At 36.0% G+C, this 106,173-nt stretch overlaps 5 protein-coding genes across 5 annotated transcripts in view; 2 read left to right on the top strand and 3 right to left on the bottom strand.

The window, feature by feature from the left end:
* Positions 1–1,409: 1,409 nt before the first annotated feature.
* On the bottom strand, positions 1,410–51,274 carry arhgef2a (Rho guanine nucleotide exchange factor (GEF) 2a). The gene is made up of 28 exons (XM_016563650.1): positions 51,013–51,274; positions 42,559–42,621; positions 42,262–42,449; positions 40,776–40,947; positions 39,580–39,685; positions 39,244–39,283; positions 39,012–39,156; positions 27,053–27,215; positions 19,979–20,046; positions 19,725–19,788; positions 19,412–19,541; positions 18,802–18,911; positions 14,591–14,734; positions 13,689–13,939; positions 13,125–13,250; positions 10,984–11,101; positions 9,934–10,182; positions 9,424–9,500; positions 9,097–9,272; positions 8,084–8,151; positions 7,515–7,703; positions 6,555–6,653; positions 6,395–6,444; positions 5,907–5,948; positions 4,923–4,973; positions 4,503–4,814; positions 4,153–4,330; positions 1,410–2,795 (listed from the first exon to the last, which is right to left on the bottom strand). The coding sequence occupies exons 2-28, from the start codon at positions 42,592–42,594 to the stop codon at positions 2,725–2,727; spliced, it is 3,423 nt and encodes a 1,140-aa protein (XP_016419136.1). The 5' UTR covers positions 42,595–42,621; positions 51,013–51,274; the 3' UTR covers positions 1,410–2,724.
* A 2,244-nt stretch (positions 51,275–53,518) lies between these two features.
* On the bottom strand, positions 53,519–68,905 carry LOC107748765 (death-associated protein kinase 2). Its single transcript, XM_016563705.1, has 12 exons — positions 68,776–68,905; positions 62,412–62,571; positions 61,143–61,364; positions 60,546–60,684; positions 59,770–59,899; positions 56,826–56,874; positions 56,111–56,137; positions 55,501–55,653; positions 55,127–55,172; positions 54,926–55,015; positions 54,153–54,239; positions 53,519–54,047 (listed from the first exon to the last, which is right to left on the bottom strand). The coding sequence occupies exons 2-12, from the start codon at positions 62,471–62,473 to the stop codon at positions 53,967–53,969; spliced, it is 1,086 nt and encodes a 361-aa protein (XP_016419191.1). The 5' UTR covers positions 62,474–62,571; positions 68,776–68,905; the 3' UTR covers positions 53,519–53,966.
* A 4,344-nt stretch (positions 68,906–73,249) lies between these two features.
* LOC107748764 (uncharacterized) lies at positions 73,250–79,107 on the top strand. Its single transcript, XM_016563704.1, has 9 exons — positions 73,250–73,325; positions 74,258–74,460; positions 75,210–75,385; positions 75,535–75,624; positions 76,242–76,419; positions 76,548–76,820; positions 78,025–78,358; positions 78,552–78,700; positions 78,800–79,107. Exons 1-9 carry the CDS (start codon positions 73,298–73,300, stop codon positions 78,959–78,961), a joined length of 1,593 nt encoding a protein of 530 aa, XP_016419190.1. The 5' UTR covers positions 73,250–73,297; the 3' UTR covers positions 78,962–79,107.
* Positions 79,108–79,508: 401 nt separating this feature from the next.
* Positions 79,509–82,259, bottom strand: LOC107748705 (translocon-associated protein subunit beta-like). The gene is made up of 6 exons (XM_016563648.1): positions 82,158–82,259; positions 81,312–81,469; positions 81,060–81,158; positions 80,372–80,480; positions 80,077–80,154; positions 79,509–79,981 (listed from the first exon to the last, which is right to left on the bottom strand). Exons 2-6 carry the CDS (start codon positions 81,467–81,469, stop codon positions 79,871–79,873), a joined length of 555 nt encoding a protein of 184 aa, XP_016419134.1. The 5' UTR covers positions 82,158–82,259; the 3' UTR covers positions 79,509–79,870.
* Positions 82,260–97,693: 15,434 nt separating this feature from the next.
* LOC107748738 (growth factor receptor-bound protein 10-like) overlaps positions 97,694–106,173 on the top strand; it is a 48,877-nt gene continuing 40,397 nt past the window's right edge. The window contains exon 1 of the mRNA XM_016563680.1: positions 97,694–97,903. The gene's annotated coding sequence lies outside the window, so the exon portion shown is untranslated. The remainder of the gene's footprint in view (positions 97,904–106,173) is intronic.

Here is a 106,173-nt window from a genome sequence, read left to right as displayed (position 1 = left end):
TGTGTGTGAAGGGTAAGGTTGCAACTCATTGTTTAAGAACAAATAAAACAGATTTAGTTTTGTTGTATTTAGATTTACTTAATGTATTCAGAAAGGAAGAAGCTATATTTTGTACTATGCACAAATAGAACGTTTACACAAGTCAATGCTTTATAAATCTATGATAAATAATGTACCACGCAATTCCTCCGGTAAAGGCATTTCACTGCAAGGTGAGGGAAGGCAATTGTTGCACTGTAATACACAGCTAGTCAGTGTATCACTCTTTTTTAAGTGCTCTGATTTGTTCGATAGATTTACTCATTCTTTCAACAGTTCTACAGTAATATCTTCTGATTTCTCTCAACATGGGGACAGGAGAGCTGTCAATCAATAAATTGGAAAAAAAAAGTATTTGAAAACTCCGATATTCTCTTGTAAATTAAAAAGTAATGCATTACTTTACTAGTTACTTGAAAAAAGTAATCTGATTACGTAACTCGCGTTACTTGTAATGCGTTACCCCCAACACTGTTTAGGACAGTGAAGTGATAGATGAGGTAGTACATGTGTGTGTGTGTGTGTGTGTGTCTGAATGCCAGCTATGCTGCCTGTGCCACCAAGCTAATAATACTCGTCCCTTGGCTGACATTGTTTTTAGCTGCTAGCCAGAGACAAAGATCTGGATTCAGATGGATATGTAAATGCACATATGAATTTAAATGTACACGTTTTATTATTAAAATAAGGATAGAAACATACAAAATCTGTTTGTGTGTAGCTGTGGAAATATCAGAGATCTCTGGAATACTCAATTCTGATTGGTCAATTGCAGCACAAACCCTGCCCCACAGCTTATCCCAAAGGTTTTATACAAACACACTCTCATGGCAAATCAGAATTTATGTTTTGGCATATTGGTGTCGAATTTAAATAAATTTGTTTCATCTCATTCATAATTTTTTATACAATTTGCTTATGCCTCACTGACGGTTAGTATTAGGGGTGGACCTTCAGGTCTAGTTTTTCTAAAAATCTTATGAATCAAATCGTACTGTACAAATTCGCCACCAATTATCACAACATAAAATAGTTTTCTCATGAGATCAGACTGTAGTGAGAATGACCATCGAGGACTTTGGTATTCAAGGGACAATTCACCCAAACCTGTATGAGTTTCTTCTGTTGAATGTAAAAAGACATTTATTAAAAAATACAATGGGAGTGAATGGCTACCAGCAACTATTTGGTTAAAGAAATCTTCATTTGTGTTCATACAGATTTGGAACAACTTAAGGTTGAGTAAATGATGACAATTTTCATTTTTGGGTGAACCGTTCCTTTAACATTAAAGTTGACTAATTTGATCACACTTTTCGCTTTGATTTACTCACACACAAATGAAAGAGAATAAACCAATCCCGATGATGTTGTATATCAACGCTTTTAATTCTTCAACAGTATTCTATATCCACTTCAGTATATCTGAAACACTGTATGAACACTTCAACAATGTTTCCGTCATTTATTTTCCATACAAACATTTTGATGTGTGACTTCGGTAAATCCTATGTTTCTTATAGTTACTTCAAACCATGAAGAACATCATCTTACAATAATTTCTAAGACATTGCTTCCTGAAATGTTGGACTAAAATAAAAGCATAATACATCTCAGCATTATTCAGCCAAGCGAATTTTGGCACACAGTCAAGTAATTGCAAAAAACATTCTTAAGCAAAATTTAAACATAAGCAGAACTGTAGTAAGACACATCAAATGTTGTCGGCGTTACTGGCAGATTTTGGTGATCTGATCTATTTTAGTCAATAAATCTTATATTTACAAAGTATTCCCCGTTAACACACACTGTGGGCTGAGGAACCATTTATAATATCATAATACTCAATCATAATAACCTTCCTGGGTTTATTAAGTTCTCTGCTATAGATGTAAATATATTTCTATATATTGCTTTAACTGCAATATAATTCCTTCATAAAAAATCCCTCAAGTCTCTGAAAATAGTTTTTTTTCTGTTCTATAGCCAGTAGTTTTGGTCGCAGTCTATTATGTTGGTATATTTCAAGTTATGGCTTCTTTCTAACTGCTTCGACATGCTCGAGAGACAATTTAACTTTTCATTTAAAATAAAGGAAAATAAATAAATTTAAAATAAAGCACAAGAAAGAGACATTTTTTTACAATGACCTCTCACAGACAAAAAAAAAAGAAACAGAAGCTCTATTCTGGTTTTGCGTGCTCCAGCATGTGTAGAATTGGTACAAAGCATTGTGATGAGTTTTCACATACAGTACATCAATTTGACTGCTTTCTGCCGGTACCCTTGAGCTGGATCAGTTATGTTTGGTTGATTTGGTTGATCTTAATATTCTTAAAGAATCCCAAGACTGTTTCATGCTGCTATCAAGTGCAAAGTCCCATTATCTGTCTGACTCCATCTCCATCACGATGCTTTGGCATTTCCTTATTGGTCCGTGGATGTCAAAAGCCATATGATTGGATCCCAAGGAGAAGACATGTTGAATATTAACATGTCATAAACGGCCACACAGAAGCTGTAAGCAAAATTACTGGATACAACTAAATACTGTATGTATATAATGAAATGAATATTCATAAACTACTCAAGACCCTTCCCTGTTCAGAGGAAGACCTGCTCATGGAGTCTATAGTCTGTTCCATCAGACAACAGGCCAGTCTTGGGTAGAGAATTGAAAAAACATTAGCAGTGTGAGGCCTCACGGTCCCGAGGGTCTGTAGCGGATTCACTCTCTTCAGGAATGTCCTGCAGATCTGTAGAAGATGAAGAGAAAAAACAATTAAGTAAAAGAATACTGAAAAATGAAACTGTATTTAGACATTACACACAGAAATGAGGCAGTTTTCAGTTCAGATGCTTTGGAATTTTACCAAATGATCTGGATGAAATAAATTGCTTCCTGACGATATAATTTATATCTAGAATGTGCACTGTAAATTTATTCAAGATTAACACTTGATAAGCCAAATGCGAGTTACAATTGCCTTTGGAAAGTAAATTATTTTAATGGACAGATGGCCTGTAACCTTTAGGAACTGCAATCATGTCAGATCCCCAAAATAAGCAATGGGTAAAAAAGCTATACATTTATATAATTTTTTAACCAATTTTTTTACCACACATGCCTACAAATAATAGACTAAATTGAAAAAAATCTACATTTATGCATAAGGAGGTTCTCCTGTCTGACAGAGTTTAGTGTGTGTTTGACAGTTTGTGTACCTTTGTGTATGTGTGGGTGAGTGTGGAAGGTTTAATATGATAATTCAATGTGTATGTGTGTTGTGCACATTGGTTGCATAATCGTGTGTAGGCTGCTGTTAGTGTTACAAAGGGCCAAAGTTTACAGCGTTCTAGGTGAAGCACATCTACGCAGACTGTCTGTTAAATATGTAATCGTTTCATATAAAAAAGGAACAAAATCAGAGCAACAAACTCCCTGGCAACCAGTTTCCTACATTGCGCTAATCTCTTGTATCTTTTCTTCCCCCTCATATAATAATTTCAATATTTAATGTATAATTATTTACTGTTAATGTAAATGTATTGTAAATTAATGTATTTATTTGATATGTAGCCATATAATAATATATATTATTATATTTACATTAATACATTATTATATTATTTTAAATACATATATACATACATATTATTTGAATTATATATATATATATATATATGTGTGTGTATAAAAATATATAAAATATGTATATTCATATAATTATATATACATATATTCATATTATTATATATTATTTACTTATGAATACATACATACATACATAATATTTATCTGTATATATGCATTTATATTTGTTATATATTATCATTTTATATTATATCAATTATAAATATGTGATACATTTTTATGTATGTACATATATTCATATTATTATATAATATTTTATATTATTTAATTATGAATACATACATACACACACAATATTTATATCTGTATATATGCATTTATTTTTGTTATAAATTATAATTTTATATTATATCTATTATAAATACATTATACATTTATTTATTTATATATTATATTTATATCTGTGTATATGTATTCATATCGGTTCTAATAATGTCCTTCTGTGTCATTCTACAGACCTCTGGGACTTTCTGAACGGGGAGACACCCTCGAATCCACCTCGTCGTCATCAGATATCACATCCACTTCCACATCACTGCATTCCTGCAGGCCATCTGATTGGTCCATTGATTCCTGGCTAGCCAATGGGGTGTCAGTATTAGGGTCGGCATCGCTCTCTCTGCGAGTTGATGGGGCCTTGAAAAGAGAAAATGAGAAGCGAATGAGATTTGGGAGCTACAACATTGTAGCTCTTGCATACTTTAGTATGTGTCATGTGGTGTTTGACAATCTTTGCTTCTGGGTGCAAAAATGAATTTAAATTCTGATTTAGACTAAAAGCTTACTAAATACTGTAAAATGAACTCACCTGTGAGCCTGCACTTCCAGCTCCATCCCCTAGAGCGGCGCTAGTGGTCTTAAGATCCCTGAGCTGTTTCTCCAGCTGGGCTCTGGCTCTCTCGCTGTCCCTGAGTTTGCCCTCGGCTCCTCTGAGGCGTCCCAGCTCCTCCTGCAGCAGACTGTGCTGCCGTTGAAGCAGGGCCAGCTCTCCCAGAGAGCCACCGTCACTCGCTCCATCCCGGGACAGGGAGCGCACCGTACGAACCCCTGCGGTGGCCGGGGAGACGGAGCTCTCTCGTCGGCAGAGCTCTAAGATGGAGTCCTGTCGTATCACCACACCCTAGGAGAGGATGAGTTTTTGGCCTCACTGACAATTCATTTTGGATCCCGTTTGGACGTCAGTGCTTAGAAGAATATCTGACAAATATATTTTGCAATGCACACATACCTGCAGAGCGTGTAACTGAGCACTGAGATTCACCAGCCTCTGTGACACCTCCTGAAACACAAAAGACATTATAGATATTAATAAAAATAATAATTTAAATATATAAATACACACACTAGTCCATATAAGCCTGGAAATTTGGGTGTCCTTGTAATATTTATAGGAGGCTAGTGATGCACAGTGTAGTGGAGGGCAATATTTTTTTGCATATAACTGGTAAAATTTAAAAACTAATTCATACCAATAATGGAATTACAGCTGATCATTTCACCTAATCTTGTTATGGACCATGCTTTGCATTGGTTTATAATTTAAAATAACTTTTCTATTTTAATGTATTTTAAAATATAATTTCTTTCTGTGAATGCAAAGCTGAATTTGTTAGCAGCCGTTACTCCAGTCTTCAGTGTCACATGATCCTTCAGAAATCATTCTAATATGCTGATTTGTTGCTCAAGAAACAGTTATTATTAATAATAACAATGTTGAAAATAGTTGTGCAGCGCTCTTTAATTAGTTTTTTGCAAAAAAGGATATTCATGAATAGATTCAGGATTCATTGATGAATAGAGTTAAAAAAAACAGCATTTATTTGAAATAAAAAGCTTTTGTAACGTTACAAACGTCTTTGATCAACTTAATGCATCCTCGCTGAATGAAAGTATTAATTTGATAATAATAATAAAGTTACTGATCCCAAACTTTCGAACTTCTAATTTGTCAGTAAATTAAAAGCAAAAGTTAACGAGTTTTTCACATTGTCTTTATGTATTGCAAAATCCATATTCTAAGCATTTAATCGCAAGCTATTGTGTGTGTAAGTGTGCTTTGTTTTTATTAATTTGCTAGTCACTCTAGTCAGTTTAAAGAATTCTAAAGCGAAATGTTAAATAATCAGTTATCATTAATATCAGCCCATATATATGCGCTGATATGCACTCGGCACATCCCTACATAGCACACAATAAGCCTAAATGTCGGTACCTCACTTGGTGTCTTGTCCTCCATTTGATTCCCATTACCATCCTGTAGAGAATAGGGTTTCTGCATTATTCACACAATCAAAATTCTGAATCAGCAAATTAATTCAAAAAGCTTTCATTTGTCAGCACACGTTGAAAAGCACTGTCTTGCTATGTGTCGATGAAAAGGGAGATGAAGCGCAGAATTCAAGCACCAGTGGCGAGTCGTGATGGAGAGTTTTTGGTAGATTCAGGTTGCTATGGAAACCTGCTAGTTTCAGATGGGCTTAAAATGACAAATTTTTTTTCAGCATTACATAAAAACTCAGCAATAGCATCAAACCATCTTACTATGTGCTATGTTATGTTGTCTGAAGTAACTATGTTACAATGTGAATTATTACATTTTATGAAGCAGGCAATGCTGGATGTCAGAGAAGTGTGATAAACAACTCACTAACATAGATATATAAGCATATTTTCTTACAAAACAACGTTAGTTTTGTGTACCTGAGCAGCTTGGTTCTCCTGAGAGCCATTGACTAATACCTCTTGTCCATCTAGAAGAATGGAGGAAGCACAATGGTTAGATAAAAAGGTATATTTGGCCAATCAGACACACAAAAAGCACATTCATTTACATACCGCGTGTTGTGTATTTGACACCTACTGATTACTAGCGCTCCAGTGTGGTTGTGATGGCCGTTGAAACTGCAGGGCAGAGGAACCTCAAAACTGGACCCTAATAACAGCTCTGTCAATCTGTCCACTGCAGAGAGTGAGAAAAAGTACATCATGACATTTTACAAGATATTATTGAAGATTTAGCTAAAATGGTCTGTGAACTTTCCAAAATAGGAAAAAAAAGAATATTAAACTTTTTTTGTTTAAATAAAAAGAGACAGAGATATACTGGCAGCAAGTATGAATTTTATTATATTAATATTTTTTGTTATTATTTTATTTATATATTTTCAATTAATTTTAAGATATTTAAAGATATTTAATCTACACAAACTAAAAACAAACATTAAAAAAAACCAACAAATTTATTTATTCAGAGCATGGGTCAATATTTTATATATTTAAAACATTTTTAATTGCTACAATGCCAAAACCTCAATGCTTTTATACAGATATCTGAACATTTTTCAGACAATAATTTAAAATGTTAGAAATATATATTTTAATATTTCCAAGATATTTCAGATTTTTAATCTCTGTGAACTAAACATATATAACTAAAAATACTGTCTGAAATATATTTGAAAATGCTTCTGTTTTCACTAATGAAATCTGTCATTTATTTATTCAGATGCTGTGCCGATTTATTAATTGCTAAGATGCTGAATCTTCAAAGCTTTTATTTGGATATTTGTACATTTTTATAGTTGTGCTTTTCGAAAAAAAAAAATAAATAAATAAATAAATTCCCTTATCGACTCGCATGGCAAAAGCAGTCTTGGACTCTAACCTTCTTTTCTGTGGTCATGCACTGCTTACTCATAGTGTGAATACTTTAACCTATTAACATGGGCGGTGAAATAAATACACACTAGAGGGTGAAACCAGCCTCATACAGGTGGAACGCCCTGCTTTAGCCCTGAATGTAACATCCTGTCTGTCTTACCCTCAGTTATGGCCTGTGTGAGCAGCTGTTCCCCGTGAGGCGCCTGAGGAGACTCGGCTCTGAACAGGTTTCTGGAACAGGACGGCAGCATGACCTCATAACCTCCCATGACCTCCGCCAAGTCAGAGAACAGGGTGACCCGCTCCTGAAGCAGCTCTAACACCTCCCTGTCCTTCTGCTGGATATCAGCTGAAACACAGAGAAGGAGGAACAAAGTGCTTGTTTGAATAAAACACCAACGTCAGCTTCTTTACACTCAAGATAGTGGCTTTGTTCCTCCTTCAAATTCTGTGTAAAGATGTCAAAACACATAAAAATCTGTATATGTCAAGACGACTTGTTTTTTTACTAGCTAGCTCGTTTGTTTTGAAAAAATGTCTTGTGATAGGTAACCGACTGATCTGACAGATGGGTGAAAGAGCTCTTTTGAGCTTTTTAAAATGCTTCTTTTAATCCTTCAATGCTTAACACACTGTAGTGATTCATCTTTTGAAAAACAATCTGAATGAAAACATGTTTGTCCCAGTGTTGGGAGTGTGAATGTGTATGCGTTAGTGTTTAAAGCAAACCTCTGAGTCTTCGCAGAAGGGCCTTGTCCTCTGTTTCTATCAGAGGGAATTCTTCTCTTGATGGACAGCTGTGTGACAAAACAATGACAGTAAATGAGAATGACCATTAGAAATGGTAGATTAGTGCATTTTAGTGGATGTCAGTTAACACTGCAGTCATCTATACACTCGTGTCCCTGCTTTTAACAAGTACAAATTTAAAATGTTTTCTGGGAAAATAGACCAAAAGTATAAGTCACTCTATACAGTTTTTGAATGAAACTGAAAATATTGCCAGTGCTTGTACTTTCTTTGCTAATAAATTTTTTTCTGAAGGAAGTTGTTAGAATGTATTCATTTTGAAAGTGTCACTGTATACCAGGGGGTTTTAAAGCTGCAGTCCGGGGACTCCCAGGGGGCAGCAAGGGGGTATTAGCAAAAAAAATGTTGAGTAAAAAAAAGGGGGGGAAAAATAACATAAATATACATATTTATTAATGATAATTATTAATAACTAATAATAATAATATTTAAAAAAAATAATTATATGAATAATATAATAGCACATTATTATTATTATTATTATTAATATGAATAATAAAATAACAATTACTACTATTAATAACTATTATTAAATTATTCAGTATAATTATAAATATAATAATAATAATAGTACTTACTAATAAATAAATAAATACTGAATTTGACATTATTGCCTCTGTAATATCACTCTTACAATTTTTTTCAACATAGTATAAATGGTATCTTTTCTATATTTTTGGGAAGGAGTCCCTTGCAAGCTGTCAAGTTTGTTTTTGCTGAGCTGTAATGTAAACAAAGGCTATTGGCAAGTCAAGCTTCCCACAGAACTGACATATCCCTTCAAAATGTCCTGATTCAAAAGAAAATACAAAGGAACAATACAGAAAAGAGCTTTCATGGGATTTTCCATTCAACTGCAAAAACAGAGATGCCTAAAAAGTCAAATGGCAGCTTCGAGTGCTGTGTGGACTGATGTATTTGCATGCATGTACCTGCTGATGGTTTGCTGTATGAGCCGTATCCAGGTGTTTCTGTCATCTTTAGATGCCGCATAGAGCTCGTACATTTCAGGTGGGCTAGACTCACTGCTGATCAGGAACAAGCCTCGCTCCTGATTGGCTATGTCTCGGACCAAGAGACTCTGCAGTGAGACCACAGCAGATTTATCCTACAGAGAGAATGAGAAGAAAAGAGATAGTGTTGTACACTATCTCTTTAGTGTACAACTAAAGAGATAGTTGTAGTGTTTCACAAACGAATCGCTTCACAGTATCACAGTTACATGGAAAAGTTAAATACTTAATTGCAAAGTAACTTACCAAACTGGCAAAGATGAACCGTTGATCTTTCTCTTGCAAGAATACTAGAATATCAGTCATCAGCATAACCTGAACATCTAGAACACAAAGAAAACTATTACTTATCCTATTACTTGTTTCGCTTCTGTTTCAGTTTTTATAACCATTTCTTACTAGTTGTAAGTAAGTTGTTGTTTTTTAGCATGTGTGTTTGGCAGTGTTATTTTTTAGGATTACTGATAAACTATTGTCATTTGATTTGTATTATTTGTATTTGTTATTTATTTTAATTTTAGTTACATTATGTCTGAGTTTATTATGTCTGTATAGGTCTTTATAGGTCTTAGTTATTTTAATACTTCAACAAACTAAATGGAAACTAAATAAATAAATAAAACGGGAAATTCTGTACATTCAAACACCCACAGCACATTACATGTCAGCTAATACAATAGCACGTGTGTCTCTCTCCCTCTCACACAGACATGTATCACATCACACTTCCTCATAAACAGCCTCAGTCTTCACTACCTTTGAGGCGAGAGCTGGGCGTTTTCCAGAGCAGCGTGCCTTCGTGTATCAGCTGCCTGCGGAGCAGTTCGGCCGGTCTGAACAGGGCTCCGGAGCGGAGTTTGGCCTCGGCCCGCGGGTCGACCCTGGATCGGATCTCTTGCAGCCGCTGTGTCCTTTCAAGCTCCAACACTTGCTGGTCCACCGAACAGAGCAGCTCCCGTATACAAGACAGCGCCTGAGACAGACCTGCAGCTTCCTCTGGATTGTCTGCATTGTTACATACAATAGTCAGTCTACAAAGTCCATAACCAGGGGCATTTTATGACACATGTGTATATAATACATATTTTTCATTTTTTTAAAAATTCATATATATATATATACATATATATTTTACATATATTTTATTTATATATATACACACATATATTTTATTTATATATATACACACATATATATATATATATATATATATACATACATACATACACACACACATATATATATATATATATATATATATATATATATATATATATATATATATATATATATATATATATATATATATATATATATATATATATATATATATATATATATATATATATATATATATATATATATATATATATATATATATATATATATATATATATATATATATATATATATATATATATATATATATATATATATATATATATATATATATATATATATATATATATATATATATATATATATATATATATATATATATATATATATATATATATATATATATATATATATATATATATATATATATATATATATATATATATATATATATATATATATATATATATATATATATATATATATATATATATATATATATATATATATATATATATATATATATATATATATATATATGTATATATATATATATATAAAATAATATATATTTTTTTTTAAAGGGACACTGAAAAGTTATAGACCATGGGAGGAAGGCCGGAGGTGAGCAGCTGTTTAAATACAGTCATTATTGACACTGGCGACATTTATATGCTTGTGTCTTACCTTTGGTATTATCATAGATACGTTGCAACAGGACGGGGTATTTCGTGATGCGCTGAGTGACCAATAGGATGCACTCCTGGAACCCGTGACGACGCAGTAGAGGACCCCGACTCACCCTCTGAGAGCGACAAAGACAATGACAAATGGACTGTTAACGGTTTCTGCCTCTGTGTGCTATATTTCTACACACACAGTTTAAAGTTGTGTCCAAAATCTACAGCAGCTGTTATGCCCGGTCAGCCAGATTTGTGTATGAAGGCACCTGCTCAGGAAACTGATTTTAGACAGATACCATAACGTCATGTCTAATGAGCTAGAACTAATTTATGTGCAAAGCAAATATTTAATGACTAAAATATTATTATTTAATAACCAAGCAAATATTTAATGACTAAAATATTAATTTCTAAGTAGAATTCTGTAAATCTGTAACAACATTTAGTAAAAATACTTGAAAACTTGGTAACACTTTATTTTACGGTGTCCTTGTTACACGTTACATGTACTTACTATTATAATAACAATAAATTATGCATAATTACATGCCAGTAACCCTAAACCAAACCCTAACCATATGTGACCCTGGGCCACAAAACCAGTTTTAAGTCGCTGGGGTATATTTGTAGCAATAGCCAAAAATACATTGTATGGGTCAGAATTATTGATTTTTCTTTTATCCCAAAAATCATTAGGATATTAAGTAAAGTTCATGTTCTATGAAGATATTTTGTAAATTTCCTACTGTAAATATATTAAAACGTAATTTTTGATTAGTAATATGCATTGCTAAGAACTTCATTTGGACAACTTTAAATATTTAGAAATCTAAATATTTCTTAATATTTCGATTTTTTTTGCACCCTCAGATTCCAGATTTTCAAATAGTTGTATCTCGGCCAAATATCGTCATATCCTAACAAACCATACGTCAATGGAAAGCTTATTTATTCAGATGATGTATAAATCTCAATTTCGAAACATTGACACTTATGACTGATTTTGTGGTACAGGGTCACATATAGTAAGTACGTGTAGTTAATTAATATTACTCAGTACTTAAATGTATAATTACACTGTAACATGGACACCCTAAAATAAAGTGTAACCGAAAACTTTTCAAGTGAACATCCATTTTTTTATACTGTACATTCTAATGTTGTAATGCCTAAATTCACTTGTACCTTTTAAAGCATATTTACATTTATTTGTGATTATTTTATATTTAGAAAATATTTAATATTGTACACATTTTCATTTTAGCCAGTATTTCTTTGTTTTAAAATACTTTGATCTTGCCATGAAAATAGCCTTTGATGCCGACATGGTAAGAAAACAAATGTAAAAATAAATAAATAAATAAATAAATACTATTAAAATGAATAATGTTATCAATTTATAAAATTATTTAATAGTATCAGACAAAATGTTTTAACATTTTATAGTAATATATAATAAATATATAAATAATATAGTAATATTTAATAAATATATAAATAATATAGCAATATACAATATAGTATACAATTTAATTTTGGTCAGAATCTTTTAAAGTAATTTTGTTTTGCCATGAAAATAGCCTTTTATGCTGAAATAATTTACCAATATCGGAGAGAAGTTAATCATATCAGGCACTGACAAGAATTGGACATAGGTTTTCTGCTGGTGTATCCCTAAATTATTAATATTTAAAACTTGCCTTTTTCTCTTTATTAAATAGGAAAGCCAAGATTTTGAAAAGAAAGTGCACACATGACCCTGGGTCACCTTCCACACCACTGCTCTGACAATATTTAACTTTTTAAATAAAAGGAGTGCATTCAATAGCATATGCGTTTTGCTTTGGTATCGAAAATCATGACATGTCACTGGTTTTGTTATCGTGACAGCCCCATACTAAGCTATTACAACTAAAATAATGCACAAGTGCCAAACACGACCATAATACCTGGAAATCTGATGATTCACACATCTATGAGAGTTTGCAGGCATTTAAACCATTAATCTACCAGCCCACCATCATTCATCACTCAGTACCACTCTGTCCTCCCACTAGCAACACACAAGACAACACCTGACCCGGTTATGCAAACACAAGACGCACCTGGACGGCAAACACCCTCGTCAGTCTCTCTCGTTCTTACCCGTATAAAGAGCTGCAGTCTCTTGTCTCTGGCCAGCAGCTCTTTGTAGAGTTTGACGGCCTTCATATGACGACTGCAGAACTCAGAATACACCTTCAGCATCTCGTCAGCGCTCTGACCTGAGAACTGACGTACACACAAAGACAGTGCACTGTGAACATTTTGCTCCCTGAAACCTGAAAGCTTTCAGCCTCCCAATCTCATACACTCGGAGAGAATGACGTTTCAATTTCCATTTGTCACTTTTTCTTTCTTTTTGACTTTTCACTGCCTCTACATCATGACATTATGCTTTTCTCATTCAAAACCATGTATTTGCAATGAAATCTGTTTCAAGTAAAGTGTTTCAAAAACAGACCCATTCCAATTTGTTGCACTGTTCCATGACTAACTGTTTATTTTTTTACATTAATGCATTTAATTGAAAGCTCTAATTTGTATGACACATTTTAAACTGGCAATTAAAACAGACACGTTCATCCAAAATCACTTAAGGCAGGCCAAATGTAACCAAATGCATTTATTCCCTGTTCCGTCCACCTTAACTAACAATCGCACTCCTACCTGTTGTATTAGCAAATCGCTGATCTGAGTGATGGTGAAATTGTTTGTGCTGTCAGGTTGCAGGCTTTGAGCGCGTCGTTCGAGCAGCTGTGTGAGGAAGTGCGTGTGAAGCGTCAACAGGCGCTCCAGGCAGGGGAACAGTGCATGCACAACCCCCAGCTCCAGCTGCACCTCCTCCAGCATACCCCGCCTGAACACACCATCCATGATCCGCAGCGTCCGAACGTGATGGAGCTCCGTCTGGATCAGCTCTGAAATGACATCGGAAAGGTTGTTAACATTTAATGGGCCTTTGTTGGACATGTAGCTCAAATAAATGTCCTTTTTAAGGGTGGACAACTTATTTAATTTGATGTGAAGAAAAAAAAGGTAGTGAGGCGTAGAAGTACAGTTCATTCCATCTGCTGTACTACCATCTGTGTACCTTGGTGTCGAATGTTCAGCCAACAAAACACTGTGCATGATAATTTCTTTCATTTTTATATTTAGATGATTTTTTCAGTCATCTAAAACTCTCTTAAAGTTATTTTAATAATACTTTAATATCACTTTTAAATGTAATCTTAAGCAAATCTGAGAGTAAATATCCACAATATAATATTGTGATGCATAAATTTAAAGTTCAACAAATTAGTATAGAATTTTAATATAGGCCATTTATTGGTTATTTTATAGAATTTTTATATATTTTAATATAAGACATTAAAAGCATACTTCAACAGACATATATCCCTCAATGCCTCGTTTTCATTCTTAAAAAAATAAACACAGTGTCTGTCTGACAGGCATTACTGTTTATATGAAAGCAATTAATAGCATCTTTATCAGGTTTCAGAGTCAACGGCCCATTTAAAGTCATAAACGTTCTTTGATTTTAGACTTAGATCTGTGTATTTTCTAACCATAGATGACGTCCTGTCTCTTGATAACATCTTTACGGTGGGTCTGCAAGTAGGTGGAATCTACCGCCATGCTCCAGGAATCTGCTTCAAATTCCCGGCCTTCATACTCCAGATCATCCAGCAGAGAGGTGAAGTAGCCCTCTCCTAAAAGCAAGAGAAAGAATAATAATAACCATTTCTGTATTATAACTTCAGTTTTAAGGCAAACAGGATGGTCAGACATGAAATTTGTGAACTGAACAGCAGCCAATGACACCAATCAAAAACGTAGCTCTAATTTTCCTAACCATATAGGAAATATTTTTTTTGATTCTTTATAAGACACATCACTATTAAAAAGTTTGTGGCCAGTAAGATTTAATGTTTAATATTTTTCAACAATGTCTCTTATGCTCACCAAGGCTGCATTTATTTGAATCAAAAATATAGTAAAAATTGTGAATATTCAGGGCTCTACGCTTATTTTTCTTTTTAGGAGCACTTGTGCTCCTAACTTAAAAAATTTAGGAGCACAGTCAAAAATTTAGGAGCACCAAAATTTGATCAAAAAATAGCCTTCCCATTACGAGGTGATATTTGACTCCTTAAAGTGATTTACAGTAGAATTTTGTTTTTACCTTTGTAATGGCATTTTTCTATCTTTATTAAAAGTATGTAATCTTTTATGTCAAATTTAACAAAAAAAAATTATTTTATAAGCTTTTTAAAACTCAATGCTGCAAAAACACGTAGAAACCTTTGAAGCTCCCCTCAGCGATCACAATCACAAGTATGATGAAGATCTGGTCAGTCGCACTGGTGCTCCTAAATATTTTTTCATAGTCGCACGCAGTAGCAAATGCGACTGAAATGGTCGCACTGTAGAGCCCTGATATTGTGAACTGTTATTACCATTTTAAAATACTTTTAAAAAAATTTTAATATAGAAAACCATTACATTTATTACAATACAATCATTTATTCCTGAATTTTCAGCAGCTATTACTTCACATTACAGTGTCACATGATCCTTCGGAAACTATTCTAATATGCTGATTTGATAACATTTCTTCTTATTATTAATGTTGGAAACCGTTGTGCTGTTTACCCTCATCATTGAGTGACTCCATGGACATGGTTCTGCTCCTGAAGTTGAGTGAGTCTGTGGATTGAGACAAGATCCTGCGCAGCCCCAGAGGAGAGTCATCATTTAGAGTCCTACACGCACATGCACACACACACGGACCATGTGCATGCATACAAACAGAAATCACAAGTATGATGAAGATCTGGTCAGTCGCACTGGTGCTCCTAAATATTTTTTCATAGTCGCACGCAGTAGCAAATGCGACTGAAATGGTCGCACTGTAGAGCCCTGATATTGTGAACTGTTATTACCATTTTAAAATACTTTTTAAAAAATTTTAATATAGAAAACCATTACATTTATTACAATACAATATGTCATTTATTCCTGAATTTTCAGCAGCTATTACTTCACATTACAGTGTCACATGATCCTTCGGAAACTATTCTAATATGCTGATTTGATAACATTTCTTCTTATTATTAATGTTGGAAACCGTTGTGCTGTTTACCCTCATCATTGAGTGACTCCATGGACATGGTTCTGCTCCTGAAGTTGAGTGAGTCTGTGGATTGAGACAAGATCCTGCGCAGCCCCAGAGGAGAGTCATCATTTAGAGTCCTACACGCACATGCACACACACACGGACCATGTGCATGCATACAAACAGATGTATACATATGCATGCAATCACATGCAAAAGACAAAAAAAGCAAAACAAAAAACAACAAAATGAGAGGCAGGCATCATAATCACCACAGAAACAAAAAAATACACACAACAAATTTAAATAAAAATATATTAAATGAATTCAAATCAAGTGAACATAATGACTAATATATAACATTCAAACAAAACTGCTTACATTAAACTAAAACAGCCACAAACACACACACACACATACAAAAAAAAAAAAAAGATACAGAAAAATACAGTCATGAGAATGGTCTCTCTCTATATATACAGCAGATATTTCACGACACAAGATTAATGTGTTTTTAATTGCATTTTTTACAGTACAGTATTTATAAACTAGGAACTTGTTCATTTAGTGATTTGATGGTATAGCCCACAGATAAGAGCCCCATTTTATGCATCTGTCTGTCATTTGTGTCACTCACCCTGCAATGTTATTGGTGGAGACGCTCTTGGAAAGTAAGAGAGAAGACCGCCCACGACGGGACCCGAGTAGTGACTGGCGAAGACTGTCTGATGGGTAGATGGCAGAGCTTGGCCGTTCCTTTAAATGGGCTTCAGAGAGGCAGAACAAAGAGAGCAATGTCATGTTTAGACCTGGTATTACTCAATTTTGGTCAGTCATATTCACATAATCTTCTCAATGATATCTAATCACAATCGGTCACAGGATACACATCACCTCAGACATGCTAATACCAGATGTAAACAGTGCACTTGGTTCCATCACATCCTCACCTTTATTCCTCAGCGTCACATTCTGATAGGCCGAATTGTTCCTCATCAGCGCCATTTTCTGTTGCTATTGTGACACACATACAGAGAAATCAAATTTATGACCCATTTAGACTAAATCTTTTTAATAAACCATATGAAGAAAACTGACCCAATTTTGATTAATTTCTTCTACATCATACCATCAATCAAAGCCAGTGTCTGCATGACTATGATCCAAGTAAACCATGTGACAAGTGTGTGCACTAATATCCCACCTTTTGTTTCATTTTGACACAGTTTGGTAGCGTGTCCCTGCAGCGGTTGTGGATGGTGACGTTACAGGCTGAAAAAAAAGAGCAGGCAGGAAAACCACTGTTATTTTATCTCGTCATCAGACAGTATAAGCGTCATACAATCACATGTACACACAAATGTAATAAATGATGATTGTGATCTTTTCAGTAACATAACTTTCAATTTGACTTCTGGTTGGTCCAAGTTGGTCATTAGTTGGTTGACCTACCACTATGTTCCAAAAACAATCTTGACTATGTTAGACTGATAAGTAGCTGGTTTATTGTCAGTCTAACATGATCTATTAGCTTAAACCAGCTAGAAACCAACCACAGAGTTTTCAAACAAAGCTAGCGGCTTACAATGGATTTTCCAGCAAGGAAATACAAAAAAACTAAATCCCTCTAATCCATACTCTAATCTCCCTTTCAATATTACAGCAAATAATCAAGGATATGTCAGATGTACCATACCCAGTTTTTGCCTCTCTTTCTCTCCCTCTTGACCCCTGTCCATGTCTGCGTTAAAATGCTTGTTCTAGATCTTCTTTACAGCATGCTACTAGTCACTGAGCATTTTCTCTGGTTACAGCGTATTGCTTTTGTCTCTGAACCCCTATTGTTTCAGAACGGCTTTGCTTCCTGTTTTGAGGGTGGCTGGGAAGGAAGAGGGACAGGGGCTCCGGCGGGGTTTCCCTGGCCCGAATGCTCCACAACACACACCTACATGAGTCAAAATAATCACCCAAGGAGCAGCAGTGCATCTCAAAGAGGAACATTTTATTTAAAAAATACATAAATTACAGTAGAAATGTCCGTTTTAAGAAGTCCACTTTAAAAATAACTTATTTCAAATGTGGTGTCTTGGCAAAGCCAAACACAGACAGAACTGAGATCTAAGAAGCAGTTCTCAGTTTGCTCTTTATTAAATCACATTGCCATTGCGATCTCACATTTATAATCAACGAAGCTCTCTACATTGCACAATGAATCTTTTATTTACACCGTCTACACTTTGCTTATGAAAGGATTCATGAGATATGTCTGTGATACATTACTCAATGCTGCAAAAACACGTAGAAACCTTTGAAGCTCCCCTCAGCGATCACAATCACAAGTATGATGAAGATCTGGTCAGTCGCACTGGTGCTCCTAAATATTTTTTCATAGTCGCACGCAGTAGCAAATGCGACTGAAATGGTCGCACTGTAGAGCCCTGATATTGTGAACTGTTATTACCATTTTAAAATACTTTTTAAAAAATTTTAATATAGAAAACCATTACATTTATTACAATACAATATGTCATTTATTCCTGAATTTTCAGCAGCTATTACTTCACATTACAGTGTCACATGATCCTTCGGAAACTATTCTAATATGCTGATTTGATAACATTTCTTCTTATTATTAATGTTGGAAACCGTTGTGCTGTTTACCCTCATCATTGAGTGACTCCATGGACATGGTTCTGCTCCTGAAGTTGAGTGAGTCTGTGGATTGAGACAAGATCCTGCGCAGCCCCAGAGGAGAGTCATCATTTAGAGTCCTACACGCACATGCACACACACACGGACCATGTGCATGCATACAAACAGATGTATACATATGCATGCAATCACATGCAAAAGACAAAAAAAGCAAAACAAAAAACAACAAAATGAGAGGCAGGCATCATAATCACCACAGAAACAAAAAAATACACACAACAAATTTAAATAAAAATATATTAAATGAATTCAAATCAAGTGAACATAATGACTAATATATAACATTCAAACAAAACTGCTTACATTAAACTAAAACAGCCACAAACACACACACACACATACAAAAAAAAAAAAAAGATACAGAAAAATACAGTCATGAGAATGGTCTCTCTCTATATATACAGCAGATATTTCACGACACAAGATTAATGTGTTTTTAATTGCATTTTTTACAGTACAGTATTTATAAACTAGGAACTTGTTCATTTAGTGATTTGATGGTATAGCCCACAGATAAGAGCCCCATTTTATGCATCTGTCTGTCATTTGTGTCACTCACCCTGCAATGTTATTGGTGGAGACGCTCTTGGAAAGTAAGAGAGAAGACCGCCCACGACGGGACCCGAGTAGTGACTGGCGAAGACTGTCTGATGGGTAGATGGCAGAGCTTGGCCGTTCCTTTAAATGGGCTTCAGAGAGGCAGAACAAAGAGAGCAATGTCATGTTTAGACCTGGTATTACTCAATTTTGGTCAGTCATATTCACATAATCTTCTCAATGATATCTAATCACAATCGGTCACAGGATACACATCACCTCAGACATGCTAATACCAGATGTAAACAGTGCACTTGGTTCCATCACATCCTCACCTTTATTCCTCAGCGTCACATTCTGATAGGCCGAATTGTTCCTCATCAGCGCCATTTTCTGTTGCTATTGTGACACACATACAGAGAAATCAAATTTATGACCCATTTAGACTAAATCTTTTTAATAAACCATATGAAGAAAACTGACCCAATTTTGATTAATTTCTTCTACATCATACCATCAATCAAAGCCAGTGTCTGCATGACTATGATCCAAGTAAACCATGTGACAAGTGTGTGCACTAATATCCCACCTTTTGTTTCATTTTGACACAGTTTGGTAGCGTGTCCCTGCAGCGGTTGTGGATGGTGACGTTACAGGCTGAAAAAAAAGAGCAGGCAGGAAAACCACTGTTATTTTATCTCGTCATCAGACAGTATAAGCGTCATACAATCACATGTACACACAAATGTAATAAATGATGATTGTGATCTTTTCAGTAACATAACTTTCAATTTGACTTCTGGTTGGTCCAAGTTGGTCATTAGTTGGTTGACCTACCACTATGTTCCAAAAACAATCTTGACTATGTTAGACTGATAAGTAGCTGGTTTATTGTCAGTCTAACATGATCTATTAGCTTAAACCAGCTAGAAACCAACCACAGAGTTTTCAAACAAAGCTAGCGGCTTACAATGGATTTTCCAGCAAGGAAATACAAAAAAACTAAATCCCTCTAATCCATACTCTAATCTCCCTTTCAATATTACAGCAAATAATCAAGGATATGTCAGATGTACCATACCCAGTTTTTGCCTCTCTTTCTCTCCCTCTTGACCCCTGTCCATGTCTGCGTTAAAATGCTTGTTCTAGATCTTCTTTACAGCATGCTACTAGTCACTGAGCATTTTCTCTGGTTACAGCGTATTGCTTTTGTCTCTGAACCCCTATTGTTTCAGAACGGCTTTGCTTCCTGTTTTGAGGGTGGCTGGGAAGGAAGAGGGACAGGGGCTCCGGCGGGGTTTCCCTGGCCCGAATGCTCCACAACACACACCTACATGAGTCAAAATAATCACCCAAGGAGCAGCAGTGCATCTCAAAGAGGAACATTTTATTTAAAAAATACATAAATTACAGTAGAAATGTCCGTTTTAAGAAGTCCACTTTAAAAATAACTTATTTCAAATGTGGTGTCTTGGCAAAGCCAAACACAGACAGAACTGAGATCTAAGAAGCAGTTCTCAGTTTGCTCTTTATTAAATCACATTGCTCTCAAGGAGAATTAAAGATAGTTCATTTTGCTATATTCGTCATTCAAAATTTGGAGGTCGGTAGGATTTTTAGATGTTTTTACAAAAATTCTCATCAAGGCTGCAATTATTTTATTAAAAATACAGTAAAGACAGTAATAAGTGTTTTCTATTTGAATATGCCTGTGGTACAATGCTTCATTTTTAGCAGCCATTAATCCAGTCTTTAATGACACATGATCCTTCAGAAATCATTCTAATATGCTGATCTGGTGCTAAAGTAATTCCTATTATTATCATCAATGTTGAAAACAGATGTTCTGCTTAATATTTTTGTGGAAACAGTTATACATTTGTTTCAGGATTCTTGATGTATAGAAAGAACAGCATTTACTTAGAAAATATTTGTCACATTCTAAAGGTCACTTTGGCTTGATTGAATGAATCCTTGCTGAATAAAAGTATCAATTTCATTCAAGTTTTATTGACCCCAAATCTTTGAACGATAGTCTATATGTTAGTGTGTGTGTGTGTATACGGTATATGTATATATTTTTTATTCTCTCTCACACACACACACACACACACACACACACACACACACACACACACTTCAGCTGACAGACTGTTCATAATATAAAATTCATGCTCTTTAAGCTCCCTTTGGCTTGATTGAATGAATCCTTGCTGAATAAAAGTATCAATTTCATTCAAGTTTTATTGACCCCAAATCTTTGAACGATAGTCTATATGTTAGTGTGTGTGTGTGTATACGGTATATGTATATATTTTTTATTCTCTCTCACACACACACACACACACACACACACACACACACATACACTTCAGCTGACAGACTGTTCATAATATAAAATTCATGCTCTTTAAGCTCCAATGCTACAGCCTTATGTATGCACACAGATGTCTTTTGCAGTTGCACTGTGACTCACTTTAGCAGAGTTTTGTTTTTAAGAGGGCGTATCGAGCTAAAAATATATTAAAACCCACAGCGACTCCTGTGTTCTGTTCCATTCCGCTGCGCTTCGTCCAGCTGTTTTTGATTGCAATAACATTTCTGATGTAAACACCCCCTAACATGTGCATCTGATCAAGGTGAAACCAGCCCTTTATCCAGTGCTTCCTTAAAACGATTACTCTGCAAGTCATTCAGGCAACCCACTAAGCTAATTTTAACAAATATGTAGTTTTCACATTCTTATTCCCTTTACCATTTCATCTACGAAACATTAAATAAAACAGCATCTTTATGCATAGCCTATACATTTATCTAATTCACTTTAAGACCTAATGTAAATCTGATCCCACTCAAAGGTGTTCGGTTCATCTGCCTTTGCTGTGTACAGAGGAACAAACAACATGTTCCAATACCCACACAAGCTCTCAGTGCAATCAATACCCAGACCAGAGCAGCCGAGCACAGAGCAGCTCATCAGTGAGCAGCTCATACTGTCTGGTCTTGAAATCTGATCATGATGACAAAATAAGGAAGAAGCTAAAAACAATAGTAAAACAGAGAACAAGAAATGAGAGATAAGCACAACAAAACAGGAAAGGGTGGGAGAGTGCACCAGAATTTATATGTAAATGTGCTGAAAAGAATCGTTCAGGCTTAATGCACGTTAAATTGTATTGACAGCATTTGTAGCATAATAATTTTATCTCATTCCTCAAGCTTTAAAAAACAGCTAAAATTATAGTTACAGTAAAACACAACAGAATTAAAAGGTAAAATACACAGTTCTTGGATAGTATAACAACAAGACTTAAACATTATACATATTAAGATGAGACTAGTGTGATAAATCACTACTATCCCTCTCTGCGCAAAGTTTGATTCAATACTTCAACTCTTCCGCATGACAACAAAAAGTCAAGAAACTTTAAACAAAAGGAGAAAAGGAGAAAATTTAAACACTGGACGTATGTGACAAATAACCATGAGTTCATCCACCTTGAATTGAAACAATCAATTTAGACATCTGTACAGCTAAAGTAACGTTTGACTGCTTTTAATCCCTTGAAGTGCGTCACCCTGTTTGCTCTTATTGTAAATGCCTGGCTGGAACCATGACTTTATAAAAACTGAAAATTGTCTAATCAACATTATGCCACAAATGTATCCTTTAAGAATGAGAAGAATGGATATTACTCTCTGTAAAATGTTTTTTTCATGCATTTTATCATGTAGGCATATATGATGCACACGCACACACACACACACACACACACACAGTGTGTGAGTGAATGTGGTGAAATGTGTGAAAACGCCTACCATGAAGAAACTATCCAGACCTCTAACTTCAAGGTGTGTGTGTGTGTGTGTGTGTGTGTGTGTGTATGTATGTGTGTGTGTGTTATCTTGGCATGCTGTGGTAGAACAGCCACTAAAAATATTCCACATACTCTCCACCACATAATAAGACTCAAGACAGCAGTTCAGTGCTGCAACACATAGATGTAATGTGAAAGAGGGAATGGGCAGACAGGTGTGGCTTGTAAGTAATAAAGAGACTTATGTTCGTCTCAAGCTTGAAGTCCTGGAGACAATCATGGAAAGAAAGCGGGGGAGTTGGGATGGGGGAAGAAAGCGGGAAAAATCATCGGAAGGAGTGAGGTAAGCGGCTGTTTTTATAGACTCTGCGTTGTGATTGGCAGGATCGCAAACAAGCTCCTCCTAGGGTTTCGTCAGGAGCATTTATTCTCGGGCTTTCATCAACAGAGGATGTAAGCAAACATTAATCAAGAATGGTAATGCTATTATAATTATAATCGTTAGTGTCCAATCACAATTACTACCGCTCATACTTATCATTAAGGGTGTGTTCAGATCCATAACCGTAAGTATTAAATATCAGCTCAAAGCTAAATACGTATTTATAAGATAGTCCTACATGAATGATACCTTCAATCAGTTGGCTCGTTTGGGTTGGGGGGGTGGTATGCTGTTACCTTTCTAAGTGTTTTATCAGGCAGACTTTGGCTATGTTCACACTGCAAACATTAGTGCTCAATTCTGATTTATTGCTCAGATCCGATTTTTTTGTATGGCCCGCCAAAAGAATTATAACAAGATAGCATGAACCGCACTGTCATACGGAAGTAAACACGGAGGCCACTACGCATTCGTTTATAAGCTGATATGTTGCGGAAGCCAGAGAATTCATAAGTAGGCTTTTAAACGGTAATACTAACCGTCAGGGCATTTTATCGTGATTTATCGTGAAACTGGTAATCGTTCCATCCCTAGTAGGCGATAAGAAGGATGAAAGTTTTTTTTTTATTATTTACGAAACAACCCAGTAAGTTTACCTTATATAGAGCGGTCTTTGTAATACACTGCAAAACAACAACTCTGGTCTCTACACTGACAACCTTCTCAACTTTACGAGTGATCTAAGAAATACCGGTATGTAAAATATTTGAAGTGAATCCCGACAGAGCGGAATCATGACGAATGTCAATCTAGAGTGACGTAAAAGTTGCATGAATATCATTTTGGCTGTTCAGACTGTGGTCGCGTTGCAAAACATCTGACCTGAATCAGACATAGTACTACATATGGCCCAAATCAGAATCGAAGGCTACGTTCACACTACAGGCAAATGTGGCCCAAATCCAATTTATTTTGCTAATATGTAACTCGGATCTGTTTTTGTCATAACTGTGTGAACTAGGGGTTGCACCGACTAATCGACTTCAATGCTCTGCCATGACACTTTAAGCTTGACGTCGCCTATAGAGGGCGCAACAGGATAAGAAATCTTTGAAGGACTTCCACATTTACACTCTGTTTCCAAACAAACAAATAAATGCATATTCTGAAAGCGCTCCACAAGACATGTAAGATTATATTTCTAATGCATTCATATGAATGCAGTCTTTACTGTGCTACTTTATCTGTATCTGATTTAGAACGAGCAGAAATCTGTGAGAAATATAACCTCCTAAAGACAAAAGAACTGATAAAAATGAGCTGTTTTAGAAGCAATAGTCATGTGGGCAGCACTGTGTCATATGCCATATCTGTGCACAAGGTGTTCGAGTCTCAGCTCCAGACTTATTTGTTCATTAATGACGTCATCAGCGACTAGTCGACTTCGACTCGACTTTCATCACATAAAAGTCGACTTTAAAAAATCAGAAGTCGTTCAACCCCTAGTGTGAACAGCACAAACCACATGGAATCTGATCTTTTCAGTTTCGATTTGTGCCACTTCCATATGTGGTACTAATCCGATACAGGTCAGTACATGCATACGTGCAGTGTGAACAATCACGTCAGTATTCAAGCGACTTTTACGTCACTCTAGATCGACATTCGTCATAATTCCACGCTGACGGGAGACACTTCAAAGATTTTACATACCCAAAATTATCAAGACAGTTGCGAAAGGTAATCAGTGGAAGTGTTATGTGTCAGAACTCATAAGTATTACAGTGACAACACTATATACAAGCAAAACATGACGGCTTGTATCATAAAACTTTAAAAACTCTGCTTCCTTTTGTCACATCCTTGTCTTTATTTTTCATATTACCTGCGCACATGGCTGACTTCTGCAGCAGATCACACTATAAATAAACGTATAATCGCTTACTTTATGTCCTCTGTGTTTACTTCCGTATGACAGCGCGCTGCACAAGTGTTGCCAAATCCACAGTTTTCCTGCGGAATTGGGTTACTTTTTCCACTGTTGCCGCGTGTTGTTTTCCAACTTTGTGGGTTGATGTGACCCCACTAACGCAATATTTACCCCCCTGAACATGACTGGGTTAGTTTTGGACTAGTTTTGAGAAGCAATTGGGTGGATTTTGTTGTGAAAACCTGGAAACCCAGTTCGTATCGTTCTTTGCGCATTCACATTGGAAATCTGTGGAAACTTGGAAAAAAAACTTGGCTCTGAGCAAAAATCGGAATTGTGCACTAAGACTCGCAGTGTGAATATAGCCTAAAAGACCAGATTCCATGTGGTTTGTGCTGTTCACACATCATGAAACTAAATGATTTGAATCACATACAGTATGAGCAAAAAAATTTATTTGGGCCACATTTTCCTGCAGTGTGAATGTAGCCTATGAAAATAATGAAAAAAAATCAGATGAGGGTAAGAAAATAGAATATCCTGTAGACTCAGGAATCAGCTTTTTAGACTACCAGGCATTTCAAAACCCTAGCAACCGCATAAGAACATGAAAAAACCATTCAGGACACCCTAGCAAGTACATAGCAACATGCTAAAACTGCCCAGAACACCTCAGTAAACGCATGGCAACAAACATCCACAACATCCTATCATCATTGATGAACAAACGCCAGCTTTTTGGAAGAGGAATGCTATTACTTTTTTAGTGTTTTAGTGACAAAATTAGTAAAAAAAAAAAAAAAAACTCCCATAGAATTTTGTTGAAGGGATAACAAAAACCATAATATCATAGAGACCTGAGGACTGACTACTTATGGTATGTTTACATGACAGCGACTGTATTAAAAAGGTAGTGTTTTTCCTTTTCTTTTCTTTTTTAATGTTTTGCATACAGATGACAACATTGTCAGCATTGCATGTGTATGACATCACCAATTTCACAAATTCACATTTTTGTAGTTTACACAGAGATGATAATAATAATATTATTTTCAAAATCTTGCATTTTGTTTTTATCTATTTATTTATTTATTGGCATTTTTGCATTTACTTTGATAGGGCAGTTAAGTAGCGACCGGAAGTGAAGTGGGAGAGAGAGGGGGCGGGATCAGGAAAGGTCCACGAGCCGAGAATCATACTCGGGACGCCCGTAGCGCAACGACGCTATATGTCAGCGCACTGCCCACAAGGCTATTGGCGCCCACGCAAAATCTTGAACTTTGAAACTGTTTTCAAAAGCTTGTGTTTTCAGACCCCCCAAAACGCAATAGTCGTGTGAACGAACAGCCAAAATGTATAAAACATTTTCTGTTTTTAGTTGAAAATGGTGTTGTGTAAATGTCCCCTAGACTGGCAAAAGCCTAGCAACTACTTAACTGCAATCCATTATTTGCTTAAACTTGGCAGACAGGATTACTGGTGCACTTTGTGGGTTTTGAGTGTGATGTATGTGTATGTGTGTGTGTGACTCACTCGGGCAGCTGAGGGCCTCCTTAGCGGTGATGCTCTTGTTGCAGGCCGAGCAGAGCGTTGTTCCAGACACGGTGAGAGAGTTGAAGAGGTGGCCATTACTGTAGCGCGCCTCTCGATCTCTGGCTTCTCTCTCCCGCTCCCTCATGCGCTCCTTCTCTTTATTCTAATCGAAACACAAAAACTCAGAATAAATCAATCACGATTGCCATCATTATATATGTATATATTTAAAATATCTCCACCAGAAATTAGCATAGTATCATTGTACGAAAAACAAACAAACAAACTTTGAGCTGGTCAAAGAACAAGCGACACTCACAGAAACAGACAATGATGACACTATTGCAGCTCAGATTCTATTGTGTAACCGATTCATCTGCCGAACTGGTACAGGCTGAGTTCACGAACAGGGAAACAACCAAGTCAAAAGAGAACTTGCAACACCGTTTCGGAAGAACACATACTTCCAACAATGGCCATATTGAATGTCTAGAAGGCCTGTATTCACCGGTAAAAGATTTCATCATGAAAACATACAGCACATTCATGCCTGTGAACTGGTTTTCATTGGAAAAGCTAATCTTTGCTAATCAGCGTTTAAGGGAAAGACAAATGAACCCTATCAGCCACTATAAAAAGTCACTCATGTGGTTTAAGCAAACAATGGCTCTCATTTCTGAGATTTACTTCATCTATTTGTGTGTCTTGGTTACGTACATGCCTAGTTTGATAAGTTGGTTTCTATTTTTTTCTGCGTTTGTCCTCTCTTTCACCCTCTGAGGGTCTTTGTGGACACAATCTAATAGGCCAATTGATGTGTGTTGGCAATTAGTGGAGGCAGGTATATATATATTTTTTATATTTTAGTTTATTTCGTTAGTTTTAGTTTAAGTTTCAGTAATTTTATGTTGTTTTGTCATTTTTTATTAGTTGTTTTTAAATATTTCTATTTAGCTTTAGTTTATTTTTATTTTAGTTTTAGTAATGGTAGTACTACAACTTAAACTTATTGCAGCGTAAACATGCAGTGCTTATTTTCAGTTACCAAAGTAACATTTTTAAATTCAATTTTTCCATCTAATATTTATATTTTATATCAGCATTATTTCTATTACCTAAAAGGATTTTTAATAGTTTCAACATTAGTTTGCACCCTGCCATTTTTGCACACTGGTACAGCATAGAAAGGTTTTTTTAGCGAACCATCTGAGCGATTTTAAATTTTGAGCGGCCACTAGCAAAACATCCTCCATAACATAATGAAATATTCCCCGTTTATATGTTCCTCTCTGCTGCCTTTAACGTCACAGCTCATATACCGACAGGATATTTGCTAGAGTTTAGTTTAAGACTGCGTCCGTTCTTGTGGTACCATCAGCCAATCCGTGTTGTCATGAAATCATTTTCTACTGGCTCCAGAGTAATTATATGGCATTTACAGCTCAAAAACACACTGCAGCTTTAAATTAGGTAAATTTAATAAGTCCAGGCATTAATTTTGCTCAATTACCAGTGCAACTCTGTAAACTCAGTTTAACCCATCAGACGTTCTGAGATGTGTACTTCTGCAATGTTCTTGATCATAAAAGATTTGACCAGCAGCTGGTGTTGGTTAATATTCTAGTCAGCATTATTACAGAAGCTCTACTCAGCCCAGGCTGACCATCTTCCTCTTTTATGTGTTTTATGATGGGTTAATTTGCTAAAATGAAGGAAAGAGAAAGCTAAATGTCTAGACAAACGATTCTAAAAATGAATTTGAAATGTCAACTGAATTTTTAAGATAAGATGTCTCACATTTTTTCCATCTCTGAGGACACCAGACCCAGTTTTGGGATCGCTTATTCTGAAAATCGGCCTCTCTGTTGACATGCAAAGCAGGAAATAATGAGAGAGCACTTCCTCTTTCTAATCTGCAAGATGCATGAGTACAGGTTGTCATAGGAACACGGACATGTGTTGGAAGTAAGCAACTGAAAATGTATTAAAAACCGGTTAGTGTGTTAGTGTGTGTGTCTGTAGCAGTCCACAACCTGCAGGATATTGCTATCAAATTACCAAACCTAAATTGACCTAGTTTGTTCAAAACCAGCCCTTCCAGGATGTTTCTGCATTGTTTGGTACGTGTATGTGCGATCATCTCTGCAGATTTGGGAAGTCGCAATAGTTCATGCTAAGTCGGAGAACAAACCATGTGGTAAAGTGACACTTTGTTTTGTAACTAAACTTAAGTATGACTCTGTATATTACAAACCACAGAAGCACAAACTAGGAGCAGCTAACATTTCCAAGTCTGCGTTTATAAAAAATAATGTCAGGCTACTGAAATTTATTTGAGCGTGCAAAACGAAAACAACCTCTGTGGTCGTAGTTCACTTGAAAGTTGACATTAAATCAAACTTTCTGTACAAAAGCATGAGTGCTATGTGCCCTGAACACATTGTTGTCTGAGTTCAGCGAACTTGTCTAAAGTTTGGTGTCATCTCCCGTCAAGGAAATAGGCTGAGACTGGCAGGACTTAACGTCGGTGCTCTAGTTAGAATAGTCCCAGCTCCAGATTTAGTTCAGCCTGCTGTGGCCCGATGGCCTGGATACAGCTGGCCTATGGGGAACCATGACTGATTAGTTGACATTGACATTCTTCGCAAACACTTTTACACAAAAGCAAATTACAATACAGGACAGTACCAGTCGAGTGATATGGATTCTTTCGAAAGCCAATGTCGATATAAATACTTGGGACACTGGGGCTAGTTGTCACAGAGAGTGTATGTCAACTGTAAGGTTTGGTTAAATTCGAGAGACACAATGTACATTTTTGTATTTTTACAATTTCATGAATTGCTTTTATATTTTTTAGGTTTGACATTCTTCGCAAACACTTTTACACAAAAGCAAATTACAATACAGGACAGTACCAGTCGAGTGATATGGATTCTTTCGAAAGCCAATGTCGATATAAATACTTGGGACACTGGGGCTAGTTGTCACAGAGAGTGTATGTCAACTGTAAGGTTTGGTTAAATTCAAGAGACACAATGTACATTTTTGTATTTTTACAATTTCATGAATTGCTTTTATATTTTTTAGGCTGTTTAATAGCAGATTCCATGTGACAACTTACCCCACATAGTGTGACAACATGTCTCTGATCTTGGGTTGCTGGTGGATTGGATTTCGCAAATAACACCAGAGAGTGCTTATTAATGTGTCAAGTGGGCACTGTTAATGGCCAAAAGTTGACAAAGACTGGTGGATTATATAAATTTATAAATACTAGGACAAGCAAACTAGCAAACACTGCTCTTGGTTACATTTAAAATGCTTAAACTGATGTTAGACATCAGTTTGACCTATGACATCACCATTTAATAGAAGAAGAGGTGGTGAGAAGGTGTGTGTGGGTATGTGTGAGCAATAACAAATCTCACTGTTTAAAAAATCTTGCCTTCGGACCTGAACCTGGAATTGATGCTTTAAATGAGTGCTATTTCTATGGCAACCTCTCTTTTGGCTCTCCTTCTCTTGAATTTTTCTCTATGCGCGCACACACACAGTCTGTTGTTCAACATTCCCACTCAGTAACACCTACACAACTCAAACTCGTACTGAAGCTAATAATTGGACAAAAAAAGGTGCACATTCAGTGCCAAAAGCAAACATACAACCCCTTACTCAAGGTGTCTCTATACACCAGAGTTAAGGCTGCTCTGAGCTGGCTCTGTGCTGACTTCAAATTGTGTGTAAACATATAAAAGCTGTATTAAAGTCTAACCCAGCTGTAACCCACCTTAACTTCTCAGAAGTAGATCTGATGCTACTTGGCTTCTGTGCAAATACCGGTATAAATGCAGCATCTGAGCAGCCTTAAACTTTCTGTGCTGCCTTTGCAACATACCAAAGATGACATCATATTTCCTTGCCGACATTTATATACAACCTCTATGTTAATAGTTTATGTATTTTTATAGTCACAAAACACACTCAGTGCTTTTCTGAAGTAGTGTTTCACTGCTTTTGTATTAAAACGATATGTATTATCAAAATACAAAAAGTTGTATTGAAAAGAACTGAATTGACTTACAACATACTTCTCAAAACCTCATATTTTAATAGTCAATATTATAGTCCCTATAAGCGCTAAAATCCTTTATGAACCACGACGAACAAATATTAAAGTGAAACATTCAAACAGAACGTCTGAATTGTTATAATTCTTGCGTTATTCTAGTTAAAGGTCGCGTCGTTGCACTTACCCGCTGACTGATTTCTCTCATCCTCTCCTGGCGAAGTTTCGACAAATCCGCTACTCGAGACATTGCGATATTCTAATCGTCTTTAGTACAACGAAAATCGAATCTTCTTACGGCAAAATATGTATATCCCATTAATTAAGATAAAAGTTTCCTTTGGCCCCGTTTATGTCTAATAGCAGCGTTTTTAAAAGACAGGAGACATTCACAGAACAGCGCGGTGCTGTAACTTTGAGGGAAATAAGCTTCTGTCTCTCACTCTCTCTCTTTCTCTCCTCCCCTTCAGTTCAGGAAGCGCAAGATGACTGTATCCCAGACCGCTTAGAATCTAGATAACATAATAATGTTATATGATTCAATTAAAATGCGTGGTATTTTGTCTCTTATCTTAATGCCGTATTGTAAATATTTCTAAATCAATCGAGGAAAAATTACTTTTCATTTATACGAGTAAACGCATTTTCTTTCTTTCTGTCTTTTATTTTTAATTTTTACTATTTAGCCAGAAAAAAATGCATTAAATAGTAAACCACCTTGAGCACAAGTGTTGTAATGTCAACTTAAACTGTAAAACTGACATGTTACCTTTCAGAAGGCATAATTATATCACTACATATTTATAAATCATTTTAGCTTGAGATCGTTTATCAGCTATGATGTGTAAAAAAGAAAAAAAAATATATACATTTAATATCACATACATTTCTAAATCTAGAATTATCATGATAATTTTTGTGAGTGTTATACCCATAGAATTAGTAGGCTATTAATATCTATGGCTATACCAGTCAGTTTAAGTTTATGCAAAATCCTAAAAAATCTGCATATTAATATTAGGCCTGTCACAAGTCAATATGATTGAAACATATGTGTGGTTTAAGTACAAAAGATGCTACATCTGTCATGATGTAATGATGGTAGGCTACTAAAGTAACAACAGTACTTTACAAACCCGGTCGCTGAACTCTCACTAACACAATAGTCATTCAGACGCTATAGTACTATAGCACTAACACCTATTCAGCATTTCTCAGAGAGGACTGTACCACTAAGAAGGAAGACTTAATTTTTGGAAAGCTTGTGGTCTGCATAAGCAAGCAAAAAGCACCCTTGAGTGAAATCAGACCAATTACTACCTTAAATAAAAATGAAACGATGGATAGTTCATTTATTATGCAAATTAACATTTAATAATAAAGACATTTAGTACAACATATAACACCTGTAAGTATGTGTCCAATGTTTCTAAATGCTGCAGCATTGGAGTGGCTCTGCACGCACCTCTGCAGATTACCTCTGTGTACCGGGAAAGGCAGAAAATGGAGGAGGTTTTCTTTTGGGAAGAGAGCCGAAGGGAGAGGACGGGAGTTTCTTTTCCTGACTTGGCCACATCTGTCGCCATGCCAACAGTGTACTTAGACTTTGGCTGGGTTATGAGGGGAGCCTGGAAAGTTTACAGTGGGCGGCAAGGTTTGGGTTCTTATACGGGCACATTCACAGAAGCATGCAAAAGACTGGTTGAATGCTTTTTCTTTTTTCTTTTTTAAATATGTTGCATGGTTTAAAGCTAGACAAATCTCTCAGCAGATTAAAGCAAGATTAAAGCAGGTCAAATCTTGCAACAGATGTACTGTCCCATCTAGTCATTTTGGATTCAACAAACAATACTGACTGTAGCTCAGACGACATAATCTGGTCTACGTAATCTGGTTGTGGAACAGATAAGAGAGTTAGATGAGCAGAGGTCGAGAGAGTTGTGTGTGTGTGTGTATATACATATATTAGTGCTGTCAAACGATTAATTGCGATTAATCGCATCTAAAATAAGTTTTTTGTTTAAATATTATATTTGTGTGCAGTCTGTGCACTGTGTATATTTATTTATATTTAAATACGCACACATACAATAGGTATTTTGAAAATATTTACATGCCCTTCAGCCGTGATTTATTCACAATACAGCAGATTATATATATATATATATATATATATATACTGTATACACACACACACATACAAATTGTGTATACACATTTTATATTATATAAAATATTTATAATACACATTAAAATTTTTATAAATACACTATTTTCTATGATTTTACATTAATAAATATACGCAAAACTATATCTATAATATAAATGAAAATACACGTATTAGCATTGCTTATAATTGAATACCATGAATTTTATTTGTTATAAATAAAAATGGTTTGACTGTTACACCGAAGCCAGCTTGTGTTGGAATAAAGAGGTTTTATTAAATTAGTTGATTATGTAAGTTAAAATAAATTCTCAAAAACCTTGATGTACTATGCTGTTGGACATTTAGTAAAATAGCGAGTTACATCACCATTCGGCTCTCAAAAAGCCATCCCTCCACCCATCACCATCACTATTCTGGTAGAAAATGAGTACATGACGTCTCTTTCTGTGAAATCCACTAGCTCTTCAACTTTAAATAGTGAAGCACCATTCTCTCTTTCTCTCTGAGTCTTTCTCTCTTGCTCGCTCTTTGGTTCAGTGTCTCTGAGGAAGGACAGATTGCACTGTGGGCGGACTTCCACACAAGTGTTTCAACACTTCTTCTCACTCTCCCTCTTACTCACGATTTCTTTAATTTCATGCACACAAGCTTTCTTCCTTGTGTTGGTAACAACAAATGTGTGGCATGGGACCAGCTACGTTGTTTATTAGCAGTCAGATTTCAGCCCCTGCAGCACTCCTGACCAGATCAATAATGATGAATACTCTGTCTTCAGTGAGTATTGGAGGGCTGCCTCAGTACTCGGATAATGCTGATGTTACTGGAGCGGTCTGCTGCAAGCTATGCTAGCAAATGCTAATAAGCGAGATGCCACTTCATAATCAGTGCCAGTTCAACAAGTACACTGACTACACTGACTGATCTTGTTATTCATCGTTCATTTGATCTCAGAAAATAATTAAATAAATAAATAAATACGTACATACATACATATATACATAAATACACACATATACATACATAAAATTTCATGTTTTAAAATTATATCCCAATATTTCACATTTATTTACATCTCTAACTTTTGCTATATTTTCTTTTTCATAATTACTTTCAATGTATTTGAAAATAAAAAATAAATTATGTTTGAATGCAGCTATTTTTGCCCTTTCACAATTACTTTTAATGTATTTGTAAAATAAATAAATACAATTTCACTTTTTAAAGTTATATCTCACTTTTTTCACTTTTTCTACATTATCTCTAACTTGCTATTTTTTTTTGCTTTTCTATATCACTTTCAGATTTTTTGAAAAACATATATTAACATACAGCTATTTTTGCCTTTTCACAATGACTTTCAATGTATTTGGGAAAAAATAAAATAAAATAAATAAAATCCCATTTTAAATTCATACTGTTGATATTTTTCTTTTTTGATTTTTTTTAATAATCCGCAACTTTTGATATTTTTCCTTTTCATAATTATTTTCAAATGTTTTTGAAAATTTTTTTTAAATAATAATACATCGGAAGCGATTTTTATGGAAGACAAATAGAGTTAAACTGTTTATTCAATAGAACAGAATAAAATTAATTTTTTAAAATAAAATTAGAATTAGAGTAAAATGTCAAGGTCTCAAATTGTGCCAGAAATTTCAATATTAACTCAAATATACATTTATACATGCATTTGTTTTCAATGTAATTTAAGAATTTCATCCTATTTTAAGAGAAACATCTAGAAATAGAGCTCATTTATGTGTTGTATGCATTTTGCATTCATTTGCATTACACTGAAGCTGGTAGTTACAATGATAGTGGGTGTTAGATGTGGCCATGACTCTACACTGAAATAGATGGATAGAAAGAAAGAATGAAAGAGAAAGAGAGAGCGTTGCTGTGGGTTACCACTCCATAGAGGAGGCTCTCTTCAGAGCTGCTTTCTGCAGCAGACGGGAAAATGTGTTTTTCTGTGCGTGTTTATGCCAGTAGTTATAGTGAGGACTGTGTGTGTCTGTGTATTTTTGCAGAGATAACGACCAGGTTCTGGAGGCTGAAGCCCACGAGGCCTGTCATTCAGCACAGATTGTGTCACACAACACAGCGTGATGCCTTAAGGTGAATGTGTGTGTGCACATTTGTATTCATGAGTGTATTTCAAATTTTGGCTAAGTGAGATGCAGCATCAATTAGATAGAAGTTAGAAAGTTATATGTTGTTCTTGTCACACTGTCAATAAAAAAATTCTCTACATAATATGTGTAACATATATATATATATATATATATATATATTAAATTTTTAATGTAAAAAATTGCGTCAATAAATGAAGACATAAAAAAGGAGACAGCTTTACCTAATATTCGCACCCTTATTTTAAAATCTCATTTTACCTTTCCATTTCAAAACAGTCCAGATCCCAGTCTGTCAGCGGGGGTGTGGGAGGGGCTCCTGCTGACATGTTTCACAGATGTTTACTCCTGTAGTGGGATTGCCAAACCAGTGCAAAGGCTTTATAACCTCAAAAAAGGCCCCGTGCTCCACCCTACGGGCCCCTTTGTGGCTTTATGAGTCTCCCAACAGCTTGGAGTAAGCAGTGCAGCAAATGGCCAACAGTGAGGGGAGACACAGTTGTTGAAAAATGACTGCCAGTAAAAAATCCTGACAGTAATATTTCAAGAGCAGGTGTCCGTTGCCCTCGCTGGGTAATTCCCACTTTATTAAATGCATTTTATGGCACTGTGGTAAGAAAGGAAGATTGTAATGTGTAATGCTTAATGTTTATCTGTTAAGACCTAAATGTAAAGGGGTGCAGAAAAGAGAATGTATGGAGTTTATAAGTGGCGGGACAGAAAGAGCAACTGAAGGATACAAGGAAAACAAAGGGGACGGCTGAGAATTAAAGATCATGGGAGGAGGAAACAGGCCAGACGATGAGATGACTCTGCCAGATTGTTTACTTTGCAGTTAATAATCATCATCATCATCATCATCACACACACACAGACACACACACACACACACACACACACACACCCCTGCACTGTGGTGGTACCACTCAGTAAGAAAGAGCTTTATTATACATGATTACCATATTTATATTTGCTGCACAGCTTTCGCTACAATTAATAAGTTTAATAATAAGATGAAGCCTTATCTTAAATTTTAAAATCACTTTTAAAAGCTAAAAATGTTGAATAATACAATCAAAAAGTTCCCTCTCAACAGTAAAGAATTAATACCTAAAGGCTGACAGAGTTAAAAACAAACCCGGTCATGCTGCTTTGAGTTTGTGCCTGTGGTCTGTCCTTTGACAAGCTCCTTCCTTGTGTGTGTATGGGGTCAGATCAGGCTTCAAACAGCTGACTGGACCCGTGTGTGATTGTTTGTGTGTGGGTACGCACATGTAAGCGTCTGGAACTGAGAGAGAGAGAGAGAGAGAGAGAGGAAAGCAGAAAGCGCTTCCAAGGAAGTCTAACAAACAAAACCTCAGACAGAAGTGTGTTACTAATAACACGTATTTAGAGAAAACTGTAGACTGTACTATAAATCTGGTAATGTGGTTAAAAAAATTATTTAAAAACAAGACGTTGCTATTTAAGCAAACGGTTCAGCTTGCTTTACAAAGAAACAGGCTGTCTCATAAAACTCCTCCCATCTCTTGCTGGACTGTTTGTGTTGGAGCCTGCGGGACTGGCATGAAAATCTTATTCCCTAAAGTGGATGACTAATCACGAGTGCCAATTCTGTCGAAGCTCCCTTAAGATCTAAAAAAGCACGCGTGTGATGTTTAGTGCCATGATGTCATGGAAAGACCTGCAATTCAACAGACCTTTAGCTGTGATGATAAGAGTTTAAATGATAACTCAGTAAATGTGACGAGTCTTGACCTTATAAGTTTATATTGGTTTGTACTGACACATGGGAAAGTTTACATGAAAGCCTATTTCCTTGTCAGGGCAAAAATAAATTAATAATAAAAAAAGGTAATTGCATCTTTCATCCACAATTGTGACTTCATTTCCTCTAATTGCAAAGAATAAAAATGCTAATATTTTATATGTGTCTGCAATGGGAAATTGAAAACATAAAATTACATGTTACATTTTATATATATATATATAAAATGTAACATAAGTGAACAATGACAGTATATAGTGTATATAACAAATGTGACAGTAAACACTACCAAAAAATATATTTCAAATAAAATCTGTTCTTTTGAACTTCTATCCATTATAGAATCATGAAAAAAAATAAACATACATTATTAAGCAGCGCAACGGTTTTCAACTTTGATAATCAAAAATGTTTCTTGAGCAGCAAATCAGTATATTAGAATGATTTTTGAAGGGTCATGTGACGCTGAAGACTGAAGTAATGGCTACTGAAAATTCAGCTTTTTATATACTTTTTTATACAATTATTTTAAATTGTAATAATAATAATAATATTACTGTTATAACTATATTTTTGTTCAAATAAATGAAAAAAAAAAAAAACTTACTTTTGAATGGTAATGTAGTTAAAAACAAATTCAAATCTTTTAGAAATTCTAAGTTAACATTCTCATAATTACTTTTTTATTTTTTTACTTTGAAACAGACTTGTAAAGATTTGACAGTCCATGAACATGACTAACACTAATGTGAATAAACGAGGACTTTGTTTCACAAGCACTGCGATACTGACTCAAAAACAATGTCATCTTCAGACCTGTCATCACTCGACCATAAAATCCTGCTTCCTCATGTGTCATTGTAGTGAACTGGGTCAAAGACAGTATTCTGATTGCCATCCATCCTTAAAACAACTACAAAAGGGGCTTTATTCATTCTGTCATATGGGTTTCACAATAATATTGCATCTCACTCTCCCAAGATCATGTTAACTAATGTTGCACAGTACTTTCTGATGGTTCAGTGAGTGTTTCTTAAACCAGCCCATAGATCATGTCAATTAATTGAAACCTGAAGGGATAGTTCACCCAAAAAATTTTGTGGAACATAAAAGACAATATTTTGAGAAATGTCTCTGCCTTTTTGTCCATATAATGGAAGTCAGTGTTAACCAAAACTGTTACCAACATTCTTCAAAATATCTTTTGTGTTCTACAGTAGAAAGGCTGTCTCTCAAACACAAAAAGGTATGAACCTGCTGGAACCTTTCTGAATTTAATAAAAGAAATTATTATGGTTTTGATAAGATGTCAAACCTGCAGACTCTGTGGCACTTTCTGAGAAATTTTAGCTGACTACTAAGTGAGTCAGTGTTTGCCAGGCTCCTATGATTCATGACAAGCTGGAATCTGATTCTCAGCACAAACCAAGCTGTGGAATTTCAGCTGGCAGCTTAATGATATAGTATAGTATAGAGTGAGTATTATTAGCTTGGGAACTAATAATAATGGCAGAAACTGAAATTTTACAGAGAACAAGTGGAGGAGGGAGACAGTGTTTTTGTTTAATTATCCAGTTGCCTGTTCAGCAGGATTGTCTCACTCTGCCCTCTGTTGGACTGGAATGGGACTATTGTCCAGTTTCACTACACTGCCCCCTCTCTCCTGAACTAAAATGAGCAATATGTCATATGCAACTGGTAACACTTCACTTCTGATGACAGATTAAAATAACAGCTAACCAGAAATGATACTGGTCATCAACGTAGGTTTGCCTTTTGACACAGTAAGCACAGGAGTGGACAGGAAGCTGGGCCCCTACCTTGCTTTTAGCAGTCATCTTGCGCAGGAAGCTCAGTGTTCGCTCCAGGCGATTTCCTGAGGCGTCCTCTTTGTTTTCATGCCCCTCAGCCTTTATTTGCCCTCTATCTATGTCCCAGCCCGGAGCAGCAAACTCGCTGTCTATACTGTATCAGAAATTAAAAGTATGTATATTTACAATTGAATATGTTAGGATATTTATGATTAAAACAAGCCAGGACTGAGACACACACCTGTGAAATGATCCTCCAATCTGGTGGTACGAAAAACTCTCTAGATCACACCGAACAAGACAAGAAAAATGTTCTCATTGATTTGAGGAAATAGAACTTGGATTGCACATGACGTAATGCCGTCTTCTTAATATCGGTTTCAGTTTCAGAGTCATAAATAAAGAGTCAGAAACATAGTGGACATAAAATATTTGAACACTTATTTTTAGGGGGAAAACTGTATAATAAAAATAACATAAAAAAGTGAGGGAAAGAACCACATAGGAAATATAAATGAATGGTTTCATTTGAATTAATTTGTGAACAAGCTGGAAACCCCAAACACACTCAACTGACCATGGCAGTAGGAGCGTGGGCGAGGAGCGGAGCTTCTAGGCATCTGCTGCATCATACACAGGCTGGGGGCGGAGACGCTGCAGCCATGCATCTGATTGGACTGCTCCTGAGGGAGAAATTTACAAAGCAGTTATCTAATTAAAACTAAAATATTTCATATACACAACTGTTCAAAAGTTTGGGGTCAGTATGTTTTTGAAAGAAGTACAGAAATACAGTTAAAAACAGCTGTATGATTACAATATAGCTTTCCTATTTTAATATATTTTTATTATTATTAACAATAATTAGTCATTTATTTCTGTGATGGCTGTGAAGCTGAATTTTACGTCAGCCATTACACTCCAGTCTTCAGTGTCACATGATCCTTCAGAAATCAAAAATCCATTTCTTCTTATTATCAATGTTGAAAACAGTTGTTTCTGCATAATAGTTTTGTATAATAGTTTTAATAAAATATTTTTACTTGATAGTTTTAAAATGATGATACTTTTTTTCTGGCCGTGAAAACCATTCAAATTTATTTGAAATTATTTGAAAAGACTGTTACATTGTTACAAAAAATTGCCACTTTTGATCAATTTAATGCACCATTGTAGAATTTAAGAATAAAATTGTGTCTACATTTTTTGGAATCCACTGTAATTGAACGTTCAATATTGTGCGGTTTGCATAGGTAGTTATTCTGCTGAACATAAAGTGCATTTCACATTTCCATTGAATAAGGTACAAAAATAGAAGCTGAAACTCTTCATTTTGTTGTTGATCCATGATCAGTGAATTAACTTGCTGCTCCATCTTGATCTTAGGAGGCTTTAAAGGTGGCTACTAACTATAAGTATACAGTACATAGTAATGCAGCTCACAGAAGCTCTGTGTGCGTGTTCTAACCTCCAGCGCTGATCGATGATGTTCCTGATGCTCTGCTCCAACTTCCTCCTCAGTAAGTGACGTCAGTTAGTGCGGTTATTGCGGTCAAACGATTAATCATGATTAATCGCATCCAAAATAAAAGTTTTTGTTTACATATATATATATAGTTTTAAATTAAAATGGTTCAAATTTCAATAGTTCATTTATATATAGTGCATTTCCGATGCAACTAGTGCATCCCAAAAACTACTGCAACAAAAAATACAAGACAAAGTAAAACAAAAACTAGAATAAAACGGGAAGCTCTGTGTGCGTGTTCTAACCTCCAGCGCTGATCGATGATGTTCCTGATGCTCTGCTCCAACTTCCTCCTCAGTAAGTGACGTCAGGGAAGCTTGAGTGACAGACCTGCGGGCTTCTCGGGCTCTTTTTGACCTCCATGCACTGTTTAGCACTAAGGACATCTCATCCGGGTTCAGATCTTCAAGACTCACACTAAGAAGAGAGAGAATGAACATTAAATTCACATACATTGTTACTGCATAACCTGTTGTCTGATGACTATCATTACAAAGTACCAGAAATTATAAGTTCCACAGGACATCTGCAGCAACATAAACAAACCTACACTTATGTAAACACAAATATATACAAACTCATAACATTATAGATTTAAAAACTTAAATCTTACTCTTTCCTCTTCCTTTGGATGACTTTAAGTTGACTTCTTTAAAGCTAACCTGAAAATGAGCTGAAGTGTAATGTTAGATCCTTACTGGACAGACCTATGTATGTCTGTGTGTTCTTATCTATCTGTGTGTGTCTCTGTCTCCTCACTGAGTACATTGGCACTGGCTGGTGGTGATCTCACAATAATAGTCCACAGAGTGACACAGTAGAGGCCCTATATCAGGACAGCCATGTGTGAGAGAGAAAGAGTTATAAGGCACAACATTGAATAAGAATATATATATAGACTGAGGTGCCCTTGAGCAAGGCACCGAACCCCCAACTGCTGGGCGCCGCAGCATAAATGGCTGCCCACTGCTCCGGGTGTGTGTGTTCACTGCTGTGTGTGTGCACTTTGGATGGGATAAATGCAGAGCACTAATTCAGAGTATGAGTCACCATACTTGGCCACATGTCACGTCACTTCACTTCATATAATCATTTAAATACAATAAGGGTAAGAAAAATATATAACAAAATATGTTGTAAAAATCATATTTTGCAGGGTTAACTATTAATTTCAGTGAGTACATAATTTAGGTTGTGTGGGTTTGCTGACAAAAACAATTATATTACACAATTTTAAAGTTTGGGGTCAATAAGATTTTGTTTTTGAAGAAATTAATACTTTAACTCAGCAAGAATGCATTGAACTGTTAAAAAAAGTAAATATATTTATAATTTTACAAAAGATTTGGATTTCAAATAAATGCTGTTCTTTCTATTCATTAAAAATCCAAAAAATGCATTTTGTTTTCCACAAAAATATCAAGCAGCACAACTGTTTTCAACATTGATAATAATGTGAAATGTTACTTGAGCAACAAATCAGTATATTAGAATTATTTCTGAAGGATCATGCAACACTGAAGACTGCTGCAAATTCAGCTCTGCCATCACAGAAAAAAAATAACTTTAAAATATATAAAAATAGAAAGTTAATGTTAAATAATGAAATATAGCACATAATACAGTATAGATAAAGCCAAATTAGTCACAATTTCCAGGTTAAAAAAAAAAATTAAGGTAGAGCACACTTGGACCATTCTAAAGTGTCACTGGGGTAAATGTGTTTTTTACCTGCGTGTGTCATTGGGTGGATATCCCTGTGCCACAGCTCCAGGTTCCCAGCTGTGTCTCCTCCAGGGGTCGAGCTGAGTCAGGTAACGAGTGGCAGGGGAGCGTAAGGTCACGACCGGTGGAGAGCAGTGAGGAGGTGAGAATGAGGAACAAACAGGACGAGGAGACGGAGGAGGAGTGCTCGACATCTGGGTGTAATGAGTTAGAGAACAAACAAATAATGCTAAATTATTGGCACATAATTGGCACACATATGGTTCTTTACTCAGACAGACATACATATGCACAAATTCATACCATGTCCATAAGGTCAGGCAGCTCCTCAGGGCCCATACTCAGATTATAGCTTCAATGCTCCCCCTACAGATCAAAATATGCCATTACTATTTCTGAAAAATGTGCTTGGGTAAATGGTTAAAAAAATAAAATCATAATAGAAGTTATATCCATTACATCTGTTACATATCCAAACCACCACTAAAGCATGGCTAAAGTCAAAATTATGTGTATAGCACTTTTCACAATACAAATAGTTTCAAAGCAGCTTTACACAAACTCATGATGTTAATCTTTATAATATCATAAGGATCGTTCCAAACCTGTTAAGTTTCTTTCTTCTGCTGAGTGTCTAAACAAAAGAAGATATTTTGAACAATGTGGGTAACCAAAAAGATGAAGGTAGCCATTGAAAAAAATACTATGTAAGTCATCGGCTACTGTCAACTTTTTGGTTGCTGTCACGAATCCTGTCCATGGACTTCCGTTCAATCACCACCAGAGGTCACCCAGTCTAGTCACAGTTGATCTTCCTGAGTCAAGTCTAGTCACAGTTGATCTATCTGAGTCGAGTCTAGACACAGTTGATCGTCATGAGTCAAATCGAGTCACAGTTTATCATGAGTCTGGTCAAGTCCCTAGGACTATTCTTGTGTCTTGCCCGCCATATACCTGTTTGCCACTGTTCGACCCTGCCTGTGTTTCTGACCTCCTCTGATGTTAATAAAGCTTGCATATGGATCCGCACGTCTCACGTCTTGTCAGCCCCATAACAGTTGCTCACATTGTTCAAAATATCATCTTTTGTGTTCAACAGAAGAAAGAAACTCATTTTTGGGTGAACTATCCCTTTAATGCTTTATAGCCACATTTAGCAGTTTCGAGCTGGGCGATAATATAGTTTATAGCTGATATTTTCTAAATAGCATATATCACTTTACGCAAGTATACTGTAAGTATGTGTATAAAGTTGGATAAACTAATTATCTGATTTTATACACACATCGTAAATGCCCAAGGAATGGTGCTGTAACCAAAAACACAGGTTGGTTGATTAAGTCATTTGATAGTTTATTTTTTACTTCTAAAAATATGTATATTGCTCAATTACTTTAATGTACTACTTTTTTATTTGTAGTGTTTTTAAAACTGTAGCATGACTACTTCAAATTATGAATAACTTTTCAGTTTCAAAGTAGCTTCCCCAACACTGATACCAGTGCATTATATGGTTGCTAAGGTTTGCAGATTAGTTTTTACCACATTGTTATCCGGTTTCTAAGGTGCGCTGGATGCTAGGTGGCTGCTTTCAAGCAAAAAGTCAAAGGAGCCCACCCTCAAGTCACTAGATATGACTCAGGTCTCTCATACAGTGTAACTCTATGCAGTTTTATCTGGTGTGTTTATCATCTGCCAGATGAAAATCTTTCCAGATGAAAGTCCGTTTTTGCCATAAGGTGCTTATCTAACTTGATGTGACCCTTAAAAATAACTATTATTGGTGTAACCTAACATAGTCAGGTTATTCAGTCATATAAAATATTTTTGACTTTCATAAAACCAGTTAATTAAATGTTACCAGTATTTCTAGCATATGTAACAACTTTTTTTGCAGTGTAAATAAGCCTGTTATCTGATATAATATCCCAATTCAGTTTACAACTGCAATAAAAGTCCAGCACATGAGAGAATTCATCCCATCATAAAAACTAGGCAATTTCACAATTCATAAAAAAGTGTGTCGCAACCTCAGTGTTACAGGGAGTTTATGGAAAGTTAGTGATGGGCTGGGAACAGCTTTAGTGAATGTTTTCACTCCAAGAGTCCGTTTAGCTCTCATTTTACCTCCCTCTTCCTTTCTTCCCCTCGGTCTCTATGGTTATCGCTTATTACATAACACTGTTTTGAAATCGTCTGGAGTGGTTCCACTTCCATCCTTTTCTTTATTCCTATTCTAATAGAAATGCATTGTGAAGCACACATATAAAACCATTTCCTCTCAAGTAAAATGGCTTCTGTCTCTTTCTAGTATTCCTGTTTGCAGCAAACATTAAATGTGAGTAATGCTCTGCAAATAATTTGTCCATGAATGCACACGTCACAAAGACACAGTCTGCCAACAGGCCGAGATTAGGCTGTTCCCACCTGTTCCACACCTTTGTGTGCAAGCATGTACAATGAGAGAACGTGAACGGATTGTGTAATGGAGAATGTAGAGGTTGCGACTGTAGCGATCGAAGAGGTCAAAGTTCATTGTTTTGTTTCCTAACAACAAAACTGTCATTGCGCTGTATATAATGCTTATCATACATGAATTTTTGTTCTTAAACACAGTATGTTTCTATTGTCTTATGCCATTTTTTAAAAAAGACATCCTGTCATTTATTTAAACTCATGTTGTACTAAATCAAAGGGCTGTATGTCCCAAACTTCAAAAAGGAAACAAAAGCACTATAAAAGGATCTTAAAAGTGGTCCATACAACTTGTGGACTATATTAAAGTCATAATTTACTGACAATCTTCTGGGCAGTTCCACTAAAACTGGAACACTGAGTCAATAAGTTCAACTCATGAACCAAATCAAGTCGATTCATGAACAAATCATTTGTATTTTGTGAAATGGATCAACTGATTCATTGAATGAAACATGTGATCTGATTCAAAAGATCTGATTCAAGACAACAGATGAAAATGTTAGTGGAAAATCTGGTTTATCCAGAATGCCTAAAGTTTTTTTTCTCCAGAACACGAGTCACAAATGTGACCCTGGACCACAAAACCAGTCTTAAGTCGCTTGAGTATATTTTTAGCAATAGCCAAAAATACATTGTATGGGTCAAAATTATCGATTTTTCTTTTAATCCAAAAATCATTAGGACATTAAGTAAAGATCATGTTCCATGAAAATATTTTGTAAATTTCCTACCGTAAATATATCAAAACTTAATTTTTGATTAGTAATATGCATTGCTAAGAACTTCATTTGGACAACTTTAAAGGCGATTTTCTCAATATTTTGATTTTTTTTTGCACCCTCAAGTTCCAGATTTTCAAGTTCCAGATGTATCTCGGCCAAATATTGTCCTATGTCCTACTGTATTAATGGAAAGCTTATTTATTCAGCTTTCAGATGATGTATAAATCTCAATTTCGAAAAATTTACCCATATGACTGGTTTTGTGGTCCAGGGTCACAAATATGCAAAGACAAAATCACTGTATAATTACATTTGTCATAGGAACAAATACACATTTATTAATACAAATAATGGAAATAATGGTTTTGATATTTTGGCTGCTAAATTTTCACCGTTGGCAGGTGTGGTATTATTTTGGACTCTGTGTACATCTGCTCGACACAGATGTCATACCTTTTAAAATTCCACAAGATCATCACAAGATTACTGATAATACCATAATCACATTATGTCACCATGAAGGCAGTCAGCGCTTTTTTCCACCAGACACACGAGAACAGCAACTTTCTGTCTTTTATACACCCTCCGACCCCTCCTTCTTAGTGTTTCACTCCTCCACCGCTCCTGGGCCTCTTTTCCAGTCCTCTCGCTGATACATGTACTCTTTCTTGCATACATTCACCCCTCTTGCACCTACTCTCTCTATCTCCGCCCTAACTTTAGAGCAGGGCTGTCCAAACTCGGTCCTGGAGGGCCGGCGTCCTGCAGAGTTTAGCTCCAACCCTAATTAAACACACCTGAACCAGCTAATCAAGCTCTTACTAGGCATAGAAACTTCCAGTCAGGTGTGTTGAGGCAAGTTGGAGCTAAACTCTGCAGGACACCGGCCCTCCAGGACCGAGTTTGGACAACCCTGCTTTAGAGTCTAGCCCCAAACAATGGATAGATCAAATTACCTCCTGATTCATTGCTCAACAGAGGCGTGGAAGTGGACGGTGGATTTTTATTGAACTTATCTGATGTCTTTAAAGGTGGCGTGTGTGATTTCTGCACTGCTAACACTGCAATGGCATGGCTGAAAGAATAATGGCTGTTTTCAGTCAGGTTTCCTGAACACTTTAGTCCATCTGCAATTGGTCAAATAAACAAATAGTCTGCCTCAATTACCACTGGTCATGCCCACGTTGCGGCACTGGTTGAATGCTTTTATCTTATATTGCTAACCATTATAAATTTAGATGTAATTAGGGCTGTGGGGATTTGACGACAAAAACAGTTGGCTATATTATACAATTTTTTATTATAAGATTTTTTTTATTATAAGATTACATTTTTTAAGAAATTAACTTATTCAGAAAGGATGCTTTAATTTGATAAAAAAACACAAAAATTATCCTGAACAAAATTATCACAGTTTGCTCAAAAATATTAAGCAAGCAGCACAACTGTTTTCACCATTGATAATAAAAATGTTTCTTATAAATATTAGAATGATTTCTGAAGGATCATGTGACACTGAAGACTGGAGTAATGGCTGCTGAAAATTGAGCTTTGCCATCACAAAAATAAATTACATGAAATAACTCTTAGAATTTGTTTAATATAAATTTAATAATTTATTTCACAATATTTACTGCAATTTTGATTTAATGCAGCCTTGTATGACTATGAGAGACTTTTTAAAAACATTTTTAAAAATATTTTACCATCTCGGACCCCAAACATTTGAATAAGAGTGTATAATATCTCTCAAGTCACTTTATTTATATTTAGATTGTTTCAAAGCAATTTTGCAGTATTATACTATATTTTCATTTTAAGTTACTTCATTATCACTTCATTATGTTTAATTTATTTAAAAATAGTTGGCACCGATAGCCTTGTAGGCAGCGCTGACATGTAGCGCTGTTGCGCTTCGGGCGTCCCGAGTTCGAGTCCCAGCTTGTGGACCTTTACCAATCCCGTCCCCCCTCTCTCACTCCCATTTTGCTTCCTGTCATTATACTATCCTATCGAAATAAAGGCATAAAATGGCAAAAATAAATCTGTAAAAAGACATAATAAAAATAATAATAATTATTATTATTAGAAGAAGATACATTATTTCATGTTAGTAGTATTGTTGACAAATGACCTTAAGTTCAAAAGTAAGAAACCTACATGCAAAATAAAACCTGCATCTAATAAAACAAAGCATGTATTGTTCATTACTCTCTAAGAATCACGCAACATTTTGTTGTGATGGCTGAAAGGCAGCAACTTTCTTTCCAAGCTTTCTTTTAAATGTCCTGTGATTTTCTTACAGCCTATGTTTTGATATTCCCCTCCCTTCTTTCATAATCTACTGATGTCATGTTCACACCGGGTCCCACTCCCAAAGAGCAAACATGCCGGACAATAGGAGAAAGTACAGTGTACAATGAGTCAGGGTGAACTACAGGTCGGCAGCTGCGTGCGAGTGTGTATACATTCGCATGTGTTAGTGTGTGTGGTGATTGCAGGTGCATCACTGGCACACTGCATTCAGTTCATGACTCACCCGATAGCTGTCACCATTAACAACTGGATTAGCATCCAAAACAGAGGCAAATGCACTTTTGACATTTCAGTGGAGCCTCTGAATTGTACTGCAGAACTCATTTTGTGATCTGGGCCATCAAAGAAGCCAATGCACCTTACAATTTAAAGTGACAGTTCACCAGGAAAATTCAAACTGCAAATTTGTACTCACTCATTTTGTTTTAAACCTGTATGACTTTTTTTATTGTGAAAGAAATATGTTTTTAAGAATGTTCACACTGCTCTATTTTAAAGGGATAGTCCACCCAAAAATTACATTTCTCTCATCATTTATTCACCCTCGTGTCATTGCAAACCTCTATTGTTTATATTAAAGAAAGTATTAATTAAAGGGATAGTCCAGCCAAAAATAAAAAAACTAACCCTCATGTCATTCCAAACCCATATGACTTTCTTTCTTCCGTGGAATACAAAAGATATGAAGAATGTTGGTAATCAAGCAGTTTCAGGTTTTGTTTAGTTTCGTTTATATGAAAGTCAATGGGATCAAGATGTTTGGTCACCAACATTCTTTAAAATATCTTCTTGTGTGTTACACAGAAAAAAGGAAGTCATACAATTTTGGAAAGACATGAGGTTGAGTAAATAACAGAATTTTCATTTTTGGGTAAACTATATCCTTTTAAATACACATCTTTAATATAAACAATAGTGGGCAAAATAGTTTAGAAGAACCTTGTTTCTTTCATTTTCCTTGTGCCCTCTCACTTCCAAGATGTCTACCCCCCTCACCACCTTGTGTGCTGTCAGTCACCAAAGTGACTATAAACATGCCCTCCACCCCCTCCCGTTTGTCACCCCAATTCTATTTATCCCCTCTTCCTTTTCTTATTCGCTGTGAAGAAGGCCGCATGAATTCTCAGAGGGGGGTTCTGACTAACAAAGAACTCTTTAGCATGCTGAATAGCTCTTACTAATGACTAGATCTCTGTTTGCCGAGGTTAAGAGGTTTCCTGTTACGGCAGACTTTGATCAACTCAAGATTAACCGATGAAAAGCACTTCAAGTTCTCAAATATATACAGTAGATCATATTTACATAATCTGAAAAATCATTGTAAAATCATTAGACCAAGAAACTCTATAAGGTCAAAAGATCAAAAGCAATGACACTTGAATGCAGGGAATGACCTCGCTTCAAAAGCTTCTTTGTAAGAAATCAATGCATTTGCAATCAGATCAACTGTTCCTGACAATCTCAGGTCTGATCTTTAGGTCAGCAAAATGAAATGGAACTGATTTAAAGTTAGAAAGTTCCTATAAGCATTCCCATCATATCTGCAGCATGAAATAATGAGATATTCCTTGTTTACGACACATTGACTTCTATGGTACTTCCCGCCACGTAATGACGCAGTTAACAACAACAACTGTGCCGTCAACACACTTCAGACTCAGGCCACACACATTCACTGGGATCGCTGACCTCTGTTTAATGTTTTCCTATTTTGTTATTGCCATATATGCCATTTCATTGCTATCTATAGGTCAGTATCAGTATTTTTATTTATTTATTAAAAATAAATAATAATAATAATAGTAAACTGTAAAAATAAATAATTTTAATAAATACAAATATTTAAATTAATTATTACAATATAAATAACATTTATCAAAAAATAATTTAGTATTTTATAGGCTATATATGAACACTCATTTAAGATTCCTATGTATTATTTAATGCTATATAAACAGACCCATGTTTGTCTCTTTGATGTTATACATGGGTCAAAGACGAAAAAGGGTTTAAGCATAAAAACAGTAAGTGTAATACTGCTTTAAATTGTTGTTGTTTTTCCCAAAAAAAATTTAAAAGCTTTCGGTTTAATTTAATTGCAATTTTGTTTTTGTTTTTTCCGAGCAAAAAATAAATATCATACATTTTTCCCTGATTTACAGAAGACACCCCCTAAAATGTCATTCAGTGAAACATTCTTGTCAGGCATATTTACAACAAAAACATTTTAAAAATTTGCCACTATGCTAGGTTTTGCCCATTTGTCAGTAAGAATTTTTTACTCATTTAAAACACAATAAAATGTAAGATGCTCCCTTATTCTTTTATATATTTTAATATGTACAAGTCAGAATAAGTATGTTGTTTGAATTTTTACATAAATATTGTGTTACACTGGATGACAATGTAACATTATTTCAACCAAATTTTAACATTTTATTCTCCAAAAACTTATTTGAAACCTTAAAAGTAGACACTTTACTTACATTTAATGTGCTTTCTATGGACATAAAATCACTTTTGTAAATTTATTTTGATGCGGACATCTTAACGCCTTTGACCCACATTCATCTGTCACTTTCCCCATCTCCACTGCAAAAAGATCCAGATCCTACTTAGTATGATCTTTTCTGGGCCAGTTTCACCCCTAACCTCTGCTTTCCCTGGTTCTATCCTCTTTGCTCATTCTCTCTCCATGAAGTCATGTTTTTAAACAGAACTCCATAGGTAAGAAAACCAGCAGGCCCTCACAAAGGTCTCAGGTAGCACAGAGGCCCCTGGAGATTACAGATATAGGGCCAGACACAAAGAGCTTTCTCTCGCACACTCAGTTACACATTCTCAACATCCAAATAGCATTTCCTGCCCTTAATCCTTTTCTTTACTCTTAACTGCTGTCTTTGTTTACAGAATGAATACAGAACCGGTAACGCACACACACGAACACGCACAATTAAGTATTTAACAACATAAGGGATGATTAAACATTTTAATATTTTGAATTTTTTAATGACTCTTTTAAAAAAAAAAACACTGTATAATGCAGGAAATGTACATTTTCTTGTCCGTTTAATGACCTTAGAAAGTCGTTGAACAAGTAATGGCACTTGTTAAAAGACTTAACGGTGTTAGATAGGCCTAACATCTTTCTTTTTCCCTTCATTTCTTTTCATATCCCATACAATCTCAATGTGTGTTCCCACTTAATAAAAACAGTGTGTAATAACTTTTAGTAACTTACCTGTCCGCTGTGATGTTCTGTTTATATTCGATCCTAACGTCTTTCTGTCAATTTCATCCAGACAGACGCTCCTCGAGGTTTACTTTGTCTTCAAAAACATTTAAAATCCTCTTCATCTTATCTGAGCGGCGTAGACCAGATGGTTTCCGAGACGTTTTCACTCATGACATTACCGGACAAACTCCGGTAAAGTACATCATCATGCGCTCGTTCTCCGGGAATTACTGCGCTCGCTCTCGCGGCCTCTGCTCTGACCAGCGCCGTCGCCACGCCCACATTGCCGACGACACCACAGGCCCAGGTGTTCTTCTGTGGGACTGCATTTATGGCCATATCATTTAGACAACACATTCCACGTGTGTGTTTAAGACAGTGAAGGAAAATTAGTTCTTGCTAATGGGGTTAATAAAGAATATCTATCTAATAATTGGTCAGTAATCGAGCTTATGTCAGGGTTCATACACTGTTTGACCAATTAATTTTCCTGACTTTTTCAAACAATTGTGAAGAGCTACATACGTTTATTATTGTTGTTTTTGTTATTTTGTCAGTTGATTTTCCTGCTCTGGACATCACACTTTTGAAATTCCCTGACATTTCCAGGCTTTCCATGATGATTGTAAACCAAAATGTGATGTGTTAAAAGAAAATTGATCAGACATATTAAAGGACAAACTGCTTTTAATTTACACCAAGCAGTATCAAACAAACCAAGGACACACATTAAACTAACAAATTGTATAGGAAAAACCGCATGCACTAAATTGCTTAATTTTTTTCATAACTAAGACAATAGTATCAAATTATATATAAAAAAAAAACACACACCAAATAATTGTTCACAAATACACAGACGCAAATGAGACACACAAATGCTGCATAAGAAAACTCGATACAAAGACTCGTTCAGAAGAAATCTCACTCACTAATCTGACATGCTGCATTTAAAAACATAAATAAACATAAAAAACCAACAACAAAAAATGGTACTGATACAAACAGTGGTCTGTTGACATATTTGATACATTAAATTGTGATTTTAGGCCTACATAATATTACAGGAATTACAACCCTCAGGCAAATGTTACATAACAGAAGACACAGCAACATTCTTGCAAGTCAGGTATGGTACACAAAATATATCATGACAACAATATATAATATTAATTTGTGCGATATTCACATTACAAGTTCTATAGGCAAGAGTGTAAGAGGGTAAGATGTTGTAATGTCTGGATAATGGAAGACTTCTCAAACTAAACAGTGATTTTAAATCTACAAGGAAGACCAGTATCCTTTGAAAAAGACTAGTTTAACTTAATATAGTTTCTTGAGACTCTGAAAGTAAAGGCAATTACTGTCTAGAATAATTCAAGCAGCATTTCATAAAGCTCAACACTGCATGACACCATTCAAGTACATTCAAAGTGGCTCTTCACATGAAATCTCTGTTGATTAAACTCGATGAGGAAAGTCAATAAGTTGTAAAACTGTTAACTGCTTTACATGTCAAAAATGATTTATAACAGCCTTATATATCTGTCATAAATGAATACCATTGTTGTTCAGAGATGACCATAATGAAGATGCCTACTAGATATTAAACTCGCACTCTTTTAATATTTCAACTATTATTCAGCGATACAGGAAAAAGGCAACTGGTTCAGTCTCACTATGGTATCAATAAAGGGAATAAGGTTTGGCCTCTGGTAGTCTAATTCAGGACAGAACATGTATTGGTCTAGATCAAGTTTTTGAGAAAATATGTATTTTAAGGCACTCAGCCCAAAAGTCCTCCCTTATAATTTGGTTTGCTTGTTTTTCTTGAAGTACATTAAACTATGACCCCATTTACACCTGGTTTTAAGATCCGTTTTGGCTGTTTTAATCACAAGTTGTCAGTACTGAATGGGGTTCAAAATGTTTCATGATCGGTTCACTCAAACCACATTCAGTAGTCAGAAATGCATGTGACCGTGTTGCATTTGTAGTGTAATGTAAAAAGACTGCCTACTCAGTGTATTTCTAAATAATCTGCATTTTTTTTTATTATTTATTTTAAATTTGAACATTTTGAACTGACAAAGTGATGTATATTGTCAGAGACCTTCCTTTGAACTCCTATTACAAGCTGCTAAAATGTATTTGAGCTAGATGTTAGTACCGAGTATAAACGAGGCTTTAATATATTAGAATAAAATATTTAAACACTACCGTTCAAAAACTTTGGGGTTGGTCAAATGTTTTAATCTCTCTAATCTTTCAGCATCCAGTTCTCCAGTCTTCAGTGCATGATCCTTCAGAAATCATTCTAATATGCTGATTTGTTGCTCATTAAACATCAATATTGAAAACAGTTGTGTACTGTTTTTGTAGAAAGAATAGCATTTATTTGAAATTGATTTTTTTTGTAACAATATAAATGTCTTTACTATCACTTTTGATCAGTCTAACGCATCCTTGCTGAATGAAAGTATTCATTTCTTTAAAAGAAAAAAACCTGCCCAAACGTTTGAACAGTAGTGTATATATAGCATGTATATATCCCACTGAAATAAATCTGGAAAAAAAAAAACCTATTAGTTTAAGGAAAACTTAATGTTGTAGGAACATCCTTCAAGACACCTGACCCTCCTGTCAACAGCACTTCAGGTAGAAGCATCACACTCATTCTATCAGAGGTAGAACTCTATGAACACGCTTGCATATTAGCATTGAAAACCACAATGATCTCTTGGCCCCATCCCTCTTTCAGATGTGGTCATCCACTGTAACTGGATAAGATGCTGGTGGTTGGGCAATTGCATGCACTGAGGTTCAAGGCCTTTGGATAGGGAAAGATTGTGGCTTGTTTCTGCCCCTGTTGGCAGTACAAAGTACTGCAGGTTGAATGAGCGCTGCTGCTTCATTACAGGGAGATGCTTGTGGTTTGTGACTCCCTCTACCGATCAGATTTATGAACTGCTACTAAGACGTCTGCGTAAGAGAGAGGCAGGTTTTGTGCCGGTGTCCTCCTGATCGCTCTCACAGTCTCTCTGATTGGGAAAAAAAGGGGAAAGTAAAGAAGCATTGCATTATTTATAACAATTAAGCACCTTTACCATGTACTTCTCATTATGTGTTTTTCAAGAGATTCTTACCAGTTCTTGTTGCTCCGGACCGTGGGCCTTACACAGTAACTGCAGTCGACAAAACCGATTACAAGCTGAAACCATGTTAAAGGACATCTGTGTGGTGAGAAAAACAACTAGTTAGGAATTAGTTAAGAAATATTACAGCCTATCTGTACAAAATATTAATCACAATCCAGACAGAAAAAGAGCAACAAAAGGGCATCATGACAGAGTAAATTGTAATAATGTAATTGTAATAACAGAGTAATAATGACTCAGTGTTTCTACTGAACAGCAGGTGTCTCTCTTTACTCATAGGTCTGTTAGTTTAGAGAAGTGAGTCATTTGAGTCAGCTAAGGTAGTGTTAGCAACCGGTTCAGACACTTAAAGGAACAGTTTAGTCATTTGTGTTGCTTTTTTTTAGAGTCCTGTGTCACAACTTGGAAACATGAAAAAAAAAAAATCTATGTTCAAATTCTTGCAAAGGAATAAATAACAGATTTTTGGGTGAACTATCCCTCTAAGAGACAGTGAAGAGCTTGTATCATCACATTATATCAAAACTGCTGCCGATTAAATGTAAAAAGGCACTGAATGCAGAAATGAGAGGCCGATATGACAGAAACAGCAAAACTAGATGTTCATTAATACTATAGGAGGGACAGAGAATGACTGAGGGAGACAAAAATACATAAAAGACAAAGTATGCAGTGAGACACACAGGTAGTGACAGAAAAAGTTGGTCTGTGGGTAACGACAGTCTACACACTCCAGCCAATAGCAGGTTTCTCTGACCAACCTTCCATTTCCTCCTCGCGTTGAACTTCTTAAAGTTCTTCATGTTGATGGAGGAGCGGTTCCTCTTGGCTATTTGAGTTCTATTGAGAGGCTAAAAGAGAAATGGATGTGGAAAACAGTTACTGAAATGATCAAGGTAAAATGAAAAATAATTACGTCATAAAATGTAATATGAGGAAACGGGTGAGTTCACGCATCTCACCTTAATCCAGGGGTGAACGAGACACTCTTCTGCCGTCATTCTTTCACTAAATACAAACGCACAAAAGCAGTATACAAATATTTAACCCTTATAAATTATTCATTAGGCAAAAGTTAGATTAGACCGTTAAAGATCAAATTAAAATAGCAGCTTGAATCTGAAATACAGTTTATATTATTCCCTCAAAGCAGAGCAATCGGGGAATCTTTCAATCTTTGAAGAAAATATATTTTTAAAAAGTGTATTAATACATTAAAATGTATAAACAAAAGAATGAATAAATATTCTTTTTAAATGTTTTGGGAAACTTTCGCCTACTCAAAACCAATTTATAATCCCAATTATTCTAATATAATTAATCTGATTATTGCTACCTCTGGTCTTTAACTAGTAGTTTCTGGATGAAATCTTTAGCCATGTTGCTGGTTTGGCTGAAGTAGTGAGGCTCAAACTCATAGTTCATTGCCATGATGTTCCTCAGCGTCTCTTCATCCGTCTCGCCTTGGAACGGTGACAGACCGCTCAAACTGATGGCATAAATATACATGAATAAGAAATAATATAAAAAAATAAAATACAAGAGTTTCTACATATATTTTTACTGCAATATCTCTTCACAGTAATCTAGGATACAAAAAAATATGTTAGCATTTAAAAAATATGCACACCACCATTAAGATTAACTGCTTTATCCCTGTGTGAAGATAAAGGCTATTACTAGTCAGTCTGTTGGTTATCTACTCCATATCTGGTGTACTTCATTTCTGACATGACTGATCTCATCCCACAGGACCTGACCTATATAAATATAAACCTGAAAAAGCACATTGCTTGTCAAACGGGGAGGCTTTATTTCAGAGGTAATTTAAGTCCTAGTTAAAATCTGAATATTTGGAGCAGCACTTTGGGTTGCAGACTGATTCTTAAAGGATTTGACTGTCAGGAGTGTTATCATATGATTAATAACAATGGAAGATTACTTACAGAATGTAGGTAATGACACCAATGCTCCTGAAAAACATCACAAGAACATGTGAATCTTAAAACTGGTATATAGAATTCTAAGCAATTTAACATGCAAAAAAAAATAAAAAATAATAAACGACTGTAAACTATTTTAGACCATTTTTAAATACTATATTTGATATATTATTAAAAAAAATCTATTTATTAAAATTAATATATAATTCCAAAATATAATTCATAAGGTTAACATTTTGATATAGAAATACACATTTATTTATTTAACACATTATTTTATCCAAAGTGACTCGCTTAAACTTTCACATTTTCATCAGTGTTCTCTGGAAATCTAACCCATGACCTCTGCTTCGTTCGTGCCATGCAGTCCCAGCTGGGCTTCAGGAACGAATAAGATGTAAACCGAACACGTGTTATGCTAACATTATGCTAACCAGACATGAGTTGCTGTCTTTGGCGCAGCAGATGATAGCTACTGCTTTTTGTCAAAAGCCAAACTAGTTTGCCTTCTGACAATGTTTCGCACTTGACATCCATATTCAGTTGCATATTATGAAGTAAAAATACATACACGCTGAGACAGATGCACACAGTTGGGGATGTCGGAGAAAGACAAATCAAGTCTGAACATGCCTGTAAACTCCTTTATGCACTCTAACACTATATTTCCATGTATGTATGAGTGTTTGTGTTGCTAATTTAACTTGGTAAGACTTACCACATATCTGCTGCTGTACTGAGAGGCTCGTAGTTGATAATCTCAGGGGCTGAAACAGATGGAGAGAAACAAAGGCTTTTGTCAAGTAAAAATAAAAATCTCCTTGTTGGCTCTCATTAATTCTTCAGCATTGTTTCAGTTGCAGCAGTGCGCTGAACTCATTTTATTGCATTAATCAAACGTTTCAGAAAGCTTTGGCCAGACAGAAGCAGACATATTTGAGAAGTCAAACTGACAAAATGACACCATTAAGTGCATTCTTTGAGACCAGCAGCACATGTTCACGTCCTCACATGAACCACAGTAGATTGTGCCCTGTTCCCCACTGAGTTTCATACGAACAAAGCTTCACTTTACTTCACTTTGACACAAACCCAGAAGGGGTTTAAAATAGCTGACTAGCAAACAAACTAGGCATGAAGGTCATTTATTTGACTGAAAACCACACAAAGAAATAGTTTAAACAAACAAACAAACAAACAAAAAATGCTTTCATAACATATTCACCCTCATGACTTTTGAACACAAAATGTTTGGAACAATATGAGGGTGAGTAAATGAGTAAATTTTATTTTTTGGGTTAACTATCCCTTTAAAGTGGACAAGCCTGTTCGTCTATCAAATGAAAATGTGTTTTAAATGACAAAGTGGTGGTGATAGTTTAATTATTGTGGACTTTGGCAGCTAAAAAGGTTCATCTAAAAGTAGGGCTGATTTAGGAACTGGAGTGTTACTGAAATCACAATTCAGCCAGATGTGCTTAGAAAAACACTTAAGCTCTAGTTGTTCACAAAGGACATCCTCATGATAAGTAAAGTGCTAGTCACTTTGAACAAGAGGGTCTGCTTAATATCAAGTAGCATACTACTTCTGCCTAGTCTCATGGAGAAATACTACATGGTTTGTCTAATACCCTTATTTAATATTCACATTTACATTTATTCAGCAAGGTACAACTATATTTAAAGGAAATAATTTATATCTTAATCTTTTTTATATCTTAATAATTTATGGGAAATATTTATATCTCATAACAACTAGTAAAATGATTTCGTATTGATATCATTATCATTTACTATCATATTATTAATCTATTTATTAAATGTATTTATTTTTATTTGATGAATACATTATTTATAATTTATTATTTAATATTCATATTATGCATTTTTTTAAATTGTAGATAAAGACGAGTATTTACATCTCACAACAACTAGTAAAAACATTATTTTTGCTATTATTATTTTAAAATTACATTATTTTATTTATTTAATATATTGTTATAATTTATAATTTAATATTTATATTATGTATACTTTTACTGTTCAAATGATTGGACTATTTAGTATTGTGTCCAAAATCAGAATTAAAACTAATTCTGTTTTGGATTAAAAATGATCCTTATTGGTATTGCTTGTAAAAAATTATATTGGTCTCTAGTTTAGTTTCTACACAGTTTCAGGCCACACGGACAAAATATGTGTGCATCTGCTTTCTGTCAAGGTCAGTATTTAAAAGAATACTGATAAGTGTAGCCGGATAGTGTGTGTGTGTCACATTTCACTATGTTTCCTTTAGTTTAAAGGAATTGATGAGCTGTTAAATGACTCAAGGACATTTCTGCAGTACATCAGCAGTGACATTACATCTGTGATCTCACAATAGTTATTTCTGTTCCTGTCCACTCAATTTTCAGATGAACTTACGCAGCTCTGCCATTTCATCAGTTAGTCTCCATGGAGACAGCTAGAAATAAAAATTGTGCATATTGCCAAAGGCAGGAGCATAATGCATGCAGAGACAGAAGCAGGTGTAGAGTCAAACACACACTCAAGCAGATGCAGAATCAACATGCGCACACACACTTCACAAAACATACTGTACACAGGTATGTAAATACAGGCACTATTATTATCAGTCAGTGAATATAAAAGCATACACTCAACTGTTGACACATTTATTGTTAGCTGATTAAATAATAACAAAACCGGTTTAACAATACAGAAATTTGAAGGTAACTCTATCGCCCCCTTGAGTACGGAGGTTTGTTACCACCACGAATGAACGTTAAAGGGATAGTTCACCCAAAAAATTTAAATTCTGTCATTAATTACTCACCCTCATGTAGTTCTAAACCCATAAGACGTTTGTTCATCTTTGGAACACAAATTAAAATATTTATTTTACGAGCAGAGGAATGCACAAGCATATGTCGTGGTACTCTTGTGAATGTCGGTGGAAACTAACACGGAAGAGAAGAAATTGTTACATAAAGTCTTTATTTTTGTTTTATTTGCGCTCTCGGATTTCATTAAAAATATATTTTGTGTCTTACGGGTTTGGAACGAGTAATTCATGACAGAATTTACATTTTTGTGTGAACTGTCCCTTTAAGTATACAATACCGTCAATAAGATTTTATATTTTGACAGAAATTATAACTTTTATTCAGCAAGGATGCATTAAATTGATCAAAGTGACAGTGTAAAGACTTTCATACTGTCACAAACCTATTTGAAATTCATTCTATTCTTTTGAACTTTTTATTCATCAAAGAATTCTGAAAAAAATGTATCATGTTTTTCACAAAAATATTAAGCAGTATAACTGTTTATAACATTGTTGATAATAAGAAATGTTTCTTGAGCAGCAAATAAACATATCGAAATTTTAAAATAGATTTAATAGAAACGGTTCCTTAAAATTGGAAAAAATATTTCACAATAACACAGTTTTTACTGTATTTTGGATGAAATTAATGCAGCCTTGGTTGAGCATGAAAAAAGTTTTATCTTCTTAAATTCCGACCTCAATAGTAGAGTATATCACATGCTTGTGGTATTGGACAAGCATTCAGGTCTGCATTTGCATATTTGCGTAGGTTTATGGCCTTTAAATTAACACATTCACTTGAACTCAAAACCACACAGACTGAACCACTCACCAATATACTGAGGGGTTCCACCTAAACTCTTATACTCTTCTCCTTGAATGAAGCGATGAGCCATGCCGAAATCAATGATCTTGATGTCTGGATTGGGAGCGCGTTTGTCCGACAACATGATATTTTCCGGCTGAAGAACAAGAAGGAAGATAAGAACATGCTTTTTGCCTTATACACAACACAGGTTTATTTATTTTTATTGTAAATTATGTGTTTAGTTTATTAGGTTGTTTACATAAGTAACCTGAGACGATCTTTTTTATGCTCAAACAGCAACATTACAGACTAACTAAAGTTGAAAAAGTGAAAAAGCATAATAGGACCCCTTTAAACCTGTATTGAAATTCATCTAACCCTAACCAAGGTATTTTTCTACACAGATTTTTAGGTCAGTAAAATACTGGTAAGGTTTCTTTCAGAAGCTCAGTGAGGTTTGATGACACAGATATAAATAAATATTACAGATATTTAAATATATAATAAATGTAGTGGATTTAAGGGATTTTCACAATGTGAACGCAATCGAAATATTTGTCAGAATAAATATTGTTGTGTTCGAAGTGTCAAATTTATTTTGGTCAGAGGTGACAGCTTGGGTGAGAAAGGTACACAGTCCACTTCCTCATTACCATTTTGAAATCTTTATAGGAAGTGTCATGTTTGCTACACAGAGTAAAAATTAACTTTCAAAGGTCATTTGAAACTGTGCATGCGGTTAATTGGTTCGGTTTTCTGACTTAGATGGAGGCTAGCATAAAAATGGGCTTCCTGCCTACCTTCAGGTCAAAATGGGCAACGTTTTTTTGGTGCATGTAGCTGACACCTTCCAGAATCTGCTTCATGAACTCAATGGCTTCCGTCTCTGTGAGGTTTTCTTTCTCAGCGATGAAATCAAAGAGCTCGCCACCCTTTATGCTATATACAAAAAAGGTAAGATCGACATGAAAGAAGAATGAACCATAGAACAATGAAAAACTCTTATTCTCATGTAATGCAATTTTTTTCAATTTAAATACAGTATTTAAATAGTAAAGTGCAACTGTAATTAAATTGAATTAATGCTGATTTTAATAAAAAAAAACTGCAATGTGAATTTGGGAGTAAAATATGTTAAATTGTCATGAAAAAAATTATAATTTAAAAAGAGGCCACGCAAAATATATTTTATATTTTTTACTTTTTATTTTTAGGTGAAATACGATGGACATTTCACATGGTGATATTAATTATTTGATAACTTTCTGTTATTTTCAATATAGAATCATCCTTCCTTTATTGAACACAATCTCTCAACACCTTAATTCAGGTGTGTTTACGCCATATTTTTTTATGTACTGTATTTAAAAAAAACAAAAAAACAAACACATGCTCACAGCTCAATGATGAGGACCAACTCTGCCCTGCTCTCAAAAACATCTTTGAGAGCCATGATGTTTTGATGCTGAAGGCTCTGTAGGATCTCCACCTCCTTCTCCACACTCTTCCTCTCCAGGCCCAGCCTGCTTCCGGCACCTTTCTTCAGCTTCAGGAACTTCCCCGCCCACAGAACACCAGTGGCCCGTTCCCGCACCTCACGCACCTGCCCGAAGTGACCACTAGGATGGCAACAGACAGAATGAATGGAGATATGTGTTAAGAAGATAAGAACTAGGTAGTTATTCAACTGTGTTCCTAAAAAGGGTCAAAACCGATAATCATATATACAGTACAATGAATGTATAGTGAACCTATTGTATAATGTACATAGTAAGAATTTTGTATATATGGCACTGTAAATTATTTTAATTTTCACTTTTTTATTTGTCAATTTATTTTAGATTCTTTATTTTCTTTATTTACAGTTTTTCATGTAGTTTCATTTTAATGTAATAATTAAGCAATAGAACCACATTAAAAAAGAAAAAAAAAGAACCTTAATTCATTAGTTTTGTGTTTGAACATTTACAAAATGGATATTTTGGAAATGTTGCCATGTTAATACAAAAATATTCTTTGAAGTGCCTTTAAAATACTATTTAAATACCAATATATATGAAAATTATCATATTGTTTTTATATTATATTATTGTTAGATCAATATTTTGGTATTTGGTATTTTGGTATACACAGCCATTCAGAATCTGGGGTTGGTAAGAGTTTTTAATGTTTTTGAAAAACCTCTCTTATGCTAACGTAATCCGAGCAAAAATACAGTAAAAACAGTGTATACAATTATTATAATTTAACTTTTTTTTCTTTCAATATTTTAAAATGTAATTTATTCCTATGATGGCAAAGCTGAATTTTCAGCATCATTACTCTAGTCTTTAGTGTGACATGATCCTTCAGAAATCATTCTAATATGCTGATTTTCTCAATAAACATTTAATTATGATATGCTTTTTTCAGGATTCTTCACTGAATAGAAAGCTCAAAAGACGTTGTTACGTTTTTTGTAACAACGTAAATTTTTTTTGCTGTTTTACTGTCTATTTAATGGATCCATGCTGAATTAAAGTACACATTTCTTTAAAAAAAGAACAACAATCTCAATGATCCAAACTTTTGGACAATAGTATATACCATGATACTGTCATCTGATACATCTTTTTTTTTAAGTAAAGAGAATAAGACAGACAATAAACAGCTGTGCATCTCTTTACCTTCCCAAAACATTTCCAATCTCATAAAGATCTTCAACATTATCCAGCTTGAAGACAGCCATGCTGCTGTCTCTCGGTCTCTTCAGTGTCCTCTGTCTGTCAGTGTCCAAAGGCAAGCTACTGTATAGTTCTCATACTGGAGTTAGCATTAGGTCCACACCTATAAAACACAGGATGGTAGTAAGTGGCCTATTTCTCTAAACAAACAGAAAACATTTCTTTCAGAATTTAACTAAACTTGTATGATCATTTACATTAAATAAGCATTTCATGACTTTAAAGGCTGCTCTGACAGCACAACTATACTAGCTGGGAACAGAAAAGGAGAGATATCTGGAAATCATTTATGAGTCCCCAAAGGGTAAACATCTGGAATCCAAACCCATCTGATACGCCAGAACTACATACATGAGAAAGAATGTTGCACTAAATGCTCTGGCAATTTAAGCAGATGTAAACAAGACAGTCCTTTAAACTTCAGCCAAGTGTGGACAAACCATTAGGTCACAATTTGCAACATAGAGCATGAATATAGTGTGGAAAACTGCCCAGACCTCAGTTACCCTTCCATGATTATATTAATGCATTCTTAAATAATGAGTCCATTCCCCACACTGAGGTGTGGTGTAATTAGTTTTCAATGGCTTACACAGTTTGTCACTGTGAGAGGAAGAAATGAGAAAATGAATGAGGAGGAGTTGGGAGGAGAAAGATTATTTATGGAGTGACAAGACAAAAAAAAATATCTGTTTGCCTGTCTCCCCATATAATCTATCATTTATCCATTTCAGAGGAGAAAATGTGAGATATAAATCTAAATGGTGTGATATTGAAGGTGGATTATTTCACATTGCATTGCAATCAATGTAAATAATGTAAATGTGCTGTGAATGTGGAAAATATGGAATGTGAGCGCAACTGCAAATGGCAGTTTATCTGATTTGAATACAAGCTGGACAAATCTCTGCAGGTGAGCAAACACTAATTCAAAACTAAAAAAAAAACATGTAGACTCTCTCTCATAGACTAAGCATCGCTATTATTATTTCTTTTATTTTAATAAACTCTAGATCTGAAGTAGCAAATTTCACACTTGACAACCACCCTGATCACACTAGCAACAACCCTAGAAATGCCCTAGAAACATTGCCTGAACATACTTACAACCATACAACAAAGTAGTGTTGTCATGGTACCAAAATACCAGCGAAAATCCATGGTCCTCGGTACCAATTTCGGTACCAAAGCAAAACACAAAAACATGCTAATTAAAAAATGTGACTATACTTTCATTTAATCCAAACTGTGTACATATTTAATTTTAAAGGGCTTTTGAAAACCTTCTAGAGTTATTCAGCCAAGAATAACAACTAAGTTAGCTAAAAAAATTTGTAAAAAAAGCCCAGAATTGCTTTTCTGACTGATATGACACAAACAATATTAATAATTTGTACATTCACTAACATGCATATTTTAGATTCACAATTCATTTAAAAGCCTCTGGTGTGTAAAAATAGTAAATATCATCATGTCCTCCTGTTTTTTTACCCTAATAAAAGTTATAGGAGCATTAAATAGTTAATAAAGAAACTTCATTCTAATGCTCATTATATTAGCGTTAGCCGCGCTTATGCTAACGATTAACTACTCTAATAACAGCGTTTATTTCATCTGTGTTTCCCACAGACTTGCACTCTATTTGTGGCGGCATATATATGCAAATTCATTCTCTGCCAGCAGGAGGCGCTTGTAGAGCGGGAGAGATAGAGGTTTCCCCAGTAAGGGCTGTAATCAAATAAGCGCTACGCTCACAAACGCTGCTCAGGCATTACAGGCAAGATGAAAGTCTTTAAAGTGTTTTGTTTAGTTTGGTGTGTTTCCTCCTTTTGATGTCGCCATGTATCAGTGCTGTTATGAAGAGAGTGCATCTGCGCACCTTTCGAATAGCACATCAAGAACCGGGTTGACCAGGTACTCGGTACCACCGCTACTTAAAAAAACCTGGTACCGTAACGTTTTCATTTTTTTAGTACCAACTTGGTACCGAAGTGCCGGGTCTTTTGACAACACTACAACAAAGCCCTGGAAACAACAATCAAGAACACCCTAACGATGCCCTAGCAACAACCCAAAATGCCCTAGCAACGAACCAAAATATCCTTGCAACCATATAGCACTGCCCTGACAAACAAAGAGCACCCTAGCAACCATCTGGGCTATCCTAACAACCATATAGAAATGCACCTGCAATGCCCAAGCAACCATCCATAATACCCTAACAACCATATAGCAACGCCCCTACAACAAGCCTTAATAATGCCATAGCAACAACCCAGAACACCCTAGCAACCATTTAGAGGACCCTAGCGACGACAAATTAATCCCCTGGCAATAAATAAAATCATGCTAGTAGGGATATGCCGGTATCAAATTTTCATGTTGCGATTAATTGCTAATGCTTTTATCACGGTATGCGGTATTATCACGATATTGAAATGTAGTTTTAAAAAAAAGTGCTGTCATAATACAGTATAAGGGGTTTAAAGATGGCAATATACGGTGAAAATTCTTATTTGGGTCATATTCCAAGATGTAGACTAGAATCTGTGATTGCGAAGTACAGTAAATATCCCCACCGGTGCGGTGACTGACTGCCACACATACTCTTCAGAACATTAGATTCATCCTCGCTGGAGCCGTGCCGACTCACAACCCACGCAAGCTAGATAATTCCACACACAGCTGCAATTCCAGGTTTTCAAACAGAGATGGCGACAAAGAGGCAAAACTTACGGACTGCAGCTTTAATGTTCTCACAACAACAAAAGCACAGAGCACCCTAGCTACAATATAGCCCTAGCAACCACAAAAACACCCTAGCAACCACCTAGCAATGCCCTAGCAACCCAAACACCCTAGCAACCACCTAGCAATGCCCAAACAACTAGAACACCCTAGCAACCACCCATCAATGCCTAAGCAACCACACAGAACACATTCTAACAACTACATAGCAATGCCCTAGCAACCAGAACACCCTAGCAACCACACAGAACACATTCTAACAACCACATAGCAATGCCCTAGAAACCAGAACACCCTAGCAACCACCCAGCAATGCCTAAACAACCACACAGAACACATTCTAACAGAGAACACCCTAAAAACCATATAGCAATGCCTAAGCAACCATATAGAAATGCCCTCGCTACAACCCAGAGCACCTTAGCTACAATACAGCCCTAGCAACAACAAAAAATACCCTAGCAACCACTCCAAACACCATAGCAACCACATAGCAATTCCCTTGCAACCTCCCTGAAATGCCAAAGCAACAAACCAAAACACCCTAGCAACCATATAGCAATGGCAACAACCAAGAACACCTTAGCAATACCCTAGCAACCATATAACGACACCCTAGCAAGCAGCTATCTAACACCGTGGCTGTTAGTTTCACACAGAAACGAACCAAACACGTTTTCTTTAGAAAAATTAATTCAAGTGTTTTTAATCAGTCTAACAGTGTCTGGAATAGCCAGTCAGCCAATCAGAGCTCAGTGCTTGGAAGCCGAAAGAGAAAAAACAATCAAGGGACTCAGGGAGTATCTTTTGAAAATAGTTATTTTACATAACACAGATACAATCAAACATTTGTATCTAGAAGACACATGCCACACGCACATGCAATCACAACACACATCTCGTGCTCCAGAATCCATCTGCATTGCTCTGTGATGATAAAGACAACAGCACATATTTCTGTGTGCCAAACTGAAGTTGACAGAGCACACTGGATATTCAAAGTGTATAGAGCGCATGTCGGTTGCGTTGTTTAAAGTACACATCAACTGTGTTTAGAGGGAAAGGAACAGAGATGGAAAGCCTGCATTGATCAAGAGTTCTTTTCCAACATGTCACCTAGGCCTGGATGATATAGCTAAAAAATGTATCAACGATATAATGTTTCATATAGTTCGGTATCTATAATTATTGACATTTTTATAACCTTTTTTAAAACAAAGAGCAATCGAAATTTTTTTTTACATTTAACAACTGTATTTTTAAATGAACTCAATTTCTTGAGACAAACAACAAATATTTTTTTGTTTTACCAGTCAAACACAAAATACAAATTTTACAAATATCTAATTTCTAATGTTTTATATGCAGATTAAATAGGTTAAAACTTTGGCTTGTTTCCCGAGGCCACAGGAGGGCGCAATGAGCAAAATAATGCAGCACATTAAATTGTCACTGCAAGGAAATAACTGTCTATAAAAAAATCTGCATTACGTCTAAATTAACTCATATAAATCAAATATAATTTCGTAAATGGCATAAACAATTATGAACAAAACAGCATCACGTATTTATGCATTGCTTAATACAAAGAGCCGAATCGCCCATTACGCAGATTGCATTTAAAAACATACGAGACGCAGTAAAAAAGGAATAAACCTCCACAAATTCGTGACGTGTTTTCTAAAAGTTTAAACTGTTTTAACTTTGCATGGCTTTCTATACATCTCTTGTGTGAGACGCGAGTGCAGCAGTCATATTTGTCCGTCTAGAAAATGCGCTGAATATGTTAGCTACTTTATTTTGTAAACTCAGCTGAGTCAAATGTGTGACTGCGCCTGCGGGTTTAAGTGAGTGAGCTCTGAAATTTGAGCGTGAGCTTGCTTCCATTCCCTTCTGTATAAGATCAAAGAAAGAACTTAAAGAGCAATTCCAAAACCTGAAAACTTCCTGCTGAATCTAGGATCAGATCTTCAGCCATAAAACGCCCAAAATAATGATCACATCCTTGATTAAGATCAAAGTCCCAGCGCTACAGATTCAGAACAACATAAATGAGGAAAACAATGAGGGAGAAAAATGGATGGTAAGAAAATCATGGGGAAAGAATGTCTAAGAATGGACAAGACCAATATATATATATATATATATATGCAAAAGTCTCTAAGTACGTCTGACGTTTTTCTTTAAAATTAACATTTCTTTCTGGCTTTTATGTATAGGTTTCTATGTGTACTTCTGAATGGGTTGAGGCTGGGATTTAGCGCATGTGAAGTGAAAGTACTTGATGAACATATAGCCTACTATGTGTGGAGAGCATTCACTCAGTATCGTTATCTCATTTTTGACCAAGATGGCTTTTAGAGGCTTTTGCATTGTAATATATATATATTGCAAACCGCCACAGCAAACACATATAACCCACTATTTAAACTCAGCTTCACTTTATGCGCGCGCGCGCGCACACACACACACATACATACACATACATACACACACACACACAAAATGTATAATGTATAATATGTAATGACATACAGTAGGCTATAGCCTACCTTGCTTACCTAAACTGTAAAATGGTAATGTGCAAAATTTCTGCTTGATCGAACTTTTAATCCCAATATAACCTGAAGGCTGAATAAGTAATGTTAAAACACAGCTTTGACTTGAATAAAACCAGTTAATCTGATGTTATCATATAAATCACATGTTGGGTTACCTGACAACTTGTTTTACAATGTGAGGAAAAACTTACACATGCAATCAGTAACGCCTACTTTCCAATGCAGCTTTCAGCTAAATCTATGCGCTCTAAACCAAATATGGACAAAGAAACTTGCATTTCTTGTTTTTTGAAAAACCCTAAATCCAGAAGAAAGAGCGGGTCTAATTGTTTACCCTCAGGGCCTGGGAGGGTTACTAGCCAGAACCTGGTACATCTGGTGCTAAGCACCTATCACTAACTAGTTATGCAACAATCTGTGTTTCTTGGTTATTTCATTAATAAAGTCTGTGGCTGTCAACTGCCAGTTTTGAAACTCGCACAAGGTTTTTACACTGCAGGAGTCTTGAGAAATTTGCAGTCTGTGAGCAAAGCAAATGTGAATAAAAGTGACCGTTTAAACCGCCAGTTTTTTGCTTTTGTTCCGTTTTGCTTTGGTCTGACAATAACAGAAAATTTCACATGAAATGAAACGAAATCGCATAAAAAATAAAAAAATACAGTATAACCAAATCGAACGTCTCCTGTCGACTCTGTTCAGAACACGACCGCAACCTGCGTGTGGAAACTTGTTCGTGTCTCATTCTCGCGCGTCGTGTCTGTTTGATATTAATTCCACTGCGAGTATTTCTGAGCTCCGCACCTAGGAAGCCCCAAAGTGTCACGATCACGATGCAACGATTAAATTAGTGTACATTTCCTTGTATTATTAACTTCTATCATGCACTGCGACATATGTTCACAATTTATTTTCTCTTATCCCCCTGCTTTCATATAGAAGAGCCTATTCCATGTCAAATCCCCTGTAACCTTAAGAATTGGTTGAATTATGGGACGTACCTGGAATAGATCCGTCATGAAGCCGCGTCGTGTCTGTTTGACGGACGGTATTTCCTCCGGAGCTCCGCTCGCTGTGGACGCGCTAGTACTGAAATGAGGAAACGCTCATGTTGACCATGTCAGTGCAGTGCCGGCATGTGGCAAGCCATTTTAACACTAGAGGAGAGCGGGGCACAAAGTAACACTTTTTGACTTTCTCAGTTTGTGTAAATCCACATGGGGTTCAGAATATATATTTTTTTTATCCACAGTAATTTTACACTTGTCTAGTACAAATATGTCGCTTTGTTTCATAATTACAGTGTATAAGTTTTTCTTTATTTACCCTCAAAAAATGGAAGTGAAATGTGACAACATGTCCAGTAGGTGGGGTACATTGTAACATCTGAGGGGCATGTTGTAACATAACCATATGACAGCTTAAAATGTTATCTGATCGAATGAAAAATATATACAAGACAAACTAAAATATTTTGTTAATAAAATAAAATAAATTTTTTTTTCAAATAAAATAATGCGTTTTTTAAGAATTAAAAATAATCTGATTTTGGAGTTTGACAATGAACACATTGCAACCATGCTTGGGATGGCCCACATAAACGAGCAAAAATGCTTTACATGTCTTGAAATAATAATTTCTAAACATTAAACATTGACTGTCAGTCTTTATTCACCTGTTTCTCGTTGTTTCTCATTAAAATTCATTAAAGTAAATAGTATAAATTACATCGTAAATAGTATAAATTACATACAAGCGGCTTTACTGACGAGATTCACATGAAAATCGCATTTTTTGCCCAGCCCTATCACTAATGTCATAGAATAGCAAATTGTAACGCAGTGTTACAACGTGCCCCATCTGCGCAACTGGAATTTAAAACTGGTTAGTGTCTTCTGCTAGTTATCAAAGCATTAAAAAACGATCTGAACTGATAAATAACAGATTGGAGATTAAAATAATAGCAGATTTGTCTCATTTTAAATGAATAATATAACTGAGATGAAAAATGTACTTAAGCCAGAATTTTAATTTTACTAAGGTAAAATTAATGTTCAGCGATATCTTCAAAAGAATTTTTAATTTTGGCGCACATTTTTTCTATATAATGTTGATATGGTAACTAATAAATACTGTAAATTTTGTTATGCTAGCATGTGTGAAAATATTCAAACCACGTGTGTTACAACTAACCCTGCGTTACTTTGTGCCCTGCGCTCCCCTACTCCTCTACACTAACTTACTAACTTCTCAAAATTTCTTGTAAACAATCAATCATACTAATCCTACTAAAACAACTTGCCTACTTGTTCCAGTAGTGAATATAATCCATTTATATGTGAAACTCAGATAACAACTAATCATATGCACAGTATGTCATCAGGATGTATTTATTCTAGTTTTACTAGTCATTAGTTAGTAGTTATTCTTTAATTACTTGCCAAAAATAGGCCTATTAATAGTGCTGTTGTGAAAGATACAAGTGTCTATAAATAGGTACCAGTAGGCTACTGTAAATAAGTAGTAAAGAAATTATAGTAACTATTTAAAGAGTTACAAGTATCTAAATAATAAGCTGTAGTAACTAATATTAGGAAAACTGGAATGGGTATCAGAAATTGAAATACATACTAGTTACAAGAGAATAGTTGAAATATGAACCACAGACACTCATGGAATTTACAAACAAATAGTATAGCATTTACTAGTAAAACTGGAATAGTTACTTATCACCTCTAAAATAGTGACTAGCAGAGGAATAAGGATCAGCTTCGAACAAATACATACAAGTGAAACTGGAAATGTGAATCAGTTTTTTTTTACAAAAACTATTTACTCCCAGAAAAAAAAAACACTTACAAACAAGTAGTACCATCTAATGCACCATATATATATACATATCTATGGTCTACACTGGATGCGGCGCGGCGCAACAAATCCCGACAGAAAACTGCTGCTGCATTCTATTCATGACGTATTGATACACATTTCAAATGATTTTCAACGGTCGCTTTGTCGTGTCCAGTGTACTAGACAGACTTTAGCTGTTGCGGCGCAGACATGGTGTTACTCACCTATCGAGAAGAAACATAGCAACCTCGGCGTCCGATCACAGGCCTTCCGCTCCTTGAGTTCTCTCCAGCACTGGAAAGCTGATCCAATATTTTACACGGGTCCTACTTCTTGCCTTCTTGCCTTAAGCCTTCTTTTGTTCCGCAGACGTTTTCCTCTTTTGTTTTTTATCCGCCATCTCTATCTTTCTGTTGCTCGGCTCGGCTAATGTCCGTTCTGTACACGCTCCTCCACATCATGAGTAGACACGCCCCTTACTGCTGATTGGCTACAAGTTTGTTTTGCTATTCGGCCCGAATCAGTTTTCTAAAGCGTTTTTGGAAAATCGCTTACCCCACCTTTAATAGTCAAGTCACCATTATTTATCTGGCCAGAGGAAACCAGCAGTTTAATTAAGATTATATAGATTATAAGTAGGGATGCACCGATACCACTTTTTCCAGTACTCGCCCGATACCGATACCAGTATCGGTATCGGTGCATCCCTAATTATAAGATTATATTAACTATATATTGATTGCCACTGGATTACTTAACATTTTAATAACCAGCAGTTTAATAGTAAAATTCATCTATATATTGATTACCACTGGATTACTTAAAGGTAATTAAAAATATATTCGTACTAACATACACCAGTGAGTTTTAAGTACTAAATGTTAAAACTGCTTGCCGCAACACACCTCATGAAAACGGGGGTATAGGTAATTCTCTCTCTGCAGCTCCATAAACCTCTGGAATTCACGGTTAAGAGATTTGAGGTTAAATTGATGAATTTCTGCAACACAAAAATAAACTTATTTATGCATTTAAGCAAGAGTAGCAAGTCGGACAATTATTAAATAATTAGTTAAGGTGATTGTAATATTGCAGGCAATAATTAAAGTGGACTCAGATCAGATCTAATGGCTGGACAGCTGTTCTTAACCAACACATTTTTGAAGCATAAGTTTTGAATCAAATTAGGATGTAATAATGTACATGAAAATCACATTAAATAAAACCGTTGTATGTAATTTGGTATGCATGACTATTGTTAGTGGCTATTGTCGTGTGCAACGAATGACAGGTCATTTTCATTCCTTTCTCATTCCGAATTTCATTCTCACTGTTAATGTACTTGCGCCATCTAGTGGATGTGTCCTGTAACTGTCAGCTAGTCAATATTTGGAAAGAGTATAAAACAAAATAATATAAAATTAGAACAATGGACACAAAAGTAAAAATGTTGTTAAATAAGAATTACTTTGATAATTATTTTGAACCGAAGATTAAAAAAATAATAACTTTAAAATAAAAAAGTTAAAATAATATAGGCCTAAATGAAAAACAGAAAAAAGAAAGAAAAGACCAAAGAAGAAATCTCATTATGTATCCCAAAACACTGTAAAGGAATGTGGCTTTTCCGTCAAACTTAAAGAACAGCTTGTGGGAATTGGGCAGAGTATTCTGCTTACCGTTTGTACACTTCTTTTGTCATCTCTTTCTTTTCTCCTCACCTTCATTGTGGTCGTTCTTTCTCATCCTGTGTGGTGAGCAAGTCACGTGACGCAACTGCCTCTTCTCTCTCTCTCTCTCTCTCTCTCTCACACACACACACAAAACACAGCATGTTCTCACTCTCTATCTCTGTCTCACCCTAACAACACACTCACTGTGCTCAAACATAAACAAAGATAAAAAAAAAAGGACATGCACCTATACAGGATACACAGATACAAATGTACATGTTCACAATTTGTGTTGAAGAGGGAAACTTTCTACAGACAGTTTTAAACAACATGAGTTTTGTTTTATAGACAGGCATTCAAAAATTAAAAAAAAATCTACAGAAACCCAATAAAACTGCAGTAACATGACATTATGATTAAAAAGTCAATCGATTTATGAGGACCTCCACATATCAATTTTGCAAGCTATGTTGATACATATCTTTTCAAAGCTTTTGTTTTAAAGAATGTCATAAAGATGTACTCGTATTGATTAAAAAACATAAATTGTGGCACACTGTAAAAAAAAAATACTTTTCAAAGTAATTATTGGAGTATGTTTTAAAAGAAAATAACATTTCAGTTTTTTCTACTTCAAAATCTCACGCTAAATTCAATGTGTTACTTTCTGATTCTTTGTAATTGTTTGTGAAATTTACTGGCAATTTCTGATGCAATTTGGTTTTTCCACTAATTTTTTTTTCTTTTTTCTAGTGCAAGGCAACTTTTCATAAGCAATTTGTCAGGTTGTTTATTTGAGCTTTAGTACATCAGTTGAATATTTCACAAGAAGTTTGAAAATGAAATCTGCACACAATCACTAACAGTTCACTATCAGTTCTTTGCCTGTGACCTTTTCCGCTCTCTTTCTCTCGCACTTACACATGCATTTAAACAGGATGAGGCAGAAACACTTAAGAACAGATAGGAAGAGGTAGCATTTTACATCCTGCACTTGAGAATGGACTTTGACTACCAAAAGATTAAAGGTCAGCAATTTCTCAACACCTTTTCAACTTATAAAATCATATGTGTTTTATTACAAAAAAATAACAAAACACAACCTGATGGTTTTAAGAAGTTGTTTTTACTTGTTTCTTCTGACGGTACACTGACGACTGGAAATGCTTTCTTTTAAAATCTTAAAATGTCCGTATTTAGTAGAATGTCAGATACAGCTGTTATTTTGACAAGGTTATACTTATTTAATTAATCATTTTGTGAAGGTAAATATATTTTTTTAGGTTTAGTGTCAGAGTGAAGCTATATGGTGCTCAAGCTGTGCTTATTTTGTTTTAATGTGTTAAAATAGACTATAGGCAATCTAGCATTAATATAGAATTGAGAGTTAGTTTAAAAGAACAGAAATTGACTAGACTTTGTGTAGTATAAAATGACAATCCAAATCTACATGATATTCTACTATTATATTACTATACTATATAATGCTCAGACACATGAACTGATTCTGACTGCATGGCTATACCATAATCTTTCAACAGCATTAATGTTACACAGAGCCTTTAATATTTGTAACATTATTGTTTTGTTGATTGTTTGGTATCTAATGTTCTGTGTTGCTTGCGTGCTTAGAACGTGACATTTCCGTTCAGGGTTATTTTGAGCCTGACTGTACTGGTGTGATTCTAACTGTATCTCAACTTCTAAATTTTGCACACTGACATCTATATTTATATTTAGATACTAACATCTACAAGTTAATATTAAATATCTGAATGTATTTCAAGATAAATACATTCAAAAGGCAGTGAACAGTCAGATCGAAGGTTGAAAGGACTATTAAGAGAATCATTTTAACAATTTAAATTTGTTCACATCCATCTTTCATTTATTGTTGATGAGTTTTTCAATACTGTCTGCTTTAACGATCAAATTCAGAATTTATTTTATTTCTGTACAGATGCTGAATCTCAGCAGAGAGAAGAGCGATTGAGCGCCCTTCCTTCCCATTACCCAAGACCAAAGCCCCGTCCATCTGTAGCTCCAGAGAACCATCCCGCAACCAAGAAACCTCCCGTAAAACCCCGGCGGAGCATAAAGTGTCGTCCCACAGCACAACAAGAGACACAGCAATTAAACCAGGGCCAGCAGAAGGAAAATGAGGTGAATCTGTCAAGTAATAAATGTGTAGACATGACGTAAAAATGTCTGCCAAGCTTAGTACCACAGATTTTCTATTGTATGTATGTATATATATATATATAATTTTTTTTATTATTTTTTTTATTCTAATATTCTCAAAGGCAAAATGTGCATGTGCTACAATTTCTTCAAAACAAAAACACTTCTATCAGCAGTTCGGCTGTTCTATCTCTAAAGAGCCTTTTGAAGCAAAGAAATAGCAGGTTGGTCAGTCGACCAACAACAAGGTCAAAACTGACAACACTTTTCATTTTTAGGCCAAATTTATTATGTACAATATTTTAAAGCATTCTCAAATAATCAGTGAGAGAGTAGCTGGTTAGATTTCATGAGTTGTTTAATGTGACACGATCACGTCTTTAACCAAAGTGATCCGCCCTGTAAATATTATTTGCACATCTTGCGGGGGCTTCTGAAGTCATTTTCAAAATCACGTCAAGCTGATTTCAATTTTTGTAGAGCATTTATTCACATTATCTACAAATTATAATTTTTTTGGAATGCTTAAGTCTATTTCCATGTTTATGTTCATCATGAGATTTTTGTAGTTTAATGTTTCACAGTACTTGTAAGAAAAAACATGAAAACATTTGACATTGTAATGCACTGCAAAGGCACATATCAAGTAGTATTTCGTCTTTTTAAATATTTTTAAAATGTTTTTTAAATTGTATTTAAATTACATCCTACTTGGATTCCCTCTGTTACAGACGACAGTGAAGCGGATAGATCCTGCTCTGGTTTTGGGTCCCGTGAGGCCCCTGGAGGCTCTGACTCCATCTCTGCGCGCTCACACTCTGCTGTGGTTTGAAAGAACGCAGCTGCCGCGACTGCACAGGCCAGGACAGCCTCTTCCCCGCTGGCTCCATGGTTTCGCTACACGCAGGTTACAGCCACATCTAAATATTCTTCCAAAAACATAACAGAAAAACAGGTGCACAAGCAATGTTGCATAAACACAGATGTGAAACAGTGTCAAATACATATACTATTCGGCTTACATTTTCACACAACCCATCTTTCTCACTCTCTCAGGGAAGCGGAACAGCTGCTGCAGGATAAGCCACAAGGCTGTTTCCTGTTGAGGCTCAGCGAGTCAAAGATTGGCTTTGTGCTGTCTTACAGGTACCTTATTTTGAACACACACACACACAAAACACTAGTGTCATTCTTAACAATATAGTACATAACTATAAAGAACGATTAGCATCCACACCAATTAAAGATAAGACAGATTACATTTTTTTTAAACATTTTTTTGATTGGCTGTCAATGTTCTTATCGCTCATCAGCTAGAAAAAAATAATTCTAAAAGTGATTCCAAAGATATTGTTCCACATTGCAGTTATTGCTGGACCTATTCTCATAGAATTAGAAAACTGTATATTTAGTTATAATCCTTGGTGTAAATGGGTCTTAAAAATGTGATTGTGTTGGATTAAAAAATTGTTCAATATACAATAAATTAATAAGCAAAATCAACCATCATGCAACAAACAGTAGTGGTGTTTTGTTCCTGAGTGTGTCAGAGTTTGAACAAACTGGTTGTGTGAATGATTCAATGACTGATATAAAATACTTGTATATCAGTAAAATACTAGTGTATCTTACTTACAGATGCAATCTAATGCAATGACATTAGGCTATGCCGTGTGTTCAACTACATTGTGGTGTCATTGTATGTATTTGCAACATCTCTAATATCACTCACTCATTAAATAACAAATTCATTAAAACCCCAGAGGAGAAGACCGGTGTCGTCATTTCATAATTGAAGAGGAGGAGTATGGATCATCTGGTAGTGTATATCTAATTGCTGGAGAACACAGCCGTCATAGAAGCCTGGACGACCTAATCAGCTACTACACCCATAATCCTGTGGGGCCTTTTAATGAGATGTTGACTGTACCCTGTATGCAGGTACATGGACAGTTTTCCCTAGCGAATCTTCATGATTTTAATACAGAAGGGGAGATATTAAAGATGATTTTACATATGGTTGTCCTGTCATCTCACTTCATATCCTGTTATGTTTTCTTACTATCTAGCCTGATGGGGGTTTTGCGGAAATTAATAGGTGGAGGGTGAAAGATGAGGAAGAAGAGAGAAATGGAAAAGCAATAGATCGAGAGGAGCAGACAAAACTGCCCATGGCCATCGGTCCAGCTGTTCTGAATTCATTACCCACAAACCCCTCCAATAAGACCGCTTCTGCTACAGAAGAGCCAGTGCAGTATGCAGCCGTGAGAAAGCCACTAAAAAAGACCCACTCGCTGCCAGAATGCAAGTGTGGGACTGAAACAGCGCCTCCTGGGCTAGAAGTGAGTAGATTACAGGCATTGAAACAAAAAGCAAAATCTCATTTTTTTTCTCTCACATTCCTTATATTACGCTTTGAGGGATAATAAAACAGATTAAAAACCCTATAGACCCTATATAGACTTATTTCAAAGTCATATCTGTGGACAAGAAAATCATCAAGGTGGGTTCTTGGTTGAGCACCCTCACACCCTAGCAACCACGAAGAACATCGTAGAGACCGAATAGCAACAAGCTAAAAATCGCTTCTTACCTTACCAACAGTAAGCAAAATAGTTGTGGTGTGGACTCTGCTATTCTTTAATATTGAGAACGATTTTTAGAACTATATCTTTATCGTTATCTTTATAGTTATCGTCCGTGGTGTGAACGGGGTTTAAGAATATTCCAGCACCAATTTTACACGGTCAATAGAATTTTTCTTCATATAAACCAGATCTGTTTACGTGTGATGCAGTAACAAGACCGTGTACGGTGGCATAATGCCAAGAAAAACATATTTTGTCGACTTGTCATCGCAGACTACACGAACAAACAAACATGCTACGCGACAAGTGTAGTATACTCTGATTTAGGAACCAATGATTCGTTTAAACCAGCGGTTCCCAAACTGGGGTGTTCGCACCCCTAGGGGTGCACAGACCGACCAGCAGGGGTGCGCGAGATATTTGGGAACCACTGGTTTAAACCGTTTCAATTTAGTGAATCAAAAACCAACCGAAGCAACTGATTATTTTAATTAATACTTCTAAAGGCGAGTTAACTAACTCCAGAAACAACTCACATTTACTAGATAACAAAACTTCTGTACAAAGCTTCTGTTGCCTTGTGCCATACTGTTGTATTTGTGTGATGTGCATTACACAAAGCTTACCCTTACTAAAATTAACCATGATTTTACTACAAATAGCCTATACCCCAAAAAACCATGGTAACCACAAATTAACCATGGTTTTGCTACACTAACCACAGTTTATTCATTTTATTTGTAGTAATTAACTGTAGTTATACAAATGCTAATACGGCACAAAAAAAAGAAAGAAAAGAAAACATGGTTACTACACTTTACCATAATAAAACCATGGTTTATTTTCCTAAGGGTAAAGAGAGGAAGAGTTTAGTTATGACTTTTTTTATTTAAGTGTTTAATGTCAAAGTTATAATATTATACACTAACAGGACACCTTACCCTTTTCCTCCCTCTAGAATGGCAGTTCTGAGGTTGCTGAAAGACCCTCAAATCTTAATCTAACAGGGGATCAAATTTCTCCTGTGGATGTCCAGTATGCTCGAGTTAACAAACCCCCCAGAGCAGTATCAGAAAATACCCCCAACTTCAGTGCCCAACCTGACCTCCAGGGAGCAACTGCAGCCTTTACCCCTCCATCCATCCCAAACTTTGACACAACAGCAGCAGACCCGAAATACTGGAAACTGGAGCCCATGCACACTTATGAAGAAACCCCCCACACACACAGTCGTCCAGAAGAGATTGACTGCTATGCCGTGGGGTGGAGGAGGCAGGCGGCAGGGGATGAAGGTGAGAAATGAGGAAAACAAGCATCAAAACTGGCTCAGGACTTACTAGTTTTGAACATTTCCTGTCTTGGAGTTCAAATATAAAAATGATTTGAAATGGTTTCAAAAGAACCATGCACTAAGTAGAGTCACTAAAATAATATATATAAAACATATAAATGCTTATTTGGTGCATGTTTTGACCTTTTCTTCAGTGAACCTTCCAAAGAATCATCTGTATTCGGAGGTGAACATCAGGGGTGCCCAAGACGGCTTTGCTGTACCAAGACCCGGGCCTAGTCTTCCTCTAAGACCACCCCCAAGATCTGCTCGTGGTCTTTTGCGACCAGAGCTCAGCGGGCAGGTAAATATCCATGATGAGAATATTTTATGAAGATATTCTGTGTAGTATATAGTGCTCAATCTCTTATAAAAATGCTAAATTGTATGATTTTTCCCTCAGAGTTTTGGTGTGTCCCCACTGATGACTCAACCTCAACACTCTGGTTTCCATCATTCAGAGGAGCCAAATCTGAATGCTTCCTTCAGCTCCATTTATGAGCAGATTCCAGAAAGACCAACCAGCTCTAGAGCATGTCTGCCCCCACCAAATCACAAACGCTGACCTCAGGATTATATAGACCTTTGACTTCACCAAGAGTGTTTCATTTGTAAACACTCTGTATAACGAGATTAAAACCAGCATAGTGATATTAGGATGACATATGTGTACCAAAACATTACATTGCTTATAAGCTGTATATACATTTATAAGGCTTGTTAATAGTGATCTCCCCATCACTATTGTAGGCATGTTTATGTTTTTCATTTATTTAAATTGTGTTTTTTCATAGAATCAGTCACTCATTCGAAGTTATAATTGCACAGTAAATAATTTCAGAATCATTTTTAATCAAATATTATGATTACCAACCACAGATTTTGTTTCAGTGAATTGCAGCCCTCCCTATTCATTTTTAATTACCTAAAGATTGATAATTGCTTCAAGTGAGGTTTGATAGACCATAATATAACTAGCTTGAATTATGTAGCTGATGATATTACCATAAAAGAGTATGCACTAATCACTGCATGAGAAGAACATCACAGAACATGGCAGACACACAGATGAAAGCATATTTCGGTGAGTGACCAGACACACAATGAGAGCATCTCTGTAAAACCCTCTTTTATTTCCACAAACAAGCCCCTCATTGATCATGAAGGACTGTGCAGTTCTGTTTAGCATTTGAGAATCATTACAAAAAAAACACAAAAAATAAGATGGTGTACCTGAAGCCACCATGGAATGGCCACTTTAAATATCAAAAGCAGTTGGTGAACCTCCTATTTGATGCTTATCCCTCAAACAAATTTTCTGATGAAGACCAACATCACTTAAAAACAGATTAAATCATTGACCATTTACCCCAATATGGGTAATTAATTTATTCAAAAACAACTCCATAATTCACTTAACACCCCCACCTTCACACAATGATCCCTAATCTGTTTTTGTCTTGTATTAGATAACTCAGTTCTTTTTGCTCTTCGGTGAGTCGTACTTCCTCTTGCTGGAGTACCAAAGGAGCAGAGGAATGCCAATGGAGGGAAGGGTCATGACACCAAAAGCTGCCCAGTCCAGCTTTTAGAAAAACAGAGATTAGATTTCAATATAACAGCACAGGCAATCATACATTAAAGACCATTATACACAATTTTCTGTATTAAAACACTTACGTAATGTGGAGAAAAGCGTCTGTCAAACTCTCTCTGGGCGAGGATGCCTCCCTGACCCGGAGCACTTGTGTAACCAACCTGAGCAATGTGAGAAAAGTCTTAGCTAACAGCCAGTAACTACATTTACATGGATTGTAATAATAAAACATTTAGCCAAATGTTGATTTTTGGCATTAATATGGTAACATTTTTTCCCTCGATATAATCGCTAATTTAGGCACAGTCAAAAAAAAATAACAACAACATTTCCTTATGCTGACTGTGTATATGAAAGGTAGCATGGGACTCCACTCACCACAACCTGTCCACCCTCCTGGGCCAGGTAACTAACAGAAGCAGAGGTGAAGTTGAAGTATCCAGCTTTTAGAGGCCGCAGAACCACTGTGTGAGAAACATTACTGGCACTGTGGAGAGGATGAGTTAAGGAACAATCTACTAAAAAACAAAAATAAATAAAGCATCCCATCCTGAGTGTCTGATACAGTACTGATGATGTTAGGTGCTATCAGTAACAGACAGAAGAGATTGAAGGCTTAATTGGATTACTAAAAGTGTGTAAAGTACTCAGAATGCACTTAAAGTAAAAACAAAACAAAAAAAACAGCATACATACATTTATTATTAGAACATCCAAGTCAATATGAAAACTCGATGGAAAAAAAAAATCCCTCTCTCTCTCCATCAACAAAAAGGTACAGTACACAGGACAGCAATTGCTTATTGAGGATACGGAGCAATACGATCCCATTTCACATTGAGCATTCCCGAGACAATACCGAAATCTTCAGGGGGGAACTACTAAAAGTGTGTAAAGTACTCAGAATGCACTTAAAGTAAAAACAAAACAAAAAAAACAGCATACATACATTTATTATTAGAACATCCAAGTCAATATGAAAACTCGATGGAAAAAAAAAATCCCTCTCTCTCTCCATCAACAAAAAGGTACAGTACACAGGACAGCGATTGCTTATTGAGGATACGGAGCAATACGATCCCATTTCACATTGAGCATTCCCGAGACAATGCCGAAATCTTCAGGGGGGAATGAGTCATCGGACAGCTCAACCTCCAGGGCAGCACTAGAAAAAAAGAAAATACATTCTAAAATGTATTCTATTAAGATTCTAAATAAAATAGATTCTAATACCACTAATACTGATAGTGGTAACCCAAAGCCCACCATCTGTTAAACAGTGATGTGCTGAACTTCTGAGACAGAGAGAGAACAATACCTGGTGCCCACATTGTAGATGTGGTACTGCAGGGTAAGATCTCGTCCCTCTACAGCGTATCGGTTCAGCAGGGACTTGGAGGCTAACAGACGAGCTCCTTCTTCTCCTGCCACCAGACCCACCACAGCAACCAGAGCTAATATACAGAGCAGCCTCATCTGTGGAGGGAAATGGCATATTTAATGATTAAACGAATATCTCATTTTGTTGCATAAAATGACACAACAGAAATGATAATACTATTGTTAGAAAACGATTTCAACAAGTCACTTGATTTAAAAAACCCTCTATATTCACTCATAAAGTGACGTAAGATAGAATATAGAATGCATTCTATTAGGAGTAAAAACATGGAGCATTAAAAACGTGTCCGACACAGTGCAGCAATGAATGAATGAATGAATTTTTTAAGTAATGCTTATGTTTGCAACTTACAGTTCTATAATAAACAAACCCATAAATAAATCTAAAACACCTTTTAAAATTCAGATTTACTTGTTTTAAAACTACGACACTTAATTAATTAATTATGCTTACGTGTACAACACAAGCCCACAACAAACGAATGAATTTCATCATAATTATCGTACCGAGCACAAATAATTGTTTTTAATGCACTATATTAAAAACATTTATTGATAGACTAAACTCAATTAATCTACTATATATCAAAAATGTGACAAACATGGATTACGTGTACTACACAATCGCCCTAAATTATATTATTATACAGACAACGTCGACTGCTTGCGTATAACGTACAGCATAAAGACAAAACATATTGTAATGTGTCATTCACAGCATATTTAGTTTTTCAAAAAATAAAATATTTAGCAGCCACTTTACCTTCGTCCGCTGGTTTGAACCCCAAAATTACGAAGACAGTTGAACGCACGCGCAGATGATTTTACTCTTCCGCAAGCATGACGTGTCCACAGTGTGTACGGAAACACTCTAAAACCCACAGCGCCGCCTACTGCTTCAGACCAATATTTCAGTTAAGAAATCCAGGCATTTTATGAAGAAATGAAAGCCATTACACATATAAACTTAATTTATAGATGTGTATTTCGATGATTTATTAGTTTTATTAGCTGTCCCTTTCATGCATCACATGCAATGTTCATACAGTAAGCCATCTCATTTCAAAAGCACAAAGCATCGATGTTCGTTACCACGGCAACCGCTTGGTCTTCAGCGTCCTACTTCTTGCAGGACAAACGCTTAACGTGAAAAATGCTTAACGTGGCTTGAAGTACAAAGACAGAGTGAACCAAATTCAGTACACAACTTAATGATTGGCATAAGTAAATTTTTCATCTCTGTTTTTATTAATCATTTAAAATGAGACAAATCTGCTATTATTTTCATCTCCAATCTGTTATTTATCATTTTTTTAATGCTTCAGGGAACGCTGTAACACTGCCATACAATGTGCATACTAGGGCTGTGTAGGCATATGTTTCATGTTTACATTGGGCACTCCCCACCAGGTACAATATTCTGATTGTTTGCATCTTGTTTTTAAGCCCATAAATAATAATGTACTCGTTCTAATAAAGTTATATTGTAATGTACTCGTTCTAATAGCCTATATTAAAAAATCATATTTTCATTGCTGGTAGGTTATCATTCCACAAATTAACACACTCTGCGATTAAAAAATAAAAATAAAAATTAGAAGAGTTCTAAACTAATGCGCTGTGTCTTCTGTATCTAAAGCACACACACGTTCAGTCACACACACAGATCACGTTGCGGCCGCACTCAGACATTCAGGAACAAACTTTTTAGCGCTGCCCCGCAGTTTTATCAACTAAATAGCTTAACCGGTGTTTTCAGAAAGCAAGCGCGTTTATCCACAGTGGAGAGAGAGCGAATACACATGGTTGCCAGGTTGACAAAGTAACACACTTAGCAGATCTTTCGAGAAGGGTATAACTGCAGCCTGGAGATCTCCAAATGGGGGCAGGAACTCCAAAACGGGGTGGGAGCTCCAAAATAGGGCATGGCTTCCTTCCATTGACAGACAGGCACATGACACGCATGCGCATTTCCCCCCCCAATCCACTTCCGTGCAAACTCCGCCCCACAGCTGATTCTAAAGATTTTCCGGACCTCACCGGACAATGGCACCTTTTTAGTTACACCCAGCGTCACTACCCCCTCATACCCTGCGAATTTCGAGCCCCGGGACGCCCCCGTTGCTTAGACCAAAGCCATAGAGTAAAATTGTTCCCCTGCGCTGGGACGGCTTAGTTAGGATGACAGAACAGGACGACAGAACAGGACGACAGTTAGGACGACAGAACAAGAGGACAGTTAGGACGACAGAACAGGACGACAGTTAGGAAGACAGAACAAGATGACAGAACAAAACGACAATAAGGACGACAGTAATTAAATGACAGAGAAAAAGCAGGCAGGATGACAGATTAAGATGACGTCAACAGACAACATACACGCCTACATATACTGATTTACCTGAACAAGTAGGCAATGACTGTAGACAAAGACAAATGTATAGTACAAAGCAGTCGACTCATTTTTGACACAAATGGAACCTCATATGATCTTTCCGTATTGCGAAAGTGTGAAGCTCTGTGTCGGGGATTACGTCTCTTTATATCAGGCAACCCAGTTGTGTTCCTCTGCGGCCAGATTAAACCTTGTTGTAGCCTATATATTATGCTCTATTCATTATTATTATTTTTTTTTAGAAAACTGCACTTTTCTACTCAATTTTAAACGTTGTTCTTGTATTCAAATTAAGCGCGTTCCACTGCTGCACACGTGCCACAATATAGATACAGGGCCAGCTGTATCGATACTTGTATCGTCAAATCTCTGTGACGATACATCGTCGAATCGATGTATCGAACACAGCACTAGTGCGTACAATGCTATTCTATGACATTAGCGATGTAATTTACACTATTTAGCCTACTTTTATGAATTTTAATGAGAAATTACGAGACACAGGTGAATAAAAATTGTCAGTCAATGTTTAATGTTCAGAAACTATTATTTCAAGAAATGTAAAGCACATTTTGGCTCGTCTATTTGTTTCATGTTCTGTGAGAGCTGTGTGCGGAGTGAGGGGAGTGTTGTGTTCATCTGTGTGTTTCTTCATCTATTTGCCCACATTGTTTTGAACTAGGCTATATAGCTATGTTTTGTAATCAGGGCTGTCCAAACTCCAAAATTAGGTTATTTTTAATTCTTAATTTTTTTTAATTGACAAAATATTTTAGTTTGTCTTGTATCATTTTTTATTTTTTTTCATTAGATAAGATAACATTTTTAAGCTCTATGGTCATGTTACAATGTGACCCTCAGATTTCACTTTCACCCTTTCACTTCTATTATTTTGGGGTAAAGAAAGAAAGAAAGAAAGAAAGAAGGAAAGAAGGAAAGAAAGAAAGAAAAACATATACACTGTAATTATGAAACAAAGCGACATATTTGTACTAGATAAGTGTGAAATTAATGTGGATAAAATTATTCTGAACCCCATGTGGATTTTGACTGATGAAGTGACAGTAAAATCATTAAAATAATTAAAAATGTAGGCCTATGTGTTTAAATGAAACAATGGGATATAGCTACAACTAACATTCAAAAAGCACACAACTCAAACAAGATATTTAGATAGATAGTCGCGGTTTTTCTTTTATCTCACAATTGTGACTATTTCTCGCGTTCGTATAATAAATATATATATTTATTATATCGTATAATATAATAAAGGAGGGTGGTGGAGATGGCACATTGTGAATGAACTTCGTGTGCTACACTGCTGTGCTGCGCCATGCGCTGCAAGTGTTGACAGGTTTTTCGCAACAAAACCTGCCCAATTGCCACTCAAAAACCAGCCAAAACTAGCCCAATCCATTTCGAGGGTTCCCCCCATAAAAATTGCATTCCCTGGGGTAAAATACAGGTTTTTTTGGCGGGGTTCCCCTGGTACAGTTGGCATTCAACCCGCTGACATGAAAAACACCAGCGGCAACAGTGTTAAAGTAGCCCAATTCCATGGGAAAACCGCGGACTTGGCAACTAAAAGGTGCATTAAAGTGCCCCTATTATGGGTTATGAAAGGTTCATATTTTGGTTTTGGCCCCAACAACAGGTTGACATGCATGCAAGGTCAAAAAACACTTTCATTGTCTTATAATATGCATTTATTTTTACCTTACTACTTGCTCAACGACTCCCAAACGAATCGCTCAAGATTCATTTTTCCAAACCCCTCCTTTGCGTGACGCTAATCTGTGGTGCTTGGTCTGATTGGTCTCATTTTCATTTCATCATGCCTGTAATGCCTGATAAAGCAGAGTTTGTGAGTGCAGTGCTGCTTTGTTTACAGCCTTACCGGGGAAACGGCTATTTTTACGCTCCAAAAGCGGCACCTAGTGGCAAAGAATGAATTTGCATTTTCATTCAACCAATGCGAAAAGACCAACAAGTGGGCGGGCAATATGCTAATGTTTCATGTTGACGTCAACAAGGCTTGGGATTCCTTTTAAAAAGACTGGTTTCAATGATTCACAGTCGACTCTTTCTTTTGAGAGAGAATAACTTTATACACGGTGCACTTTCAGATTTTAAACTTTGCAGGATGTTTTCATTCACTTAGAGCTGTGTTACACACTGCATTAAAAAATCCATTATAGGGGCACTTTAAATACAGTATGGTAACGCAATGCTTCTAGATGTCATAAATATGCCTAAACTTTCCACCAGAGGTCTCTGTCGCATTACTGATTTTCTGTGACTTCCTATCTAAACGGTCTCGAACACTTTAAACCTCTTAATTTGCTTTTTGCGTTGGCGTATTAGTAGGCTCAGGTGGTGTTGCATTTACAGCAAAGACGACACGATGACCTTTACTGAAAAGCGTCTGTTAAAAGGAGAGTCTGACAATAAATTAATGTGAGGGAGGAGAAATGGGGTCATAACCTGTGACTACCTTGGTGAAAGAAAATTGTGAAACAGATGTGACCGTTTTATGCCAGTAATAAAGATCATAGTGAGATCTGGATCTATTCGCACAACATATATAGGCTAGGCCTATTTGCTGTCTGCTTTCACACTGGCCTCAGGAAATAATGTACAAGCTAAAGAATCATTATGTTAAATGCTTCTATTACAAAGGTGCTTGACCAGGAGTATAGGCAATACCCTCTGACAACACTAAAATATACAGTTAAATGGCTGTGTGAATGAGAAAGACAGCATGAACCTCATTAAAACACTGTGACATCCAGTTCGTTTTGCTTATAATTAACTAGTTTCCTGAAAGATGTTTGGCCTTTTTGTTCATTTATGTTTGATTAACTAATACAGACAAACACATCTTTATCTTTTTCTGACTGAATGCCAACCATCTGTCCTGCTGTTGTGTGATGCATTTCAGTTGAGGTGATGGGAAGAACAAGGAGTGAAATAGGGAAATTCTAATCAGTATAGCTTCGTCAGCATAGTCCTTATCTGGTGTTTCTGTTTACTGAACCTCTGTCCTGCCATTATTTTCAACCCCAGTTGAGATTTTCTAGTGTGTGTGCTTGTTCCATTGTATCGAGTGTTATGAGTTTTATTTTGAAACCTATAGCTTTTGTTTAGGGAGTCTTAAGGGACTGTTGGGGATAGATATCTCACTAAAACAACTTTGAAAGCCTATCTCTCTCACTTACACAAGCACACACATGCATTGGTACACTGTGTTCCGAGAAAGACATGTCTAGCTCTTTAAGAATGTTCTGTCCTGCCTCAGCACTATTTCTCAGCTACGTGTGCTGCGTGACACATGTAACATCATGACATCTTATACATCGCAGAAAGATTAGTTACATTTACAGCAGTTGCACACAATACACACCGTGTATTTTGCAAGTGGATAATAATAGTTTGAATATAACACACACACACACACACACACACACAGACACACACACACACACACACACACTATTATTATTAGCAGAAATTGTAGTATTATACACCCAACCCAACCAAACAAAAATTGAAAAATATTGTACTCCTTGTACTAGCCTACTACTACTGATTATTATTATACTATTATTATTATTATTTCTATTGTAATTATGATGTCTTTATGCATTCATACCGTGTCCTTTTATTAACTGAGTCTGTGTAATTGCAATATTTTAGACCAAGTAAGGATGCTTGCTTTTTTTCTAGTCACAACTCTGTGTTTAGATGTCTTACTGATAATATTTCAGAAATCATGTTTTCTATCCACTGTTTAGTATCAGAACTACCGATTCGTGAATGAATCTTTAATCGGTCAATTGTTTGGTTCAGTCTGATTCATTTTTTCACAGTTCACTCACGCGCTGAATCGTTTGCAGCAGTTTCTCAAACCCTTACATATAATTTATGACCCTTACATATAATTTATTTAAGACAGAAAACAAAAAAATATTACTGATTGCCATATTTACATGTAATCCATTGTATTAAATAAATTTATAGTGTCAGCGGCGACGAAGCAGCTCTTTTTTGCGCACGTGCTTGAATGAGCAAGACTTCTAGTAAATACAATTTATATACATATATCAAAAAATAGTATCAAAATATGAGGACATTTTTAATTTTGTAAGTACTGCATGAAAGGCTACAAACGCTGATTCTGACTGGACACAGAACCCGTTTGACTCCCCTTAACAAAAAGTAGTATACTTCAAGTTTATTTTAGTAAGTATACTTAAGTAAAGTTCAAGTATATTTTTAAGTATACTTTATGTAGTAAGTATACAAATATCAGTGTACTAGTAGTATACTTGTAAGTGCACTATTTCAATACTCCTTGGGACTAAATTGGCCCACTTTCTAGTATATAAAACTATACTTTTAAGTATACTTTAAGTATAACAGTAGTAAACGTTGAGTACACAACTAGTTTACATCAAAAGTATAACAATGAAAACATGGATTCTAGGAGCACAATTATAGCTGAAATATATTTAGACTTTTTCTAAGTATAAGTCAAGTATACTTAAATGTCATTTTAAGTATATTTCTGAGAAGTACATAAAGCCCATTTCTGAGAACTACATAAAAAGTAGACTAAAAGTATACTTTCCTATTTTTAGTTTAAAAGAAGTATACTAATAGCACACTTGAATAAACTTCTTTTTCGTAAGGGTCATAGTCACGATGGTGTTTGGGAAACATTTATTGTCACTGATATAAGGCTAAAAGTATTTCTGCATTTGACCATAGAGAAGCGTTACTGCGGTCCATACTGAAATATCAGCTGTAAAAATCCCGATAAACCAAGCAATCTTTTTTATTAAAATGCATTGTAAGTCAGATGCAGTTCTTGTATAACTTTGTGTTGTTGATGTGTGCTCACTGAATGATGTGGCATACAGGATGTGTCAGAGGTGGTCAGCACACCAGGCCAAAGGATCAGGCACAGCAAGAGCTGGTGGTGGAGAACAAGGGAATAACAGGCGATAACCTTCTATCCTGTGCTTATGTGAATGACGTGAGATAGGTCGTGCAAAGTCTCACTTATTCACATGCTGATAACCTCTGAGTGAGCTGTGGGGAAGGAGTGGGAAACCTCCTGTGAGAAATCACCAGCTGAAGAGTTTCTGGAAGAGTGAGTTACGTTTGTTTGTCGCAGATATGCGCAAATCAGACATCCAGGTAACACGATCTATAAACAAACTTTCTCAAACTAGAGTTTCACTCGCTGACTGGACAGAATGTGATGTTTGTCTTTAGTTTCATTTGATTACATTACCGTCCTGTTTAATTATCTGGTGAACCTATAGGAAGAGATTTTTTTTCTTAAACCTTCTGATTGTTGCTCTTTAGCAAGTGCATTGCATCAATTGTTTTTATAATTTTTAATAATAAATGTAATAATTTATAATATTTAATATAAATATTATTATTATATATTGGTTGGAGAAAGCTCGTATATAAATATTATTATTATATATTGGTTGGAGAAAGCTCGTACCTACTTGAATAAAAAAAAAAATCCTACTTGGTCCGATTTAATTTTGATAATAATATTAAAAATAATAATTAATCCAACCATTTTCCGGATCAGTTGACCTACATAAGATGCTTATTTACTTATAAATAAATAAAACAATTTTAGGCTATAAATGATTTCCAAATAAAAATATTCATTGTGGCATTTCTAGGATCATCTAGGATCAAGCACAACAATAGGATATTGTTGTAATATAATTTCCACAAATAATAAAGAACATAATGTGGAGGAGTATCTTGATCCTCCAAAAATGAAATATGCTTACATAGTGGAGATTTTTTTTTATTACATGGAGACTGTAATACATGGAGGAATTTCCTTTTGGGTGAAAATTAAATTCCTGAACTGATTATTGCACAAGTCTCTCTCTTTTTTTATGGCATCTTTTTCAGCTGTATTGTGAAATGACTTGCAGGTGCAAGAGAAAGTGTGTTGTGTTATTTTACAGTCCTGTCAGAAAAACAGTGATGGTGTTCTTGTGTTTCTCAGTACTCTATTCTTAAAGGCCCGGTTTAGCCAGATGGCAGGCAGGGTGGTGCAGTGTCTCCCTTTCACAAGCCAAGTCAAACACTAGCCTCGGCCATTTAGCTCTCCATTTCTGCGGGCCTCGCGCCCCGAGCACGAGAACAATGTGGGTTTGAAGCCTCCTGAGTTTCCCTCTGCCAGAGACCAACAGGAATGAGAAGAATTCCAAGTTATTAGAGAGAGAAAGATCATGTTCTGTGGATTAGAGGAACGGCTAAAAATACTTTGATCTCCTAACGGACTCCAAGTAGTCTTGTATCTTGGAGGAAATGCTGTATGCCGCACATTTTTAAGCCCATAAACTTTAGTGGAGAGAGAAGAATTTTGGAGAGCGATCAGTCTGGACCTGGGTGGCCAGAAAGCAGATAGAAACCTCTTTGTGTGTCAGCACACACTGATATGGGATTTTTAGATGCAGCACAGTTAGTTACTTGCTAACTTGCATCCAAGTCCTTCTGACTACTAATGTCTAATTAAAACTTGAACAAAGCGATTATATTAGGCCCTTAAAGATTATTCTCCTGATTAAAGGCAGTGGTGCATGCTTGCATTACCTTTTGATTGTAGGCAGCACCGAATCTTTACAGCTAATCACCTTTCTGCTTGAGTTTAGTGGTGCATAATCAAATGGTGCATTCAAATCACTTTGGTCAGAGCAAAATGTACCTTTTCTTTGAAAAACACAGCAATATTTTATTCTTTTAACTCTACGTCTACAAAATGATACATAATGCACTTCAGGTGTGTATTTGTTTTTGTTTTTTTATTCAATTTATGAAGGTGCTGTAAACTGAATCGTTTACAGAATACTATCGTATTTTGTACATGCTAGTTTTATTGTAATTTTTAAAAAATGCATTAATTTCAACAAATTTACCATCAATACAGACACCTCATCTATTGCATCTGCCACATTTTCTCACTGACATGCCCCCAACTCGGAAATTCAGGGCTAAAGAAATGATGAGTTAAACACATATGAATGCCACCACAAATTCATAATTACAAGCAGTAAACTATGAACTTTCTTTAAAGGAATAGTTCATCCAAAAATTCTAATTTGCTGAGAATTTCCTCACCCTCAAGTCATCCAAGATGTAGATGAGTTTGTTTCTTCATCAGAACAGGTTTGGAGAAATTCTCTGATCCTCTGCAGTGAATGGGTGCCGTCAGAATGAGAGTCAAAACAGCTGATAAAAGCATCACAGTAATCCACAGGTAATCCACATTGCTCCAGTCCATCAACTGATGCCTTGCGAAGTGAAAAGTTGCATGTTTCTAATAAACAGATCCATCATTAAGGCATTTGAACTGGTCAAAATACAAGGCAATAATCCATAGTAACGCTTCCTCTAGTGAAAAAATCCTCTCACATCAAAATCTGCCAACATAATTCTTTAGAGCAGTTTTGGACTGTTAGTGTTTGTAAACGGTGCTTGGTCTGTGCATATTTCTTTCCTGATTCAGACCTTTTCAATGGAGAAAGCTATATCATGGATAGAGGACTCTTTATATATTTAGGCAGGGCCGGTTCTAGACATTAGGAGGCCCTAGGCAAAATTCATGTTGGAGGCCCCCCACCCCCAATAAAAAGCACTTGAAACAAATATGATCCCTAACCTTTTTGTTTATACAACATTTAATTTTAAATTTTGCATATTTTAACTTATACAGTACAAAAGTTTGGACACATTACTATTTTTAATGTTTTTGAATAAAGTCTCTTATGCTCATCAAGCCTGGATTTATTTGATCAAAAATCAAGATTATTAAGAAGTTGTTTAAAAATAACACACATATATATATAAATATATATATATATACACATATAAAAAAATATATACACATCACTGAACTTGAATTTTGTAAATTACCTGTATTTGTTTAAGTTATTATTACTTAATCAAAACAACCCAACTGCAGTTTGATATTACTTGGAATGTGCAATAAAAAAATTGATTTCTGAAAAAAAAATAAAAATGGAGTTATCGGTTTTTGCAAATGAACTCTTCATATATATATATATACAGTATATATATATATATATATATATATAGGCTATATGTATATGTGTATGTAAATCTTTTATAACAATATGTCTTTACTATAAATTTTTATCTATTTAACACTTCCTTGCTGAATATTACGGGGTTTTGTTTTTCTGTATTTTTGATCAAATAAATGCAGGCTTGATGAGCATAAGAAAATTCTCTCAAAAACATTAAAAATAGTAATGGGTCCAAACTTTTGACTGGTTCTGTATAGTAATCAAACTTTATCTAAGGTAATCTTTTTTGATTGATGAAGATGTTATTGTTGTTGTTATTATTCAATACCACTTCAGTAGATGAACATAAGTGCTTTTATGATTTTTTTCCTAGCTGCGGTATGGGCAGGATTTCCCCCTCCAATTTAATCAATATTGACTACAGATATTGTCGTTTTATTAATATAAATAATATGATATTATGTATTGCATTGTTAAATAAATATGAGACATATATATACAGTATATATATATATGTATATATATATACACACACACACAAATCAAGTGGAAGAGAAAGACTACTAAGCACAAAAAAAGTTATTTTCTAGTTAGTTGAAACTGAAATTATAAGTGTTATGTTAGAGCAGTAATGTAGTATCATCAGCAGAATTTAAGATAAACACATCTGAGATCAATTATTTGAAACATTAAAAAAATGTTGTAGTGTGTCTGCTTTTTAACTTTGAATACAATCTTATCTGCTTTTACTTTTGTAGCTATTTTGATAGTCAGCTCCCGACGCGCTGTCACATTCACTGTACGCGCAAATTCAAAGCGTCGCGTCTGGGCGCGTCAACGGCGCTCGCGCTCTTTTAAACTCGTAATAAAGCGGTGAATGATCTGTCTAGAAATGACGCTGATCGACAGAACAATTTTATATTTAGAATACATTGCAATCACTCTAAAATAGATGACGACAACTCACACACCTGCATTAGGAGCTGTACTTCTTTGCGTGCCTATTTAGCCGTTTGCATCGCACAGTTCGCAGCACCTGAAGGATGTGTTCGTTTCGTTTCGTTACGCATTCAGAAGGCGGGACCCGCTTTGAAACTGCAACATTAATTGGTTTAATTGCAGATGAGTGACAATTCAACTATATCCAATGAACAATGAGGCTAGAATTTGCTGCCTGTCTTGACTGGTGGACTAGAATATAGGGGATGCTAAGGTTATGGAGGTCCCTCCTCAAAGCCCGAGGCCCTAGGCAACTGCCTGCTCTGCCTATAGCTAGCGCCGGCCCTGTATTTAGGATATTTTAGCTGTAAGGTACGGTTTGAATTTAAAATGTCTGGATGGATTTGTTTTTCCACAAACACACAGCTTTTCACTTTACAAGATGTTAAATGATGGACTGGAGTCATGTGGATTAGTTGTAGATTATTGTGAAGGTTTTATGAGCTGTTTGGACTCTCATTCTGACGGCACCTATTCACTGCAGAGGATCCATTGGTGAGCAAGTGATGTAATGCTAAATTTCTCCAAATCTGTTCTGATGAACAAATAAACTCATCTACATCTTGGAGAAAATGTATGAGTAATTATGACATTGTAGTGGCATTTATGTGCATTCAACTTGTAAATACAAATTTTCCATCATGACTTGAACGCACCAAGTCTTTCAAGTACTGTTAGCACAGTAGAATGAAAGGATTGTCTGAAAACCTTCAACTGAGATGTCAAACACTAAATCCATAGAAGCACACTTCACCAGCATGCCAATATTTGGCTGAAGGCTGGGCTTTGTAACAACTGTGGCTAGTAACACATAGCAACACTCTTGGTATGTTTCATTCCATAACATCCATATGTGCATGCATACCTCAGCGCTTTGTAGATGCTGACACATATCCCTGTGGGTCATTGACCACCCCAAATAGCTTGAATAGCTCTGGTAATGCACTGCCCTTTGTGGCTTACCAGTCAACGTATTTGAGAAAGTTAAAGTAGTGCAAATGTTTTCTTGTCAGACCCTTAAGCATGGCTAATGTCTAATTTGTGTTTACAGGGGAGGTTAAGTGTGGCTCTCCTATGCGGTAATACTGAAAGTCACTCACTTAATGTTTTCTCTGATTCCTGTGGAGAAGAAAAAGAGAACCGGCGTCCACATAACATCTGTATCCTCTAAACATTTGTCAAAAGTAACCAGTGGAATTTTTACATAACGTGGCTTCCCAATGTAGGAAATGAGTGTGTTTATGTGGTTAAACCATTTTCATTGGAGATTTTCAGTGGGAAATTTCAATTTAGAGAACTTTCAATGACTCTTTATGTTAGGGATGAATAAAACCACATTTTATTTCCAATTCAATACCAAGACCAGTTATTTCTTATATCGATACCACTGATACCTCTTTTAAATTAACTGTTTTCTGTGATCTCCAAAGATAAAATGGATATTACCAGTAAAGCACTTAAAAGCCATTTTTAAGACAGGCCTAACATGTAAATGTTCAGATAATTTTTTTTACATTTTCATTTATTAACCCTGTAAAGCTTGACATATGACGTAAAAAATTATTTAAAAATCAAACAGTTTATTGACCCATTAGACAAAAAATATTTAAGAAAATGTAACAGAGATGGCATACATGTTTTATGTTTGTATCATTTACATCCATCCATCAGGATTTTATGGTCCATATTGTATGATCTAGTAACATGGTTGAGAAGGAAAAACATCTTCATTTTATTCAGAAGACCAAAACTGAGCAGAAATATGTAATTTGGTGCTGTTATTTATTTATCTGTTGTATCATAATATGGATCATGTATGGATTATGAAGTAAATCTAAGTTGCTTCAGTCCAGAAAAAGTTTATCTCCAAAACCAATATAAAAGTTATTCTTATACTGCTGCTTCATGAAGAAATAATTTTTCTGCAGTGTTATGTAAAATGACAATAAACCTGACTTTAACCTTTGACCTTTCAGCATTTATGCCTGTGTTCAGATAAGTAAAAGATTTTTCTTTTTAATTTTACAACAAAAAAAACAAAAAAAATAAAATAAATTTGTAGTGTCAATATCAATAATGTTTGTCAGCATCAGTATCTTAAAGGAATAGTTCACCCAAAAATGAAATTGAGATTGTAGATAGAGTGTCAATGGTCCATTTGAGAGATAGGTGGCGGTAATGCACTTATAAGTCTGCGATCCGCCGTAAAGCAAGAAGAAGACGCCTCATGCGCCGACTGAAGAAGAAGACGCGAACGCGCTCAGGATGCGCTCAGGACAGTTCGGACATTGCGGTAAATCAGAGGTAAAAAAACTATATAAATACTGTTCAGTTTCTTGCACAGACAGATCGTTTTGTGTCTTTTCACATCAATGTATCATCACGAGCCGCAGGGTTTAATTTGGTTTTGTTTGTGATGTTTTATGACTCTCAAAGCCGTGATTCCCATCCACTGGACTGCAACGGTTTGAGTTAAAAATCTCAGTTTGTGTTCTACTGAAGAAACAGTCACCTACATCTTGGATGCCCTGGGGGTAAACAGATAAATATCACATTTTCATTTTTGGGTGAACTATCCCTTTAAGTATCAATATTTCAAGATTGAGCCACCCATCATGATTCTGTGTCACTCAAGAAGATGTCTGATATCTGATGTCACTGACCAAAACAAACAAACAAACAAACAAACAAAAAATCTCCATGAATACATCTTCAGATATCTTTCCTATATGAGGCTTCACCAGGCAGAAGTGATGCTGTCTCTATCTGAATTGTGCAATCTCAGTGTTGAGTATTGGTCCCATAGGAGCATCTTATAACCGCTTCTCCTGGAATTCCAGAGGCGTGTCCCGCAAGGTTTGGCCGAGGGCCACGTTTCATGAGATGGCTGTAATCCCAAGCAAACCCTCCTGCCCTGATCCTGTCAACACCAAGTGTCCATCGCTCCTGGAAATGCTTTCCTGGTCGCCATTGTGTGACGCTTCAGCTTCTGGAAGCAATGAAAGCCTCAGATGGATTTTGTACTGTATAGCAATTTTAGAGAGATATCATATGTTTAGAAGATGTAACCTGATTACCAGGCAATATCATAAATCATCAGATGTAATGTAGGTCTCATGTGCTGTAATACATGGACAGAAGGTACCGGTGGTGGAATGTGATGGGAATTTCAGCTCAAAGAGAGGAGAATATGAGGCCATATCACATATCAGTGTTGTGGTTCACCTTACATGATTATAGACCTTAGTCAGATTAGATGCTGAATTTAAGACTGAGAGGGATAGACTGCATGCACTGTATAAAGGTCATAGATCACGTAATTTTCGCCAACTAACAACTTTCAAAACTATTTTATGTCTAACTAGTTTTTGTCTACTGAAAGTTTCTTCGATTAGCTGATTAATTGCTGAACAATTGCTATGCTGTTAAAGAACAGTACAATCCAATGCACTGAACTTCTGTCCTCACAACCTCTTCCGGTCAAAAATTTAACACGGTGATATTCTTAGGTCTATTATGAGGAAGGTTGTCCCTAAATTAATGTAAACAAACAGAAAATATAATTCTGTCAGGACCACTATCGTCAAAATGATAGATACTTAGCATAAAGTTTGGTTTGGCGGTATGGTTCTGTTCTGGGCAAAAACCTCCCTGCCCATCCATGCAGCCTGTCATGAATGAGCAGGGAGAGCAGCAATAATAACCCCCCTAGGGTTAACAGAACAGAACAAGGCAGATATCATTAATGTACATGATATTTAAGTGTAACACTTTATTCAAGATAAAGGAGTCTGATTAGCAAGGAATATCAGAAAGCCAATTCCTGACTGTGGCGAAAGGAGGAGCTGGGGATGGAGGAGGGTAATTTGCTCCTGAGCAAGCTGAAAAGCTGCTGAATAATACTGAATAGAGCTTATATAGGAATGCCGCGATAGGTGTCGTATTCCTATATGTAGATGTGATCAGCTGAGAATCAGCTGATGCAAGCTTGACTCACGTGACCTGCCAGAACTAACGCTAACGCTTAATTTATGTATTTCATTCTTTTTTTTTTTATAAAATAGCCTACCACATGTTTTCATATAGTCACTATTTACACTCACTGTTATAAACTGTATGATTCAAGAGAACCGACTCAGAGTCATTCATTCGGGAATCGGACTGCGCTGGTTGCGCTACTAGTTTTAATACACGAAAAAGAACCAACTAATAGAGTTACTAATAGAATCGGACTTCTCGCTCTATGTTACTGATTAACTAAAAATAACTGACTCATAAGAGTGAATCATTTCTTCGACAGTCGTGTTTGTTTGAATAGGAAGAACCGATTCATGAGAGTCATTCGTTCGTGAATCGTGAGGTAAGTGTATGCTGAAGAATGCACGTGCGAAAGCTAAAAATAATCGTTCTAATTTTATGAGAATTAAGGGGAGTCAGTCCACACACCAGGAACAAAATCTTTGGAACTTTTAGAACGAGTTTTCTAAACAGCTTTTTTCTAAAAAAAACAAAACAAAAAAACAGCCAATCAGAATCCACACGAGCTCGAGCATAGGACATGCAGCGCGAAATTAAGTATAATGTTCTCGGCATGAACCAAGTGATACCTATGTTTTTGCCTTTGTTATAAGGTGGTAATACTTTTAGCTCCTTTCTTATTGAGAATATGTGTTATGCATGATGCTGTAGCTGATACTCAAACAGATAGATCATCCTGAAGGTGTCCGCCTGAATTTTAGAACAATGGGTTAAAATAGGCGGGTTGTAACTAAGGAGGTGTGTCTTGTGCGTAAAGGGGCGGGGCTGGAAGAGTTCATCACCCTCGTGTGTTTGAAGCAGTCAGCTGAGCGCAAATTGTGCGGACGCGGCTCTAACCTCGTACAACATGCAGGATCACAACGAACACGTTTAACCCTGTGCACTTTTTGTCATTCCAACGTGTACAGAAAACAATCTAGTTAAACACCCTTTCTTTTAATTCCACTTCGCCGTTCTTTCCCCGTGAAGAATACCGATTTGGAGGTGAGTATTCCAGACTGTTTGGATGGATGGGGGCTGTGTTGAGAACATGGTTTCGTGCTCATGCTATATCTATAGATATGCGGATGTAATTTACGAACATGCATTTATTAAGCGTTTTGTAATGTAATTCACTGCCAAAACATACCCATCAACAAAGGAGTAGTTCATGTATTTAACAATAGGGTCGATTTAAAGTAAACTCGCTATTTATGAATGAGATGCATGCATGCTTATAAGTTTTATGAGTGAAACTAGTTTCGATCATAGAGTCTGATTTGCAGCCAATACCGGTAAACTTTGCACACGCGTGTTTACAAACAACTTCAGGAGTGCATGTATTTTTAGATCGTATTTATAGATTTACTTCTAGGTCGTGCTTTCTGTGAAGACATCTTTTGTTTAGGGTGGGCAATCGAGAACCGTTCTTTAAAAAAAATAAAAATAAATACTGGAACCGAATGATTTACATGATGTGATTTTCATGATCTGGTAAAGGATATCGAACGATGCGGACCGTACTGAACTGTTAACAGTTTTTAACGCACTACTATTCGTTAAACACCGCTGCTGGGTGCGCAAAACACACCAAGTCTTTAACTTAAAGTGAATTTAAAAAAAAACCGGTTCGCCAAATAAATGAATCTTGCGAGCCGTTTTTTTAAGTGAATCGAAAACATCCAGCGCCACTGTGTACTGTAGTCGTATTCCTGAACGAATGATTCTCAAGACTCGGTTCTTTGTAGCGAAACAACATCTTGAGCGACACTGTGTCCGATTCCAGAGCGAATGAATCGGTTCTTTGTAGTGATTCTGAATCAACCGGAGCGGTTATTGATTTAACTTAATGAGCAATTGTTACTTTCGTCGTGTCTGAAGAGAAGCAAGAAAAGTTACTGCGCTATGTACTTGTGAGAGTGCTAGTTAATGACTGGCTGTTCATTTGGCAGTTAAAAGATGTACATGCAGGCTAGTTTGATAAATGAAAAGTTACCACGTTTGTTTAGTATTTTTATTTAATGTATTGGGTCAGTTATTGGATTGCATTTATGCCAAGACTATGTAAGCAAACCTTTTGATAGTATTTTATTACATTCATTTCTGATTTTAGTTATGCTAAAATCTGACATGATTTCTGGGTAAGTCCTATGATTCCTATTCTGAATTTTGATGCAGATGTTGTACATTTGGCCTTACCTTTGTGTTCACGTGTTTCGGACCATATATTTAGCATTAAGATAATAGTTATCTTATTTGAGTCTAAAATTCTTGATCTTGATGTTCTACAGTGTGCTATTAGACTATTAACTGCAACATAATCTTACATTATGGGATTGTGCAAATGTTTGATTTGCATGTGTCACAAATGCAAATGAGCTGTTTTTCATTTCAAACAGTTGTCCAAAGAAATTGTCCAGAAAAGTTATGTAATATTCTTGTGCGAGAACGCTCTCTTTCTCTTACACACATACACTAACACAAAGGAGGTGTATCTGTTTTCTTTTGTCAAGGAAGGAAGGGAAGTTGTTCAGTGGTTCTCTAACAATAGACTGGCCGAGTGCAGGGGTTGGATTTTTAAAGGCATGTTCAGGCACACATATATGAGTTTGTCATTCTCCCTCTCTCACACACCTCTCAACTAGAAATGTGTGGGTTTTATTTGGCAGAGATTCTGCAAAAAGCAATGAAGCAAGACAACAACTCCAAATTGCCACCTCCAGGGCTAGAGGGTTCAATTTAATGTCATTTCAGTTCACAATTTCATACATCTAGTGTTCACTAAGGGAGGTAAGAAAAAGGAGATAACATCATTATAACTTGATAACATCAAAAACGCCAACATATTCTGGTTCAGATGGCACAGATTGTACCCTTTTCACTTATCCCCTTATTTTTGTGCATTGGTTTTTATCTTTAAGTCACGATGACATGTCAGATTAGTTAGATGTATAGTTGTATAATTAGATGTATAGTTTGGTGTTTGAGGTGTATCTTGATGTGATGTTAAAGAGTATTCACACAGTGGTTTGCGACAACAAAACAACCAAAAGTTTTAATTTTTATTGCATATTTTGGAAGATAAAGTGATATCAGTTAACTTCTAATGCCTCTTCATTTCCCTATTTTTCCTCTCTTTTCTCTGATGTTGCAAATTGTCTCCCACCTTCCTACTTTATCTGGCTATGTTCCCTCAATCTTTAGCATCAAATGTAAGCATTCATCCTAAAAATAAACAAACCAGCATGCACTCTACAGTCCTGTGAAACAGCAGTTATCTTGCTAAGAAATTGTGTGAGAGAGACAGAAATAAATGAAGTGAAAGAAGTTTATGCACTATTATTAGCATTGGCCACATAGAGTCTTGGGGGGAAGGAGAGAATAAGCAAAAGTGCAAAGATTTTGACTGAAAGAGTAGTGTTACATGTGTTCTTAATTTAACCATTGGTGACTGATCCAAGACCCATTGTGTTTGTTTTGGTCAGACTTGCTAAAGTCTATACAAAAGTGGTTTCGGTCAATCCAAAGCTGGTTTATTTAAAGCAGGAGTTCACTAAAACTACACATGAACTGTCATAACCGATCAAACTCTGCTGGCTTGTATAGACAGTTAGTGGGAACTCGTGTCGGTTTGCGTTGCGCTTCAGACTCTGTCTCCAGTCTGATTTTTCTTTTTCTCACTAGCTCTTTTGTTTGTGTGTGGTCACACGGGTGGTCCATGTTAGATTCTGACCTGATTTTGGAGTCTTGGAACACACACATACCCAGCTGCCTCCGATGGACCGTCAGTCCGTCACAGGGCACTAGCTCTTTTGATCTCCCCACCCGTACCACTGCTGGCTTCCAAAGCTTAAAGACCTTCCATGCAATCCAATACATCACAATGCACCACTCCACTTTTTGTCCACTGTATTCTTCTGCGGCTCAGCATTATGAACAGGTCAGCTCTGATGGTTGCTAGTCCAATTTTCTAACTTTTTTTCACAGCAAAAGCTTAACTTTTTGTATGACTTGTATTCTTTAAACCAATTCATGTTGACCTTTGACCTGATTCACCCTATTAGCCAGAATTACTGTTTAAATGTAGAAAACAATTAAATATCCAGTATCCAATGATAAATATGCAGTATTGGTCAATAATGATTTTTTAAAAATTCGACCAATAACCAACGTAGTTTAATGTGTTGAAAATGGACCTTGTCTTCAGGCAACATTCCTTCAAAGTTTTGGGTGGAGTGGAAGACTCTTGAAGTCTCGTAAGGTTCTGGGAATTTCTGCCTGTCAGATTGAACTAAGTTCTATTGGAATTTTTAGTTGGGTAGCCTATGTGGTGGTTGAAGAAATACTGATGTCTTGAACTTCAGTGTTTTTTAGCTTTAGTTTCTCAGAAATTTGTGATGCAACAAAATTATTATTTTTTTATTTGCCAAAACACTCAAACCCAAAATTCAAAAAAGAATTCAGCGTTTCAGCAGAACAAATTTTACATATTGGTAGTGTAACATCAATTTTGGTCATGGTAATGTGCATCCACACTGCTGAAATGTTTACCTGTTGTAGCTTATCCATGCTTCATGCATGAAATAAATGCTGAAACAGTAAAATGTGGTCAATGATTTTAGCTGTCCAAAACTATTTTAATTAAAACAAAAAAAGTATTATTATTATTATTATTATTTATTTTTGCTTTTTGTGCCAAAATTTCAGTGCATCTCTATCAGAAATGGTTATTTGTCTGTCAGTAAATCATGTATCAGACTACATTCGAGGTATTTTAATTTATTAATAGATATCGGATATATATTGGTTGGTATTGGATATTTAATTTGACAATAATTTGTTACATTTATATAGTGCTTTTCTGGGTACTCAAAGCGCCTTACATAGGAAGGGGGACATGCTAATTTTCCTGATTTTTACATTTAGATTATCTTGACTATCATCTAATGCTGAATTAGTTAATCTTAAAAACATTTTTTTTTTAAATAACGCTGTTAAATGTAATATTTTGAAAATCTAAAATGTTATATTTATTCATACTGTACATTACAATGTTGTGAAATTTACCTGTAGCATTTAAATGGGAAAAAAAGGGTCCAACCCTACTCCTGAAGAGCTACCGTCCTGCAGAGTTCAGCACTAACCCCAGTCAAACACTCCTGAACCAGCTAATCAAGGTGTTCAGTGTTGCTTAAAAAATTACAAGCAGGTGTGTTGGAGCAGGGTTTGAATTGAAGTGTGCAGGAATGTAGCTATGCAAAAGCAGGGCTGAAGACCTCGGAACAATTGACAGTGTTTGATTTTTTATTTATTTAGACAAAATATAGGTCATTTATTGGTTATTGCCTAATCGGTATCAGCCAGAATTTATCATTCATTGGGCTTTACATAACAGACAGATACACTACTGTGAGTACAGCTTAAAAGACTTGCATGTTTCTTTCTTTGGCATTATCATCCAAGTGGATATTGAAGTCACCGAATTCTACACATGTGTACCACTTTTCACGCCAACATATTGATTAGCTCAGCTGTAACCCTGTACAATACGATGTGAAGAGGAGGTAGATGAGGCGTCCTGGCATTTCCCAGCATATTGCAGTACTTGCTTGCATTTAGAATAGCCAAAGTTGGAGTAGACACGAAGCTCAAGGTACCTTTATCTTGTCGTTTTTGGATCCATTTGACCTGGCTGACCTTGCAAAGGGCAATATCCAATGGTGGTGGATGACTCTTGATGGGAAAAAAAAAAAAAAGGTTTCAGACTGAGTGGTTGTCTTGTTCACCTTCCATAAAGAATGGCATGACTCTATTATGAAGGAAAGAGGGGCACTTGACCTGTGTTTATGTACGTACTAAAGGGAGGACACTCTAGGAATGATCATCTAGGCCTTGAAATTCCTTAGAAGACATGAGAGGCAGTGGTGGGATTCGTTCACCCTCTTAATTTGCCTCCTTGATAAGACCTTGGTACATCAAGCATTTCACCACCCATCTCTAAACAATGATTTCCCCCCTGTAACAGCTTTGTGTATATTTTTCATCATTAAATCTGGTTGTGCTTTGCTCTATACACAGCGGTTCTTGTCGGTTCTTGTGCGGCGCGCTACCCAAAACACTGGTGGACCATATCGGTATGTGGCAGCTATATGTAGTGTCTTATATCTTAACAATAACAGGTTGGATTACGTAACTGACAACAATAGAGCCTCTGTCAATCAGCACTCAAAACTATGGGAGGTGAAGATAAATAAACTGGAACCACTTGAACTTGTAAAGTCTTCTTTTTTGCAATGGATTTCAACATCAAGTTAGGGCCTCTGTCTCTTTTTATTCTTCGAAGCACCAGATGATGCAGAGAATGAACCCTGGTGAACTTAAAAAGCACTTTTAGGCAGTTACAGAAAGTTGATTTGTCATGCATCTGGACTTCACGCAAGCTTTAAAACCTCAACCATAACGATTTCATCCGTATTTGCTGTTAAAAATGACTTAATTGTTGTCAACCAAGTGCATGTGGTTTTCAGATTATGACACGAGTTTAGTGTGTAGTGTTTAGCATGTCCAGAAGTTTTAGACAGTACCTTGCTCTTTGAACACAGATGATTGACAATGACCACCAATTTTATCATGTTTAATAGTCTGTTTTTGAACACAAGAACCTGTCTTATTTGGCTACTGAGCCTAATTTTACAGGCTTTCCTAAGGTTAATCAAGTCTTTCAGGGAACCCTCTTTTAAACCCAATGCACCTGATTGAACCACCTTTGCTGGCCTAACAGAGGCAACCTAAGAGTGCGGTCTCAATCATCAGCAAGAATCTCTGTGAATGTGCATGAATGTGTGTCGCTTTTCTTCTCTGTCAGAGTAATGAGCTTGGCCATTGATGCGTAGCGGGCCTGAACGATCTTTCAATGCTGGATGTTAATTTGAGGTTTTGGTGCTGTGCTCATGCTGTTCAGCTGCTTCAGGGTAGAGCCTTGAATCCAGCGTTGTGCACCACATGTTTGGGCTTACTGTTCCTCAGTTTGGACTTTCATGCGGTGCTAAAGTACACTGTCAAAAAGTGCTTTGGTGCTTCCAAGCATGTTGGATACATTATGCGATCAGCTTGTGATCCGGTGTTTTCCGCGCCTCAGAACGGCTCCATTCACAGTAAATGAATGCAGTGAACTTGTTTATTGCACGTGCTGTGAGTTTAGCGCTCGTTTGGGAATGCACCGGCCACCATTTATGCTTTATTTTCGCTGCAGATGATTACAGCATTTCCCTAGATTTGTAGTGAGACACGTTTTTGCTTTTGTAAGCCTGTTTTCACTGAAGCTGGAGTTTTCCTTCAAAATAAAAGCACTACTGCCGTTTCTCTCAAAATAAAAGCTTAAAGTCCCCATGAAATCAAAATTAAAGTTTTTTTGGGTGTTAGTATCAATATGTTAGTCTTTTTTTTTTTTTTTTTTTTTTTTTTGGCCTACTCTAGCTCTTTCCCGATCAGTTTTGTTCCTGCTCACTTTTTAAGCTCAACCACAACACAGCCCCCTTCTCCCAGGTCTCCCGAGATAAGTTTGAAATGGTGAAGTGCTATTATAAATAGTAGATTCTGTCATGTAGCATGCTGTGTCAAACAAGCTGGCTGTCAAAGTACTACAGCGGACAAAGTATTACAGTCACAAACTGCCCATACCTGTCAGTGCAAGATAGGGATGTAACGATATTATCAATATCGTAATATCGTGATAGCAAAACTGTCTTGATAGGTCACATGACGATATGAAGCGCTAAGTCTAAAAGTGTAGTTTTTAAAATATATTTAAACTTCTTAATCTAACATAAAAGGTCTTTAAAGTTGTGTTTTGGGCCATTATGCTTTGGCACAGTATCTGTCAAAGGAACTAAAACCGAAAGCAGCACAAAATGGCTTAATCCCTTCATCAAGTCTGTTTTTGCTGCGTGTTTTAAAGCGAAGCTCTCACATTATGCGATCAGCTTGTGATCCGGTGTTTTCCGCGCCTCAGAACGGCTCCATTCACAGTAAATGAATGCAGTGAACTTGTTTATTGCACGTGCTGTGAGTTTAGCGCTCGTTTGGGAATGCACCGGCCACCATTTATGCTTTATTTTCGCTGCAGATGATTACAGCATTGTGGATGAGATTGTGGCTGGCATACCCTGTCAAATGCGGCTTTACGGAGCTCAACGGCTCTGAACGGCTCTAGCCCATGCTGTGATATAAACGAATGCTATTGGCTATTTTAAAAAGGGGTGGTGCTGCTTGATATGTCCCGCCCTGTCTTCCTGTTTCAGTTAAAATTACGTCAACACATAGAGTAACGCTGCGTGTTTCTAAGCATTTCAGGGGACCTTTAAAGGTGCAGTATGAATTAAATGCAGTATGAAAAGGTTCAGTAGCGGTTTAAATGCAAGTGTAGAAATTATTAGGAAAGATTTTCCTACTGTATTATAAAGCAAAAATAATATACCTATGAAATATTAATATTCACTTATTTTACAGTGCAATTGTTTTACAATATATGGCTATTATTGTTATTGTTATTATTATTATTATATTCTAATTTGTTTGGCTTCCTAAAACACCAGTGTGAATGTAATTTAGACTGAGAACAGTATATCACAAATAAAAAGAAGGTTGAGTCCCCTTTAAAGTTCAGGTACAAGTCAATTTACGGACTTTTTACGCGTTGCGTTGCATCGTGCCGCATAAACATAAAACCATGTCTGCATTTGTGATCGGAGAAATGACAAACAACAAGCGCTACTCTACACTGCTCGCGTTTGAATCATCAGTGGCAAATCCTTTAAATATGAAAACGTACTTACAGACTGTGAGTCAGAACCGCCGGCATTGTAGTCTACTCTCCCAGGATCAGGAAACAGTCCTCCATAAAATGCGCTGCACACATCTGAATATTTGGGTTGAAGTGTTCTGGAACAGTGTTGTAAATACAACTTAACCACTGATTTCTAGTCGTGTCCTCTTTTGGAAGACCAAACAAAGGAGTTTCGCTTTCACAACGAAACACACAGCGTCACACACGGAGGGCTTGCGTGAGTGGCGGCGGGTGGGCTTGAGAATGGCGCGGCCGGCGATTTCGACGAAGGAGCGTCCGGAAGGACATGTGACGACTCCGGACTGGACTCCGCTTCGTCCACGGTGAAAGCCGATCCGGCGATCCACAGCGCGAAGTTGATGTATTTCCTCAGCGACCAGCACGGATCAGCTCCAGGCATAACGAAGCAGATATCGTCCTCTTTTGAAAG

This window comes from Sinocyclocheilus rhinocerous, unplaced genomic scaffold (genome assembly GCF_001515625.1).
Source record: "Sinocyclocheilus rhinocerous isolate Xijiao unplaced genomic scaffold, SAMN03320098_v1.1 scaffold499, whole genome shotgun sequence".
Lineage (NCBI taxonomy): Eukaryota > Metazoa > Chordata > Actinopteri > Cypriniformes > Cyprinidae > Sinocyclocheilus > Sinocyclocheilus rhinocerous.
The sequence above is the reverse complement of the archived record's forward strand: the minus strand, read 5'-3'. Positions and strand labels throughout refer to the sequence as shown.

What these genes read in the sequence shown, in the direction of transcription:
- arhgef2a (XM_016563650.1), bottom strand. Translation starts at nt 42,594, where the DNA reads ATGGGCCCTGAGGAGCTGCCTGACCTTATGGACATG. An exon ending in CCCACGCTCCTACTGCCATG is followed by an intron (nt 39,284 to 39,579) that starts GTCAGTTGAGTG and finishes GGTGTGATCTAG; the next exon opens with AGAGTTTTTCGTACCACCAG. An exon ending in AGATGACTGCTAAAAGCAAG is followed by an intron (nt 27,216 to 39,011) that starts GTAGGGGCCCAG and finishes TGTTTCGATTAG; the next exon opens with AATAAAGAGAAGGAGCGCAT.
- LOC107748765 (XM_016563705.1), bottom strand. Translation starts at nt 62,473, where the DNA reads ATGGCTGTCTTCAAGCTGGATAATGTTGAAGATCTTTATGAGATTGGA. An exon ending in GGTGTCATTACCTACATTCT is followed by an intron (nt 55,654 to 56,110) that starts GTAAGTAATCTT and finishes TTATGCCATCAG; the next exon opens with TTTGAGCGGTCTGTCACCGT. An exon ending in GTCCGGAGCAACAAGAACTG is followed by an intron (nt 54,048 to 54,152) that starts GTAAGAATCTCT and finishes TTTCCCAATCAG; the next exon opens with AGAGACTGTGAGAGCGATCA.
- LOC107748764 (XM_016563704.1), top strand. Translation starts at nt 73,298, where the DNA reads ATGGACTTTGACTACCAAAAGATTAAAG. An exon ending in GCAGGCGGCAGGGGATGAAG is followed by an intron (nt 78,359 to 78,551) that starts GTGAGAAATGAG and finishes CCTTTTCTTCAG; the next exon opens with TGAACCTTCCAAAGAATCAT. An exon ending in GACCAGAGCTCAGCGGGCAG is followed by an intron (nt 78,701 to 78,799) that starts GTAAATATCCAT and finishes TTTTTCCCTCAG; the next exon opens with AGTTTTGGTGTGTCCCCACT.
- LOC107748705 (XM_016563648.1), bottom strand. Translation starts at nt 81,469, where the DNA reads ATGAGGCTGCTCTGTATATTAGCTCTGGTTGCTGTGGTGGGTCTGGTG. An exon ending in AAATGGGATCGTATTGCTCC is followed by an intron (nt 80,481 to 81,059) that starts GTATCCTCAATA and finishes TCCTCTCCACAG; the next exon opens with TGCCAGTAATGTTTCTCACA. An exon ending in GACGCTTTTCTCCACATTAC is followed by an intron (nt 79,982 to 80,076) that starts GTAAGTGTTTTA and finishes TTTTTCTAAAAG; the next exon opens with CTGGACTGGGCAGCTTTTGG.